The sequence below is a fragment of the Bufo gargarizans genome, chromosome 8 (genome assembly GCF_014858855.1).
Source record: "Bufo gargarizans isolate SCDJY-AF-19 chromosome 8, ASM1485885v1, whole genome shotgun sequence".
NCBI lineage: Eukaryota > Metazoa > Chordata > Amphibia > Anura > Bufonidae > Bufo > Bufo gargarizans.
The window spans coordinates 144,005,837-144,127,732 of NC_058087.1; the positions used below are offsets into that span (position 1 = coordinate 144,005,837).

At 43.5% G+C, this 121,896-nt stretch overlaps 1 protein-coding gene across 2 annotated transcripts; it reads right to left on the reverse strand.

The window, feature by feature from the left end:
* Positions 1 to 11,685: 11,685 nt before the first annotated feature.
* On the reverse strand, positions 11,686 to 117,970 carry LOC122944530 (multidrug resistance-associated protein 1-like). 2 transcript variants are annotated; one of them, XM_044302923.1, is made up of 32 exons: positions 117,861 to 117,970; positions 109,077 to 109,370; positions 101,819 to 101,995; positions 85,926 to 86,051; positions 84,633 to 84,770; positions 84,175 to 84,300; positions 82,943 to 83,004; positions 78,389 to 78,520; positions 73,596 to 73,823; positions 67,457 to 67,634; positions 63,248 to 63,409; positions 60,159 to 60,251; positions 57,613 to 57,816; positions 55,515 to 55,661; positions 55,351 to 55,438; positions 54,290 to 54,356; positions 49,524 to 49,650; positions 49,099 to 49,275; positions 46,589 to 46,756; positions 39,026 to 39,212; positions 32,467 to 32,527; positions 32,286 to 32,379; positions 30,611 to 30,818; positions 29,459 to 29,769; positions 27,622 to 27,821; positions 25,676 to 25,802; positions 23,230 to 23,331; positions 19,692 to 19,838; positions 18,193 to 18,351; positions 17,847 to 18,013; positions 14,828 to 15,022; positions 11,686 to 12,008 (listed from the first exon to the last, which is right to left on the reverse strand). In XM_044302923.1, the coding sequence occupies exons 2-32, from the start codon at positions 109,116 to 109,118 to the stop codon at positions 11,900 to 11,902; spliced, it is 4,509 nt and encodes a 1,502-aa protein (XP_044158858.1). In that variant the 5' UTR covers positions 109,119 to 109,370; positions 117,861 to 117,970; the 3' UTR covers positions 11,686 to 11,899. The 2 variants fall into 2 exon arrangements, with proteins under 2 accessions (XP_044158858.1, XP_044158857.1); XM_044302922.1 differs by lacking the exon at positions 117,861 to 117,970 and adding an exon at positions 115,170 to 115,302.
* Between the last annotated feature and the right edge of the window lie 3,926 nt (positions 117,971 to 121,896).

A 121,896-nucleotide genomic window follows, 5' to 3' on the forward strand; every position in this document is an offset into this window, starting at 1 on the left:
AACTTTTCCCATTTTTTTATACAAAGTTGGCATTTGACCAAGATATTTCTCTCACCCAGTATGGGTATATGTAAAATGACACCCCAAAACACATTCCCCAACTTCTCCTGAGTACGGCGATACCAGATGTGTGACACTTTTTTGCAGCCTAGATGCGCAAAGGTGCCCAAATTCTTTTTAGGAGGGCATTTTTAGACATTTGGATCCCAGACTTCTTCTCACGCTTTAGGGCCCCTAAAAAGCCAGGGCAGTATAAATACCCCACATGTGACCCCACTTTGGAAAGAAGACACCCCGAGGTATTCAATGAGGGGCCTGGCGAGTTCATAAAATTTTTATTTTTTTGCATAAGTTAGCGGAAATTGATTTTTTTTTTTTTTTTTTTTTCTCACAAAGTCTCACTTTCCGCTAACTTAGGACAAAAATTTCAATCTTTCATGGACTCAATATGCCCCTCAGCGAATACCTTGGGGTGTCTTCTTTCCGAAATGGGGTCACATGTGGGGTATTTATACTGCCCTGGCTTTTTAGGGGCCCTAAAGTGTGAGAAGAAGTCTGGAATATAAATGTCTAAAAATGTTTACGCATTTGGATTCCGTGAGGGGTATGGTGCGTCCATGTGAGATTTTATTTTTTGACACAAGTTAGTGGAATATGAGACTTTGTAATAAAAAACAAACAAAAAAATATATATTTCCGCTAACTTGAGCCAAAAAAATGTCTGAATGGAGCCTTACAGGGGGGGTGATCAATGACAGGGGGGTGATCAATGACAGGGGGGTGATCACCCATATAGACTCCCTGATCACCTCCATCATTGATCACCCCCCTGTAAGCCTCCATTCAGACGTCCGTATGATTTTTACGGATCCATGGATACATGGATCGGATCCGCAAAACACATGCGGACGTCTGAATGGAGCCTTACAGGGGGGTGATCAATGACAGGGGGTGATCAGGGAGTGTATATGGGTGATCACCCCCTGTCATTGATCACCCCCCTGGTAAGGCTCCATTCAGACGTCCGTATGTGTTTTGCGGATCCGATCCATGTATCTGTGGATCCGTAAAAATCATACGGACGTCTGAACGGAGCCTGACAGGGGGGTGATCAATGACAGGGGGGTGATCAATGACAGGGGGGGTGATCAGGGAGTTTATATGGGGTGATCAGGGGTTAATAAGGGGTTAATAAGTGACGGGGGGGGTTTAGTGTAGTGTTTGGTGCGACTTTACTGACCTACCTGTGTCCTCTGGTGGTCGATCCTAACAAAAGGGACCACCAGAGGACCAGGTAGTAGGTATATTAGACGCTGTTATCAAAACAGCGTCTAATATACCTTTAGGGGTTAAAAAAAATCACATCTCCAGCCTGCCAGCCGCTGGCAGGCTGGAGATCCACTCGCTTACCTTCTGTTCCTGTGAGCGTGCGCGTCTGCGTGCGAAATGACGCGTCGATGCGTCCAGGAGGAACAAATCAACCACCTCCCGGACGCATCGGCGCGTTAGGCGGTCGGGAGGTGGATAAAGAAATGCTTATTCTTGTCCGCAAAATGGACAAGAATAGGACATGATCTATAATTTTTGCTGAGCCATGGAACAGAGCAACGGATGCGGACAGCACACAGAGTGCTGTCCGCATCTTTTGCGGCCCCATTGAAGTGAATGGGTCCACACCCGAGCCGCAAAAAATGCGGCTCGGATGGGGACCAAAACCACGGTCGTGTGAATGAGCCCTAAGGGAAATATCTGCGCCTGTTCTGTGTTTAGAGCCGCACCTGGCGGCACTAATGAAAATCACTGACCGAAAGCCGACTGTGTGAATAAGGCATTAGGCTGGGTTCAAGCGAAAAAAAACAAAAAAAAAAACCTTTTTGGTTGTGGAAAAGCCAGCAGATTTCATCCTCTTCATTGAGAAGGATGAATTCTGCAAGCGAAATCCACTGTATAAATTTAAATGCCGCAGATTTCAAATCTACAATACTGCAGCTTTTTTCTGCTTTTTTTATGCAGTGTGGATACTGTACAACACTGTGGACTTGCCACATGAAAATACATGGCAGCAAATCCACAGCATTTCAGTCACATACCCTAAAACTGTATTTTATGTATATATACATAGAAGAAAAAAAGGGATAGATAGATTGCCATTTATTGAAAAAAAAAAAAAAAGAATGAGAGAAAGAAAGAAAGAAATGTGTTACAGTAAGTGTTCTGTACATACCAGTCTCCCTCACTAGCAGGCTGTGAGGAGAGGGAGATGATAGTAACTTTATATAAGTTTATTGTTTACTCACAAACTTATGCACTGGATGTCACAGTAATCACATGCCCTGGAGACTATTCTGATTCTGGAGGCAGCAGGAGTCACAGAGGTACTATGGGGCTCAGCAATCTCCCTCAGCCCTCCCTCCCAAACAGCTGAGTGCTGTAACTGGATACTACCGAGCTCACATGTCCTGGAGACCATGCTGATTGGTCTCCAGGTGAAATCAGCTGCTGGGGGGATCGCTGCTGCAGTGTAAATGTACCGATCTCCCTCTCCTGCCAGCACTAATGAGAGGGAGACAGTACAAGCATGTCAGAGTGCTGTAACTGAAAATTACAGCGCTCACATGCCCAGGAGACCATGCTGATCGGTCTCCAGGGCTTAAAGTTTAACATTAACATTGCAATAATTAGTTTAAATACCGATCTCCCTCTCTGACCGGCAGTACTGAGAGGGAGATGGTAGATGCATTTGTGATCGCTCTGACTGCTTGTCAGAGCGATCAAAAGAACGGAGACCAGGAAAAAAGGTCTCAGGGTAAAGCTCCATGTTCTTGGCTGTCAGGAGGCAGCTGAGTCACGGAGTTTCTGTGTACAGGGGCGGAGCACAGGGGGGAAAGCTGCAGGACGTTTTAAAACGTGCTGTCAGAAATAGAGATCCACCTCCTGGACGTTTATAGTCAATGGGCAGACGGGAGGTGGTTAATTTATGAAAAAATAAAATAAAAATTTACTAAATCAGTAGGTAACTTCTTAAAGGGTTTTTTGGCTCCTTTTATATTGATGGCCTATCCCCAGGCCATCAATATCTGAGACCTGGCACCCCCACCGATCAGCTGTTCTTCAGTAGCTTCAGCGCTGGAAGTTAGAGCCATAACTACACAGTTTCATCCATTGTGTATGGACAGAGCTGGTTACTGCAGTACTGTTCCCATTGAAGTATACAGTACAGACCAAAAGTTTGGACACACCTTCTCATTCAAAGAGTTTTCTTTATTTTCATGACTATGAAAATTGTAGATTCACACTGAAGGCATCAAAACTAGGACTTAACACGTGGAATTATATACATAACAAAAAAGTGTGAAACAACTGAAAATATGTCATATTCTAGGTTCTTCAAAGTAGCCACCTTTTGCTTTGATTACTGCTTTGCACACTCTTGGCATTCTCTTGATGAGCTTCAAGAGGTAGTCACCTGAAATGGTTTTCACTTCACAGGTGTGCCCTGTCAGGTTTAATAACTGAGATTTCTTGCCTTATAAATGGGGTTGGGACCATCAGTTGCGTTGTGGAGAATTCAGGTGGATACACAGCTGATAGTCCTACTGAATAGACTGTTAGAATTTGTATTATGGCAAGAAAAAAGCAACTAAGTAAAGAAAAACGAGTGGCCATTATTACTTTAAGAAATGAAGGTCAGTCAGTCCGAAAAATTGGGAAAACTTTGAAAGTGTCCCCAAGTGCAGTCACAAAAACCAACAAGCGCTACAAAGAAACTGGCTCACATACGGACCGCCCCAGGAAAGGAAGACCAAGAGTCACCTCTGCTGCGGAGGATAAGTTCATCCGAGTCACAAGCCTCAAAAATCGCAGGTTAACAGCAGCTCAGATTAGAGACCAGGTCAATGCCACACAGAGTTCTAGCAGCAGACACATCTCTAGAACAACTGTTAAGAGGAGACTGTGTGAATCAGGCCTTCATGGTAGAATATCTGATAGGAAACCACTGCTAAGGACAGGCAACAAGCAGAAGAGACTTGTTTGGGCTAAAGAACACAAGGAATGGACATTAGACCAGTGGAAATCTGTGCTTTGGTCTGATGAGTCCAAATTTGAGATCTTTGGTTCCAACCACCGTGTCTTTGTGCTTCGCAGAAAAGGTGAACAGATGGACTTTACATGCCTGGTTCCCACCGTGAAGCATGGAGGAGGAGGTGTGATGGTGTGGGGGTGCTTTGCTGGTGACACTGTTGGGGATTTATTCAAAATTGAAGGCATACTGAACCAGCATGGCTACCACAGCATCTTGCAGCGGCATGCTATTCCATACGGTTTGCATTTAGTTGGACCATCATTTATTTTTCAACAGGACAATGACCCCAAACACACCTCCAGGCTGTGTAAGGGCTATTTGACCATGAAGGAGAGTGATGGGGTGCTGCGCCAGATGACCTGGCCTCCACAGTCACCGGACCTGAACCCATTCGAGCAGAGCGAAGGCAAAAGGGCCAACAAGTGCTAAGCATCTCTGGGAACTCCTTCAAGACTGTTGGAAGACCATTTCAGGTGACTACCTCTTGAAGCTCATCAAGAGAATGCCAAGAGTGTGCAAAGCAGTAATCAAAGCAAAAGGTGGCTACTTTGAAGAACCTAGAATATGACATATGTTCAGTTGTTTCACACTTTGTTGTTATGTATATAATTCCACATGTGTTAATTCATAGTTTTGATGCCTTCAGTGTAAATCTACAATTTTCATAGTCATGAAAATAAAGAAAACTCTTTGAATGAGAAGGTGTGTCCAAACTTTTGGTCTGTATTGTATGTAACCAGTGCTATAATTACCAGCTCCGCTCACTACATAACAGGCAGAGTGTTTAGTTCTGACACTGACATCTGGAGCAGAAGGTACCCCGAAATAGCTGATCAGCAGGGCTGCGGGTGTTGGCCTATTCTGAGGATAGGACATCAGTAGCAAAATCTGGACAACCCCTGTAAGGCCTCATGCACACTACCGTTGCCTGCAATATGCGGGCACCGGCTGTGTGCTCCCCGCATCACGGATGCGGACCCATTCACTTCATGTTCTATTTTTTTGTGGTGCGGACAGATCACGGGCCCATTCAAGTTAAATGGGTCTCGATCCGTCATGGCCGCCGTTGCCCATGCATTGGGGACCGCAAATTGAGGCCTGTGCATGAGGCCTAAGAATACACATTTTTTTTGTCATATACACATTTTAAAAGCCACAGTGTTTTTTTTTTTTTTTTCAACATAGAAATATGATCGCCTGTTTTGAGGGATGAGTTGTATATTTTAGGAGCACCATTTTGGGGTACATCTAATGTATTGCAAAACTTTACCCCTTCATGGAGCAGGAGATTTTCCATTTTTTACTACCTATCTTTTCGGAGCCATCACTTTATATTTTTTTTCGTTCATATAGCTGTATGACGGCTTGTTTTTCTGTAGGACAAGTTGTACTTTCTAATGGCATTTAACCATTTATTGCATACAATGTAGTGGAAAGGTGGAATTGAAAAAAAAAAACACGCAATTCCGCCTCGGTTTTATGATTTTCATTTTTACAGCATTCCCTATGAGGTAAAACTTGTAAAAAAAAATTTGTTTTAAAATTGTTATGTCTGCAAAGTTTTGTGGGGGGCTCATTTTTTGCGTGACTATCTGTAGTTTTCAGTGATATCATTTCGAAGTGTGTGAAGCGATAAAAAAACTGTGAACCGACCATTTAGATTTTTTTTTTTTCGTTGCAGTGTTTATCGTGTGGTATAAATACATTATTATTTTAATAGTTTGGGCATTCGCAGACATGGCAATGGCTATGATGTTTATTTTTTATAGTTTTTTTATTTTAATTCTAGGGAAAATGGATGCTTTGAATTATATTTTTTAAAACTTTTTTTTTTTTTTACATGCACTGAGATTGTCAGTTGTATTCTGTAATGGATTAAAAGTATTTTTTAATGATAGATTTTAATACATTTTTGGAGAAGGGGAGTGTCACGGCCTATGGTGTATGCTGTGACACTGTTGCCACACTTGCGGTTGCCCGCGGCAATGTGTTGCTGTAAGAGCATGCGGTGGCAGTATCTCGGCCTTCTGGGTGATTGCTGTGACATGGTTGCCACACATGCTGTTGTCGGTGGTTATGTGGTTTGGTATGCTTGTGTGTGCACTTCCCCTTTTAAGTGGCTTACTTCCCCTGTCTGGTGATGTAAGGGTTAACTACCTTGTTGGGTGTGGTCATTTGTGCTTCTTATACCTGTGGCTTTAGGTCATGAGTCAGTTGTACTCCAGCCTTGGTGTGTGCTGGAGGTAAGCTCCTTGTCTGGTTGTTCCATCTGTCCAAGGGTTGTGGTCATCAATATTATCTCAGTGTCTCCTTCCCTTTCCCTGCTTCTAGGCCTTTAGAGACTCCTGTTCCTCCGTGTTGTGGATGAACAGGTCGTCTCTCCCCTGCTCCTAAGTGAGGGATTTCCAGGGCGACTCAGGATATTAGGTATCCAGGGTATGAGCCGTCCCACCATCGGGGTCCGCTCATACGGTTAGGAGTTAGGGAGAGGATTAGGGATGCAATAGGAGGTGACCTGCTTCCTGATCCCGGCGTCCTGGCCTAGTTGCTACCATTTTCCCTTTGACACCACACAGTGGGGGGTTTCCCCCACTCCAAGCCGTGACAGGGAGGTGACCAAATACAACAATTCAGGCATTGGGGATTTTTTTAAAAAATTTTAGAACCTTCACCGGATGTGATAAATAACCTATTGTAATATTTCAGACATTTCAAATGGTCTAAATGTAAGCCATCAAGGGAGCTAGCTGTCTTATGACTGGCGCAGGATATGCCGAAGTTATGTAGAGGCCAGCAACTCTACATAACTTCAGAGGATCCATCGTCAGATATAGGGGTTATTAAGACTGGAGTCTAAAACACAGGTCTTAATATTGTTACTATGATTTTTATTTTTTTACATTTTTGAACCTGTGATAATTTGATCGCTTATTATACACTGCATTACTTCTGTATTATGGCATACAGGGATTTGTCTTAGCAATCTATTACATCCTGCCATCCGCAGGGTGTAATAGCGGCAGTAACATGGCATGCTTGGGGGTCTTCAGAAAACCCCTGGCTGCCAAGAGAACAGTTTTGCGATTGTATTCATGGGGTGCCAATCGGAGAGTCGACTCCCTTTGTCTAAATGCTCAGATGTCATTATGACTTTTGACCACAGCATCTGAGTGGCTAAACTGTCAGGATCAGAGCCATCTTTGATCCCAGCAGTAGGAGGAGGATGCCAGCTGTACCATCGCGTATTGTGAATGCTGTATCCTGTGTTATATATATATATATATACAGTACAGACCAAAAGTTTGGACACACCTTCTCATTCAAAGAGTTTTCTTTATTTTCATGACTATGAAAATTGTAGATTCACACTGAAGGCATCAAAACTATGAATTAACACATGTGGAATTATATACATAACAAAAAAGTGTGAAACAACTGAAAATGTGTCATATTCTAGGTTCTTCAAAGTAGCCACCTTGCTTTGATTACTGCTTTGCACACTCTTGGCATTCTCTTGATGAGCTTCAAGAGGTAGTCACCTGAAATGGTTTTCACTTCACAGGTGTGCCCTGTCAGGTTTAATAAGTGGGATTTCTTGCCTTATAAATGGGGTTGGGACCATCAGTTGCGTTGTGGAGAAGTCAGGTGGATACACAGCTGATAGTCCTACTGAATAGACTGTTAGAATTTGTATTATGGCAAGAAAAAAGAAGCTAAGTAAAAACGAGTGGCCATCATTACTTTAAGAAATGAAGGTCAGTCAGTCCGAAAAATTGGGAAAACTTTAAAAGTGTCCCCAAGTGCAGTCACGAAAACCATCAGGGGCTACAAAGAAACTGGTTCACATGCGGACCGCCCCAGGAAAGGAAGACCAAGAGTCACCTCTGCTGCGGAGGATAAGTTCATCCAAGTCACCAGCCTCAGAAATCGCAGGTTAACAGCAGCTCAGATTAGAGACCAGGTCAATGCCACACAGAGTTCTAGCAGCAGACACATCTCTAGAACAACTGTTAAGAGGAGACTGTGTGAATCAGGCCTTCATGGTAGAATATCTGCTAGGAAACCACTGCTAAGGACAGGCAACAAGCAGAAGAGACTTGTTTGGGCTAAAGAACACAAGAAATGGACATTAGACCAGTGGAAATCTGTGCTTTGGTCTGATGAGTCCAAATTTGAGATCTTTGGTTCCAACCACCGTGTCTTTGTGCGACGCAGAAAAGGTGAACGGATGGACTCTACATGCCTGGTTCCCATCGTGAAGCATGGAGGAGGAGGTGTGATGTGTGGGGGTGCTTTGCTGGTGACACTGTTGGGGATTTATTCAAAATTGAAGGCATACTGAACCAGCATGGATACCACAGCATCTTGCAGCGGCATGCTATTCCATCCGATTTGCGTTTAGTTGGACCATCATTTATTTTTCAACAGGACAATGACCCCAAACACACCTCCAGGCTGTGTAAGGACAATTTGACATGAAGGAGAGTGATGGGGTGCTGCGCCAGATGACCTGGCCTCCACAGTCACCGGACCTGAACCCAATCGGGATGGTTTGGGGTGAGCTGGACCGCAGAGTGAAGGCAAAAGGGCCAACAAGTGCTAAGCATCTCTGGGAACTCCTTCAAGACTGTTGGAAGACCATTTCAGGTGACTACCTCTTGAAGCTCATCAAGAGAATGCCAAGAGTGTGCAAAGCAGTAATCAAAGCAAAAGGTAGCTACTTAGAAGAACCTAGAATATGACATATTTTCAGTTGTTTCACACTTTGTTGTTATGTATATAATTCCACATGTGTTAATTCATAGTTTTGATGCCTTCAGTGTGAATCCACAATTTTCATAGTCATGAAAATAAAGAAAACTCTTTGTGTCCAAACTTTTGGTCTGTACTGTGTATATACACACACCTTTCATTGTAAATCCTGCCTGCGATGCTAAATTATATAACTGCAGAGAATAGTAAATATCAGCATGTGGCTTAGTGGCCAAAGCAAAAACTGCAGGATCTTAGGATTTTCACAGTGACAATCACTATTTAAAAGAAATCGCCAAATTATTTTAACACTGCAGATATTTTATTGTACACTGAGATACAGACTCTGATCAGCTTTTCTTCAAATGTTTGAATGATAAAGTCTGTAAAACAGTAACTTCTATGCGTTTACTATCTTTTGTAAAATGCATATTGATTTTAGCTTACATCGCAACCAAGAAGTAATGACCCTTGTTGCACATAACACAGTAAGCTTTAATGTATTTCACATATATTCAGGTGAGTTCTATAAATGTAGACATCCTAAAAAAATAACGATAATCTTAACATTCAACTGCAGGTATTTTTTTCTATAAGGCTGTTTTTTTCTACATTGGGTTACTCCCCCAGCCCCCACTTGCATCTACACATAAAAACGATCACAATAGTAACATTTATGTAGGAGTTTACATGTAACACGCTGACTAAGGCTACTTTCACACTAGCGTTTTTGCTTCCGTTACTGATAATACAACCATCTGCATCCTTTATGAACGGATCCGGTTGTATTATCTTTAACATAACCAAGACGGATCCGTCATGAACACCATTGAAAGTCAATGGGGAACGGATCCGTTTTCTATCGTGTCAGATGCTCCGCATCCCAGGATGGAAAGCAAACCGCAGCTGGTTTGCTCTCCGGTATGAGAACGGAATGGAATGCATTTTGGAGCATTCTGTTCTGTTCAGTTACGTTTTGTCCCCATTGACAATGAATGGGGACAAAACGGAAGCGTTTTTTTCCGGTATTAAGACCCTATGACTGATCTTCATACCAGAAAATATTAACGCTAGTGTGAGAGTAGCCTTAGGCACATTAATAGCATAACAATGTTCTTAAAAATATCTTCAAATTTCTAAACCTAGCAAATTCATGAACACAAAGAGGTAGTTGTGTACTTCCCTTGGAGTGTGTCTTATTTGTACTAACATTTTTGGATGGAATAGGCTTGCAGCTGTACAAATGTATATGCACAAAAAAACTAAATTTTACTTTTAGAGGTTGTGAGAGGTGGCAGGAATACATACACTTCATCTGAATTCTATGCTGCAGCTTAACATCAGCAGATAATTTAAAGGCACACACATTTAAAATCAGGTAAAACACATACAGTTATTTCCTTAATGCGCCATTAGGGCATCTCGACGTTCCTTCTGTTAGCCAGAGAGTGGTGAAAAATATTCTTATTGGGAATATCCCTTTAAAAGAGGTAATTATATGCAGATTGATGTATTTCAAGCCTTTATTTCCTTTAATGCTGATGATTATGGCGCACAGCTAATAAAAACCCAAGTCAATATCTCAGAAAATGTTAATAATATATAAGAACATAAAGCATGTACTGTATATGCACTTAATACTTGGTTGGGACCCCTTTTGAATTAATGACTGCATCAATGCAGCGTGGCATTGTAGCGCAGTGATGCTGTGGTTACTAAACCAGGTATTGGTACGTTTGACAGTGTTGGCGGGTGCCAAGCCCTGCAGGTAAATGAACCATGAAGAGCTCTAATATTTCCTGGTAGACAGCTGCGCTGACTTTGGACTTGATGTAACACAGTGGACCAACACCAGCAGATGACATGGCTCCCCAAACCATCAATGACTGGAAACTTCACACAGGACCTCGTGGATTGTGTGCCTATCAATTCTTCCTTCAGACTCTACTACTATCTTGAAACAGGACTTTGGAGCACTGAACAACAGTTAAATCCTTTTTCTCCTTAGCCTTGGTAAGACACAGCTGACTTTGTCTCTGGGTCATAAGTGGTTTGACACAAGGAATGGGACAGTTGTAGCCCATGCCCTGGATATGCCGGTGTTTGGTGACTCTTGAAGAACCGACTCCAATGACTGTCTTCTGGACAACTGTCAAGTCAGCAGTCTTCCCCATGATTGTGTACCCTCTGAACCAGACTGAGGGACTATTTAAAGGCTTAAGAAGCCTTTGAAGGTGTTTTGTGTTGATAAGCGGATTAGAGAGTTACACCATGGGGGGAATTTATCATGAGGAGAATATTTGAAGTTCGTTTTACTTGAGTTGGTGTTGGAGTACTTTGTGCCACATCTAATGTCACAGGATGTTCGATAAATTTGGCTTGTCCTTAAACCTAGCACTTCTGTCTAGAGAGGCTCCTCCAGTTTTCCTACTCCGCCCTCCTCCTGGAGTGAGATTGCGAATCTGGAGTGAAACTCATTAACCTAGCTAACTTCACCCACTTTTCCACCCATATTGCAAAACTGTGAGTGAGAGATGTAAAAATTCAAAAAGTCACAACATTTTGCGCAAGTGAGTGCAAAAAGTCGCACATTTTTGCACAAGCACTTAGATTCTGCAAAAAAAGTTGCAAAACCCCCATTTTGCGACTTTTTGATACCAGAATTCTGGAGTGAAGGTATGATAAATCAGGGCCCATGAGTCTACAATACTGAACTTTTTCACAATATTCAAATTTTCTGAGATACTGACTTTTAGATTTTCATTAGCTGTGAGCCTTAATCATCAACATTAAAAGAAATCTATAAAATAAGTTTCACTTTTTGAATTGAATTTCTGAAATAAAATAACTTTTTGATGATATTCTAATTTATTGAGATGCAATTGTATACATGAGTGTTTTCCTTGTGCAACATGCTTTCCTTCATGCACTGTAATAAATCCTTCACATCTGTGATACTAAGGCACTGAGACTTGGTACATTCCATTTCTAGGCTCATCCTACAGCACCCTCTAGTGGATATAGGAGACATTGCACTGCTTTCTGCATGTTCTTTGCTGACAGTTAAATGATATTTGCATCTTTGGCCATGGAATAAAATTGTCCCTTGTTGTCCAGTAATGTTGATGGAGTGTCAAATTCTGCAATTTCACCTTTGTCAAAGACAACTATCCTGTAGAGGGAGAAAAAAAAAACCAACATAAAATAATACATATTAAAAATCAAATATTTTAAATGGGGTGTTCAAGCTGGGTAAATTTTTTTAATAAGTGGCCAAATTAGTTAAAAATGAAAGAAAGATAATTTCCATACCATAATGCTGACTTTCTGATGCTCACAGGTCGCCTTGGGTCTCTGACTCAACACGCAGAAGATACCCACTCAGCCAATCACTGGCCGTATTGGTGCCTCAGCCTGAATGGGTATCTCCTGTCTTTTCCTTTGTGCTGATTTTGGACCAGGAAGTGGAAAGCAGTGGGGACTGGTCAGTGTCAGAATGGCGGTGGCGGGGGATCAGAGAGGGTAATGCTTCAATTTTTTTTAACCCTTTCTGCTTTATTTGAAAAAAATAAATGTATTCCTCTGGAACACCCCTTTAAAGAACACTGCTGTTTGTCACAATTATAGATGCAGCAAAATTTGCACTGACACAACACATCCCACTAAAAATGTCAAGTTAAAATTTGCTGCATCGTAGTACAATATGTAAGTTACAGTTTGAAACATCAGAATTTCTGCAAGTGAATACAAGTTCAAGGCTGCATTTCATAGTTACAATAAGCATTGAACTGAACAAAGTTAGGCCCCTTTCACACGGGCGAGTATTCCGCGTGGGTGCAATGCGTGAGGTGAACTCATTGCACCCGCACTGGACCCTGACCCATTCATTTCAATGGGGCTGTGTACATGAGCAATGTTTTTCACGCATCACTTGTGCGTTGCGTGAAAATCGCAGCATGTTCTATATTCAGCGTTTTTCACGCAACGCAGGCCCCATAGAAATGAATAGAAAATCGCATAGTATCCACAAGCAAGTGCGGATGCGATTTGATTTTCACGGATGGTTGCTAAGGAGACAAGGGATGAGCGGGTCGGGGACCTGCAAAAGGACCTTCGCTGACGTCACTGCACTCACCATGTGGTGAGCGCGGTGATGTCAGCGCAGGACCTGCTGAATGAAGATAGAAGGTCCACAGGGTGAGCGCAATTATATCATCAAAGTTCCTTTAGGAAGAATAAACAAGAGGATCCCGGCTGCGCGATCAAGTGGATGGGGTGAGTAATGTTTTTATTATTATTTTTTACCCTCAATTGACATTTGACTTTGCATTCTGTATTAAAGAATGCTATTATTTTCCATTATAACCATGTTATAATGGAAAATAATAAAATCTACAGAACACCGAACCCAAACCCGAACTTTAGTGAAGAAGTCCGGGTTCGGGTCTGGGTACCAAACATTACGTTTCTTATTACGCGCGTGCAAAACGCATTGCACTCGTGTGAAAAAAAACTGAAGAAAGCAACGATTTTCCCTAAACGCATGTTATCCGGCCCTCACCCATTAAAAAGGCCTTTAATGAATTGTGATGTCCAGCTGCCTCCATGCACGCAAGAGTAATCCTGTGTGATGAAACCCTGGAATCTGCTCAGACATTTAAGAATGTTACAACATTTTTCCCTCTCAGAGGTTTGTGTTTTGTGGGTTTTTCTTCTTTTTTTTTGAATATTTTTGAAAATGGATCAAATGGAATCTTCCAGCAATGCAATGATGTCCTGAACAAACGGGTTTTATTTATTTTAAATGGAGAAAGTCAATTGCTGGTGTAGATGTCAGTTTCTGCCTCACGGACAACCAGAAGATTTGCCAAATTAATTAAGAGGTGCTGTGCCTCTTAAAGGGCATCTGTCAGCAGATTTGTACCTATGACACTGGCTGACCTGTTACATGTGCGCTTGACAGCAGAAGGCGTCTGTGTTGGTCCCATGTTCATATAGCAAGCATTACTGAGAAAAATGAAGCAACGGGGGCATTGCCTTTACACCTAGAAGCTCAGCTCTCCCAGCAACTGCTGCACCCTCTGTACTTTGACAGGACCAGGGAAATGTGACCACGTTTATACTGCTTGACCCTGTCAAACTGCAGAGGGCGCAGCTGTTGCAGACGGAGCAGAGCCTCTAGGTGTAATGGTAACGCCCCCATTGCTCTTAAAGGCTCATTTGCATATATTAAAACATCATTTTTCTCAGCAATGCGGGCACATATAAACATGGGACCAACACATATGCCTTCAGCTGCCAAGCGCACATGTAACAGGTCAGCCAGTGTCATAGGTACAAATCTGCTGACAGATGTCCTTTAAGTAATTTGTCTCATTTCATTACAGCCCAAAGGGGATCATGACTTCCATATGAAACCCCACCTGTTCGTCCAATGTTGAGGACTGAATAAAAAGATACAGATTCATATGCCTCGGTGAGTGCCGCATACTTCTTTTACCTTCGCTACATTGTTACAATTGATACCGCCTCCTGTCTCTATGCTGAGCACCACATATGAAGCAGATTAGCTACATTGCTGTTACTTTAGCCAGCACTAAGGACCGGAGCTCCGGCCTGTCGCTTGCAGTGCCGCTGTGTTCTATTCCCGTTTACTTCCATATGAAACACCAGTCTTGATAAATTCCCCCCAATGTGTTAACAAACCTTTATTCTGGTGCCAGCAACTGAGCTTAAGCATCTGTTTTCTTTTTAACCTTAAAAATTTTTACGGAGTCGAAAAGGTGCCAAAAAAGCAATACCTTAATTTTAGCTGCAAAATGTGTGTCAGGCAGCGTGCACCATCCAGTTGGCTTTTTTAACGCTAACCATTACTTGCCATTTACAATGCTTTCTAGTAGTAGACATAGTAGCCTAGGAAAATACGAGGGTGCCAATGCCCTAATATTAAACAAAGGTTTAACGGCATATTGGAAAAGGACTAGGGCTTACCGTGTATAATCCATAATTGTATTGAGTCGGTGTGCGATAGTTATTACTGTACAATCCTCAAATTCTTTTCTAATGGTGGACTGTATAAGGTCATCAGTCTCCAGGTCCACGGCGGCAGTGGCTTCATCTAGCACCAGGATTTTGGTCTTCCGCAGAACGGCTCTTGCCAGACACACCAGCTGACGCTGACCAACACTAGAGGATACGTACATAAGCAAAATTAAAGTGTAACCTTTCTGAATGATAAAAAAAAAAAAAAATTGTGAAACGTTCATATGCACTGACCTCTACCAACTTCAGTAAAGAAAGATCTAACAGTTTTATAAGGTAACAGATGGAGATCTTTACTCCTTTTTATTACAATTTATATGTTAGTGATATAGTATGTACTACCTACTTAAAATCATTTGAGATGACCGTTCTTTGAAAGCTATCACCTCCTTCTCTACCATAAATACCAATCCCAGTCAATAGTGAGAGTACAATAACCAGCTGCCAAGCACAGATGGCAAAACAGGATCAGATGGGTTGAAATACTAATTAAACACAAATAACTGACATAAGCCCTATAGAACCCAGCCTATAAATAAACACCCACTAATGGCATAATTGCAATAAATACAGCCTGTATATAGACACACACTACCATTACACAATTACAATAGAACACGGCCTATAAATACAGAAACAAATTACTGTGACATCGCCATAATAAAATGCAGCCTCTAAACCAGGGGTGGCCAACCTGTGGCTCTTGAGCCGCATGCGGCTCTTTGCTTCATCAAGTGCGGCTCTAGCTGTGGATCCGGGAAGCAGTCAGGCGGCTCACTCTCCACCCCAGGCTCAGATCTCTTTTCCTGATCGGGCACTGTTGCTGCTTTGCAGCTCTAGCTCACTCTCCACTACATCCTGATGCACACAGTGTGAGAACGTAGTACATGGAGACACGCACTATGACCTGACGTTGGGCTCATCAGGTCACAGTGGAGAGTGTGTCAGACCTGCAGAGTAGCAGGTGCCCGAGCAGGAGCCCAGTGCCTGATCAGGAGAGGGAAGAGATTTTTTTTTTATTATAGAACTAAGCATGGGAGGTTCTGATCTGAGCATGGGGGTGTGTCCTGATCAGGGAAATGGGGGTCTGATCTGAGCAATGGGGGTCTGATCTGAGCATATGGGTTCAGATTTCAGCATGGGGGTATTGTTTGAGCATGGGTTGGTCAGGTCTGAGGATGGGGGGGTCAGATCTGAGAAAGGGGAGATATGAGCATGGGGGGAGATCTGAGCATTGGGGGGGGGGGGGGAGATCTGAGCACTGAGGGTCTGACACTGGGAGTCTGATTTGTGTTCCGAGCATAGGGGGTCTGATTTGGAGGTCTGATAAGGTTTGGGGATCCTATTTTAGGTCAGATGAGGATTGGGGATCCGATTTAGGAGTCTGATCTGAGGTCTGATGAAAAATATATTTTTTTATTTTTTTATCTGCTAATGAAAAATAAGACAGACCTCAGATTAGATTAAAAATCTTTTTATCTCTTATTTTTCTTTGTTAAAATCTTGGTGCATCTTGTAGGGCAAAAAAATACGGTGACTCGTGTCTAAATGTATAGCTTGTGGCTCCTGATGGTCATACTTTTTTTTTTTGGCTCTTTGTGTCTGTAAGGTTGGCCACCCCTGCTCTAAACCTACAAGCATACTATCATAGCTTACAACTTAAAACCGGCATCACCAAGTAGAGCACAGTAAATACTGGACACACTATAGTGACAACATAACAATAGCTTAGGGTTTCTGAATCTTTTTTACTGAGTGGTCACTAGCTAGAAAATTGTGACCCCTGGGTCTCACCACCAGTGGCTGAAGCCAATGCAAAATTCACAGTATTCATTTTCTCTTATTTTTCTGCTCAATATAACAATTTTGAACCCAGTAAAATGTTCTAAAAAATAAAACTTGGCAGTTTTTGCTGCAGCTAGAGAAAAGCCCGTGTCATACAGTACGATTGCTTCTGTCAAAATGCCTTGCCCAGAGCGTCTCACAGAGAAATGACTGGAATCTCACTGGTGGGACCAGTCTAACAGTTTAAGGGCTCATTCACACGAATGTGTTTTCTTTCCGTGTCCGTTCCGTTTTTTTTGGGTTTTTTTTTGCTGACCATATGAGGAACCATTCATTTGAATAGGTCCCAAAAAAATAAAAAATACGGAATTTACTTGGTGTACATTCCGTTTCTGTATGTCCGTTCCACAAAAATGTCTGTTCTATGAAGGGCCAGCTGTTCTGTTCCGCGAAATACGGAATGCACATGGACGTCATTCAAATTTTTACAGGATTTGTGTTTTGCGGACCGCAAAATACATAAGGTTGTGTGCATGAGCCCTAAGAAGCACTGCATAGGAATATAGCCTTTAGCTCCAGACACACACTACTCTGGCATCATCATAACCAATACATACAAAGCTTATAAAGCACATTCACACTATTGTGCACTATAATTGAACACAGCCTATAAATAAAAACTATTGTAACATCACAACAAAGCAACACTGCTAAATATAGCCACATGGTACTGTGACATCACCACAATAGAATGCAATCTGTAAATACACACAGTATCCTGACACCATGCAGAACTCAGCCTATAAATACACAAACTATCATCAGAACAAAGCACAAACAATCAAAACTGGTGCAAATAAAAAGTATGGTAAAAGAGTTGCTCATAAAAAACAATCCAATTGCTGGTTTTATTTTAAAAAGTCCTCTAAAAAATCTGAGCTGGTAGCTAACTGTTTATCATCATCAGCTGCTATACTTTTCTTTAGAGCCCCCCCCCCCCACAACCCGACTAAGTATAAACCATATTGTGAAATAACAAGAACAGAACTCAGCCTAACATACAGGCAAACACTACTGTGACATAATTACAAAAGAATAAAAAGTACACACTCACAACAGAGCACACAGCATACAATTGGAGGTACACAATGATTTCTGTAGACGCTGCATTAACAAACTATACCTCAGATTTTCTCCTCCTTCAGAACACATGTGATTAAGGCCATCAGGTAAGGATGAAGCAAAACTTTTCAAGTGAGCCAGTTCTAGGGCAGTCCAAATCTCCTCATCTGAATAATTATCAAATGGATCAAGGTTCATTCTCAGTGACCCAAAAAATAAAACTGGATCCTGAGTAAAATAAAAAGATATATGAGATCCAGAACAGTATGCAATATTCTAATGCAGATGTCTTAACAAAATAAAATTAATAAAATGAAAAAAAGTAATAAAACAATCTGCATATAAAACTTGTCTAGCATTTTTAACAACTCTTTATAGCAATGCAATTTAAATCAAGTGGACCTTACCTGCGGGATGATTGTTATCTTAGATCTCAGCTCATGAAGGCCCAGTTTTGCTATGTCTGTTCCATCTATGTGAATTGACCCGATTGCAGGCTCCAGAATTCTGAACAGACCCAAGGTAAGAGATGATTTACCAGCTCCAGTTCTTCCTACGATGCCAATCTGTTCATATAATACACAGGTAAAGAACAGAAGCAATAACTGTGGTGTGAATTAAACCGTATATATTTTTGCTTTTGTAGCAGAAGAACTTTTAACTGGGAAAAATGTTAAAGGGGTTGTCAAAGATTTTGATACTCATGGCCTATCTACAGAATCGGCCATTAATATCAGATCGGCGGGGGTCCAACTCCCGATGACCTCGTCGATCAGCTGTTTGAAGAGGCTGCTTGAACAGTGAGCGCTGCAGCCTCTTCCTAGGCCAGTCCCATCATGTTCACATGGCCTAGGCACAGTGCAGTTCTAGTTAAGTGAATAGGGCTGAGCTGCAATACAAAGCACTGCCTTATCCAATGGACAGTACTGTTCTTGGTAATTCCTCGGGTGCAGAGTATCGGACCACTGCCAATCTGATATTGATGACCTATCGTGAAGAAAAGTCATCAATATTAAACACCCAGAAAACCCGTTTAAAGGATTTAGGAGTAGGGATGAGCAAACTTCTGTTTTCAAGTTCTGTGTAAAAGGTTCAGGTTATCTATGAATTTCGTTATGGATTCCACTGCCACGGGCCATAAGTTAACAGAAATCTTAGATAACCCGAATCTTGAAAACAGAAGTTCATTCAACACTATTTAGGAGTCTTCTCTAATCCACTGCTGAGTCTTGGTCCTGTTCCCCTTGGGGGCTACGTATGGACCATAGGTATGTAATGTCACCTGGCCACAATGTCCAGTCACTTAGGTGATTTTTCACCCATATTGACATTGTTTTCTTGTTTCCATGAGACACAACCTTAATTTGGGCAGAATTTATATATTAAAGAGGTTATCCCATAGCAACAACTTATCCTCCTATTCACAGGATAGGAGATAAGTGTCTGATCAACAGGGGCTCAAACAGTGGAGCTGATGCTGATCACTAGAATAGTGGCCATTTCCCCGATTGAATGATAGACAAGCATGCATGTCCACCACTCCATTCAACTCTAGGGGACTGCTGAAGATAGCCAGACACTTGCACTCAGCTATCTCTAGCAGTCCCATAGAGTTGGAGCATCAGACAAGCATGTGCGTCTATCACTCCATTCACATGGGGAACATGGCCCCCATTCTAGTGATCAGCAAGGGCCTTAGAATCAGACCCCTGGTGGTCAGACACTTATCCCCTATCCTGGTAATAGGGGAAGAGTTGTTGCCATGGGACAACCCCTTTAAATATATGTATATCAGACATCTTTTATATTCCTATTTCTTACAGGGTGCTGCTACAATGATTAAGCTAATCTTTTCACTCAGACAATGCTTTAAGAATACCCTGAAAAAATACAATGTAACACCAACCTTCTCTCCAGGTTGAATAGATGCAGTGACTTTCTTTAAAGCCAGTTCTAAGTCTTTTCTATACCTCAGGCCATAATTCTGAAATTCTATTCTACCAGCATGGGGCCACTCGGCTAGTGCTGAATCATCTTCTGAGGTCCATGGGGCCTAAGGAAACAACATGGTGGGTTAAATATGAAAAACAATATCATGTGGTCTTACATTATTAGTAACTGGAGTCAGCCCCCTACCAAGTAAATATTCATGACCTATTCTGAGAATAGGCCATCAATATAAAAAATCTCTGATAGATTCCTTTTAAAAGGAATCTGTCAGCAGTTATGACCCCTAAAACAGCTAATAACACATGTAGCAATCTTTAAATGGGTGTTAGTTATTTACACAACTTTGCGTTAATCAAGAGTACAGGTGCGTATATGAAACTCTGTAATATATATGTTTTGTTCTAGCACCCTCTCCTAAGCTAACTTTCTGAATGAAATCTGTGATAAATCCATCTTTATACATTAAACAGGCTGCCTGCTCACTGAAGGATCAGATTACAGTGGCAAGCAAAAGTTTGGGCACTATTGGTCAAAATTACTGTGAACAGTTAAGCAAGTAGAGTGAAAAAGGGAAAGCAGTACCTTGCAAAAGTATGAGAGACCAAGGAGATTTGAGCACTTAGATAACTTTGACCAAGGTCTCAGACCTTAAATAGCCTGTTTGTGAGCAAGCCTTAATCCCTGTCATCATTAGGAAAGGTCAGGTGATGCAAATTTAAAAACTTTATAAATACCCAGACTCCTCTAACCTTGTCCCAAAAAACAGCAGTCATGGGTTATTTTAAGCAGCTGCCTAACACTCTGAAAATGAAAATTGTTGAGGCTCACAAAGCAGGAGAAAGCTACAGGAAGATGGCAAAGTACTTTCAGGTTGCCATTTCGTTAGTTTGAATTGTAATGAAGAAATGGCAATTAACAGGAACAGTGGGGGTCAAGAAAGGTCTGGAAGCCCAAGAAAAATTTCAGAGACAGCTACTCGTAGGATTGCTAGAAAGGCAAATCAGAACCCCCGCTTGAATGCAAAAGACCTTCAGGAAGATCAGCAGACTCTGGAGTTGTGGTACATTGTTCTGCTGTTCAGTGACAGCTGCACAAATGTGGCTGTCATGGAAGAGTCATTAGTAGAAAACCTCTCCTTAATCGTCACCACAAAATACAGCATCAGAAATTTGCAAAAGAACATCTCAACAAGCTGATGCATTTTGGAAACAAGTCCTGTGGACTGATGAGGTTAAAATATAACTCTTTGGCCACAATGAGCAAATGAATGTTTGGAGAAAAAAGGGCACAGAGGTTCATGAAATTAACACCTCTCCAACCATTAAGCATGGAGATGGATCTGACATGCTTTGGGGTAGTGTTGTAGCCAATGGCACTGGAAACATTTCACGGCTAAAGGGAAGAATGGATTAAATAGAATTCCAGCTAATTCTGGAAGCAAACATAACAGCAACTGTAAAAAAGCTGAAGTTGAAAAGAGGATGGCATCTACAAATGGATAATGATCCTAAACACACCTCAAAATCCACAACAGACTACCTCAAAAAGTGCAAGCTGAAGGTTTTGTCATGGCCCTCACAGTCCCCTGATCTGATCACTGAAAATCTGTGGATAGACCTCAAAAAAGTACATGCAAAACAGCCAAGGAATCTCACCAAACTGGAAGACTTTTTCAAGGAAGAATGTATTAAAATCCCTCAAACAAGCATTGAAAAAATCTTGGCTGGCTACAAAAAGTGATTACAAGCTGTGATGCTTGCCAAAGGGGATGCTACTAGGTACCAACCACGCAGGTTTTGCTTCAGGACCTTTTTTATTATTTAGAAAATACATTTTTTACTTAAAATACAAAAGAATGTGTCATCTATAACTTTGTGTCTTTTGGATATCATTTAATCTTCAACTTGTTTATCTGTTCACAGCAACAGTAATTTTGACCAGGGGTGCCCAAAGATTTGCATGCCACTTATATCATCCTATCCCATGGAGAAGGGCAGGAGGAGGAACAGTGAGCAGTAGGAGTGAGTCAGACACAAGACAGGCAAGATTCAGCCGCTAATAGTGTTATATCTCAACACAAATGCTTTATTTACATTTATACTGTTCAGTATTTCTCTATGCTGTCCAATATGGTGATCCTGAGTGAGCGAGAGTTACTGTCTCCTTGTGAACTACACCAGCTCAGGAAAAACGGAACATTAGCGATATAGGGGAAGATTTATCGAAACTGGTTTCAAGGAAAACTGGTTTGGTTGCCCATAGCAACCAAACAAGGAATTTAAGTTTTCATTCCCCTGGCACTGCAATAGCATGTGTACCAGGGGAGTTCTCAAGTGCAGCATCTCGGACAATGAACACTCACCAGCCCCTCATCCATACTTATGACTGACAGATCTAGCGTCCAATCAGTAGAATTCTAGAGCTGTCACTGAGAGCAGGGAGAACATAAAAGTGTTCAGTGCAGAGAGCCTAGGACACTGAAAACGAAGAGACACTTGTGATTACATGGTCCTACACCTGGCACCATTGCCACCTAGGTGTTACATTTTGGATTTCATGCCCTGCGACCTGCTAGACCGCCAACAAAAGGTATGCTGAAATTGCTTTCCCTGTCACCTCTACAGCATTGTCAGAAGTTTTGAGGGGGTCAACTTAGCTAACAGATTTCCATCAAATACAGAGATCCTTTCACCTGCATGTGATTGAGTAGCAATGTATTGTGTTGTGCCTGTAAGCACCTTGGCTTCTTCGATTAGTTAATCGGTAGCAATGGTGCCAGGTGTAGGACCCCTATGCTAGCGTTCTGATATTTATGATCAGGCCTGAGGAGAGGACTTTAATATCAAAGTTCTAGAAAACCTCTTTAATACAGCTCCCGTTTATAAAAAACAAAAGCCCAAGGAGTGCATTCAACAGTTAAACTTGGGTATACCAAAAAATGCAAAGATAAGGACATTTTAATGTTAAAGGGGTTGTCTCATTTCATCGTAGAAATCCTAGGTGGCTGAGCGTATGGAAACTGCGATATTTACGTAACTCTCATTGCAGTGAATGGGAGCTACAACAACACAGCAGAACAAGGTACGCTGCTTCCATAACTCTCAGAGCCGATGCTGGCCTACTCAACTGTTGCCTTAAGCCCGGTCACCTGGGTCCAGCACACAGTCCCATCTAGCTGTGGAAGTGGTGATATGGGATAACCCCTTTAAACCTCTGGCAAAATTTCTGAAAAATCAGCTCTCGGATGTATATGAGCCTACAAACGTTAAAAAATGACTGGCCTGCAAGATGATGCCACATCTATAATAGTTAACTATAACAGAGATGGGTACAGTTCTTCAACACAAAGCAAAAGGTGGTTTTCCCATTTTGTACCTGGAGCATAACTTTAAAAATATAACTAGAAAAGAGCTCTAATTAGTTCAGGTAATTATCGCTAAGCCACTATAAAATATAACATATGTTAGATGTCCCTCAAACATAGAGGTACTTACCTCAGGCTCGACATCACAATACTCCTTCACTCTCTCCACAGAAACAGAGTTTGTTTCCATGTCAGTAACGGTGTGCACCGCCTCTTTTAAAACACCTGTCAACTAAAAAAAACAGAATTTATCTCTCTTAACATTATTAAAGGGGCTATCTAGCCAGGAGAATGCTTTCAAGAAAGGGGCAAAGTGGCTTAAAAAAGTAAATCTCACAATCTCGCACCACTCCCATTCCAACCGTTCTTGGATTCGCTGCCCGCCTCTACTTCCTGGTCCCTCTTAACAAAGGAAATGTTACGACTAAGTGGTCACATTATCATGTCAAGAGAGACCAGGAGGTAAAGTCTTGCAGGGGACCCGGGAAGTAACAGACTAGGAGTGGTAAGGTCAGTACTATGGGACAGCAGCCATATTGGCTGGCATCAAACTTTCCAAGGAACAGACTCAGAACAACCTGGCAGGACTATAAAAATTGTAGATATGCTGTGGTAGCCATGCTGGTTCAGTATGCCTTCAATTTAGAATAAGTCCCCAACAGTGTCACCAACAAAGCACCCCCACACCATCACACCTCCTCCTCCATGCTTCACGGTGGGAACCAGGCATGTAGAGTCCATCCGTTCACCTTTTCTGCGTCGCACAAAGTCACGGTGGTTGGAACCAAAGATCTCAAATTTGGACTCATCAGACCAAAGCACAGATTTCCACTGGTCTAATGTCCATTCCTTGTGTTCTTTAGCCCAAACAAGTCTCTTCTGCTTGTTGCCTGTCCTTAGCAGTGGTTTCCTAGCAGATATTCTACCATGAAGGCCTGATTCACACAGTCTCCTCTTAACAGTTGTTCTAGAGATGTGTCTGCTGCTAGAACTCTGTGTGGCATTGACCTGGTCTCTAATCTGAGCTGCTGTTAACCTGCGATTTCTGAGGCTGGTGACTCGGATGAACTTATCCTCCGCAGCAGAGGTGACTCTTGGTCTTCCTTTCCTGGGGCGGTCCGCATGTGAGCCAGTTTCTTTGTAGCGCTTGATGGTTTTTGTGACTGCACTTGGGGACACTTTCAAAGTTTTCACAATTTTTCGGACTGACTGACCTTCATTTTTTAAAGTAATGATGGCCACTCGTTTTTCTTTACTTAGCTGCTTTTTTCTTGCCATAATACAAATTCTAACAGTCTATTCAGTAGGACTATCAGCTGTGTATCCACCTGACTTCTCCACAACGCAACTGATGGTCCCAACCCCATTTATAAGGCAAGAAATCCCACTTATTAAACCTGACAGGGCACACCTGTGAAGTGAAAACCATTTCAGGTGACTACCTCTTGAAGCTCATCAAGAGAATGCCAAGAGTGTGCAAAGCAGTAATCAAAGCAAAAGGTGGCTACTTTGAAGAACCTAGAATATGACATATTTTCAGTTGTTTCACACGTTTTTGTTATGTATATAATTCCACATGTGTTAATTCATAGTTTTGAAGCCTTCAGTGTGAATCTATAATTTTCATAGTCATGAAAATAAAGAAAACTCTTTGAATGAGAAGGTGTGTCCAAACTTTTGGTCTGTACTGTATATATATATATATATATATATTTTTTTTTGCAATTTTATTTATTACTTACAAGATGTGTTGCTTGTGAGATTATCAAGAAATAAGCAAATGGTTCAGCAAAAAGGGGTTGTCTCACTTCAGCAAATATCATTTATCATGTAGAACAAGAGGTCCATCAACTTTCAGTGATGGTCCTGCGCAAAAGCTAATTTAAACACAGAGGAGAGAAATTCGGAATGTGGAGAAACAGAAAACATGAAATTGCAAACATCTGCTGATGTGAAATGTCACACTAGTATTTGTACCATCCAAATTGGCACTGTTTGGCAGTCAATCTAGGATAGTTCTGCAACAATGTCAACTGACAGCACATATGGTCATAACTCAGGACTCTCATGGAGAGCAGGGATCCGTGAGCCACTGGTTGGGGACCACTAATGTAGAGAAAGTTAATACAAGGCATTTACAAATGTACTGTTATTGTCCATATTGCCTCCTTTGCTGGCTTGATGCATTATTCTATCACATTATACGCTGCTCATATCAAGGGGTTATGACCACCCTACAATCCAGCAGCAGTGGTCGTGCTCACACACTACTCTCTGGTGGCCGGGGCTGTGGGAGCACATATAAGCACATATGTGTAGCAGCTCCCATCCCAGACACCTCGTATCTGCGCTGCAGTGGTGGCCATAACCCCTCTAAATGAGCAGAATACAAATGTGATGGCAAAACGAACCAAACCAGCAAAGGAGGCAGTATGGACAATCACAATACATTAGTAAGTGCTTTGTATTAACTTTCTCTACATAAGTGTCATTTGCTAAAGTGAGACAACCCTTTTAAGTAAGCAGGATCTAATTTGGTAGAGGCTGCAATGATTTCATATGCACCTTATACTTACCCGAAGAGAATTCACTATAGCAAGACCAACTAGTCCAGGAGAAATGCTTTCCCTGAATAGTACACCCACAATAGCAACTGTGAAGACTATGAAGTTACTGAGGAGATCACAGCGCACACTCAGCCACCTGAAAGACAAGACATTGGGTAATGTAAAACGAACCATCAGGATACGTTATTGAAGGGGGCAATGCAAGGCATCCATTATCAGTCCAACAATCCCCACAGCTTACTGTAGTAATAAGGTGGTTTATTCTTACAAAACTCAGATTACCAAATCAGGCTGAGCTGTGGAATTAGATGACTTAATGTCAGAACAATGCAAAGTGCAAACCCAAAAAACTCTAAGGCCCCTTTCACACGGGCGAGTTTTCCGCGCGGGTGCAATGCGTGAGTTGAACGCATTGCACCTGCACTGAATCCTGACCCATTCATTTCTATGGGGCTGTGCACATTAGAGGTGATTTTCACGCATCACTTGTGCGTTGCGTGAAAATCGCAGCATGCTCTATTTTGTGCGTTTTTCACGCAACGCAGGCCCTATAGAAGTGAATGGGACTGCATGAAAATCGCAAGCATCCGCAAGCAAGTGCGATTTTCACGCACGGTTGCTAGTAGACGATCAGGATGGAGACCAGATCATTATTATTTTCCCTTATAACATGGTTATAAGGGAAAATAATAGCATTCTTAATACAGAATGCATAGTACAATAGGGCTGAAGGGGTTAAAAAAAAAAAATAAATAATTAAACTCACCTTAATTCACTTGATAGCGCAGCCGGCATCTCTTCTGTCTTCTTTCTTCAGGACCTGGGTAAAGGACCTGTGATGACGTCACTGCGCTCATCACATGGTCCGTCACATGATCCATCACCATGGTAAAAAATCATGTGATGGACCATGTGATGAGCGCAGTGACTTCACCACAGGTCCTTTACCCAGGTCCTGAAGAAAGAAGACAGTAGAGAAGCCGGGCTGCACAAACAAGTGGATTAAGGTGAGTTAAAAAAAAAAAAATGTAACCCCTCCAGCCCTATTGTACCATGCATTCTGTATTAATAATGCTATTATTTTCCCTTATAACCATGTTATAAGGGAAAATAATAAAAAGATAGGGTCCCCATCCCAATCGTCTCCTAGCAACCGTGCGTGAAAATCGCACCGCAGCCGCACTTGCTTGCGTGAAAAACGCACAAAATAAAGCATGCTGCAATTTTCACGCAACGCACAAGTGATGTGTGAAAATCACCGCTCATGTGCACAGCCCCATAGAAATGAATGGGTCCAGATTTAGTGCGGGTGCAACACATTCACCTCACGCATTGCACCTGCGCAGAAATCTTGCCCGTGTGAAAGAGGCCTAAGGAATTACTATCACAGTAGCAAAGTTGAGTAAAGTTGCTTACCTTTATTTGCCTGAATAACTATGTAAAATAAATATAGGTACGTCTGGGTTCACACCAGAGCCTCAAAGTTACCATTTTAAAGTTAACATTTCAACGAAAATAACAGAAGCTCCAGAGATGTCAAATGATGGTAATAAACAACACTTGACGGAATGGAATCCAAGGACAGTAACAGGATCCATTGGGTTTCATTTAGAAAACTTGTGATCTTACTGGACAAAATAGCACAGCATGGTGCAATATTTTGCCCAACATTTTTAATAGAATCTACTACACAGGCGTCTAACGGAGCCTCCGACAGTGAGATGAACACAGTCTTCATCCATTTTTAACATAAAATGGGCTACACTATAAAGTTAAGTTAGAAAAGATTAGTTCAGCTTAACCTTAAAATTAAATGGTTCCCTAAAAATATATGACTAAAATCAAGCCTTGTAATGTTCTCGCTATGTCTTCTCCCCCAAATTGTGTGAAGGAAGACGCTGTCTGCCCATATTTTCCTGCATTTGTAACCAGAATCTTCTTTCATACTTCTCTACCTGTTGGCAACAAAGCTGGAGAAATAGAAGCAATGGTTGGTGTTCAGACGGAGATTGCCGTCTTGAATAAACCGATCCTGTTCTCTGAAAGCTCGTATGACATTTACTCCTTGCAGCGTTTCATTAAAGTGAGTGTACAGAGGCGATTTACTGACTGCGTCCAGGCGTTTCAGCTGCCGGGAACTGGCGACATAAAATCTCTGGAAAGAAGATGAGCAAAGGGTATTTTGCAATAACATTTTTTTTAAAATAAAATTTCAAACAAAACCTTAAGTTAAAAAAAAAAATGACCTGAAAATGTAAGCTCTAGATTTGTCATCTTGCACAAAGTCTATTGTGCCCTTAGTTATTGACACCCAGCTTACCAAAGACCGTGAATGGTGTAGAAATAACGTATAAATCATTTTACATCTACTGCTATTCAGATTTAGAACAAACTCTGGAACCATAGTGAAAAAATAAATCGCTTTTGGTGTATGAGAACTTCATTTTCACAAACAATTTCGCCAGGTTGAGTGCAGCACTTCTGGACCTAGACTGGGAGCAGCGATTGCCACATAATAATACATGATAAATGGGAGAGCTTTAAATCTATTTTGTCCTAAATTGCTGAAAAAGTAATTATACAGCAAAATGTATTCTTATTGGTAGGGGTGAGCGAATCGAGCTTCGGATCCAAGATCCTTAGTCGACCCGTTCCCCAACTTCGTTTTAATGCTGTGCCTGTCTCTGTACACCATTAAAATGTATGTGCTACGCAAAGGCAAAATTCGTTAAGTCCATAGTTGGGCAAGACTTCGGTAAAGAAGTTTGGCCTTCGATTCTACAACTTTAAAAACATTTTAAAACAGCAATTTGAAGTCGGCTTTGGATTGGGGTTAACAAGTTTTGCCTCCGCGCAGGAGGAGTCAGATCTCGGTACAGCATTAAAACAAAGTTGAGGAACGAATCGACTTCGAATCTTGGATCCAAAGCTCGATTTGCTCACCCCTACTTAAAGGGTTACAAGTATAAAAGTGACAAATATAAAACCCCCTTCCAAGGCTTACAGCTACTGTTAAAAGGGCAAAAAGTTACAAAATAGGGAGTTTCAAAACATAAAACCGAGAAGTCAGCTTTAGCCTTTGGAAATTACAAAATGATAATTAAAATCTTTAAAAAGGATAATCAAATTGGCTACCAAATTAAATGGGGGGGGGGGGGGGGTCCAAAGAAACCAATACCAAAATATCCACACCTATCCACACAGGCCATCAATATCTGTTCAGCAGGAAAAAGGACTGTGTGAAATATTTTTTTCCCCATCTGCCTCCAAAAGTACCTGGCAGCGGCTTTCTCCTCTCTATCCATTGACAATACATAGACATTCTGCCAAATAGAAAATGAATATCCATGGGGGAGTTGGGAGAGATAACTGTCGGCTAGCAATATCTGATCGTCGGGGATCAGACACACCAAACCCCCTGTTTGGACAAACCTGTGCACGTGGGGAGAGGAGAGAGCGGCCGCCAAACAATTCTGGGGGCAGCCATTCTCCTGGGAGAGTAAAAGTAGCAGGCGAAAAAGTTCATTTCACCCAACTATTCTCTCAGGAGCTCCTCCTACACATTAGATTGCCAGCCAAACATTCTCGGGTTAGGTGGCAATATACTAATCTGTTGGTGGACCTTTAGGTTTGAGGAAAGATTAAAGGGATTCAATTTTTTTAGTTTTCAGAAGAGACGTCTAAGCTGTTCAATGTAAAATCCCCACAAAGATCATTTTCTCAAAAATAACTCTAAAAACCTCTTAATTTTATAACTAAAAAGAAACTGCAGACCATACAACTGTTCCTTACCTGTAAGAAGAAGTAGAGTAATCCCAATGGTACGAAGGCCACAGCAGCAAGAGGTGTAGCGATTGCGATAACGAGTAGTATCTCTAATATAGTCAAGGTCATCATTATAAACATCATTAACATCTGAGGAATGGTATTGTCTATAGTATCCATCTCTTTGGCAAAACGATTGGTCAGGTTTCCACTGGGCGTTCGTTCAAAAAAGCTCAGCGGGCTCCTCAGGATGCTGTACAGGAGTTGAGAGTGGAGCTGGCGGGACACTGACACACCTCCAACAATAATGGTGGCAGATGCGATAAAAATACATACAACTGAGAGGAAACAATAAAATTGGGAAATTAGTCAACAAATAAATCAACAATTCGAAGCAAAATTGTGGTTCTGCAGCGTCAATTAGTCAAACGTTCAAGGGGACCTGTCACTTCCAAGATATGTTTGAAAGTAAGTATACAACCAGGTAGGGTAGGTCCCCCAAAACATAATCATACCTTCCTTGTGAAAATTTGGTCCACTAATCCTGAGAAATGTTTATTTTTATCTTTATGCAAACAAGATTTTCAGTGCGCCATGGGCAGGGCCTCTCTGTTTGGTGCTCTGTTCAGCCCGCCAATAGCGCTGCCCAGTACCTCCGCCTCCTGACTGACATACCCTGAGACTTCAGAGCTGGCAGCGACGACAAGTGTGAAGCCAGGTGCACCAAACAGAGCAGCCCTGACCATGGTGCCCCAAAAGCTTTATCTGTTTTGAGAGCTGGATTTTCACAAAAATTGCATGGTTAGGTTTCATGTTACATACCCTACATGGCAGTATGCTTACTTTGATACAGATTTTTTAGGTAACAGATTTCCTTTAACTTTTTGATACTCCACAGACACTAATGCTTTGCTGGTCCGGGAAAGAACATCACTGGTGACACAATGCCCCTATAAGTCATAGGCAATAACAGAGAAAGATAAGGCAGCTCTACAGTAAAGGACGTCACCAAACAAAGCGTCAAAATGAAAAGACCCTGTGAATAAGACTGGATTTCATACCAAACTATTCACGATCATCAGTCTGGATGCTGAGAACCCCACCAATCACAGAATGAAGGGACTGCAGCACTTTTCTGAGTCATTAGCAGGAACAAATGAAGACTGTCAGATACGTTACCTTGCACAACACCTAAAATGCTGTATACTGTTAACCGCATGCTGGTATTCTGTTGTGTGCCATTAACAATGGGGTCGTCGGCCCATAAACCGATCCAGTAATTATGTCCCAAAGCAGACAATTGTTGGAGGATGAAGAATACAGCACACATCAGCAGATACCACTTCCCCATGATCCTGCAGTACTCCAAATACACCGATAATTTGACCTGAGAACACATGAGGGGCAAGCATACATCAACCATGGAAAACTGATGTGAATACGTAGAGTTTACGAGTTAATGATGTATACCTAGTTATATATATTGGCCCGGCCAAATGGTAAGAATTGGATTATAACAAGCAAAATGAAGATTAGGCAGTCTATACTTCTGATACACTTTTTAGACATGATGGTAATTATCTGACCTTATAATATCAATTCTCATGTACAGAACATTAGTGGGTGATCACCCAAGAGATGGTGGACAATCCCACTGCTGCTCCCTCCATCTTGTCTGCACTTTTCCTTTCCCAGTTATACTAGGGCAGGCATGGCCAACCTGCGGCTCTCCAGCTGTTGTAAAACTACAATTCCCACAATACCCTGCTGTAGGCTGATTGATGTAGGCAGTCTGGGAGTTGAGCATGCTGGGAGAAACAGCTGGAGAGCTGCAGGTTGGCCATCCCTGTACTAGGGGATACTTTGCGCTCACAGCTGGATAACTTGCAGTAGCAACCAGCACTTTATGTACAGCTTTTATATCTCAATATAGTCACTTGACCTCCCTCGTTCCTCACTGAACCATGAAATATTAGCTACAATATAAGCCATACTATTAAACCTCGTCCATCTTCAACCCAGGATGTTCTGATGTCCTTCTAATTCTCTAGATAGGTAAATTAGAAACATGATGACGAATAATGATCAGTTTATCAGAAAATGCCAGATCTGTCACATGATGGGCACCAACGAGCACCCTCCATCCCAGATGGGAACCTAACCTAACTTCTAATTTACTAAATAAGATATACTGTATAACTATTTTTATGTTTTTTAGATGAAAATTTGTTTTAATGAAAAAGAGTGTCACTTTTTCTCATTTGCACGTTTATGATCAGTTCATGTGCCCAGTGAGTATCTCAGCACTTCTACCGGGTTGTACGTCTTGACTACAATTATAAAAAGAAGTCACAAAACTGTCGTTTTTAAGCTTATTTCATTATCACAAACAACTCAAATAAGAACCTAACCAAATCATTGAAGTGAAAAAGCAAATTATTTAATGGGGTTGCTTGACTGAAACTTCCCCCCTGTGTTCTTAAAGGTGCTAAAATAATAAAACAACAAATACTCATCACTTAATCCTCCACTGTTGGTAGCGCTTCCTCTCCATTCTTTACCTCTAGTCTGTGCTGTATACAGCACGTGACCGCTGCAGCCAATTACTGGCCTCAATGGTCTCATAATGTATACTGCAGAGGCCAGTGATTGACTGCAGTGCTTACATGCCATATTAGCCTGGAAATACAGGAAGGAGGTGAGGATTGGAGCAGCAGCACTTCATATGGCAGGGGATCAAGTGGTGATTACATGTTCTTTTATTATTTAGGGGCACTGGCAGGGTTCATACAAGTCAGAAAAACCCTTTAATGTAAGCATAATTTTTAGTTTTATATCCAAATCCATACTTTACCCTGCCAGTGAGAGCAACATCCGCCTCTGTGAGCTTCCCAGCATCTACATCTCCCTCTGCAGTTTCCATATCTGCCTCGGAAGCCATTTTCTTCCTGCACGTTTCAAGACAAGGTTATATTACCTGATAATACTAAACCATACAAGATGAAACACAACCACAGACTTCATTAAGTAATTACCTTACTCCATTGTCTGCCTTCTCGATTTCTCCAGCTTTTTCTTTACTGCTCTCTGCTTTGCCTGCCGAGAATATTGACATTTCATCAGCAAACCAAGACTAGGCTATAAAATGATACTAAGTACAAGTTCACGGGATGGTGCTGTTAGGTACCGGTAAGTAAATGGAAGTCACACCAGCTTTGTAATGTTTGTTGATCGACTTGTTAAGCACCATACTATAATCAGGAAATTTATACTGCATACTAAATGGCAAGCAAATATCCTTGCTACACTATGGGTTCCTTTATGTGCTCCGAACACACCTCACCATGCATACATATGCCTCCAGTAACTGTTTTTCATGGCTGTGTTTTCTTTCCCCCTGTCTGGGCATCAGACTATCCAGTCAGATCTGTTTACTTTCCTAGTTTCCTGTTTTGTTGAATAGGTAACTTTATTGATAAAGCCTGGGAGCGCTGCAGAGTGATGAGTCACATGCTGGCCCCGCCCCCAGTGTTCAGTCAGCAGGAGCTACTCCCACTACATGTGGCCATGCTACTACACCCATACATGAATCCTGCTAGTTTATTTCTCACTTAGTGTCTAAATCATATCACTGACAGTCCACAGGCTTTTCCCTCACCATCTCCAGAGTGTGATAAACCGCATGAATCAGCAAGCACATCAAATCACATGTGTATCTAATCCTATCACGTACAATACAGCCTGCTGTGCGCGATACTGCCTGCTGAGCTGTGTATCTAATCCCATCTTGTACTATTCTGTCTGGTGTGGTGTGTATCTAATCCCATCTTGTATGATACTGTCTGGGGTGTATCTAAGCTTATCATGTCAGATACTGTCTGCTGTGTCTCTATATCTAAATCTATCATCTGCGATACGGTCTTCTGTTCCTGTATCAAAGATTCTCATGTGTGATCCTGTCTGCTGAACTGTGTATCTAATCCTATCTTGTATGATACTACCTGCTGAGCTGTGTATCTAATTGTATCTTGTACTATACTGCCTGCTGAGCTGTGTATCTAATCCTATCTTGTATGATCCTGCTTGTTGAAGTGTGTATATAGATCCTCATGCACACGACCGTATGTGTTTTGCGAATCTGCTAAATAAGGATACCGTTTATGTGTGATCCGCATTTTTTTGCAGTCCCAGTGGGTGACATTCATTAAGCAGGTTACGCCTGAATTAGGGTGTAAAACGCGCCAAAAAGAACGGCGTTTTAATTTGCACAAAATGTATTTATGTTTTCTCCATAATTTACCATAAACAATATATCACGGCAGAAATAAGTTATAAATGTCAAAGTGGGAGGGGCTATCAAATTGGTGCATATTACGCCTCATTTATCATCCTCTTATCGGCAGAAATGGCTCAAATTGTTGCAGACAATTAAACCAGCTTATGTGGTGGTGTTTTGTGCAAAAAGTTACATCTATGGCAGAAAGATGCGACTTTGACAAAAAGTGATAGGGGAGTATAAAACAGGGTGCGTTTATTTTTATCTAATATAAATGAGCTAAACAGCAGGGTTTTGTCAGTAAATTGTCATTCAACAAAAACAAAACAATGACAAAAATGTCGTGAATCTGACACAAGTCGCAATTTATCAGCGAAAATTTCACAAATATGCTTAAAATATGTTTTAAAGGTCGCAAGTGTGGTCTTGATGGGGGGCTGAAATAGTTCATTTCAGTTTTAAAAATTATAATTTTAGTGTCATTGGTGTTAAAATGTCGCAAATCAAGAGAAATAGGCAGATAATCAAGTTTATATTTTAAAAAGTCACATTTTACAAGCTGTGTGCGCCTTTTGATATATGAGGAGAAACAAATCACCATTTTTGATTTGTAACGTTAGTATGTTTTTGGCGCAAATTACGATAAATTATTGATAAATGACCCCCATTGACTTCTATGGGTCTGAGTTCTGCATTTTGAGGACCAGAATAGGACATGTTCTATCTTTTCTGGAATTGACATATATATGGATGTGGAAAGCGCATGGGCGTCATCTGTGTGCTTTCCACATCTGTATGTCAGTTCTGCAAAACATAGTCCTATTCTGGTCCTCAAAATGCAGAACTCAAACCCACAGAAGTCAACGGCTCAACAAAAGAATGCAGGTCGCACACCGACAGTATACCTATTTAGTAGATGTGCATCTTGCAAAGTGCAAAACGGATACGGTCGTGTGTATGAGGTCTAATCCTATGTTTTTAGGCCTGTCTGCTGAAGGGTTTATCTTGGCCTATGATGTATGATATGCGTGTGATACGACCATGTTAAGCCCGGGAAATACTGTCCGTGTGCAGGCCGCATCCCCCAGGCCGACCGCACTCTCCTGATCAGAACTGACTACATCACAGTGATATATAGTAATATATGTATGATACAGCCGGTCTCTATCTGATGTACACACGATGAGGTGAGTGCACGACAATTGCCCTGCGGTAAGATAAAGATTGGTTATATCTAGGGAGGAGCGAATCGACTTCAGGTATCACTTGGAGCCGAACCCAAGTTCGATATAAAGGTTTTTTACAGTAGAAATTAATTTCCGAAGTTATTAAACGAGTCTAACGAGACTTCGGGAAGTAATAAATTCAGCTCATCGAAGCCAATACATTCTAATACTGTACAGAGCGCCCGCTCCATACAGTATTAAAACCAAGTTTTATGCAAATCGACTTCGGATGAAGCATCCGATGTAGATTCGCTCATCCCTAGTTATATCACAAATTACTATCATACAGTCAGTGCGGATCAGGGGAGCCGTGGTCAGTCTGAAAAATGTGACTGGCACAAGGACTGCGATTCATGAGCTGATCACAGTTGTTTGCATGAGCCCTACTCATACTGAGCCCCCATTGCAGTAACATCCACGGTGCCCCAATAACAGTGACATCCATAGTCCTCCCACGACAGTGACATCCACAGCGTCGGCATAACAATGCCATCCACAGCGTCTGTATAACAGTACCATCCACAGTGTCTCCATTGCCATCCAATGCCCCTAGTGCCATCCACAGTGCCTCCATTGACATCCACGGTGCCCCATAACAGTGACATCCACGGTGCCCCCATAACAGTGACATCCACGGTGCCCCCATAACAGTGACATCCACGGTGCCCCCATAACAGTGACATCCACGGTGACATCCACGGTGCCCCCATAACAGTGACATCCACGGTGCCCCCATAACAGTGACATCCACGGTGCCCCCATAACAGTGACATCCACGGTGCCCCCATAACAGTGACATCCACGGTGCCCCCATAACAGTGACATCCACGGTGCCCCCATAACAGTGACATCCACGGTGCCCCCATAACAGTGACATCCACGGTGCCCCCATAACAGTGACATCCACGGTGCCCCCATAACAGTGACATCCACGGTGCCCCCATAACAGTGACATCCACGGTGCCCCCATAACAGTGACATCCACGGTGCCCCCATAACAGTGACATCCACGGTGCCCCCATAACAGTGACATCCACGGTGCCCCCATAACAGTGACATCCACGGTGCCCCCATAACAGTGACATCCACGGTGCCCCCATAACAGTGACATCCACGGTGCCCCCATAACAGTGACATCCACGGTGCCCCCATAACAGTGACATCCACGGTGCCCCCATAACAGTGACATCCACGGTGCCCCCATAACAGTGACATCCACGGTGCCCCCATAACAGTGACATCCACGGTGCCCCCATAACAGTGACATCCACGGTGCCCCCATAACAGTGACATCCACGGTGCCCCCATAACAGTGACATCCACGGTGCCCCCATAACAGTGACATCCACGGTGCCCCCATAACAGTGACATCCACGGTGCCCCCATAACAGTGACATCCACGGTGCCCCCATAACAGTGACATCCACGGTGCCCCCATAACAGTGACATCCACGGTGCCCCCATAACAGTGACATCCACGGTGCCCCCATAACAGTGACATCCACGGTGCCCCCATAACAGTGACATCCACGGTGCCCCCATAACAGTGACATCCACGGTGCCCCCATAACAGTGACATCCACGGTGCCCCCATAACAGTGACATCCACGGTGCCCCCATAACAGTGACATCCACGGTGCCCCCATAACAGTGACATCCACGGTGCCCCCATAACAGTGACATCCACGGTGCCCCCATAACAGTGACATCCACGGTGCCCCCATAACAGTGACATCCACGGTGCCCCCATAACAGTGACATCCACGGTGCCCCCATAACAGTGACATCCACGGTGCCCCCATAACAGTGACATCCACAGTGCCTCCATAATAGTGACATCCACAGTGTGGCTGATCGCTATGCTGTGACCCACACACAGAGCTTACATTAGGCTGTACATGAATCAGTACAGGCTTCACATAGAAGCGATGAAGAGAATTGTGGCAACCCCTGAGCTGCGGAGGGTAAGTATTATTTAAATAACCTTTCCTCACAGGTAAATTTTAATGGGCAAAATATAAGTAGGGGCTGGAGGACCCCTTTAAGGCCCCTTTACACAGGCTTATTTTGCAGGCGATTGTCAGGAAGGAAGTGTTTCTTCATGACAATCGCCTACTCGAAAGAAAAGAACTGCTGCTATTACATGGAGCGATCTCCTCCACAGTATGGGGAGGAGCAATTGCTAATGCCATAACTCGTCCCCATACAGACAGCAGAGGCTGTTTACATGGCATGATCTGCTGCTGGCAAACAACAATTTAGGTGCCTAAATGAACAATCCAGTTACCTGATGAACGAGCACTTTGATTGTTCATCGGGTAATTGTCGGCACTATTACACTGCCAGATAATCACTAATGAGCGTTCCTTTGAACACTGGTTAGAAACTCTGTCAGATTCTCGGCCCGTGTGAAGGGCCCTTTAGACATCAGGATATCACATTGTCACTGCAGCCAATCTCTGGCCCGAGCGGTGATTCTGCACGTACACACATGGGCGCTCAGTGTAAGGCTGCAGCGGTCACATGAATGATGTACGACATGTCATCACTGCAGGTGCAGGGAAAGTGGTGGAGATAACGGGTGAGTCTAGGTTATTTCTTTACTTTAGAACATTTGTGGCTCTCAGGAAAGTTTCTTGCAATCCCAGACAACCCCTTTAACAGGGTGTACTCACTATTTGGACTTTACGGTTAAAGGGGTTGTGGAGGATTTACTGTACATAAGAGTAAAATGCTTACTGACATTTTTGTTAGAAGAGGTGTTCTAGTATCAGATTTTTTAAGTTGATGCTGGTGGATGAATAACTTTCGGCACAGTGACAGAAAGGCAGGACATGAAGAATAAACAATGAATGAATATTGTCTGCCTAAATATAAGGCTGTACGGAAAGGTTCCCATGTCTAGTGCCCAAGAATGAATACATTCCATCCACAGACCGCACTCTATTCCTTAAACCAGTGGTGCTGATTCTGTGTCTCTCCAGCTGGGGTGTCATAACAACTTCCATCATGCTGGGAGTTGTAGTCTCACAATAAGCTGGGAGCCACAGGTTGAGGATGACTGCCTTAAAGGGATTTAGGGTACTTTCACACTAGCGTTATTCTTTTCCGATGTTCTGTCAGAAAACCTTACCTCGTCAGATTCCCTTACCCCACGTGACTTCCGGGGGTGTGCGCCTCCGCGCAAGCGCAGTACCAGGGCATGGGTAAGATAAAATTACAGTGAGTGTTGACTCATGGACGCGCGCATGGACACCGGGTAAGGAGATCTGACGGTCTTTTGTCTTGTTAAATCTCCTTACCATCACACTGCGCGCGCAGATTGTAAAATCTCCTTACCCTCACTACACAGAGCGCGCGTCCATAAGTCAACGCTCACTGTAATTTTACATTATCCATGCCCTGGCACTGAGCTTGCGCAGAGGCGCACACCCCCAGAAGTCACGTGGGGTAAGGGTATCTGACGAGGTAAGGTTTTCTGACAGAACACCGGAGAAGAATAACGCTAGTGTGAAAGTACCCTAAATCCCTTTAGGGCAGTTGTTCTCAACCTCTGGCTCCCAGCTTATTGTTAGACTACAACTCCCAGCATGATGGAAGTTGTTATGACACCCCAGCTGGAGAGACACAGATTCAGCACTTCTTCAGAACACCGGCATAAAGTTCCATCCTAGGGGCTCAATACCGGAAAAGAACTGATCAGTTTTATCCTAATGCATTCTGAATAGAGAGCAATCCGTTCAGGATGCATCAGGATGTCTTCAGTTCAGTCTTTTTGACTTTTCAGACGGAGATAATACCGCAGCATGCTGCGGTTTTATCTCCGGCCAAAACACTGGAACACCAATTTTTTCCCATTGAAATGCATTAATGCCCGAGTGTTCCGGCAAAACAGATCCGGCATTGCGGGTCAGGATCCGGCACGCAGTTCCAGCAACAAAACTGCCTGCCGGAATCCTCTGCCGCAAGTGTGAAAGTACCCTTAGAAATCCCACCTGAGGCTACTGTGGAGCGTGCCCCCAATCATTACTTCTCAGCACAGTTGTTTAGTTATACAGATCTCATGAATTTTTTTGTGCACCTAAAGCTTACTTTCTGTCTGCGACTCGTCGTTCTGTTCTGCTGTCAGGGCATAGGTTTGAAGGAAATCTGAAAAAGCGCCATTCTTTTCCAAAAGTTCAGTATAAGTGCCAACTTCAGAGATCCTGCCGTCAGACATCACTATGATCATGTCCACTTGTGGAAGGAAACTTACTCCATGAGTGACAAGGACGCGCGTCTGGAATACAAACATTTAGCAGCTGATATATACCCATGAAACAGACGGCAACGGACAAAACCTCAATGTAGTCTAGAAATTATAGGTGCGCACAGCTCTTAGAGGTCATCGATATAACAGTGTTGGCGGAGGGAGTTCAGTTATGAAAGATGATGCGTAGGCTTGCTCCATATCCACAAAAGAAGCCCGATACAATTATTTATGATGTGCCAGAGTTTTATACCTTTAAAGCACACAAAGTGTTGAAAATAGACAAGAAAAATCTATTATAAGTGATGCCATATGGTGCACAAGTATTCCTTTAAAGGGGTTCACTAAGATTATAAAAAATGGCCGCATTCCTCCAACAATAGCGCCACCCCTATCCAAAGGTTGTGTCTGGTATTGCAGTTGAGCTCTGTTAAAGTGAATGGGACTGAGCTACAAACACCAGACACAGCCTGTGGGGAGTTTCTGGAAGAAAACAGCCATGTTATACTAACCCTGTACAACCCCTTTAACGCTTTCACTGCCAAAGACATCATTTAATCCATCACGACAGAAGTGATTATCATACTAAAGCCCAGAATCCTGGCTGCCGAGTGATACCAGGTTCAATGCTCTAGGACAGTGGTGGTGAACCTATGGAACACGTGCCAGAGGTGCACTTAGAGCCCTCTCTGTGGGCACTCGTGCAGGGTAGGATGATCGGCAGGCCGGCCCGGATTAGCAATCTGGGGGCTGGCCAGTCCGCTCTTTGAATGTGATGCTTACGGAAAGGAAGATTCTGCCATGGCGCAAGATCACTGGCGTGGACGGGAACGTCTTTTGGGGAATTGGGCATCCCATCCTGAAGACCTCTACTCCGCGGCTGCATATCTGGTTCTCTATACAAGTGTACAATGGGGTTGTGCCTATTTCTAGCACGACCGCTTAAGGTAAGCCTCCAATCTCCTCACTTTCTGATTGTATTTTATTGAACGTACTATCCTATTGTGCGCCCTTTCTTTCTTTATTTCCCTCTAACATTGAGCGAAATTTAGATACGCCTGCATACAGAAGCTCTTTAAATGTGAGGCACAGTGATGCGTCCTGGCTGACAGCGCCCCTGCCCTCCACTAACTCTGTGTGGGCCATCAGCAACATTTCTGTGCGCAGGAAGGAGTGCTGACGTAAGCACATCAGACACTTTGCTGCGCTTCTGGCTCCCATCCTCCGCCCTGCTGCCTCAGCATGTGGTGGACTCCCATAAAATTTGGGACCCCCAAGTCAACTTAGGTAGGCCTAAGTTGGAGGTCACCATATATATTGTAAGGAGGTAATGACCTATGTACTACACTTCCCTGTATATGGAGGATGTATATAGGGAGGTGATGAGCTATGTACTACACTGCCCTGTATATGGAGGATGTATATAGGGAGGTGATGAGCTAAGGATTACACTTCCCTGTATATGGAGGATGTATATAGGGAGGTGATGAGCTATGTACTACACTGCCCTGTATATGGAGGATGTATATAGGGATGTCACGAGCTATGTACTACACTGCCCTGTATATGGAGGATGTATATAGGGAGGTGATGAGCTATGTACTACACTGCCCTGTATATGGAGGATGTATATAGGGAGGTGATGAGCTATGTATTACACTGCCTTGTATATGGAGGATGTATATAGGGAGGTGATGAGCTATGTATTACACTTCCCTGTATATGGAGGATGTATATAGGGAGGTGATGAGCTATGTACTACACTGCCCTGTATATGGAGGATGTATATAGGGAGGTGATGAGCTATGTACTACACTGCCCTGTATATGGAGGATGTATATAGGGAGGTGATGAGCTATGTATTACACTTCCCTGTATATGGAGGATGTATATAGGGAGGTGATGAGCTATGTATTATACTGCCTTGTATATGGAGGATGTATATAGGGAGGTGATGAGCTATGTACTACACTGCCCTGTATATGGAGGATGTATATAGGGATGTGACGAGCTATGTACTACACTGCCCTGTATATGGAGGATGTATATAGGGAGGTGATGAGCTATGTACTACACTGCCCTGTATATGGAGGATGTATATAGGGAGGTGATGAGCTATGTATTACACTGCCTTGTATATGGAGGATGTACAGACGTGGACAAAATTGTTGGTACCCTTTGGTCAATGAAAGAAAAAGTCACAATGGTCACAGAAATAACTTTAATCTGACAAAAGTAATAATAAATTAAAATTCTATAAATGTTAACCAATGAAAGTCAGACATTGTTTTTCAACCATGCTTCAACAGAATTATGTAAAAAAATAAACTCATGAAACAGGCATGGACAAAAATGATGGTACCCCTAACTTAATATTTTGTTGCGCAACCTTTTGAGGCAATCACTGCAATCAAACGCTTCCTGTAACTGTCAATGAGACATCTGCACCTCTCAGCAGGTATTTTGGCCCACTCCTCATGAGCAAACTGCTCCAGTTGTGTCCGGTTTGAAGGGTGCCTTTTCCAGACTGCATGTTTCAGCTCCTTCCAAAGATGCTCAATAGGATTGAGGTCAGGGCTCATAGAAGGCCACTTTAGAATAGTCCAATTTTTTCCTCTTAGCCATTCTTGGGTGTTTTTAGCGGTGTGTTTTGGGTCATTGTCCTGTTGCAAGACCCATGACCTGCGACTGAGACCAAGCTTTCTGACACTGGCTAGTACATTTCTCTCTAGAATTCCTTGATAGTCTTGAGATTTCATTGTACCCTGCACAGATTCAAGACACCCTGTGCCAGACGCAGCAAAGCAGCCCCAGAACATAACAGAGCCTCCTCCATGTTTCACAGTAGGGACAGTGTTCTTTTCTTGATATGCTTCATTTTTTCGTCTGTGAACATACAGCTGATGTGCCTTGGCAAAAACTTCGATTTTTGTCTCATCTGTCCACAGGACATTCTCCCAGAAGCTTTGTGGCTTGTCAACATGTAGTTTGGCATATTCCAGTCTTGCTTTTTTATGATTCGTTTTCAACAATGGTGTCCTCCTTGGTCGTCTCCCATGTAGTCCACTTTGGCTCAAACAACGACGGATGGTGCGATCTGACACTGATGTTCCTTGAGCATGAAGTTCACCTTGAATCTCTTTAGAAGTCTTTCTAGGCTCTTTTGTTACCATTCGGATTATCCGTCTCTTAGATTTGTCATCAATTTTCCTCCTGCGGCCACGTCCAGGGAGGTTGGCTACAGTCCCATGGATCTTAAACTTATGAATAATATGTGCAACTGTACTCACAGGAACATCTAGTTGCTTGGAGATGGTCTTATAGCCTTTACCTTTAACATGCTTGTCTATAATTTTCTTTCTGATCTCTTGAGACAGCTCTTTCCTTTGCTTCCTCTGGTCCATGTCGAGTGTGGTACACACCATATCACCAAACAACACAGTGATTACCTGGAGCCATATATATAGGCCCAATGGCTGATTACAAGGTTGTAGACACCTGTGATGCTAATTAGTGGACACACCTTGAATTAACATGTCCCTTTGGTCACATTATGTTCTGTGTTTTCTAGGGGTACCATCATTTTTGTCCATGCCTGTTTCATGAGTTTATTTTTTTACATAATTCTGTTGAAGCATGGTTGAAAAACAATGTCTGACTTTCATTGGTTAACATTTATAGAATTTTAATTTATTATTACTTTTGTCAGATTAAAGTTATTTCTGTGACCATTGTGACTTTTTCTTTCATTGACCAAAGGGTACCAACAATTTTGTCCACGTCTGTATATAGGGAGGTGATGAGCTAAGGATTACACTTCCCTGTATATGGAGGATGTATATAGGGAGGTGATGAGCTATGTACTACACTGCCCTGTATATGGAGGATGTATATAGGGATGTCACGAGCTATGTACTACACTGCCCTGTATATGGAGGATGTATATAGGGAGGTGATGAGCTATGTATTACACTTCCCTGTATATGGAGGATGTATATAGGGAGGTGATGAGCTATGTACTACACTGCCCTGTATATGGAGGATGTATATAGGGAGGTGATGAGCTATGTACTACACTGCCCTGTATATGGAGGATGTATATAGGGAGGTGATGAGCTATGTATTACACTTCCCTGTATATGGAGGATGTATATAGGGAGGTGATGAGCTATGTACTACACTGCCCTGTATATGGAGGATGTATATAGGGATGTGACGAGCTATGTACTACACTGCCCTGTATATGGAGGATGTATATAGGGAGGTGATGAGCTATGTACTACACTGCCCTGTATATGGAGGATGTATACAGGGAGGTGATGAGCTATGTACTACACTGCCCTGTATATGGAGGATGTATATAGGGAGGTGATGAGCTATGTATTACACTGCCTTGTATATGGAGGATGTATATAGGGAGGTGATGAGCTATGTATTACACTTCCCTGTATATGGAGGATGTATATAGGGAGGTGATGAGCTATGTACTACACTGCCCTGTATATGGAGGATGTATATAGGGAGGTGATGAGCTATGTATTACACTTCCCTGTATATGGAGGATGTATATAGGGAGGTGATGAGCTATGTATTACACTGCCTTGTATATGGAGGATGTATATAGGGAGGTGATGAGCTATGTATTACACTTCCCTGTATATGGAGGATGTATATAGGGAGTGATGAGCTATTTATTGTACTGCTTGTATATGGAGGATGTATATAGGGAGGTGATGAGCTATGTATTACACTTCCCTGTATATGGAGGATGTATATAGGGAGGTGATGAGCTATGTACTACACTGCCCTGTATATGGAGGATGTATATAGGGATGTGACGAGCTATGTACTACACTGCCCTGTATATGGAGGATGTATATAGGGAGGTGATGAGCTATGTATTACACTGCCTTGTATATTGAGGATGTATATAGGGAGGTGATGAGCTATGTATTACACTTCCCTGTATATGGAGGATGTATATAGGGAGGTGATGAGTTATTTATTACACTTCCCTGTATATGGAGGATGTATATAGGGAGGTGATGAGCTATGTACTACACTGCCCTGTATATGGAGGATGTATATAGGGATGTGACGAGCTATGTACTACACTGCCCTGTATATGGAAGATGTATATAGGGAGGTGATGAGCTATGTACTACACTGCCCTGTATATGGAGGATGTATATAGGGAGGTGATGAGCTATGTATTACACTGCCTTGTATATTGAGGATGTATATAGGGAGGTGATGAGCTATGTATTACACTGCCTTGTATATGGAGGATGTATATAGGGAGGTGATGAGCTATGTATTACACTTCCCTGTATATGGAGGATGTATATAGGGAGGTGATGAGTTATTTATTACACTTCCCTGTATATGGAGGATGTATATAGGGAGTGATGAGCTATTTATTGTACTGCTTGTATATGGAGGATGTATATAGGGAGGTGATGAGCTATGTATTACACTTCCCTGTATATGGAGGATGTATATAGGGAGGTGATGAGATATGTATTACACTGCTTGTATATGGAGGATGTATACAGGGAGGTGATGAGCTATGTATTACACTTCCCTGTATATGGAGGATGTATATAGGGAGGTAATGAGCTATGTATTACACTTCCCTGTATATGGAGGATGTATATAGGGAGGTGATGAGCTATGTATTACACTTCCCTGTATATTGAGGATGTATATAGGGAGGTAATGAGCTATGTATTACACTGCCTTGTATATTGAGGATGTATATAGGGAGGTGATGAGCTATGTATTACACTGCCTTGTATATGGAGGATGTATATAGGGAGGTGATGAGCTATGTATTACACAGCCTTGTATATGTAGGATGTATATAGGGAGGTGATGAGTTATTTATTACACTTCCCTGTATATGGAGGATGTATATAGGGAGATGAGGAGCTATGTATTAAACTGCCTTGTATATGGAGGATGTATATAGGGAGGTGATGAGCTATGTACTACACTGCCCTGTATATGGAGGATGTATATAGGGAGTGATGAGCTATGTATTACACTGCCCTGTATATGGAGGATGTATATAGGGAGGTGATGAGCTATGTACTACACTGCCCTGTATATGGAGGATGTATATAGGGAGTGATGAGCTATGTATTATACTGCCTTGTATATGGAGGATGTATGTAAGGAGACCAGGACCTATGTATTATACTGTCTTGTATAAGGAATCCATATACATGGCAGTATAATAAATAGAGCATTGTTGCAGCCAAAAGCTCTGTGTAGCTATTTTATGTTTGTGGGTGAGGATTGTGTGCCAGGGCTGCTTGTAAGTCCCATTCCGGCAATGTATAAGTTGTTTTTTCTAAACTCAAACCTCAGTATTCAGGTTAAATTGCCATGTTGGCACTTTGCGATAAATAGGTGGGTTTTAGGTTCCAGTTTGAGCACTTGTGGGGTAATTTATCAAACTGGTGTAAAGTAGAACTGGCTTAGTTGCCCATAGCAACCAATCAGATTCCTCCTTTCATTTCTATGCTATGGGCAACTAAGCCAGTTCTACTTTACACCGGTTTGATAAATGACCCCATTGGTCTCTAAACGGTTCGCCATTACTGCTCTAGGATGAATTATTTTCCATTCTGGTCCTGTATAGAGGGCGATGGGGAGGGGGGAGCTGCAAACGACAGCAAGGAACAAGATCACAACCTATTAGGGCTGTTTCACACGAGCGGATGCCGTGCGTGACATCCGCTCCGTGAATGACAGCCAAGACCCGATGCGGACTGCAGAGGCACGGAGCAGTAACATGACTGATAATGCTCCGTGCCTCTCTGTGATCTCTTTACTACGAAATCACAGTGAGATAAAGTTGTCACCGAGATTTTGTAGTAAAAAGATCACAGAGAGGCAGGGAGCATTATCAGTCATGTTACTGCTCCGTGCCTCTGCAGTCCGCATCGGGTCTTGGCTGTCATTCACGGAGCGGATGTCACGCACGACATCCGCTCGTGTGAAACAGCCCTTAATGTCATCTCTTCTCCTGTACAAACATTGAGTTAACTCCGAGGTGTGATACAGGGACTTTTCTTCATGTTGTCACCCCTTTACCAAAAGAGAGACTATGTGGTCTTTGGCAGTTGTGCATCTTCTCATCCTCATTCAGGGCCTTTGTATCCCTCTCTGACTCTGCACACATTCAACTTCTACATTAAGAAGGTCGATCGAAAGACTCTGCTTGGGTCAGACTTTTAGCCACAAAATGACGGTAGACTCTTATACATCTGTTACAGCACATTATTGTTTGATGCAAAATTACATGAAGGTGCTCATGAGTGAAAAGGGCCGGCTGGCATTGTCTTAATGAACATGCAAAACCTTTTCAGTACTAAATCTGCACAACTGGTTAAACTTACTTTTCCTTTCAGTAAACCATTGGGTCCAATAACATGTTCAAATAAATGTTGTCCCACATGGGCATCAACTGCAGATAGAGGATCGTCCAGCAAATAGACATCAAAATTCCTGTATACCGCTCGGGCAATGCTTACTCGTTGCTTCTGTCCTCCAGACAAGTTTATTCCCTTTAAAGAGATAATTTTAACAAAGAACCAAATTCAAAACATTTGTGAGCGAGAAACAGCCATATTGCAGTCGCTATAGGAGAAATCTTAAAGAGTAACTGTCATTTTGTATTTTATTTGCTAGTTTATTAGAGCTAGGCATGTATACCTAAGTTAGTCTGTCAATGATTGTCAAAAGATTTGTCCTCTGTCCCTTTCCACTGCTCCCTTAAAAGACTGTTGCTATGGCTTGTCTGTCTCTGGCTAAGAAGACAGGAAGATGGAGAGGCGGTCATTCACACTGCATGCCTGCATTAGGCTTCTGAGTGAGGAGGCGTGTCTCTCAGTAATCGAATCTGATTGGCTGGCAGGGAGTTGCTGGCTACAACAAGTGTGTATGGGAAGTAAGGGAAAGCAGTTTTGGCCGCAGAGAACGGGCAGAGGAGCCATCTTGAGAAGGTCCTCATATTGTAAATGTTTAAACAGCCGTAACTAAGGGGAAAACTCAAGGAAAACAGTGGTATGTGAAGGAACAAAAGATTGCTTTATGCATAATGCTGCTGCAGTAACATATGCTAAAAAATTATTATAATTTATTTTATGAAAACATGACAGTTACCTTTTAAAACTATGTTGGGTGCAAAGTACAGTAGTACCCAAATACATGAACCTGTACACAAATAATATAAAATCTAGGGTGTTGGAATATAGATATATATATATATATATATATACAGGGAGTGCAGAATTATTAGGCAAGTTGTATTTTTGAGGATTAATTTTATTATTGAACAACAACCATGTTCTCAATGAACCCAAAAAACTCATTAATATCAAAGCTGAATATTTTTGGAAGTAGTTTTTAGTTTGTTTTTAGTTTTAGCTATTTTAGGGGGATATCTGTGTGTGCAGGTGACTATTACTGTGCATAATTATTAGGCAACTTAACAAAAAACAAATATATACCCATTTCAATTATTTATTTTTACCAGTGAAACCAATATAACATCTCAACATTCACAAATATACATTTCTGACATTCAAAAACAAAACAAAAACAAATCAGTGACCAATATAGCCACCTTTCTTTGCAAGGACACTCAAAAGCCTGCCATCCATGGATTCTGTCAGTGTTTTGATCTGTTCACCATCAACATTGCGTGCAGCAGCAACCACAGCCTCCCAGACACTGTTCAGAGAGGTGTACTGTTTTCCCTCCTTGTAAATCTCACATTTGATGATGGACCACAGGTTCTCAATGGGGTTCAGATCAGGTGAACAAGGAGGCCATGTCATTAGATTTTCTTCTTTTATACTCTTTCTTGCCAGCCACGCTGTGGAGTACTTGGACGCATGTGATGGAGCATTGTCCTGCATGAAAATCATGTTTTTCTTGAAGGATGCAGACTTCTTCCTGTACCACTGCTTGAAGAAGGTGTCTTCAAGAAGGTGTCTTCCAGAAACTGGCAGTAGGACTGGGAGTTGAGCTTGACTCCATCCTCAACCCGAAAAGGCCCCACAAGCTCATCTTTGATGATACCAGCCCAAACCAGTACTCCACCTCCACCTTGCTGGCGTCTGAGTCGGACTGGAGCTCTCTGCCCTTTACCAATCCAGCCACGGGCCCATCCATCTGGCCCATCAAGACTCACTCTCATTTCATCAGTCCATAAAACCTTTGAAAAATCAGTCTTGAGATATTTCTTGGCCCAGTCTTGACGTTTCAGCTTGTGTGTCTTGTTCAGTGGTGGTCGTCTTTCAGCCTTTCTTACCTTGGCCATGTCTCTGAGTATTGCACACCTTGTGCTTTTGGGCACTCCAGTGATGTTGCAGCTCTGAAATATGGCCAAACTGGTGGCAAGTGGCATCTTGGCAGCTGCACGCTTGACTTTTCTCAGTTCATGGGCAGTTATTTTGCGCCTTGGTTTTTCCACACGCTTCTTGCGACCCTGTTGACTATTTTGAATGAAACGCTTGATTGTTCGATGATCACGCTTCAGAAGCTTTGCAATTTTAAGAGTGCTGCATCCCTCTGCAAGATATCTCACTATTTTTGACTTTTCTGAGCCTGTCAAGTCCTTCTTTTGACCCATTTTGCCAAAGGAAAGGAAGTTGCCTAATAATTATGCACACCTGATATAGGGTGTTGATGTCATTAGACCACACCCCTTCTCATTACAGAGATGCACATCACCTAATATGCTTAATTGGTAGTAGGCTTTCGAGCCTATACAGCTTGGAGTAAGACAACATGCATAAAGAGGATGATGTGGTCAAAATACTCATTTGCCTAATAATTCTGCACTCCCTGTACACACACACACACTACCTTATATACTTGAATGTACCTAATGGATACTCACTTTTTCACCAATTTCTGTGTCCTCTCCCCCAGAAAGAATCTTTAGGTCAGGTAGTAGTGCACAAGCCTGAATTACATTATTATACCAGTCTTTTTCTAATGTTCTTCCAAAAAGCACATTCTCTTTAAACGTGGCATTTGCAGTCCAGGTTTGCTGTGGGACATAAGCTATGGAGCCCTGACAAATAAAAAAATATAGTAATAATGAACTCACACAAAAGTCCTTACAATTCAGCCATTTCAATCATAGTTTACCAACTCTAACTTTTTGATTTGTAGGGCTGTAGATGTGATTTTTGTGGCACAGCAACCCCAGGCAATCAGCCCTGTTCCAGTTCACGTCTGGTTCTGACCCAACACTGGAAAGATCCGACCCATATAATGTTTTCTTATTTAATTCTAGAAAATAAAAAGATATCATACTACCTTAAGAGCGACTTTCCCCTCGACTTTCTCCATTTCTCCAAGTAGTGCAGAAAGAAGGGAGGATTTTCCACAACCGACCTGGCCGACAACAGCCACCAAGGAGCCTTTCTGGATGGAGAGATTAATGCTGCAAGACAGAACAGCTTGTAAATAATAGTATCATCTACCTCGCACTAAGCTGAACTGGACCTTAGTACAGTAAATTGTAAGAGGGTGGCCAAAGTGTTTTCCCAGGGATCCCACTCAAAGCCTGCGATGGGATCAATGTAAAACTATTTAATCCTTTTACAACAGGGGCGGGGAACCTCCGGCCCGAGGGCCGCGCAACCATTTCATGTGACCGCCTGCCACAGTGTCAGGACGTAGTGCATGTAGACGCGAACTATGACCAGACGCTGCGCTGTCAGGTCACAGTATAGCGCGGCAGGAAGAAGACCAAGGAGGGTAAGTGAATCTGCCAAGTGGCAGCGCCACCAGAAGCTGGAGAGGTAAGTTTATTTTTTTTATTTATTTATGTCTGATCTGAGGTCTGATTAGGGCTGATCTGAAGCTGGGGGGGGGGCTAATCTGAGGCTGGGGGTCTGATCTGAGGCTGGGGGGGTCTGATGGGGCTGATCTACATAGAAACATAGAATGTGTCGGCAGATAAGAACCATTTGGCCCATCTAGTCTGCCCAATATACTGAATACTATGAATAGCCCCTGGCCCTATCTTATATGAAGGATGGCCTTATGCCTATCCATGCATGCTTAAACTCCTCCACTGTATTTGCAGCTACCACTTCTGCAGGAAGGCTATTCCATGCATCCACTACTCTCTTAGTTAAGTAATACTTCCTGACATTACTTTTAAACCTTTGCCCCTCTAATTTAAAACTATGTCCTCTTGTAGCAGTTTTTCTTCTTTTAAATATTCTTTCCTCTTTTACCTTGTTGATTCCCTTTATGTATTTAAACGTTTCTATCATATCCCCTCTGTCTCGTCTTTCTTCCAAGCTATACATGTTAAGGTCCTTTAATCTTTCCTGGTAAGTTTTATCCTGCAATCCATGTACTAGTTTAGTAGCTCTTCTCTGAACTCTCTCCAAAGTATCAATATCCTTCTGGAGATATGGCCTCCAGTACTGAGCACAATACTCCAAATGAGGTCTCACTAGTGCTCTGTAGAGCGGCATGAGCGCCTCCCTCTTTCTACTGGTAATGCCTCTCCCTATACACTCAAGCATTCTGCTAGCATCTCCTGCTGCTCTATGACATTGTCTGCCTACCTTTTAGGCCTCATGCACACGACAGTATTTTTTCACGGTCCGCAAAAACGGGGTCCGTAGGTCCGTGATCCGTGACCATTTTTTCGTCCGTGGGTCTTCCTTGATTTTTGGAGGATCAACGGACATGAAAAAAAAGTCGTTTTGGTGTCCGCCTGGCCGCCTGAATTACAATGCAAGTCAATGGGGACGGATCCTTTTCACGTTGACACAATATGGTGCCATTTCAAACGGATCCGTCCCCATTGACTTTCAATGTAAAGTCTGGAGTCCCTTTTATACCATCGGATCGGAGTCCAATGGTATATTTTAACTTGAAGCGTCCCCATCAACATGGGAACGCCTCTATGTTAGAATATACTGTCGGATATGAGTTAGATCGTGAAAACTCATTTCCGACAGTATATTCTAACACAGAGGCGTTCCCATGGTGATGCTTCTAGTTAGAATATACTACAAACTGTGTACAAGACTGCCCCCTGCTGCCTGGCAGCACCCGATCTCTTACAGGGGGCCGTGATCAGCACAATTAACCCCTCAGGTGCCGCTCGGCTGACAATACGGTGCATTTTCCGATTTTTCCACCGACCCATTGAAAGTCAATGGGTCAGCGGAAAACGGCACAACGGCCACGGATGCACACAACGGTCGTGTGCATGAGGCCTAAGTCTTTTGAAATAAACACCCCTAAATCCCTTTCCTCAGATACTGAAGTTAGGTCTGTATCACTGATTTTATATTCTGCTCTTGGGTTTTTACGTCCCAGGTGCATTATCTTGCACTTATCAACATTACATTTTAGTTGCCAGATTTTTGACCATTCCTCTAGTTTTCCTAAATCTTTTTCCATTTGGTGTATCCTTGCAGGAACATCAACCCTGTTACAAATCTTTGTGTCATCAGCAAAAAGACACACCTTACCATCGAGGCCTTCTGCAATTTTGCTGATCAAGATATTAAACAATATGGGTCCCAGAACAGATCCCTGAGGTACCCCACTGGTAACAAGACCATGGTCTGAATATACTCCATTGACTACAACCCTCTGTTGTCTGCCCCTCAGCCACTGCCTAATCTATTCAACAATATGGGAGTCCAAGCCCAAAGACTGCAATTTATTGATAAGCCTTCTATGTGGGACAGTATCAAAAGCCTTACTAAAGTCTAGATAAGCAATGTCTACTGCACCTCCGCCATCTATTATTTTAGTCACCCAATCAAAAAAATCAATAAGATTAGTTTGACATGATCTCCCTGAAGTAAACCCATGCTGTTTTTCATTTTTTAATCCATGGGATTTTAGATGTTCCACAATCCTCTCCTTGAGTATGGTTTCCATTAATTTCCCCACTATTGATGTCAGGCTTACTGGCCTATAGTCGCCCGATTCCTGCCTACTACCTTTCATGTGAATGGGCACAAAATTTGCTAATTTCCAATCTTCTGGGACGACTCCTGTTGCCAGTGATTGGTTAAATAAATCTGTTAATGGTTTTGCTACTTCACCGCTGAGCTCTTTTAATAGATTTGGGTGTATCCCATCAGGCCCCTGTGACTTATTTGTATTAATTTTAGACAGCTGACTTAGAACCTCCTACTCTGTAAAGACACATGCATCAAAAGATTCATTAGTCTTCCTTCCTAACTGAGGTCCTTTTTCTTCATTTTCCTTTGTAAAAACTGAACAGAAGTATTCATTGAGGCAGTCAGCTAGTTCTCTATCTTCTTCCATATACCTTACTTCTTTTGTTTTTAATTAAGTAATTCCTTGTTTTAGTTTCCTTTTTTCATTTATGTATCTGAAGAATGCCTTATCGCCTTTTTTCCCTAGCTGAGCTAATTTCTCTTCTGCCTGTGCTTTAGAAGCTCTTATAACTTGTTTGGCCTAGATCTGCCTAATCTTATAAATTTGCCTGTCATCCTCTTTTTTTTTTTTTTTATAATTCCTAAATGCTATCTTTTTGTTTTTAATGATTTTGGCCACTTCTGCTGAGTACCACAGTGGTCTCTTCCTTTTTTTGCTTTTACTGACAAGCCCAATGCAATTTTCTGTTGCCTTCAATAGTGCCACTTTTAAGTAGTCCCATTTCTCCTGGACTCCAATGAAACTGTTCCAATCTGATAGGGACTCGTATACCACTAATCTAGATTTAGAAAAGTCAGTTTTTCTAAAATCTAAAACTTTTATTTTTGTGTGGTGTGACTCAGTCACTGTACTTATAGTAAACCACACTGACTAATGATCACTAGATCCCAAGCTTCCCCCTACAGAAATATCAGATACCAAATTCCCATGTGTTAATACTAAATCTAAAATGGCCTCCTTCCGGGTTGGCTCCTCAACTACTTGCTGTAGAGGCTGGGGGTCTGATCTGAGGCTGGGGTTCAGATAGGGGTCTGATCTGAGGCTGGGGGCATCTGATAGGGGTCTGATCTGAGGCTGGGGGGTCTGATGAGGGTCTGATCTGAGGCTGGGGGACTGATTTGAGGCTGGGGGGGCTGATTTGAAGCTGGGAGGGCTGATCTGAGGCTGGGAGGCTGATATGAGGCTGGGAGGCTGATCTGAGGCTGGGGGGGTTGATCTGAGGCTGGGGGGGGCTGATCTTAGGCTGGGGGTCAGATAGGGGTCTGATCTGAGGCTGGGAGTCTGATAAGGGTCTGATCTGAGCGTGGGGGGTCTGATGAGGGGCTGATCTGAGGCTGGGGGGCTGATCTGGGTCTGGGAGGCTGATCTGAGGCTGGGGCGGCTGATCTGAGGCTGGGGCGGCTGATCTGAGGCTGGGGCGGCTGATCTGAGGCTGGGGCGGCTGATCTGAGGCTGGGGCGGCTGATCTGAGGCTGGGGTGGCTGATCTGAGGCTGGGGCGGCTGATCTGAGGCTGGGGGGGGCTGATCTGAGGCTGGGGGGGGCTGATCTGAGGCTGGGGGGGGCTGATCTGAGGCTGGGGGGGGCTGATCTGAGGCTGGGGGGGGTCTGATCTGAGGCTGGGGGGGTCTGATCTGAGGCTGGGGGGGCTGATCTGAGGCTGAGGGGGGCTGATCTGAGGCTGAGGGGGGCTGATCTGAGGCTGGGGTTCAGATAGGGGTCTGATCTGAGGCTGGGGTTCAGATAGGGGTCTGATCTGAGGCTGGGGTTCAGATAGGGGTCTGATCTGAGGCTGGGGTTCAGATAGGGGTCTGATCTAAGGCTGGGGGTTCTGATGAAGGTCTGAGCTAAAGCTGGGGGGTCTGATCTGAGGCTAGGGAGGATCTGATGGGGGTCTGATCTGAGGTTAGAAGATATATAGAGCCAGGATAGAAAAAAGGCATACGAGGGTTCAGAGTTACAGGTTTTCCTTTGCTGCCAGATCTCAGTGTCCAAATAAGGTTAGGCTTTTATATTCTGACAACTGACAATTATGGCATACCTTTAGGCTATGTCAAAGATTGATGGAATACCCCTTTATATACACAGACTTAAACATAAGTGAATATAATTAGATAATACCTATGAAAGACCTACCTTCTAAGGCAAGGCTCATCTGTCCTGCACCAGGTAAAAGTGCCATCGCTTACAACAATGTCATTCCCTTAAAAAGAAATGTGATTTTTAGCTTAAAAGGGGTCCTCCAGGAATTAAGAAAATGAAAATACTTAAATATTACTTTATTATAAATAAATTCCCAAATACCTTTCATTAGTTATAAGGGCTTGTTTTGTCTTGGGAGCAATCAGTAGGATAAATAAAATCACTGCCGTCCTATTAGTACACACAAAACCTGTCCTAATCACACAGGAGGAAAAGTTACGGTACTTCACAACACTGAGCTAAAGAGCCGCCTCATCCTCCTCTCTGCTCTGCTTGTCAGGGATTATAATCCTAAACACAGATGATAAGATCTTCAGCTGAATCTCTGTAGGAATGGAGTCCATGAGGAGACATGAAGTACAGAGAGGACAGACAGGACAGACTGTGGAAATGGAAATTGCATACAAGTGCTGCTGATCATTACCACATCCCCCACCCTTCTTTCTGTACTTCATGTCTGATTATGAACTCCATTCCTACAGAGATTCAGCTGAGGATCTTATCAGCAGTATTCAGGATCATAATCCCTGAAAAGTAGAGCAGAGAGAAGGACGAGGGAGCAATTTAGCTCAGTTTTGTGAAGTAACTTGTCCTCTGTGTGATTAGGGTGGGTTTTATGTGTACTAATAGGATGGCGGCCATTTTATTTCTCCTAATGATTGCTCCCTAGACAAAAGGAGTAATTATAACTAATAAAGGTATTTGGGAATATATTTATAATAAAGTAATATTTAAAGTATTTTTATTTTCTTCATTCCCAGAGAACCCCTTTAAAAATGCTGCTTTTATAAAACTATAAACTTTGCACAATATAAACACTTCTCATCCATCCTCTGACAACCTGCTATTATACATCTGCTGTAGATTATATTGCGTAGTGTAAGATAACATTAATATATGTAAACGCATAGTAGATATGTTTAGGATGATACAGGTTAGAATTCAGTTTTACAGTAAGTCTAGACTTAGAAAGACACTTTTGATCGGTCACGTACTGCTAGTAGAGTCTAATGTCTCCACATTGCTGGGTTCCAGTTCTTCTTCTGAGAAGAATTTTGTTAAGCGTCTCAGGGATACGGCTGACTAAAGGAGACAGAAGAGAGCAAAGTCAGCACAAACCTCAGTTGCTGAGCATACATTCTGCTAACGTGATACATACCTGTACGGTCAAAGTAATGGCCATTGGGAACATACGAAGTGGGATCCTGAGAATATTAAGTAACATGACGGTGACAAAAGCTTTTTGAGCATCCAGAATATTTTTCTCATCAAGTGCTAAGAAAACACCAAACATGCTGAGGGAAACCTGATCATCCAATCACAAAATGAAAAAATAGTCAAGAAGTTGGTAATTCTGCAATGAACACAAGTTTTAAGTTTTTAACTCACTACATATCAAGATTGTTGAACATTGCAGTTGGGGTTTCACGCCTCCACTGTACAGAATTACATTTTCTGAAGAACGTGAAGAACATGCAAATTTTGCATGAGAGCTGTTTATGACATAAAATTACAGTACGTGTAAATCCACAGGGTACATCCACATGGGACTGAAAATCTGCAGCAAAAAAATAAATAAAAATGCATGAATCACATGCATTTTTGCCAAAGAAATGGCTATGGTTTTCACCATCTCCATTGCAACGGGTGAAATATGCAGTGGAGATCAGCAGCATAAATGACATGCTGCATAATTAAAATTTGCACCGCAGGTCACTATACTGCAGATCTTTTTTAGGCAACGCCTGGATGAGATTTAATAAAATCTCATCCGCTTTGCTGAAGGTTCGGCAACAAAAGTCTGCAATGGCAAAGCCACAGTGTACCACATGTGATCCCACCATTACTGTACAGTGACAAAGGGTGGATTTTCTGCAGGGAAATTTCCACACTGAATACAAAGGAAAATGTGCAAGTGTTACGTGTGAATTTGTTGTAGATTTGCCACAGACTTTCGGTGGGGGTGCCGGCTGACGGGCTTTCATCATTCAGATACTGATGACATATCCTGGGGCCAACATTCACAGCCAGCCAGCAGGGATCTTGGAAACAGTGAAAAATTTAAACACAAAGTATATGAACTTTTTTTACTTGTACTCTAAGATTACAAATGGGGACCTTACCGATGTTTGGTACATGACTCATAGAGTTGACAGTACATGCTCCAGGTGTCTGGGCAAGTTAGTCAATCTGTAGTACATATGTATGACAGTAATAACAGTTTTTCATCTACTTATTGTGCAGACAGTTTACTTTGGCACTGGTGATCCAGCATAAGAGAGTCACTAATAATTCTGCACAAAGCATAGATTCATGCAGCGCTGCTCCCAGTGCACTGCCTGAAAGCACCTTGTACAGCTGTAAGAGGCATCTCCTTAAAGGCTATGCACACCTTTGAAAGGAATTTTTGTTTATGATTGCATGTCACTAATTTTTGACTAAAAATCATATTTTCAATTGGCTTTTTATTAAAAATATTGAGCCATTCCGTCACAAAGGGTAAACTGTTTTTCTAACGTTGTGACTGGTACTTTCACTTTGTGCCAGTCCTCTTATAGCTCTCTTCTCTAAACTACTAAGAGGTCATAAACACTCAGTAAAATAAGGAATGAGCTTTGATGAGTGTTTATAATGTCAGAGATCAGGAGCCCTTCTGCTCCCCAAATGACGGAAAAGACCAAAAATCCACAGGCTGCTACTACAGCATCTTAGCTCTGTACACAAAAAAGGATTCCATATTTTTAATAAAGACCAATTGAAAAAAAGATTTTTAGCTCAAAGTAAGTACAATGCAATAATAATAACAAAAAATTGTCCCCAAAGGTGTACATAGCCCTTAATGGTCCATTCACACGTCCGTGGAATGGGTCCGCATCCGTTCCGCAATATACCTGGGTGCAGACCCATTCATTCACAATGGGGCAGGAATGGATGCAGAGAGCACACTATGTGCTCTCCGCATTCCGCGTTTCCGGAGCGCGGCCCCGAACTTCCGGTCCGCAGCTCCGGAAAAAAATAGAACATGTCCTATTCTTGTCTGCAATACACTACGGACGTGTGAATGGACCCTAAGTCTGAGTACGGTAATATTCTGCATGTCCAGTAATAAAGATGAGGTTCATCAATCAAAAACCGCCATATTTACCCTAGAAGTCTGATTAATATATCATTATTTCCTAAGTAAGCGACAGACTGATACGAGACATATGTATAAAAACCATAAACTAGTTCATGAACTCTGTCCTTATCATACTCACCCAAAAAGGGGAAGCCACAAACAGCGCGAGTGCTCCGGAAAACAACAGTGCAATCTTTTTTACTGCTTTTAGCTCCATCAGCCTAAAGCTTTCAACTTTCTTCCTGAAAGCATTCTCCCAGGCGTAGAGCTTCAGCACCTTTATACCTTGCAGGATCTCAGAGATGAGCTTTATACGACCATCCTTCTGCTTCATCTGCTCCTCCTGTGGGAAAAGTAATAAGGCTTCATATATAAACTATGGAAATATGGCTGTGAAACAAAATCAGCAATTGTTCATTGTTTTTCTACCTAGATTCATTTTTATAAATATGTGCAACAGACATTTACCAATTTATCCTTATTATACAATGATGTTGCTTTTAAGTTTGAAACATTTATAGCATAACTTTACCCACAGCTGATTTTTTTGTTTCATAAAAAGGCTACATCCATGAATAATGGTGTGAGTTTTGTGTCCCCCCCCCACCTACTTTTATTGTATCGAAATCAGAAATTTAAGATCGGAATGCTTTGTCTACTTTCACATATGCGTTTTTGCCTGATCCGACAGGGATCAGCAAAAATGCTTCCGTTATTTATAATACAACCGTCTGCATCTGTTGTATTATCTTTAAAATAGCCATGATGGCATGAAAACCATTGTAAGTCAATGGGTGCCGGATACGTTGTTTTCTATTGTGTACCACTGACTTGCATTGCGTGTCATGCCAGATCTGTTTTGTTCCGCATCCAATGCAAGACAGAAAAACGCTGCTTGCTGCGGTTTTCTGTCCAGTATGGGAACACAACCAAATGGAAAATAATGCATTCTGGTGCACTCCGTTCCCTTCAGTTCAGTTCTGTGCCCATTTACAATGAATAGGGACAAAACGGAAGCATTTTTCTCCGGTATTGAGACCCTCTGCCGGATCTCAATACCGGAAAAGAAAAACGCAGAGGTGAACGTAGCTTAAGGGTGCTGCACTCATCAAACTTCTAATACCTTGAAACTTCTTTTGAACCTTAGAAAATTCTTTTCTCCCAACATAGTTTGTGTTCAGGGTATGAATACATGTAGAGTGCGCCAGGCAGCCGGGATGAGGCTGAAAACTACGTAAGTGTCCAGTTTGGCTGCATAGTTTTGCAGATAAAATGTCTGTTCATGTGAATGGGACTGAGCTCAAGTTTATGCAGATGTGCTAGTTCCAGCACACGGCTCCTTCAGACAGCTGATCGGGGATTTTCAGATGGCACCGTGTGCTGTCTCCATCCATATGTCCATTCCGTATCTCAGCAAAAAAGATTTTTGTGGACAAGAATAGGAATTGTTACAACTGGTCCGCAAAAAAACTAAAACAAAAAACAGATGTAACACGGACGTCATCCGTATTTTTTGCGGATCCACATTTTGCGAACCGCAAAATACATATGGTCATGTGAATGCACCCTAAACATGATTTGGAAAAGGTACCTATCTGAGTCAATCAATATGGCAGTGCTGCAATACGACACCCAGACCATGGACAGGAGCAGTACTGTGGAAAGGGGCTCATGCACACGAACGTGTGTCGCAAACAGCAGGTCCGTAATATGCAGGCACTGGCCGTTTGTGCACTGCATCACGGATATAGACCTATTCTCTTGAATCCTTCCACAATCCAGAAGGTGGATTTTTTTGCAGTGTGGACAGATCATGGATCCATTCAAGATGAATGGGTCTGCATCACTCTGCGCCTGCCACGCGGACAGTGCCCGTCCATTGGGGACTGCAATTTGCGGTCCCCAATGCATGGATTGAGCGGCACACGTTCGTGTGCATGAGCCCTTAGTAAAATAAACTAGCTAAAAATTATTGTGGGTTATGACATTTTTTAGCTGAAAAATATATGGAATAGGTCACGTTAACCTTAATTTATTTGATTTTGAGTATTGCAACATGGGTCATGTATGCAAAGACTCTTCCCATGAAGATCGGAGGCAATGCAAGTCAATGCCTTCTCTGTAGAGTGCTGCTAAACATGTAGGTGATATACATATATGACGGGCAACAGAGCAGGGCCCTGTTAATGTCAGTGAGCATAGCGTGCACTGCATATAAACATCAGGGGAGCCTCACTCTATAAATCCTGGGAAGCTCCCGCTGACGCGTTTCACCAAGATACAAATACTTTCCCACCCGCTCCAGCCTTTTTATCTTATACAGACAGGAAACCCTGAAGGCCACTTTTTGTCTATAAATAGGAGTCTGACAAAAATATAGACAAGGTTCAGATCTTCCCATTGTATTTTTTCTGTAGGTCCAAATCCAAGTTTTGGCCTAGAAGCACTTATAAAAAAAAATACTGAACAAAGTACTGCCATGTAAAAAAGTGTCCTCCCGTTTACCTGCTTATAAGTAAAAAAAACTATTCAATGGGAAGGGGGGGAAGTGAAGAAAAATACTTAATTTAATTGACTCCTCCCAAGAGGATACATAGCAGGATGGCTGCACACACGGAAGAAAAAGTTGGTTGCCAGCTATTGATAGAAAATTTCTAAAAACATGAGAAAACAGCTCAGGTTTACCTGTAGTCTTTTGATCAATACTGCAAATACAGTCATAAACGGCAGGTTTAAAATAAATACTGCGACTCCTACAAATACAGCGACACCGAGCGTCTGAGAAGAAGACGTAAAGAAATCAGAGAAAATTATTTAAAATATCAGAAATGTAATTTTATAAATGGAGTATGGGTCTTTTCACATGGACAGAATTCAGGCAAAAAGCCATATAGCCATTTAGGATAATGGGAAAAAACCCTTTAAAGAGGTTGTCCCATGAAAAATACTCTCTAATTTTCAAACCAACTCCTGGATCTGAATACTTTTGTAATTACATGTAATTAAAAATTTTGTATAGCCATATTCAATAAAATGTATCTGTATAGTGCCAACTGCTGTTCTTTTTATTATTTCTTTGACCTGCTAATTGAGAAGGCCGCACATGCTCAGTTTCATCCTTCAACTGGCTCCTGAGCTGTGATAGGGAGAGCTAAGACACGCCCCTGAGCAGTGATAGGGAGAGCTAAGACACACCCCTGAGCTGTGATAGGGAGAGCTGAGACACGCCCCCTGAGCTGCAGCAAAAACGACACTCCCCTTGAGCTGCCGGCTTGATATGAATCTAGCAGAGCAATGAATGTGGAGATCTCTAGATCCATGGGAGGTACAGGGCTGGTTCTAGCTTTGTTAGAAGAGGTTGTCATATACTATATGTTGTCTGATTTTCATTTTTTACATTAGTCATGGTATAAACCCTTTAACTCGGTTAAGGGCGTGGATCCAACATTGCATTGTTCGGAATACTTTCTTTATCAAGCTAAAAGGTAGGCACACACATCCAGACAAATATACGTAACCCACATCTTAAAGCGATTATTACTGGTTCTTGGAGTGAAGTAGCAGATAACGTCCTGCCACTATCGACACCGCTATTTGTTAATTCATATTCTTATGAACTATGGTCTGATTCTCCACTATTCAGTCACCTCAGCAGCCTCTTGTAAAAACATTAACGACACTGGAATATTAGGAACAAAGGGCAACCTGTTCTACTGCATTCCAGGCATCTTCTGGCCGGGACACCTTCACGCTCCATTGTGCTGCACTCCGAAATCTGATGCACTTATAGGCTTCTCTTACCTGATTTTTCTGGCAGTGTATAGCAAAAATTGTCCATTCACTTAACCATTTGTATGTCTTCAGAGGTATACACACAGATTTCATAGGACTGCATAGTAAAGCTTAGTTATAGGACCCCACCAGTGAGATTTATTTTAAGTTATTGATCACTGTAGGAGCTCTGTCAAAGAGGTTGTGCAGCGCTATGATATTGATGACCTATCCTTAGGTTCAACTCCCAGGACCCCTGCTGATCAGCTGTGTGAGCGCTGCACCCTCTTCAGTTTTACCTGCACGCCATCTCTTTTGTATCGGCAGTGCAGTGTAACTACAATTACTCATCCTGTTCAATTGAATGGGACGAGCAGCTGAAATTACACTGAAACGCCGATACAAGCTAAACAGCATGCAGTTAAACAGTGAAGAGGACGCAGTGCTCGTACAAGCACCGTGGCTCATTGGAACAGCTGATCGGTGGGGGTACCGAAAGTCAGACCCCGAATGTTCTGATAGTGACCAACTAATCTGAGAACAGGTCATCAATATCGTAGCACTATACAAACCCTTTAAGGCTACTTTTACACTTGCGTTCGGAGCGGATCCGTCTGGTGTCTGCACAGACGGATCCGCACCTATAATGCAAACGCTTAGATCCGTTCAGAACGGATCCGTTTGCATTACCATGAACAATGCATGATAGTGCAAACGGATCCGTTTTGACTTTACAATGAAAGTCAATGGGGGACGGATCCGTTTGAAAATTGAGCCATATTGTGTCATCTTCAAACGGATCCGTCCCCATTGACTTGTAAGTCTGGACGGATCCGTTTGCCTCCGCACAGCCAGGCGGACACCCGAACGCTGCAAGCAGCGTTCAGCAGGTGTCCGCCTGCTGAGCGGAGGACAAACGGTGCCAGACTGATGCATTCTGATCGGATCCGCATCCACTCAGAATGCATTAGGGCTGGACGGATCCGTTCGGGGCCGCTTGTGAGAGCCTTCAAACGGAACTCACAAGCGGAGCCCCGAACGCAAGTGTGAAAGTAGCCTAATACTGATGCACAGTGTGAGAGGTGTGTCGGAATTCCTTCACTGTGCAGCATATAACAGATGTATCAGCAGGGTACATATCCAGTTAATTCATCTCCTATTCCAATGCATTTCTAAGTAGAACAGCGGAGGATTCTTTACAAAAAAAATAGAAAAAAGAATAAAATAAAAAAATCTTCAGGCTCATTTATTAATCTGAAATTAGGCATATTTCAGGCACAATGGTTAGTTGCGCTGCAATCTGCGACTTCTCCCCACTCACACCAGGTCTAGAATTGTGGGCTTGGAAGGGTCTAAGGTGTAGAAAAAGCTGTCCTACATTTAGAACTGGGGGAGGATCCGCCGAAGCTATGAAGAGGCCTGCACCTCTTCATAACTTCGGCGGATCCAGAGCATGGGGTTTATTAAGACCGATGTCTAGAACGCCGGTCTTAATAAATGTGCCCCCTTGGCTCCATCTCACCCATTTTACCCCTTTTCTACGTTGGAAAAAGTAGTAATGCTTTAAAAATTTAGTGCTCAATCTGAACACCACATTTTTGAATGCATTTAAACTACACAACTAGCATAAATACATTGATAACAAACAACATGAAGAAACTGGCAGCCACCACTAGAGGGAGCTCTGCGTATATGAATGTATACAGTTACTTCAGAACACAATCAAAGCGGTAAAAAACATCTCTTTACACTGTGCACTCCTTCTGGTGGTGAATACATGTCAGGAAGACCTTAAGCACAGGTGGTCTGCTTCCATGGTGAGTACATCACTGTCTTTGAGCAACTAGCAGTAATTGATTCCATCCAACCATGGATAAGACCGGTTATGGCCCACATGTTATCCTAACCCAGTTGGCCAGGAGATGGTCCTCACAGTTATATAGTGACATGGCAAGCACTGATGGGAACATGTCTCATTAGTGTGCATAGTAGACCTAACTCACCTGCCACAGGAAATACATAGCAAAAAGGATTGTAATTGGTGCCGACCAGACATAGTTTAAGCACGTGGCCAAGTCCATGAGCTTCTGCACATCTGTGGAGATCAGGTTCACAATTTCACCAGCCGAGGAATTCTTGCGTCCAGCATTGGAAATGACTAAGGCCTTTACAATAAGGAACAGATAATATTAACCATTGTAAAAGGAGAAATAAATAAAGGGGCTGTGTGGCGCTAGTATACTGATGACTTATCCTCAGGTTATCAATATCAGATTGGCGGGGGTCTGACTCCCCGCTGATCAGCTGTTTGAAGAAGTTGTGGAGCTCATGCGAGAGCTGCGGCCTCTTCACTGTTTTACCAACTTGTAGCTGCCGTGCACTGTAATTACAGCAGCTTGTCCCATTGAGGTGAGCAGCTGTAATTACGCTGCACCGCAGCTAGATGGCATGCAGTTAAACAACCAGCATGAGCACTGCAGCCAATTCAAACAGAGGATCGGAAGAGAGTCTGACCCCCGCCAATCTGGCTGGCATTGATAACCTATCCAGAGGAAAGGTCATCGATATACAAGCACTCCACAATCTCTTTAAACAAATAACAAAAATATTCACAGTCAACAGCAGGGGCGTTTTTTATTTCGCCATGTCTTTAGTAAATTTTCTGAATATATAACCCCAGTAAAATTTGCTTAGTTGCCATAAATTATCGTATTATATGGCGCGGTTTGCTCTGTAAGGGTTCATCGGCTACAAGTCATTTATGGTATACCAAATCAGTAAGTCGATAATTTCATCCACTAGGTAAACATTTTTAATGCAATGCATCATGCTAATTATTTTTGTTATTTTCTGCTTCAGAAGTTTACAGAGAACCTGTCAAAAATGTTGTGCAATCTGCAGGTGGCAGGAGCTATAGTGCAGGAGTTAGAGCGGGAGGAGCTGAGCAGATTAAAATATATTTTTTGGTGGGAAAACATTCAGCAAAACCTGTAATTTATACATTAAAATCACTTCTGTTTCTGACTTCATTGTTCAGAGTTATCAGTGATTGACAGCATTCCCTGTGTGTGTATAGAGAGCTACAGCCACAGAGCAATGAAACCAGAAATGGCAGAGATTTAGAGGAGTATTCCATGTCATTGATTATATTTAAATAATGTACCTGTAATGAAATATTACAAATATAAGTAAATACATTTCAGTGTCTATTCTGCCCTATTTGCAATTTATGGTGCTCAGGTTCATTTCTTTGTTTTGTTTTTTATTGGTTTCCGTGATAGTCCTGCAGTGGTGGCTGTGCTTGCGCAGATGCTCCTGCTCTATTTCTGATGAGCTTGGCAGGGTTCTCTGCAGAGCATGCTCAGTATTTCCTGGACTAGCCACTTGACTCAATAAAGTGAATAGGACAAGGCATGTGAGATTGCCAGAGAGAAGTCTTATTTATCTGCCACAAGGAAAGCTTAGGATTCATTTCATTCATAAGCATGCAGTATATCTGAAGAACAAAGCGGCCTACAGTAGCGCAACCCTCCAGAAGTTGGGCTGTACCTGTATACAAGATGACATGGAATGCCTGTCAGTCACGACACAGGAGACAGCAGACGCAGCTCGGGAGGAGGCTTTAGCTATATCTACAGGAATAATCATATTCAATACGGTATATTTTGAATGCTGACAACTTCCCACAACCACAGTTTCTGCTGCCACAATCAGTAGCGAAGGAGGCACCACATGCATCTTTGAAGAAGGCTGTCCAGAATACCAGCGTTGCTTCAACTCTAGCTGTCTACCACTATAGGCACTGAGGAGACTACACCACCAGCACTGCTACACCCTCAGCTAACTAGCATCGAGCTACCCAACATTGCAGCTGGTCAGTTCCTTCCACCTCAAACTGTAGTCCGCGCTTTTTCAGTGCTACTCAGTGAAGGTGAAGCATCGCTGGTATCTTGGGCAGCCTTCTTCCCTAGCTGCATGAGAGGTCTCCTGCTGTATTGTTGGTGGCAGCAGGAACAGTAGTTGTGTTAAAGGGATTGCCCACTTTTTTTTTATATTGCTAACCTATTATCAGGATAGGTCATCAATATCAAATCAGCGGGGGTCGGACACCCGGCACCACCACCGATCAGCTGCTTTTACGAGCGCTGCCTTTTCTTCTCTGTTTACCTGCTCGCCTTTGCATCCGCATCAGGTGTAATTACAGATCCTCTGTCCCATTCACTTCTACGAGACGGCGCTGTAGTATTCACTTAAACAGACGGGGCCACCCCATAGAAGTGAATAGGACTGAGATGTAATTACACTGCTCACCTCTGCAGTTGCAACGGCGACTAGGGAAACAATGAAGAGAAGGAGAAGCTTGTACGAGCACTGCTTTCTCTTCAAACAGCTGAACGGCCAGGGTGCCAGAAGTCGGGCCGCACCAATCTAATATTATTGACCTATCCAGGGGATAGGCCATCAATATAAATAAAGTGGACAACACCTTTAAGTCTGTGCTAATAGTTATTGAATAGGACTATTCCTATTGATACAAGGTAGCCTGGCCAGCCTCCTCCCGAGCTGCATGTGGTGCCCCTTTGACTTGCCACCATATGATAAGCATTCTCTATCATCACTGCAGCTCTGGTAGTCGTGGAAAGTCTATGAATAGCAATTCTGATATGTGGCAGTATGTATAGCTTATCAATATGGAATGCAATAGTCTCCTCTGTGCTTTATATGGTAACGCTCATGCTATTAGATAGGCTCGGCACCATCCACTAAAGCAGACAAGCTGGAGAACAAGAACCTCCAAGAAAAAGGGGAGATGAGAGTACTCCTTTAAAGGGAGCGTGTCATCAGAAAATGACCTATTGTTTATAGAGGACCAGTCACCTCTCCTGACATGTCTGTTGTAGGAACTACTTGCATTCCCCATGTAATAACAATTCTGGAGCATCTACTCTTATTGCTGTAGGTTCTGCTATTTCCCTGTTATTTCTGCTAGAAGTTTATGAGTGGATTGCCAGCAGCTTGCAGTAAAGGTACAGATGGGTGTTACCAGCTGGGGATGTGTCCCTGCATAGTCTGCAGCACAGACTGGGCAGAGTTAGACAAACCTACAACTGGTAACACCCAGCAGGACCTTTACTGCAGACTGCTGGCAATTTACTTGTAAACTTCTAGCAGGAATAATTCAGGAATGGTACAACATGGAGTCATAAGAAGAGATTCTCTAGAATTATTATATGGGGACTAAAACAGATATGTCATTAGAGGTGACAGGTCCTCTTTAAAACGTGTTTTTATGTAAAACAAATTTTTAAAATTTTTTTGTGATTTAAAAAAATAATTATTGTCATGTCACTAATCCATATTTAAAGGGGTTATCCAATATTAGAAAAGCATGACTGCTTGCTCCTAGAAACAGCACCGCACCTGTCCATCGGTTGTGTCGGGTATAGCAGCTCAGCTCTACTGAAGTAAATGGGGCTGAGCTGCAATACCACACACAACCTATGGAAAGATGTGGTGCTGTTTTTGGAAGAGTCCTGGACAACCCCTAAAAAAAAATATATATATACTAAAATTCTGCAGTTTTCACACTGGCCACTAGGCCTACAATATGTCAAGACTTCCTGTGTCTTCAGAGAAGCCACATGGGCCATTGACACAATGGACAGGAGCTGACCCCCTTGACTTATGTGAGAGCATTTTCTAGGCATGCTCTGTGTGCTGTGCAGAGGTCAGGAGGGTGTAGATAAGCTGTGAGATCACCTATTGTGAATGTTGGATCCTGTGATATCTATACAGAGGTGATATCTGTCATTGTAATTCTGTCTGTAATGATAATGAGATGGATACTGAAAAGTTACCTGTACAGAATAGGAAATCATGACCTATTATTATATCTAATGGCCAGTGTAAAAAATTGCAGGATTACATACTTTTTATTTGTAAATATAGACATGGAAAAAAAAAAAAATATATTATGTTTAACATAAAAAAGGGATTTTAATAATGGGTCATTTTCTTCCCTTTAAATGTATATATTACACGTTATACTAAGTATTTGCCCTTAAACTACACATCAATCTGTTGGGCTTGTGCTCTATGACATTCTGCCCGCAGATTGCATTGTATTTTGGTGACAGGTCCTCTTTAACGATAATGAATTTCTCTTTAAGCTCTCTCTGCCCATACAAGAGTGAACTGGTAAAGTACTGTACCTTCTTGTAGACACTGCCCACTATTGCTGATCGGAGTCTCATTCCAATGACATAGCACTGATAGTCATGTTGGTGAAGGAAGAGGGACTGAAAACAAGGGCAAATCAGCAGGAGGACAGCAATAAAAAAGCTTTGCCAAGTTGGTGCCAAAGAATTCTGCAAACGATCCAAGAGTAGCCTGATGAAAATGATTGAAAATGGATCATGCTTAGAGTAAAACCACTTTATAATAGTAATAATAACATGATGAGTACGTCAGCTCACTTACAATGTGGAACCCGATAACTCATTCTACTACTCCATTATTTCTAATATATACCCTCTGGAAGAAGTGGGGGACCTACTAAAGCTAACTGTGCCAGAATTATGGTTTACTTCGTGTTTGGTACCACATTTATTACAGTGCCTTGATAAGGTATTCAGACCCCTTGAACTTTTCCACAGTTTTTCACGTTATACCCACAAACCTAAATGTATTTTATTGGGATTTTATGTGATAGACCAACACAAAGTAGCAAGTATGTGTGAAGTGAAAAGAAAATGATGCATGGTTTTAAAAATGTTTTAAATTAAAAAAAATCTGAAAAGTGTGGCGTGCATTTGTATTTAGCCTCCATGTACTTCGATACCCCTAAATTAACATCCAGAGTGACCAACTGCCTTCAGAAGTCACTTAATTAGTAAATAGAGTCCTCTGTGTGTAATTTATTCTCAATACAACTACAGCTGTTCTGTTAAGGCCTCAGAGGTTTGTTTGAGAACATTAGTGATCAAACAGCATCATGAAAACTAAGAAACACACCAGACAGGTCAAGGATAAAGTTGTGGAGAAGTGTAAAGCAGGGTTAGGTTATAAAAAAAAAAATCCCAACTGCAAGCCTACCATACCATGGCCGTCCACCTAAACCGACAGCTCAGGCAGGGAAAGCGCTAATAAGAGAAGCAGCCAAGAGGCCCATGATCACTCTGGAGGAGCTGTCAACTATTAGGCTAGGGCATTGGTGGGCAAACTTTTTTGTCAACTGAGCTAAATATCGCCAAAACTACAATTATATACAATTAAAATATATAGGAAGGAAGCGCATGCTGAAGTGAATGGGTCCAGGATCCGGGATATGAGTGCTACAGAGTGCTTCCGTGGTGCTTCTGGCTGTGCCTCCGCACCGCAAAAAAGTTGTGCATGCGCTACTTTTTTGCGGTGCGGGCAGTCGGATGCGGATCACGAACCCCATTCAAGTGAATGGGTCCGCGATCCTCATGCAGCTGCTCCATGGTCTGTGTCCGTGCATTGCGGACCGCTATTTGCAGTCCGCAGCACAGGCACGGCGCCCTTACATTCGTGGGCATGAGCCCAGAGTGTGTTTTTACATACTTTTATATGTACTTTCTTTTATTTGGATCTTGATTACTATTTATAATTTTTTACTTTTATTAAACTTGTCTGCAGACATTACTTTTGCTGTTTAAACACATGCCAAGTAAATGCTGATGCCAAATAATTGAGTCACCTGTAGAAGGAGGAACACTGACTCTGACTTGTAGTCACGTTCAAAGAAAGCGCCTGCAGCGGTGTTCTGTCTCTGGCAGATTTCACTTCCTCCTCGTTCCGACGTCTGGAAGGAGGTGCGTACTGCTTTCTGTCATGATGAGCGTGCGCTAATACTAGTTAGTGAACACGCCCTCCCACAGGCAAGATTCCTCTGTAGTGCAGGATGGGTTGGTTTCGCTGTGGGAGCCCGCACCAAAGAGCCACATTGAAGGGTCTAAAGAGCAGCTTGTGGCTCGCGAGCCGCACTTTGCCGACCACTGGGCTAGGGCAACACAACGGCGTGTAAAGGGCAGATTACACTGCAACATGTTTCACGTCACAATTTTTATAATGATAGTCTATGGTGTTGCACTGAGAACACGTCGCAGAAAAATCCATCTTGGATGTATTTTTTGATATTGTCGTGTTGCAGTCGCAGCATGTCACGTGTCGCAGCGCGACACTATAGACTATCATTATAAAAATTGTCGCGCGACACATATCGTCGTGTAGCCCTAGACACGTACTCCACAAATCTGGCCATTATGGAAGAGTGGCAAGAAGAAAGCCATTTTTCAAAGCAAGCCATAAGAAGTCCCATTTGCCACAAACCATGTAGGGGACACAGCAAACATATGAAAGAAGGTGCTCTTTTCAGATGAGACCAAAGTTGAACTTGTTGGCCTAAATGCAAAATGCTTTGTGTGGTGGAAAATTAAGGCTACTTTCACACTTGCAGCAGAGTGATCCGGCAAGCAGTTCCGTAGACTGCATGCAAACGGACAGCATTTGTAGACGGATCCGGATCAGTCTTACAAATGCATTGCAAGAACGGATCCGTCTCTCCGGATGTCATCTAGAGAAACGGATCCGGCATTCCGGAAACTGATCCGTTATATATTTTTTTCACATTTTTAGGACGGATCCGGCATTGCAGTATTTAATGCCAGATCCGGCACTAATACATTTCAATGTAAATTAATGCTGGATCCGGCATTCCGGAAACTGATCCGGAATTTTGGACAGCATGCTGCGGTATTTCCTCCGTCCAAAATGCCGTTCAGTGACTGAACTGAAGACATCCTGATGCATCCTGAACGGATTCCTCTCCATGCAGAATTCATGGGGATAAAACTGATCAGTTCTTTTCCGGTATAGAGCCCCTGTGACGGAACTCAGTGCCGGAAAAGAAAAACGCTAGTGTGAAAGTACCACCCTAACACTGCAAATCACCCTGAACACACCATCTCCACCGTGAAACATAGTGGTGGCAGCATCATGCTGTGAGGATACTTTTCTTCAGCTGGGACAGGTAAGCTGGACTTTCACATATTTTATCCAAATCATGCCGTAGACAGCTGAGATCAGATTAAACATGCTTAATTTTTTCTATGAGAGCTGCTTGGCATGCTTGGCATTGCGATTGCCTTCATTATTTGGGAGGTCTCTGCTAAAGCGACCACAGGACTATAGCTCTCCATCTCCCTGTGTTGTTTGACTCATGGCATCATGTAGATTTTTGCCGCGGGGGGAGCAACAAGTGTATTGGTTTTGCAGCCCATATAAAAAAAAAAACACGTAGGTGCTGGTCTAATAGAGTATAAGCAGTGGTAACTCTTGCAGCACAGCAATTTATTTTATTTGTCAATCTTCAGGGAGCCATCTATAGATGATGGGCCGTAGAGCTTTAATAAAACAGCAGAGAAGGAAAGACTATGAATCTGTGTTGGTATGAGAACCCCACAGTGGCCTTGACTACACCAATCCTTTTACCTAAGGTTCCTACAGGTGAAAGTGTATCAGGAGGTTTTACTTTTGGCAGTATAGGAGTGAGACTTCTGCAGATTGTAGGGGTTGCAGCCTGGAGATCTTTATCTAAAGGGACCTCAGTCATCGTTCCTGGGCAGCAGATCGTGCCATCTAAACAGCTGCCCAGGAGAAATGATTTTGCTATTATCAATAAAAGTAGCCATTGCTCATTCTCATACTGTGCAGATGATCACTGTGCTCCACCTCCACTTAATGAGCAGCTGACTGTCGGGGAGGAACGCTTCCTTCCTATCAGCTGCTCCTTGGTATGTGTATATGCGCCATTAGACAAAAGTGTTTAAAGATACACCAAATGCATCATCCAGCGGGAGCCATTTTGATAAATCTAATGCATCTTTAAGCTATTTTCACACTGCCCGCCGGATCCGGATCACATTGTCGGAACTGCCCGCCGGATCCGCATGTGACTGAAAGCATTTGTGAGACGCATCCGGATGCGGATCCGTCTCACAAATGCATTACAAGAACGGATCCGTCTCTCCGCTTGTCATGTGGACAGACGGATCCGTCTTGTATCTTTTTTCAAATTTTTACCGGTCTGCCCATGCGCAGACCAGAAGGACGGATCCGGCATTCCGGTATTTTGAATGCCGGATCCGGCACTAATACATTCCTATGGGGAAAAATGCCAGATCCGGCATTCTGGAAAATCTTCAGTTTTTTTCGCCGAAGATAAAATCGTTGCATGCTACGGTTTAATCTTTTGCCTAATCAGTCAAAATGACTGAACTGAAGACATCCTGATGCATCCTGACCGGATTACTCTCCATTCAGAATGCATGGGGATAAAACTGATCAGTATACTGCTCCCCCGCTCCCCACTACACTTTACTATGGCTGCCAGGACTTTAGCGTCCCGGCAGCCATGGTAACCATTCAGAAAAAGCTAAACGTCGGATCCGGCAATGCACCAAAACGACGTTTAGCTTAAGGCCGGATCCGGATCAATGCCTTTCAATGGGCATTCATTCCGGATCCGGCCTTGCGGCAAGTGTTCAGGATTTTTGGCCGGCGCAAAAAGCGCAGCATGCTGCAGTATTTTCTCCGGCCAAAAAACGTTCCGGTCCGGAACTGAAGACATCCTGATGCATCCTGAACGGATTTCACTCCATTCAGAATGCATTAGGATAATCCTGATCAGGATTATTCCGGCATAGAGCCCCAACGACAGAACTCTATGCCGGAAGAAAAGAACGCAAGTGTGAAAGAGCCCTAAGTCTAAGTTTACACTGTCAAAATAGTAGATAAGATAAGTAAATCTGCCCCATTGGATTTAGCATATATGGAGGATACAGAATACATCTATTCTAAAGTATAACGGAGTTAAGCCTGGAAATATAAGCGTGCTGCATATTCTCTGCAGTATGCTCATTATGCTGTGGATTTTCAAAGCAGATTTCACTCTTTCAATGCATATGATGTGTGTGAACTTAGCCTTAGAGCACAGCTGAGGTCAAAGTATCCATCAAGATTCTGGATTAAAGGATTTTTCTGGCTCATAATTAAAAAATGTTTTAAACTAAGTTATCCCCATTCTTTCTATTTCCCCGCAAACCTTTTTCACCATTCTGGCACTTTGAGCACTCTGCTCGGCACCCTTTCTGTTTCTGTAGGTTTCTGTCCAGCTACTTGATGCGCCGTTCTCTCCGCTCACAGGAAGTCAGGGGTCAGAAAAATGTCCTTGGACTTCCTGTGAGCAGAGAGAATGGCCCCCTGTGCCGAACAGGAGGGAGAACAGGCTACGGTGAAACCAGCCCCCTCAACTGACATCACCAATGAGGCGTCGTCCTCTCCACTTACGGGACGTGAAGTGCTAAGAACACAACAGAAAGTCATAGGAAGTGGAGAAAAAGCAGTGAAGAGGGTCATGTGATCATGCTAGCGATCTGAAAATGGGCGCTGCCAAGGTAATAATAAGCAATTACAAAGTTGATGGGCAGGGAGTAAATCTAATTCATGCACATAGACCTCTGTGCCCGCAAAACTGCATTAATGTAATGATATTCTACCAACCTCTGATTTGGTTGCACCTTGTGCTTGGGTCAATCATTATAATTGCTCGTCAATCGTACAACATATGCAAACTCTATTATCAATACAAATATTCTAGAGATCGTACAACTTCGCCAAATGATTTTCTCACAGATTCCAAGTAAAAGAATGCTACTTTGCATTCTTGAAATCCTTTCAGATGCATTTTAACCTTGAAACTTTGAACTTGTAAAAATACATTTGCAAACAATACACCCACTGGCAAAAAAAAAAATATATATATATATATATATATATATATGATTTCTGCAAATCATCATGACAGATTAAAGGGGTTGTCACATCATGGACAATGGGGCCATATCGCTAAGATATGCCACCATCGTCTTACAGGTGCGGGTCCCACCGCTGGGACCTGCACCTATATCGAGAACGGAGCCCCGCAAGTGAAGGAGGGCGCACTGCGCATGCGCAGCCGTCCTCCATTAATTTTCTATGGGGATGGCAAAAATAGCCGAGCGGTGGCTCGGCTATTTCCGTCGCCCCCATAGAAAAGAAAAGTTGGGAAGGGGGGGGGGGGGGGGGGCACGCTTGCGCGGTACACTCCCATTCACTTCGATATAGGTGCAGGTCCGCACCTATAAGACAATAGGGGCATATCCTAGCAATATGCCCCCATTGTCCATGATAAGACAACCAGTTTAACTACAGGTCAAAGCCGCTAAAAGGTGTAGTACATCGTAAATCATAAGCACCCTGAACTTCTTTTTATTGCTGTCATGCCAATACCTCATAAGTTCAGGACTGATGAAGAGGAATGTAGTGTACAGAATCATTAGTAGAGCGGTAAACAGGTAGTGGTATCCAAAAGACTTAATGATGATCTTCAGAAGTGACTGGTTATTCATCTGCATGCTGGGATTTTTCAAGAGAATTTCAGTCTCATCCGGATCCTCTTGATTAACTTGAACATCGTTCTCATCCTTGGTATTCGAGAACTTTGTGTGGACCACTAACCTGTTATGGTAGAAAAAAGACACAATGCGTAAGGTACAACAGGGGTATAAAACACTCGTATAAAGTGTGAAAAAATGAATGTAGTGTTGTTGTGGTCTCCCACCATGAATTAAGGTCCATTTACACACTCGTTCCTGGTAATCAGCCTGTGTAATGGGCAGCCAAAAGCTCGTTTAACAGATGAAATCACTATGCGGACACATAAATGATGGAGTTTGTGTGAGTGTATGTATGCACTGTTGTTTGTCTGTGTGCACTCTGTGTATTGTGTGGTGTGCACTGACACCTTTCCTGCACTGTGGTTGTCCGTGGCAACGTTTGGTGATGTGTACATGTGGTGGCAGTGTCCCGGCCTTTGGGCTGACTCCCAGGACACGGTTGCCACCCATGTCGTTGCCTGCGGCAACAACCACAGTGTGTTTGTTGTGTTGGACACTTTTCCTTTAAGTTGGTGTTTCCCTTCCCTGGTGCTGGAAGGGTTAACTCCCTTCCCAGTGTGTGTGAGTCACTGGGTGTGTCTGACCGTTGGGTGTGGCCTCTTAGGCCTATAAAGCCTCTTACTTTGGCATGGCTCGGTAGGTTGCTTCAGTCATGCTTTGCTGTAGCAGCCTCCTGTGATTTCTATCTTCTTGTAAGGGCCACCCTTCCGGTCATAAGTTCTATCACCGTGATGTGTTGTTGATGTCCTATGTCTTTGCTTTTTAGTGCGGCTATGGATGTCCTGGTTCCTGAGTGTTCGTATGTGTGTGCTGTTTCTCTTATGTTGTGTGGACAGCGTTTTCTGAGCACGGGGTCCAGTCAGCAAGGCTGAGACAGGTTTGTGTGGAACTGTTTGGGTTCACCTGTCATGTCCATAGTCCTGTTTATGTTCCCCATCTTCATGCTGCTTGGCCAGTGAGACTCCTGCTCCTCCGTGCCTAGGAGGAGTGGGTTGTCTTACTCTGTTCTCTAGTTCAGGGCCGACTTGAGGGCTTGTAGGGACTATAAGGTTCCAGCATATGAGCCCTCCTACCACCAAGGTCGGCTCATACAGACAGGAGACAGGGTCAGCATTAGGGACGCAATAGGAGGTGACCTGCTCCCTAATTCTGTGCTCCTGGCCGAGTAGCGACTGGACATCCTCCATCACCGCACGGCTGAGGATTTCCCCTATCCTCAGCCGTGACAAGAAGATTGTGCTGTGTAAACAACGGTCTGAAGTCCAGAAACAATGAATCTGTATTGGGATGAGCGATTGTAGTAGCAATTGCTCGTCCGTACACTGTGGAGAGGATTGCGACATGTGACTGTAGCTCTCACCAACTCTGGCAAGCAGGCAATTATCAGCAAATAATGGTTCCGATAATTGCCTGCTCAGTTGGCGCAGTGTAAATGCATCATTAGACTAATTTCCTGTTGACTCCAGGTATCCAAGACAGAATTCCTACTCCTGACAATGGTGTTGTGTCATTATGCACAGATCAGATAAAGTGAGTAAATGTTGAAAGGAAGGAAATCGGGCACTCAAAATTGATGAAGTCGTAGGTTCTGGAGTCATGAATAAGAACATTGTCGTTTGAAACGCGTAGACTGACAAGGGCATCACTGGTTATTAATCATTCTGTACCTCTGTACCTGATACATCGCATGACCAAATAAAGGAACCTACGACTTCATCAATTTTGAGTGCCCGATTTCCTTCCTTTCAACCTATTATAACAAGGCGTCATCTTTTATATCCGTGCACCTTGCAAGAAAAGGCGGGTGAGCTGGAATCCAATTACCTAAAGTGAGTAAAGCCTGTATTACACCTACCGATTTTTTTGGAAGATGATCGCTAACGAGCGCTCGTATGAACAGTCGTTCGCGATCATCTTTCAGTGTAATACTGCCGCCGATAGCCCAGTGAATGAGCAATCCAAATCTTCTGACATGTTAAAAAATTATCGTTTGATTAGACACCACAATCCGCCCCCGGCAAACCACCATACAGCATGGGGACGAGCGATGGCATAGCGATCACTCCTCCCCATGCTGCAGAGTAGATCACTGCATGTAATAGCAGCGGTCTCCTCAGCTAGCGAGCAAGCAATTGCCAGGAGTCCTTTCAGACAGCCTGATACTGGGCCATCATGAGTGCTGATAAGCAATAAAATCAGAGAGCATTTTTATGCCTACATAAAAAAAATCTGATTGGCTGCCAAACAAGCACTTGCCCATTGTTTGTGCTGTTTACCCCAGCAGAATAAGCTTGTCTGCTCGATCACTGGCCCATGTAAAAGTGCCTTCAGCGTCTCGCCACCTACCTTACCTATCTAATTCCAGAACATGTCCTATGTATCACACTATCCTATTGAACCCCTGTCATCTGGAAGCTCCTACCACATGAAAACATATTTTTCTATTTTCTAATTTCCCTCAGGACACATCAGATGTACTGTAATAATTCCTGCAAAAAAAGCAGACAAACCACACAGAACAATGATAGCATGTAAAATGGAATATCTACAGAGGTCCTGACACCAGAAGATACTGTCTCTTCACCAGGCTGAATGCTTGCTCGTAACATGGTTTAGAGTATGGTTTGTATCTTTTGCATTGCTGCAATTTCAAGAATCGTTGGAATGTAAAACAGTCTCTGCTTCCAGGGCTATGGGTACGAAATATAGCAACCCTCGCCTCAACACATCTGCTCACCGGACAGGCAATACAACCCCCTTCACTTGTCTTACTTAGCTTCCAGTACTCTCACAATCTTTCTACGATGCCATGACAATTCCTAACCCTAACTAACCCCCTAATGTGTTAAAAGTTTCATAAAATCTAGGAACGTTTGAATGATGTACATTGCTGGACGGCCAGCATAGAACAGGAGTACTCTAATATAGTCCAGTATCACATGAGCGTATTTGGTAAGGGAAGTACTGTACGCTCCATGTGTTAGTTGCATTTCGGAGATCAGTGTGCATGTTGAAAAGAATGGAGTTCAGCCTGTGCACCGCTAGCTTATGCGGGATATTTTTGGCCATCTTTGCGTCTTTTTCTGGGTTTACTCTCATTTTTTAGAGCACACATGGAGCACTGTGTAGAATTTTAGGCACCAATGTACAGAAAAGATATAGGAGAGCGTGAGTGCCTTCAAATGCAACGGGTGGACTACAGTACCCAGAAAGATGATCAAAATTGGAGTTATTTAGTTTTAAAAATATGTAAAATATATCAGGGGGTACAGAGATTTCTCCCATCATCTATTTATACCCAGGACTGTGCCTAGAACAAGAGAACATCTGCTTCCAGAGGAAAGAAGGTTTCTACACCAACATAGAAAGGATTCTTTACTGTAAGAGCAGAGAGTAGTGTTGAGCAAAGCAAAGCATTCAAAGCGGAATTCGGTCTAAAGTTTACGAAAACTTTGATTCGCAACAAATCTGAATTTCCTCTCGTGTAGGCAAGGAATGTAAGATCACCCATAATGTTGCGCAGCCAGGCAATCGACAGATAGCCATCCTCTGTGATGTCACAGCTCTATAAAACCCTCATCCCACACGGTCTCCGCCATTGTCTGTGAGATGATCATAAGAAGGCAAGCGAGGCAAGCGCTCATGCACTGGGGACAGTGTTGCTGAAAACTATTCATTGAAGAATATTGGATAAGGAAAGTGTAGAGAGTCTGCTGGGAGAGTGCTGGGAGACTACTGAGAGAGTGCAGGGATAGAGCAGGGAGAGTGCTGGGAGACTACTGAGAGAGTGCAGGGATAGAGCAGGGAGAGTGTAGGGAGACTACTGAGAGAGTGCAGGGATAGAGCAGGGAGAGTGCTGGGAGACTACTGAGAGAGTGCAGGGATAGAGCAGGGAGAGTGCTGGGAGACTACTGAGAAAGTGCAGGGATAGAGCAGGGAGAGTGCAGGGAGACTACTGAGAGAGTGCAGGGATAGAGTAGGGAGAGTGCTGGGAGACTACTGAGAGAGTGCAGGGATAGAGCAGGGAGAGTGCAGGGAGACTACTGAGAGAGTGCAGGGATAGAGCAGGGAGAGTGCTGGGAGACTACTGAGAAAGTGCAGGGATAGAGCAGGGAGAGTGCCAAACACGTTGGCCCGGGTATACCTGATACCTAGAACATGTTCTTTTTTTTTTTTGTGGTGCGGAGGAACGGAGAGAAACCCCGCTGAAGCACTCCATAGTGCTTACGTGCCTCCGTTCCACACAGCACCTTCCGGATTCACTTGAATGGGTGATGCTGTGCATAAACGCCCAGGGCCCGTATATTGTGGACCCGCTGTTTGGGCCCAGCTGGCACACGTGTGTGCATGAGTCCTAAGGAGTTGGTGATGGCGGGTTAACTAAAAGAGTTCAAGAGGGGCCTGGATGTATTTCTGGAGTGTAATAATATTACAGGCTATAGCTACTAGGTTTCTGGCGAAGGGTCATTGATTCCATGAATTTCTTTCCCTTAGAGTCTGCAATTTTATGAATGACTACATTTTTTGCATGCTGTTAGGTCACACTTTTACTAGTTCTCTATAACCTAAATGAACAAGCAAAGTTCAAAGTACTAATACAGACATTTTCAATTTCATTCAACTTACGGTTTGGTCTTAAGCCATTCCTTCTGGATCTCTCTTGAGAATTTTAATAAAATATCTTCAGCTGTGTCTGATTTTCTCAGGGACCAAATATCTTTTTCTTTTAATGGTTGTTTATAACCCCTGAACATTATTCTTAAAAGGAAAGAAACAATAAGACATAATTAGCTGACATCCACTAATTGTTAAAATAAAATTTGTCATTGTGAACATGGTGTGTGAGCCGAAAGTATTATGTTATAGAGCAGGAGGAGCTGAACAGATTAATATATAGTTTTGTGGAAATAAATTCAGTAAAACCTGTCATTTATACATTTAAATTCTGGTTGATGTCCACGAGTTGGTCCTATCAGTGACTGACAGCCTTCCCTCTATGACTGTGTATACAGAGACAGCTGTCAGTCACTGATAGGACCGCCTCCTGGACTTCCCTCTATGACTGTGTATACAGACAGAGCAGTCAATCACTGATAGGACTGCCTCCTGGAGTTCCCTCTATGACTGTGTATACAGACAGAGCTGTCAGTCACTGATAGGACTGCCTCCTGGACTTCCCTCTATGACTGTGTATACACAGAGAGCTGTCAGTCACTGATAGGGCCGCCTCCTGGACTTCCCTCTATGACTGTGTATACAGACAGAGCTGTCAGTCACTGATAGGACCACCTCCTGGACTTCCCTCTATGACTGTGTATACAGACAGAGCTGTCAGTCACTGATAGGACCGCTTCCTGGACTTCCCTCTATGACTGTGTATACAGACAGAGCTGTCAGTCACTGATAGGACCGCCTCCTGGACTTCCCTCTATGACTGTGTATACAGACAGAGCTGTCAGTCACTGATAGGACTGCCTCCTGGACTTCCCTCTATGACTGTGTATACACAGAGAGCTGTCAGTCACTGATAGGACCGCCTCCTGGACTTCCCTCTATGACTGTGTATACAGACAGAGCTGTCAGTCACTGATAGGACTGCCTCCTGGACTTCCCTCTATGACTGTGTATACAGACAGAGCAGTCAATCACTGATAGGACTGCCTCCTGGAGTTCCCTCTATGACTGTGTATACAGACAGAGCTGTCAGTCACTGATAGGACTGCCTCCTGGACTTCCCTCTATGACTGTGTATACACAGAGAGCTGTCAGTCACTGATAGGACCACCTCCTGGACTTCCCTCTATGACTGTGTATACAGACAGAGCTGTCAGTCACTGATAGGACCACCTCCTGGAATTCCCTCTATGACTGTGTATACAGACAGAGCTGTCAGTCACTGATAGGACCGCCTCCTGTACTTCCCTCTATGACTGTGTATACACAGAGAGCTGTCAGTCACTGATAGGGCCGCCTCCTGGACTTCCCTCTATGACTGTGTATACAGACAGAGCTGTCAGTAACTGATAGGACCACCTCCTGGACTTCCCTCTATGACTGTGTATACAGACAGAGCTGTCAGTAACTGATAGGACCGCCTCCTGGACTTCAAAGCCCAGAATGAGCAGGAATCTAAATGAATGAAATACAGGTTACACTAAATCTTTTCCCACAAAACTATATATCAATATGCTAAGCCTCTCCTGCTCTATGACCTGCTGCCTGCAGATTGCACTGCACTTTCATGGTGACAGGTTCCCTTTAAGTTTAGCATCTGTGCTTACATATGCTTGTTATGAATAGCAACTATACAACAACATAATAATCATATCTGCCTTATTATATACATATATTTACTTAAATACTATAGTAAAGATGACCTGTCACCAGATGTAGCAAAAAAAATAAAAAAAAATAAAAAGAAACATAATAGTTGCCACGGCGTAGTGTGGGAGGGGAGAAGGTACCAGGCCTGCAAACTAGGGAAAGGACACCACCTAAGGCTACTTTCACACCTGCGTTTAGGTGTGGATTTGTCTGGTATCTGCACAGACGGATCCACACCTATAATGCAAACACTTGTATCCGTACAGAACGGATCCGTTTGCATTACCATGAACAAAAATAAAAAATATTATTTTATTTTTTGTTCATGATAATGCAAACGGATCCGTTTTGACTTACATTGAAAGTCAATTGGAGGCTTATCCATTTTCAATTGCACCATATTGTGTCAGTAAAAACGGATCCGTCCCCATTGACTTACATTGTAAGTCAGGACGGATCCGTTTGGCTCAGTTTCGTCAGACGGACATCATTGGTGTCCGCCTCCAGAGCGGAATGGAGGCGGAACGGAGGCAAACTGATGCATTCTGAACTGATCTGCATCCATTCAGAATGCATTGGGGCTGAACTGATCCGTTTTGGGACGCTTGTGAGAGCCTTGAAACGGATCTCACAGGCGGACCCAGAAACGCCAGTGTGAAAGTAGCCTAATTAATCCCCAACCCGAGCCCTGGCTGCTAACAGAATGAACAGACCCCGATGGTAGGACTGTTCATCCGCAGGAACCTAAGTCTGGCTCACCCTAGAAGGCCCTGAAGATAGTGATTGAGCCACAGACGAGCTGTTCCTTCCCAGCTGAAAGAACAAGAGTCTGCCTCAGGTCTGGTACCAAGAGACAGGGAAATAAACACAATACAAAAAGGAAAGACACTTAACTCCGGGTAAATGGAAAGCAGGAACTCAGCCGAGAGCCAGACACCAAACGATCCACAACCAGAATGAGCTATCAACCGCAAGGAGTGATGGGTAAAGCCAGACTAAGAAGGGAGTAGTAATGGTCACATGATCTACACCTGAAAAGGAGGTGTGGACATCCCAGCAACACATAGACAAAGTGAAACCAAAAGAAGCTGTCAGATCACTGACGTGCAGCCAGCCTTTCAGATCTTCTACCACCTGTCACATCACATGGGTAAGCGCTGTAGCCCCTTCATTGCTTTTACTGCACACCATCTACTTAGTAGTGGCTATCCTGGGCATTGTAGCTTTGTCTCTTTTTAATGTGAATGAAATATATATATTGTAGGAAGGCACAAGGGACCATTGTTGATGGGACATATGTGTCCCCGATGTTCCTGGCCTCGGTGAAGTAAGAGCCAATATTGCATGTGTCAGCAGCAGTAGCTGGTTGATACTTTGGTAGTTAGCATAGCTGTGAAAAGCTAATCCGGGACTGCTCTTACTGGGAGTAGTCATAGTGCTGGGTGGGTGACTACTCCCCACAGTCCAGGCCGGGTTTTGACTGGCTTACAAAAGACAGCCAGCAGGTTCAGGTGGGGGCAATTACCTATCTGACTGTGGAGCTCTGGATAGCGGTGTGTTAGGGGCCGAGTCTGAGCTGGAGTGGCTCTGCCGAAAGACTGAGGACAAAGTGAGGTCCATATACACCCCGTGGGGGGTTACGGTATTGTGCCCAAAATCATACCTGCGTAACTCAGACACTGGACTGTATTGTTTTCTTTAAGTGTCGGCTGGAGCAAGCCGATCACTATCGCTTATTGCTTTATTGTGTGCCAACAATAAAAGACATTTGTTACTTCGCTTTTGACCGATAAAAGGCCGCTGTGTATTTATCGGAAGGCTACATTTGAGGCAAATCCCCACAATATATACACACATACACACACAGTCAAGTCACATTATCATGTCCACTTCCTACTTTCAAAGTCACAGCACAAAGCTCATGAAGAAAGCGATGTGTGGTGAGCTGGCTTGGTGAGTATATAAGGTATGTGCTGTCTGCACACATCCCAAGTTGCTGTAAAGGGGCGATTTTTCATAGTTACAGAAAGGGATGACTATTGGCTTTCGGGCCAAGGCTGACAGTAATTCTGAGACTGCAGTGTGCACAGTTCTCGTGCTGCTGTGGTGAGTGTATTGTGAGTGGGGAAATGGCACCATTGCGAATAAGCAACGTGGAAACTGCAGAGCACCACGTGCCACTTGATGTGAGAGGTGAATGTCAGCTACGAAGGTGTGCCGGGTCGGACAGACACGCTACAGTGGAGCAGCTCACCACCAAAATGAACTAGAAGCTACCAGACGTGGTAAATGTGGTAAACCCTACTGCGTATGGGGCTCTGAAGCAGAAAAGGCTTCAACTTGACAGAACGGATGGACGTTGCTGTGTCAGGTGAGAAACATCAAAAAACAAGCATCCTGCAACCATTGCTGGAAGAACACAAGCTGGTGGTGGCAAAGTTATGATCTTGTACACCCATACATGCGGATGGGATCTTCCAGCAATACAGTATGGGAATGTCACACGGCTTGAAATATTTAACATTTCTTGGAAGAGTATTATCAAGACTTCTAAGTACTACCCTGGCCCCCTAATTCCTCAGACTTGGACCCAGCTGAGCATCTCTGGGACCACGTCAATCATCATGTTTGCTCTATGGATCGTCCCCTGCCCCCCCTTCAGCAGTTGTGGGATGCACTGCACTCAGCATGGCTCCAGATAACTGAGACAAACTACCAGGACCTTATATAGTCTCTCCCAGCCTGTCTAGCTGCGGTCCATGCTTCACACAGCAGTTACCCTGGATATTAGCTGGTGGTCATAATAATTTAAACCTATACAAGCTTCTACAATTTCAAACATGTGAAGTCACTTACTCTGTAAACCAGCTGAAAGTAACTTGGGAAAGAAAAGAAGCACTTGACAGAGGGCACGGGTTCTGGGACAGGGAAAGAATAGCAATGTAAATCACAATACAAACAAAATATTGTACTTTTATTTCTTATCACTGTTGTATTATTAGAGGTTTTCTTGTTAGGAAAACATTGTGATTCAGATATCAGGGGGAGAAGACCAGAACTGGATTGCACATCCACAGTGCTATGCTTTAATCTAATTAAATTCGCTTCTCAGCGCCATATTAAAGTGTACAGCCCCCCATACTTCATGCTGTACAAGAGGCATTAATGTACTATTTCGATCAAAAGGCATAAGCCCACTCACCACGCCAAGGTCATCTCTTTAAGTGGCACCTACTCTGACAAAAAGGCGCAGCACAATGCGGTGACAAAGCGGCACTGCCCTAGTAGGCAGCGGGACCCAGGAGTCAAACAGCAACCCTGCTGTCCGACAATGCCACCCATGACACTGGGTCCCACCAACCCACCAGCACAGCCCCACAAAAACAAAAGCCACGATGCAGTACTGCACAATGTGAACAGTTGTCTAACACAACATGTCCATACATGTCAGACAGCAGGGTTGCTGTTTGACTCCTGGGTCCCGCCGCCTACTAGGGAAGTGCCGCATTGTCACCGCAGTGTGCTGCGCCTTTTTGTCAGAGTAGGTCCCACGCAAAGAGGTGACCTTGGCGTGGTGAGTGGGCTTATGCCTCTTGTACAGCATGAAGTATGGGGGGCTGTACACTTTAAAATAACGCGCTGAGAAGCGAATTTAATTAGATCAAAGCATAGCATTGTGGATGTGCGATCCAGTTCTGGTTTTCTCCCCCTATATTGTGATTCAGAACATACGCTCCTGGCAAAGAAAATGAAACTGGCAATGTATACTGTCTTGGTTGCTTTCATAACTATAAAATTTCATAAAATTGCAAAGTATTAAAGATGTTCTCACAAAACAAATGACCAGACGTCTGCAACTGCACTCCTTTACAGCTGCACAGGTCGGTCTCTGACTGCCGTTACAAAAACGTACGCCACAGAGTATACATTTCTATTAAAAATCACGAGGTCCCCGCAAACACTGGTCAAACATATGCCAAAAGCGCACACCCTTGTGACATTCGTTTGGCCATCAATGTCTATAGGCACATCAGCATATTGACAGACTTGTCCTGCATTATTATTACGAGAAAAAAACTACAACGTACCATGTCATTTTTTACACTGGTGAAAAATGGAGGTCGATCATTGAAGAAAGACAGAATGCACTGGAACAGCACCAGTAAGAAGTACAACATGAATAGTGTGTAGCGCAGCCAGTTAATCTCTGCTTCCTTAGAAACATAAAGATGGAGAACAAAAGTGTTAGAACATCTGACATCAGTTTATGTGGGTTTTTTTTTATAGTCGTCAACTGATACAACAAAAACTTTAGAACTTTTGCTTTTTACAGAACAATTGATCCAATACAATGAGGCCATGAACTTGAAAAGCGAGAAACAGAAAGGCCGTGATTCTCATGCTTTTACCATGTCTCACAGTATTTTCCTCTGCTTCCTACACTACAACTCCCAGCATGCTTTTTGCATTATTCTCATTTCTCATAATTACACAACAATTTTTTGCCTGGGACAATCTCTGGTATACTCAGAGGGGTCTACCATACCTGGGAAAGGGCTACTGTGATTTTGGTTCTCAGCTGGAAGACAGCACATATTACAGCCAACATCCAGAATATCATCAGGAGAGCGGAGGAGCGGACGCCTCGTAACCTCTCATATTGGATGAGACATGTGGCTAGAATCTAGAAATTAGAAGAGGGAAATTAAGATTTATTTTCATTTTTTGAAATTCTCATGTGAGTGAAAACATTTTTATAGAACGGTTACATTTGCATAGTATATGGCTGTAGTTAGGGTATTTAACTTCACTTAATGGAGTAGCTTCCCTCATCCCTCTTCATAAGTCAGACAAAGCACATTATACAGCAAGGGGCAACAACGGGGGCAAATTTACTAATGTGATTGCTCCAAGACATTGTATTAATGTGCACCAAAATGTTGTGCTTAAAGGGGTTATCCGAGTGATATAAAAAATATTAAGCGCTGTAAAGCTGATGGTCAGCAATATGAACATAAGCTAAGTAAATTTTAGGCAAAATAAAATTATATTTTCTCATATACCTAGTTCTGTTCTGCCCCTTTGTTAACACGCAGTTGCAGAGCTGTAGGGGAGTGCAACAACGATCTCTGAGATTTTTCTTATGAATATCAAAGTCAACAAAGACTGCCTTTCTCCTCCCCCTGTTCTGCAAAGGAAGTAAATAAAATTGCTTCCCTGACTGCTGGGCTTCCCTGACAGCTGTACAGTACAATGACATTGCTGATACACACAGGATCTTACCCCCCTACCTGTTCTTGTGCAATGCTCTGCAGACACTTCACCACATCCATCCGAAGATTACAGAGGAGAGAACTCCTCCGGTCTTTGTCAACTCTGTGTTTCCAGGGTGAGGAGGGAGGGAAGATCCTGTGCACAGCATTTGTCTCCTCACTGCCTGGAGAAGAGGAAACCCTGCAGCTGCTCAGTACCTGAGGCAGGGCCTCCAACCCAGAGTCTGTGCTGCCGATGGTAGAAGGGGTTAAAACTGTGCTGAAGAATCCAGTGGGAGGGGAGACACATTCACTTGAAAGGGACCGAAGTGCAAATAGGCCATGTGACCACAGAAAGTGAGATCACTTGCCTAGGAAGAGGCGTCTTCAAACAGATGAACAGCGGACCCCCAGTGTTCAGATATTGATAACCTATCCAGAGGACAAGCCATTAATACTGAACTCCTAGAAAACCCATTTGAAACCCTTTATCTCCTAAAATTCTAATGTTAATTGAAGTTAGGAGTAAAGATGACTTTTAACATAAATCAGTGCAGATTACACATTAAACCGTGTTTTCCCTTTACCATGGTAGCTCCTACTATAAGCGGGCTAATGAGGAGAACCGGAGGCTCAGCAGTACCATGCGTCATGTTCCACACGGTGTAGAAAAGTTCTGTATAGCAGACAAGTGCCAGGAAAGCAGAAAGACACTGGAACGAGAAAAGACAAATCCTGGGATCAATCAAATGTCAGCGTTATTAATATAAAAAGATGATATTTCTTCCACAGTGCATCGTTATAATCACATCTGCTGCAGAACATTGTACTTTAATGTTTCCTTATCCATCAGATAAGAAGGTAACCAGTGACCGTCCATGCAGGTCTACCGTCTGTGTATTATCTGGTTAGTTAATATTATGTCAATATAGCATGCTGTAAAATTTTTGTCATGAATTCAGGAAGCGGGATGTAGACATAAACTGACAGTTAATTAAAATGAACAATTATACGTCTGCTCCTGCAAATACCTCGGCTAAACACGTGGCAGGAAAGGCAAGACCTCGCGACCATATTATGTGATTACTGCAGAGCTGTAATAATGGCGTCCTATGGTAGTTTCTGCTTGTAGTGAACGCGCTTCTATACGCTATAAAATAATCATGACATGCTGTATAGGACTCGGACAGACACGACTTTTCCCCTGTAGCTGCAGGCTGATAATCAGAGGCATGCACACAGATGCATATCATATGAGAACTGGTTATGGTCCTGACGTACACCTGCATGAGTTATTTTCTTCTATATTCATAGGGTAATGGTAAAAAAACATATATCATGGAACATGATAAACACCATAAAGAAAAAATATAGCATAAAGCAAAGCATTAGTCGCAGAATACACATTAGTTCCGGGGCGGTACATGGTATTCTCCATGCTGTCCCAGTCATGAAGCCTTATAGGTTTTACTACCATTATATTTCTCCCCCAATAATACAGCCAGGACCATAAATATTGGGACATCGACACAATTCTAAAATGTTTGGCTCTATACACCTCCACAATGGATTTGAAATGAAGCAAACAAGATGTGCCTTAACTGCAGACTGTCAGCTTTAATTTGAGGGAATTTACATCCAAATCAGGTGAACGGTGCAGGAATTACAACAGTTTGCATATGTGCCTCCCACTTGTTAACCCCTTAGGGACACAGCCTTTTTACACCTTAGGACCAGGCCATTTTTTGCAAATCTGACCAGTGTCACTTTAAGTGCTCATAACTTTAAAACGCTTTGACTTATCCAGGCCGTTCTGAGATTGTTTTTTCGTCACATATTGTACTTCATGACACTGGTGAAATGAAGTCAAAAAAATATTTTTTTTTGCACCAAAAAATACCTAATTTAACAAATTTTGGGAAAAATTAGCAAATTTCAAAGTTTCAGTTTCTCTACTTCTGTAATACATAGTAATACCCCCAAAAATTGTGATGACTTTACATTCCCCATATGTCTACTTTATGTTTGAATTGTTTTGGGAATGATATTTTATTTTTTGGGGATGTTATAAGGCTTAGAAGTTTAGAAGCAAATTTTGAAATTTTTCAGAAATCTTCAAAATCCCACTTTTTATGGACCAGTTCAGGTTTGAAGTCATATTGTGAGGCTTAGATAATAGAAACCTCCCAAAAATGACCCCATCTAAGAAACTACACCCCTCAAGGTATTCAAAACTGATTTTACATACGTCGTTAACCCTTTAGGTGTTGCACAAGAGTTATTGGCAAATGGGGAAGAAATTTGAGAATTTCATTTTTTTGTCTAATTTTCCATTTTAACCCATTTTTTCCACTAACAAAGCAAGGGTTAACAGCCAAACAAGACTGTATCTTTATTGCCCTGACTCTGCCGTTTACAGAAACACCCAATATGTGGCCGTAAACTACTGTACGGCCGCACAGCGGGGCGTAGAGTGAAAGGTGCGCCGTATGGTTTTTGGAAGGCTGATTTTTATGGACTGGTTTATTTACACCATGTCCCATTTGAAGACCCCTGATGCACCCCTAGCGTAGAAACTCCCTAAAAGTGACCCCATCTAAGAAACTACACCCCTCAAGGTATTCAAAACTGATTTTACATTCGTCGTTAACCCTTTAGGTGTTGCGCAAGAGTTATTGGCAAATGGGGATGAAATTGGAAAATTTCATTTTTTTGTCTAATTTTCCATTTTAACCCATTTTTTCCACTAACAAATCAAGGGTTAACAGCCAAACAAGACTGTATCTTTATTACCCTGACTCTGCCGTTTACAGAAACACCCAATATGTGGCCGTAAACTACTGTACGGCCACACAGCGGGGCATAGAGTGAAAGGTGCGCCGTTTGGTTTTTGGAGGGCTGATTTTTATGGACTGGTTTATTTACACCATGTCCCATTTGAAGACCCCTGATGCACCCCTAGAGTAGAAACTCCCTAAAAGTGACCCCATCTAAGAAACTACACCCCTCAAGGTATTCAAAACTGATTTTACATTCGTCGTTAACCCTTTAGGTGTTGCGCAAGAGTTATTGGCAAATGGGGATGAAATTGGAAAATTTCATTTTTTTGCCTTATTTTCCATTTTAACCCATGTTTTCTACTAACAAAGCAAGGGTTAACAGCCAAACAAGACTGTATCTTTATTACCCTGACTCTGCCGTTTACAGAAATACCCAATATGTGGCCGTACACTACTGTACGGCCACACAGCGGGGCGTAGAGTGAAAGGTGCGCCGTTTGGTTTTTGGAGGGCTGATTTTTATGGACTGGTTTATTTACACCATGTCCCATTTGAAGACCCCTGATGCACCCCTAGAGTAGAAACTCCCTAAAAGTGACCCCATCTAAGAAACTACACCCCTCAAGGTATTCAAAACTGATTTTACATTCGTCGTTAACCCTTTAGGTGTTGCGCAAGAGTTATTGGCAAATGGGGATGAAATTTGCAAATTTCATTTTTTTGTCTAATTTTCCATTTTAACCCATTTTTTCCACTAACAAATCAAGGGTTAACAGCCAAACAAGACTGTATCTTTATTACCCTGACTCTGCCGTTTACAAAAACACCCAATATGTGGCCGTAAACTACTGTACGGCCACACAGCGGGGCATAGAGTGAAAGGTGCGCCGTTTGGTTTTTGGAGGGCTGATTTTTATGGACTGGTTTATTTACACCATGTCCCATTTGAAGACCCCTGATGCACCCCTAGAGTAGAAACTCCCTAAAAGTGACCCCATCTAAGAAACTACACCCCTCAAGGTATTCAAAACTGATTTTACATTCGTCGTTAACCCTTTAGGTGTTGCGCAAGAGTTATTGGCAAATGGGGATGAAATTGGAAAATTTCATTTTTTTGCCTTATTTTCCATTTTAACCCATGTTTTCTACTAACAAAGCAAGGGTTAACAGCCAAACAAGACTGTATCTTTATTACCCTGACTCTGCCGTTTACAGAAATACCCAATATGTGGCCGTACACTACTGTACGGCCACACAGCGGGGCGTAGAGTGAAAGGTGCGCCGTTTGGTTTTTGGAGGGCTGATTTTTATGGACCGGTTTATTTACACCGTGTCCTGTTTCAACCCCACTGATGCACCCCTGGAGTCGAAACTCCCTAAAAGTGACCCCATTTTGGAAACTACGGGATAAGGTGGCATTTTTTGGGGGAGTATTTTTAGGGTAAATATAATTTTTGGTTGCTCTATATTACATTTTTGTGAGGTAAGGTTACCAAAAATTGAAATTCTGATATTTCATCTCCATTTGCCATTAACTGTTGAGGAACACCTAAAGGGTTAATAAAGTTTGTATAATCATTTTTGAATACCTTGAGGGGTGTAGTTTCTTAGATGGGGTCAATTTTAGGGAGTTTTTACTCTAGGGGGGCATCAGGGGGGCTTCAAAAGGGATATGGTGTCAATAAAAAAGGCCATCAAAATCGGCCTTCCAGAAACCATGTCGGTCCTTTCCTTTTGCAGCCTCCCTTTTACGGATACAGCAGTTTACGACCACAAATGTGGCGTTTCTGTAAACTGCAGTATCAGGGTAATAAATTTTAACTTTTGTTTGGTTGTTAACCCTTGTTTTCTTACCGGAAAAAACGGACTGAAATGGAAAAGTGCCAAAAATAGCGGTTTTGGCACCGTTTTTTTTGTTTTTTTTTAACCGTGTTAATCTGGGTAGTTAGGTCATGGGATATTGTTATAGAGGAGATTCTTACGGACACGGCAATATCTAATAAGTCTACTTTTTTTTACAATTATTTAGGTTTTTGACTATATTATCTTTTTTGATACAACTTTTTTTTTTGGGTATCTCTAAAGTCTAAGTGTAATTTTTTTAATTTTCTTTTAGCCAATTATCTTATGTGGGGGCTCATTTTTTGCGGGATGAGCGGACGGTTTTATTGGCACTATTTTGGGGGCTATATGACTTTTTGATCGCTTGCTATGAAACTTTTTGTTATGTAAGGTGACAAAAAAAAAATTTTTTGCACCTATTTTTTATTTTATTTTTTTACTGTGTTAATCTGGGGGGTTGGGTCATGGGGTATTTTTATAGAGGAGATTCTTACGGACGTGGCGATACCTAATAAGTCAACTTTTTTTTTACAATAATTTAGGTTTTAGACTATATTATCCTTTTTGATACCCTAAAAAAAAAATTGTATCTCTAAAGTCTAAGAGTCATTTTCAAATTTTTTTTTTATCTGATTATCTTATGTGGGGGCTCATTTTTTGCGGGATGAGATGACGGTTGTATTGGCACTAATTTGGGGGCTATATGACTTTTTGATGGCTTGCTATTAAACTTTTTATTATGTAAGGTGACAAAAAAAAACTTTTTTTGCACCTTTTTTTTTTTTCTGGACCGTGTTAATCTGGGGGGTTAGGTCATGGGGCATTTTTATAGAGGAGATTATTACAGACGCGGCAATACCTATGTCTACTTTTAATAAATTATTTTAGTTTTTTTGGGTGTCTCAAGTCTGAGAACCATTTTTTTTTTTATCCCATGTCAGTCCTAAATTGGGATATAAATTTAGTACTCCATGGAAGTGTGATACTCCCTGAAGCAACCGTCAATGCAGAGGCCCGGATGATCGGGGCATGTGTCGCACTGAGTAGTCGTGTCCTTCCGTATCCCCCTCCTGCGACACACTCTGCACTTTTTTTGGGTTCGTCCCTTCTTTCCAGTATGGGGGACCACACCTGGAAAGTGTTGGCCAGGGACGATCCGGGCGCCTACAGTTCCCGAGGTACTCCGGCCTGCTCTTTCCCGGTCCGAAAAGATCAGGGCCTTGAGGACTGCCTCATAGAACTGCAGGAATGTCCCTGTGCTGCCAGCGCTTCGGGATAGTACAAAAGAGTTGTACATGGCAACCTGCACCAAGTAGACCGCAACTTTTTTGTACCATGCCCGGGTTTTGCGCATGGCGTTATATGGCTTGAGGACTTGATCCGAGAGATCAACTCCTCCCATATACCGATTGTAGGCGACGATACAATCGGGCTTGAGGACCGTTGCCGCGGTACCTCGCACAGGGACAGGGGTGATGCCGTTACCATGAATTGTGGACAGCATAAGGACATCCCTCTTGTCCTTATACCTGACCAGCAACAGGTTTCCAGTGGTAAGGGCACGGGTCTCACCCCTGGGGATGGGTACCTGGAGGGGGTGGGCAGGGAGGCCGCGTTGATTTTTCCGCACGGTCCCACAAGCGGACGTGGATCTGGCGGCAAGGGACTGGAACAAGGGGATACTGGTATAAAAGTTATCCACGTACAAGTGGTAACCCTTATCCAGCAGTGGGTACATAAGGTCCCACACGAGTTTCCCGGTAACACCCAGAGTGGGGGGACATTCTGGTGGTTGAATCCGGGAATCTCGCCCCTCGTACACACGAAATTTGTAAGTGTACCCTGAGGTACTCTCACAAATTTTGTATAGCTTCACGCCATACCTCGCCCGCTTGGAAGGCACATACTGGCGGAAAATGAGTCTCCCCTTGAACGCAATGAGAGACTCATCAACCACGACCTCCCTTCCAGGTACATAGGCCTCCATGAATTTGGCCCCAAAGTGATCGATGACCGGCCGTATCTTGTACAGACGGTCATGGGCAGGATCACCTCGGGGTGGACATGCTGCATTATCGGAATAATGCAGACATTTCCTGATGGCCTCAAACCGGGAGCGTGTCATAACCGTACTGTAAAGTGGGGTCTGATATAGGACGTCCCCACTCCAGTACAGCCTGGCACTGGGTTTCTTGACCAGGCCCATATGCAGCACGAGGCCCCAAAATGTCCTCATTTCGGCTGCACTGACCGGCGTCCAGCCACCGGGCCTGGCCAAAAAGGAGCCCGGGTGTTGAGCGACGAAGTGTTGGGCGTACAGATTCGTCTGCTCCACCATCAGATTTACCAGTGAGTCACTGAAAAAATGACAAAAAAAGTCATATTCAGTGTAGCCCACTGTGGAAATCTGGATTCCTGATTGGCCTACAAAATCAGGAATCACGGGCTCGTATCGCTCTGGGCTACACCAGACAAGTTCACCGGCAGGGTGCTCCGGTGGATTTAACTGGTGGGCCGGGAAACCAGTACGAGCCCCAGAGCTGCTCGTGCTAGTGTGGGCCACAGGGTCCCTAACATGGCGGTCCCCTTGCTCCGCCTGGCGGCGTCTCCGCCGCCTTGGGGGTTCATCATCATCGCTAGATGATGAGGAGGATGCGGATGACAACAGGAATGTGGGGTCATCCTCATCCTCACTGGGACTCTCGGACTCGGAGGCAAGCTGGGCGTATGCCTCCTCGGCCGAGAACGTCCGGCGGGCCATAGGGGAGTGTGTGTCTGCGTGTATATGTGCGTGTGTGTAACTCTTTATTTGGTGTGCGTGTGTGAGGGGGCACGGGTGTTCACGAACTCACCCTAAAACTAACAGAAAAAATAAAATAAAACTAACTAAAAAAAGGGCAAAAAAGTGAGGAAAAAAAATTCAAAACTGCTGATCAACCGTCCGAAGTTGATCAGCGGTGGGGTGTGCGATGCGCTTACAGTGGCCGGACGCTAAGTGCCGGTCACAGTCAGCGAACTCAAAAAAAAAAAAAAAAAAAGCACCCCAAAAAAGGTGGGGGGGGGGGGGGGGGAGGCAAGTGGCAGGGGGAGGGGGGCAAGTGGCAGCACCCCTGGGGGGTCTAGGGTCACACAGCTGTGCTGTGGACCCCAGACACCCTAACTAGGGTGATGCAATAAAAAGTAAAAAAAAACTAACTTTCCCTTTTTTTTCCCTGCCTAACCCAAACTTTCCCTATGCTGTCCCTATGTACCTGATGGGGTGCTGGGGCACAGATCGGGTCCTGGGGGCACAGATCAGGGGTGCTGGCAGCGATGGCGGACACAAGCAGGCAGCTCCTCTCTCCTCCGGCGCTGGAACACAAAAGGAGGAGGAGAGGGGCGCCTGCCTCTTTTGAATCTGCCGCCGCACCGCCCCCTGACCAATCAGAAAGCGATCCTGAGTGGTGATGTCACCATCACCACTCAGGATCGCTGGATGGTGATTGGTGGAGTGAAATCACACCACCATCACCATCCTGTTCCGGGTTATCGGGTCTTCAGAGACCCGAATAACCCGGAAACGCAGAAAACCGCAGGTCTGAATTGACCTGCGGTTTTTTGCGATCGCATACATGGGGGGGTCACCGGACCCCCCGACGCATTTGCCCCAAGTGCCTGCTCAATGATTTGAGCAGGCACGGGGTTCCGATCGCCGCCGGCCGCGCGGCGGTGATTGAAAATGCACAGGGCGTACATGTACGCCCTGTGTCCTTAAGTACCAGGGCACAAGGGCGTACCTGTACGCCCTGTGTCCTTAAGGGGTTAAAGAACCAAAAGTAATGGGACAGAATAATAATCATAAATTAAACTTTCACTTTTTAATACTTGGTTGCAGTCAATTACAGCCTGAAGTCTGGACTGCATAGACATCACCAGACGCTGGGTTTCATCCCTGGTGATGCTCTGCCAGGCCTCTACTGCAACTGTCCTCAGTTCCTGCTTGTTCTTGGGGCATTTTCCCTTCAGTTTTGTCTTCAGCAAGTGAAATGCATCCTCAATCGGATTCAGGTCAGGTGATTGACTTGGCCATTGCATAACATTCCACTTCTTTCCCTTTAAAAAACTCTTTGGTTGATTTTGCAGTATGCTTTGGGTCATTGTCCATCTGCACTGTGAAGCGCCGTCCAGTGAGTTCTGAAGCATTTGGCTGAATATGAGCAGATAATATTGCCCGAAACACTTCATAATTCATCCTGCTGCTTTTGTCAGCAGTGACATCATCAATAAATACAAGAGAACCAGTTCCATTGGCAGCCATACATGCCCACGCCATGACACTACCACCACCATGCCTCACTGATGAGGTGGTATGCTTAGGATCATGAGCAGTTCCTTTCCTTCTCCATACTCTTCTATTCCCATCACTCTGGTACAAGTTGATCTTGGTCACATCTGTCCATAGGATGATGTTCCAGAACTGTGAAGGCTTTTTTAAATGTCGTTTGGCAAACTCTAATCTGGCCTTCCTGTTTTTGAGGCTCACCAATGGTTTACCTCTTGTGGCGAACCCTCTGTATTCACTCTGGTGAAGTCTTCTCTTGATTGTTCACTTTGACACATATACACCAGACACAAATACACTAACTATTGTGAAGGGTGTTTTCTTCACCAGGGAAAGAATTCATCCACCACAGTTGTTTTCCGTGCTCTTCTGGGTCTTTTGGTGTTGCTGAGCTCACCGATGCGTTCCTTCTTTTTAAGAATGTTCCAAACTGTTGTTTTGGCCACGCCTAATGTTTTTACTATCTCTCTGATGGGTTTGTTTTGTTTCAGCCTAATGATGGCTTGCTTCACTGACAGTGACAGCTCTTTGGATCTCATCTTGAGTTTTCAGCAACAGATTCCAAATGCAAATAGCACACTTGAAATGAACTCTGGACCCTTTATCTGCTCATTGTAATTGGGATAATGAGGGAATAACACACACCTGGCCATGGAACAGCTGAGAAGCCAATTGTCCCATTACTTTTGGTTCATTAACAAGTGGGAGGCACATATGCAAACTGTTGTAATTCCTACACCGTTCACCTGATTTGGATGTAAATACCCTCAAATTAAAGCTGACAGTCTGCAGTTAAAGCACATCCTGTTCGTTTCATTTCAAATCCATTGTGGTGGTGTATAGAGCCAAAAATGTTACAATTGTGTCGATGTCCCAATATTTATGGACCTGAATGTAGGTGCTCAGGTTTTTCAGCAAATTCCACAAAAAATGGTAATAATCTGTCTAAAACAGGTGTAGTGTTTATGAGATGTCACCAATGATGAGGGGTGAAGAGACGGCACGTGCCTTCTCTTCATACATCTGATCGGCGGGGGTGCCGGGTGTCGGACATGCTGTGTCACGGACGTTCCTGCAACAGGTGGCAAGAGATTGGTGAGACTGGCAACACGTGGTTTGATCTGACATGTTTTCCGTTTGGATCAAATGACATCTGTGTTGTTTCTGGTGCTTTCCCCATGTGTGGCTATTAGGGTCATTTAACCTTCTCTATTTATAGTTGCTTCTCCCACAATGCTGTGTGGTTTATAGCTTCTGTCTGGACCTTTTGGATAGATTGTGGTTGGATCTCGGCTGAGCTCCTGGTGCTTCCATTGCTCCTTTGAAGTTAAGTCTTTCTTTTCCCTTTTGTATTTTGTTTGCGTTCTGTGTGTTGCATTTCCCTATTGTTTGTATTAGGCCTGAAGGAGACTCCTGTTCGTCCTTCCTTTTGGAAGAACAGGTAGTCTCATCCCTGCCATTAATACCAGGATCCTATAGGGCTAGACAGGACTCTAGGTATTCCAACGTATGAACTCACCTACCTTTGGGGTCTGTTCATACTGGTAGTCAGTCAGGATTTTGGTTAGGGTTTTCGCTAGGAGGTGTTCATTTTCCTTCCCTAGTTTAGGCCTGATTCCCTTTTCCCCCCTTCCCTCCTATGCTTGGGGTGGTGTTTCTGTCATGCCCTGCTCAGGATATGTGCGGAGGTCTGCCAGGTTAGCAGCATGTGTGTAGCCTTTTGTTTTTGTTTTGGAGTTGAGCTGTATCCGCCTCCCTTCAGGTGCACTGGGTGGGGTCGTTGGTATGAGTTTAAATTACGCCCACTCCCAGTGTCCTGTGCGGGCTATAGCTTCTGTCTTGCTCAGAGGAAGGAAGGAAGGATTTGCTGTTCCTGCTCAGTAACAAGATAAGATGGTTTTGTTTTTCTTGTGGTTTTCTGTCTAGGCTGTTAGAGACGCCTGCCCCCTCCAGGTCCTGCGGGAGCAGGCTGCCTTTTTCCCCCTTTCACCATCTTAAGGATTTTAGGGAATCTTTAGCCTAGGCACGGGGACACGTTTATTCCCACCTTTAGGGTCTGAACGTGGGCATAGTAGTCTAGGGAGAGCTGGTAGGGATTTGTCAGGAGGTGACCTTTATCCCCAGCTTCTTGCCTAGACACTTGTTTGGTGAACTTCTGTGTATCTTGTATCCTGTCCAGCGTGACAGTTTCCCTCCCACACCGAAGCATGACATGCTGGAGCTATACTCGGATAACGTCGATCCCAACGGGATTGCTTGCAGCTCCTCGCGCCACACATGTAAATATGGCTTATTGGTGCAATGAGCCCAAGGGACAAAATCGTGAATCAGAGAAGGAGATGTAAGCCTCTTTTCTCAACCTCTTACTTCTAGTAACTGATCCTCCATGAAGTTTATCATACCATGAGTTCTATAAAACCTACAACAATGTTATGAATACAAAGAACCACAAATTTGCAAGTTGTTCTTTTACTAGGGGAAGGACCTGTGCTGCAAACGTTCCCTCATGAGAAGGAGATTTTGTCCTTCACAGTTCCAGGTAACTGCATTGTTTCAATAGTTTTATGGAGCTTTGCTATATGGACTGTAAAAGAACAGGGCTGCAATAAAAACAGAGAGCGGGTTATTGACCAAAAGGTACTGTACACCAAACAAAATCAGCGAAGCAGATGGCTGGGGAGGCACTGCGACAGATGGGATCAAATGGAGTTACTAGGACTGCAAGATATCACATTAAAGGGGTCATCTGGCAAATTATATTGATGACCTATCCATGGGACAAGTCATTATCACATCGACAGGGTCCGAGTCCGAGCACCCCTGCCAATCAGCTGTTTCAGGAAGCTGCGGCACTCAGCAGAGCTCTGGTGAGCGCAGAGGCCTCCCGGGCGCTTACCAAGCACAGTGCCGTACATCATATAGCAGCTGTGCTTGCTATTGCAGGTCAGCCCCATTAACTTGAATGGGGCTGAGCTGCGACTAGGCCACGTGACCGATGTACGGTAATGTCACATGGCCCAGGAGCGCCCAGACTCTTCTAACAGCTGATCAGCGGGGCTCCCATATGTAGGACCCCTGTTGATCTGAGGATGAGTCATCAATATTAATTCCTGGATTAAGGTCAGTTTCACAGGAGCGTGATCAGTCCAGGAAACCCCCATTGTGTGATGGCTGCATTTCCCAGATCAAACACTGCCCCTCTGAGCAGAACCTTCATTTGATGTATAAACTGGGAAAACTGTGGCATGAACTGCCATGGTGTCCCATTGTAAAACAAAGCATTTATATATATATATATTGTGGGGATTCGCTCTGGTAGGCAGATTAGCGGACGCAGTACAGAGGCAATCACAAAGTCTTTAACTCAAACAGTTCAGTGTTTATTCACACATAAACAAAATGGCAGTTCGCCGTCTTGGTGTTCATTCACACCAGGGCAAGTCCACAGAACAAAAAACATTCACCTTGTCAGCGGTTTTGTCAGCAGCAGTCCACAACAGGCTTTAGGGGCCGGCTTCCCAGCAATGCAGCTCTCACCCCTTTAGCACAGCACACAGCCTTAGAGCTAAAAAAACAGAGACTCCACAGCTTCCCTGTCAGATGGAGGACAATCCACACCACCTGACAGTGCTGCCTCTGCTTTTATATCCAAACCACGACCCGGCCTGGAGCGTGGGGAGAAGACACCCACCCAGCACTTTGGCTACTCCCAGTAAGAGCCGGCCTGGATCGGCTTTACAGCCATACTAAACAACAAACCGTGTCAGGCAGCACTAGCTGCCGCTGACACATAAAACTACCGGCTCTTACCTCACCGAGGCCAGGAACCTCGGTGACACATACCTTCCGTCAATGACGGACCCTTGCGCTTTCCTAATATATATATATATATATATATATATATATATATACCGTATATATAAAAAACTAAAATCAAGGCAAAAACCAACTCTTTCCCGAATGGTGTAATATACAGCTGACGCCCTGCTTCAATGACCAGTTGTCAAACCCCTTAGATGCCAATATGAGATTGTGATACCTAGGTGGTTTTACTATGGGTTTACACAGTACTATTATTATAGTACTATTACTATGGGTTTACACAGCAGCCAGGGAAATGTACAATAAAATCCTTATGCGCAATGAATAATGGTTAAAAAAAACAAACAAAGAAAACAATGGTAGAATTTTTGCTTTTTGGTAACCCCCCTACCCAAAAATAAATAAAATCAATCAATCAATACAACAAATTACACTATTAAGTATACAGCTTGCACAATACCTGCCCTGTTACAACTACATTTGGGGAGTGCTATTTTTCCTTGGGGAGAGAGCGCCTTAATCGGCATGAGGAGACTCCTCTGGAATTCTGGGAAGAAAGGGATGCAAATGAGCTCTTAACCAGCTGCGCCTCTAATAGCGCCAGATAAAAGGCAGCTATCCTATAAGTCAGTTTTCGGCCCTTTAAATAGGCCTTGAGACATGACTCGGATATTAAATAATTGTATGTAACTAGGACAGGCACTCTGCATTTGCAACCATCCAAGGAGGATATATCTTTTATATAGATATTTATTATAAAACAATTGCATTAACAATTAGCATAAAATCTGTTCAGAAACATAATTTAAAAAACGTAAAAGTAGATCAGCTGAAAGACTAAAATGAAAAAAATATATAACAAAATATACCACATTCAATAGCAATATTACACTATAGGTTGTATGAGCAATAGGTGCACTGGACGCTTGTGGAACAGCAGAGGATTGTGCAGTAGCAACAGAATAACCTAACAGACTTATTAAGCACGAGTAGTGCGGATTATCCATTCAAAAAATAGAATCCCCGCACACCACTTGTGTGAGGAATTTGAAAGAAGCAAAGCTATTAACTACATTCTATTATAATAATATGCAAATGTAATGTGCACTATGGGATTTAATTGTGGTTGTATGCGCAATAGATACTATTGATATACATATCAGACAGCTACTGCACGATCCTCTGCTGTTCCACAAGCGTCCAGTGCACCTATAGCTCATACAACCTATAGTGCAATATTGCTATTGAATTTTGTTTTATATTTTTTTCATTTTAATCTTTCAGCTGATCTACTTTAACTTTTTTTATGTTTCTGAACAGATTTTATGCTAATTGTTAATGCAATTGTGTTATAATAAATATCTATATAAGGCCTCATGCAAACGGCCGTTGGTCGGCAATCCACGGCCTCCGGCCGTGTGCACCCCGCATCACGGATGCGGACCCATTCACTTGAATGGGTCTGTAATTCAGTAGATGCGGAACGGAGTCACGGAACGGAACACCAGAAGCACTACGGAGTGCTTCCGTGAGGTTTCTTTCCGTGGTTCCGCACCGCAAAAAAAATGACATGTCATATTTTTTTGCGGTGCGGACATACCACGGAACTATTCAAGTTGAATGGGTCCGGCCCGCTGCACAGATGTTGCCCGTGCATTAGGCAAATGCAGTCCCCAATGCACGGAGCTGCCGCACAACGGTTGTGTGCATGAGGCCTAAAAGATATATCCTCCTTGGATGGTTGGAAATGCAGAGTGACTGTCCTAGTTACATACAATTAATTAATTGCTTTGACGGAGTGAGTCAAATTTACAAGAGCACCATATTCAGAGCAACAAGAGGGTGGGCCGCTATATTTCTCTTTTTCGGATATTAAATAAGCCAGCATCTCATCTGCAGACAGCTTGTATGCAGAGGAGCATCTATGGCCTATAAGGCTCCTCATGTTGACTAAGACGCTGTCTCCCCAAGGAGAGATAGTACCCCCCAAAAACCTGACTTAGGCCTCTCACCCAGCTAAGCCAGTACTCTCTGCTCTGCACTGATGAGGGGCAATCATCCCGAAGCAGATGTTTGCAGATGAGGTGCTGGCTTATTAAATATCCGAGTCATGTCTTAAGGCCTATTTAAAGGGATGAACATTGACTTAAAGGATAGCTGCCTTACATCTACATTAACAGAAAAATTACAAAGCTATAAATGTTACACAGGCACGCAATAGTGAAGTGAGCACTGCTACTCCTGATGTCCATTACATATTTGTGACGGTATCATCCGTGTCACCGTCTAGTCTTCCCTTCTTCCCATGAAATAGCACAGCCAAATAATCCAAGGAGTAATAATTCGCTATTATCGCTAGTATCGCTGAATAATTCCACATATGAGCCCAAGCTTAATACTGGAACAAGACTTTACTGGAAGCATCACAGGCATTCAGAACTACACTTTCTTTTATGCCCTGCTCCCATGCAAGGGAGACACCCACAACCAATATACATTAACCAATAACACAAAGGCTACAACCCACATAGAATCATCCCCTCTGCCTGTGATATAATCATGGTACACCATGGTTAACATAATCATCACAGGCAGGAACATACACAATGTCCTCTGTCCTGGAGACAACCGAGTTGTAATTCAATTATCTCTCAGGACAGAGGGCAATCGCCAATACACACGGGGGGACAATAGGTCAGACCTCACTACTCGACTTATACAATGTCCCACCCTTTACAATACACATAGACATTTAACATCCCAACATAGCACGAATTAGACCAGGGGTTAAAAGTTAGTAAAAGTCTCTTGGGCCTGGCTGTACTGATGGCTTTTCTGTCCAAAACCGGTTCTACACCGTCTTTTGTCCTGGAGACAATTGAGAAGTGATCCACTTATCTCCCAAGGACAGAGGCAAGAGTCCATTAGCCACATGGTAGCAAAATACATGAACCCACATAACTATGCAGCCATTGCACAAAACCGGTGCATTCAACATGGGACCGTAATCACATGGTAAGAGGCTGGCAAGTAGTCCTCTCCAAGCACCCGTGGCAACCTCAAACGAGGGGAGTTTGTCACAGTATTGTTCTCTCTACAAGAGGAGCCACTCTTCTCTCAGTCTGTATTTTGGTCTGCAAACAACGGATCTGCAAAATACGGATACCTTCCAAGTGCATTCCTTTTTCTTTTTTTTTCTTCACTTCTCATCCACAAAACTGACCAAAAAGGGACATGTTCTAGAATTTGCGGAATGGAAGGCATGAATCCTCAGAAACATGGTCCCAGAGAAAAGAATGGGTCAGCGCAAACACTGAAAAATACGGTCATGTGCATGAAGCCTTACATAGAAAACACAAGTGAGCATATCTGTGTCCACGTAATGGGCGAGGTCTCACATAATGATGCTGCGAGCCGCTTGAGCCTCCCATGCCGCAGGTTGTGCACCTCTGCTTTATACTAAGTGGGATATATATGAATGTATCCCCATGTGCAGGTTTTATGTTGTCTTTTATGCCATGCTTATCTCAAAACTGAGGCAAAACACCTGTGGCTTTATAATATCAAGGGAAAAATGGCAGCGTTACACAAAACTGCTGATATTGTCAATTTAAGAACCAAGCCCAATTTCAAAACCGTACGCAAACATGCATAATAATGGCACATGTTCACAGCAAATCACCCTACATGACATAGCACATTTTAAAATACTTACAGTTTTTGCTTTGGTGAGCAGAGACAATCGAATGTAGCCTCGGCCATGGCGTCTTAGATAGAAGATGTAAAATGGCGAACAGGCAAATAGGTAGAAACAGGGTATCCAGTACAGAATGGTATGATGGAAGCACCAGGAGAAGTCCGGGTTATCTGTGTGCCAAGTCTGGTTTATATCCTGCAAAATAAAGAACCGATATACGGGATCAGCACAAAACAACAGATATGGATCAGTGGTGTAAAACTGCAATATGGTATCTGGACATGGGTGCAGGTCAACATGCAGAAGATCACCACGAATTTCTATGCGGATTTCTGCACTCAAACGCACTAAAAACCACAATACATGACAGCGCAGATTTCACCCTTCATTTGAAAAGAGTGACATTCGCTGCTAAAACCTCAAACATTATTGGCATGATGCAGATTTTGAAATCTGCACGGCAGGTCAATTTCCACGTGGTAAGAATCCGCAAAGTATACATGAGATTTGTTTAATCTCATACACGTTGCTGGTACTGTACTACACTGCATTTTTTCCCATACGGGATTCTGCAGTATGTGAACGCACATTAGGATTTGGGGGGTACTATCTCTCCTTGGGGTGAGACCACATTAATTGGCGTGAGGAGACTTGTAGGCCATACATGCTCCTCTGGAATTCTGGGAAGAAAGGGATGCAAATGAACTCTTAGCAAGCTCTGCCTCTAATTCCACCAGATGTAAGGCAGCTATCCTATAAGTCAATGTTTGACCCTTTAAATAGGCCTTGAGACATGACAAGGATATTAAATAAGCCAGCACCTCATCTGCAGAGGAGCATGTATGGCCTATAAGTCTCCTCACTCGGATTAAGGCACTCTCTCCCCAAGGAGAGATAGTATCCCCCAAATACTTAGGCCTCTCACCCAGTGCCAGTACTCTCTGCTCTGCACTAAGGGCAGTGTCGTAACTAGAAATGACTAGGCCTTCTCGGTCTTTTGGTTAAGATCAAGTGTAGTATCTGTTCTCATCCGTCCGGTCGAGTTTACTCCTGGGATGTAGAGCAGAGAACCAGTGTGTAGTACCTGTCCTTCAGTGAAGGTGCACTGTACTCCATCTATGGGGAGGAGTGGTTACCCAACCCATGGATGTTGAGCGGGACAGAGAACCATGGATCGAAGCCATGAGGCTGAGTTGTGTTGAAAGCCCAAAGTGCACAGTGCCCCAGGGGTGGTGACCCTGGGGTGCCTGAACTCACTGGGTACCTTCCTACGCTTGGCTTTGGCCTTGAAAATATGCAGAATTTTTATAATTCCGGTCAAATGTCCAGGCCGTAATGGCACACATTCACTTTATTTATTTTTTGTGTTCACTGTGTGCACTTTTACACGTTTGTAGTGTTCAATAGGATTTTCAGGGTTGCGGGGTCCATACGGGTACCCCCCCCCTCAGTGGTGGCCATATTGGGTTAAAGGGCTAAACCCCTTTGGCTCTCCCTTGGGAGAGTCCATACGTTTGTTGAAGCTCCTGGCTGATGCCCTGGGTGGCAGCCGAGGTGAATGCCGGGAGCACAGACGGGCTTACCCTCAGCTTTGGCTGAGGGTTGCCATTTGTCCCCGTCCCTTGCACATAGGCCCGGAGGGATAGGGAATGGTTTGTGGGGGGGCCCTTCTCTTATGTAGAGGTCCTGTGATAGACCACAACCTAGTGCACGTCATTTTTGTGTGGCACGCTGCACGATTTTGTTGAACGGGGTGAGAAAGCACGGACTTTGGGCTTTCAATAAGAAAAAAAAACTAGAAATGACAAGGCCCAACAGCAAATTTTTGAACAGACCCCCTAACCAGCAACTTCTTCTAAAGCCCCTCCTCCCGTGCAACTCTCACTCCTATGGCTAGCCAGGATTGTTCTCTCAGAAAAGGTCCAGCAGTTGCTCAGTCCATTTCCTACAGTGTCTCCGTGGGGCAATCACCCTGAAAATGCTGTCTGCAGATGAGATGCTGGCTTTTTTTTTATTATCCGAGTCATGTCTTGAGGCCTATTGAAAGGGTCGAACACTGACTTATAGGATAGCTGCCTTACATCTGGTGGCATCAGAGGCAGAAATTGTTAAAGGGTAACTGTCATATTTTCATCAAAAAATCTATTTCAGCATATGGTACTACTGCAGCAGCATTATGCATAAAGCAATCTTTAGTTTCTTTACATACGACTGTTTTTCTTGAGTTTTTCCCTTAGTTACGGCTGTTTTTTACAATATGAGGACCTTTTCAAGATGGCTCCTCTGCCAGTTCTCTGAGCTCAAAACTGCGTTCCCTAACTTCCCATACACACTTAAAGGGGTTCTGCACTTTCAATTAACTGATGATCTATCCTCTGGATAGATCATCAGCTTCTGATCGGCGGGGGTCCGACACCCGGGACCCCCGCCGATCAGCTGTTTGAGAAGGCAGCGGCGCTCCAGCAGCACCACGGCCTTCTCACTGTTTACCGCCGAGCCGCCCGTCCACTGACGTCACGACTTGTATCAACTAGAGTGGGCGCGGCTAAGCTCCATTCAAGTGAACAGAGCTTAGCTGCGCCCACTCTAGTTGATACAAGTCGTGACGTCAGTGGGCCGTCGGCCCGGCGGTAAACAGTGAGAAGGCCGCGGCGCTGCTGGGGCGCCGCTGCCTTCTCAAACAGCTGATCGGCGGGGGTCCCGGGTGTCGGACCCCCGCCGATCAGAAGCTGATGATCTATCCAGAGGATGCTTCTGATCCATGTGAGGTACAGGGCTGGTTCTAGCTTTGTTAGAAAGAGATTGTCATGTACTAAATGATGTCAGACTTTTTTTTTACGTCAGTTGTGACATAATCCCTTCAAACAGCATTCCCTGTTAAAACCTAATACAAGTATCTGAATGTCCTCATCTGTCACGTTGCAACTAATCAAATTTATCTAGTCCAGAAATCCAGTTAACTTGGGAAATGGCAAAATCGCGGGATTACCTAATACTCTGTCAGTGATGTGGCGGCGGTGGTTATATAGGCTCTGCTGTATGTCATGTGTATGTGCATGTATGGTCAGAGCAATCATTAACTTGGCACTTAAAGGGGTGTCCCATCTGGCAGCATTATGGCATATTGACAGGATATGCCATAACCGAGAGAAGCGGGTCCTGCTCCTACCGCATGGCACCGAGCCCTGAAGTGTACAGAGGGCACACTGGGCATGCACGACCACCCTCTATTTACCGCTATGAGACATCCGAAAGTAGCGCAGCCAGCACTCAGGTATTTCAGAAGTCCCATATCTGTGAATATGCTCTCTCTTACTTTGGGGTGGCCCATTCTGGAGATAGGAGTGGGTTCCAGAGGTGAGACCCACATCTGACATGTAAGGTAAGTCCTGTCAATATGCCATAAACGCCATGGATGGCAAGACTCCTTCAACATGCTACATACACAGCTGCAAAACACTTTAAATGACTACAAATGCTATTGAAAGGCAAGTTAAAGTTTGCTACAACTGTGTATTTAACAAATTTCTAAGCGTTGAGTTAAAGGGGAATTACGTTTGTTAGGCTACTTTCACACTCGCATTTGGTGCGGATTCATCATGGATCTGCACAGACGGATCCGTTCAGATAATACAACCGTCTGCATCCGTTCAGAACGGGTTTGTTTGTATTATCTGTAACATAGCCAAAACTGATCCATCATGAACACCATTGAAAGTCAATGGAGGAAGGATCCGTTTTCTATTGTGCCAGATACAAACGTTTTGTCAGACGGACGCCAAAACGCTGCAGGCAGCGTTTTAGTGTCCGCCTCCAAAGCGGAATGGAGGCAAACCGATGCATTCTGAGCGGATCCTTTTCCATTCAGAATGAACAGATCTCACAAATGGAAAGCCAAAACGCCAATGTGAAGGTAGCCTTAAAAGTTATCCCCTGTCCTACTGCTGGGACCCCCACTGATCACCAGAATGGGGGCCCCATACCCCTGGAATGAACGCTCCATTCATTTCTATAAGAATTCTGTAGATAGTGGAGCGCTGTTCTCGGCCATCTCCGGAAATCCTATACAAATTAACGGAGTGGCCGCACACATGTTGGACTGGCCATTCCGTTAATTTCAGGGGGGATACATTCTTGTCATAACATCAAACAACCAGAATACCCCTTTAAAGACTGCTACATCTGTACGTGTTTAGAGGTTTTATACTAATTCATGGGTTCATACTAAGGTCTGACATTCGTAAGTCTGAAGGACGATCCCTGTGAGCCATAGCGGCCGTATTAGTTACGTTATCCATAAAATTGAGTTTTTGCTCTGTTCTATCCCGGGGACCAGCACCCTCCGGCACGCCAGGCGTGGTGAAACTACGTGCACACTCAGAACTCCCATAGAAGTGAATGGAGCATGCTGGGAGTTGTAGTTTCACAACAGCTGGAGTGCCGGAGGTTGCTGACCCTTGTTCTATGCTTTTGAGGGAGAAACACCCTGTAAATGGTTTGCGAGCACCACCTATATGGTTTTGTAGGTAACTAATCAGTGGACTCGAATCAATGAGCATTTCTTCTATAAGTTAGGTAAGCAAACATTTCCTGAAGAATTTTGCTCATATTCAAAATCCTTAACAATGGATCATCTCTTGGGGGAAACTACTCCCTGCAGTTACCAGAAAACGTACAAAAACATCCATACAGGGCAGCCCATCAACACATCCGATCGACACGCTATGTAGAAGGGGCCTCGGCAGACTCCCTGTAACGAAGTCCTAGAAGCAGGACGACCTGTCATTTTCTAAACCTAACGTATCAAAAAATCATATGTGCCCAGATTGCTGACAAAAATTATGTTTTATTATATGCAAATGAGCCTCTAGGAGCAACGGGGGCGTTGCCGTTACACCTAAAGGCTCTGGTCTCTCTGCAACTGCCCTGCCTTTACTGACAGGGCTAGGTGTGATCACGTTTACACTACCTGGCCCTAGTTCATCGGGCGCAAAAGTTGCAGAGAGAGCAGAGCCTCTAGGTGTAACAGCAACGCCCCCTTTGCTCCTGTATATGCAAATAAGCCTCTAGGAGCAATGGGGGCGTTGCTGTTACACCTAGAGGCTCATTTGCATATAGTAAAACATCATTTTTCTCAGAAATGTGGGCACATATGAACATGGGACCAACACAGATGTCTTCAGCTGCCAAGCGCACATGTACCAGGTCACCCAGTGTCATAGGTACAGATCTGCTGACAGATGCCCTTTAATAAGACACTGACGGTGGGTCAACCACATGGCACTTGCACCAAGTTTAATAAAAACCAAACACCACTTCATAGATTAGGCGCAGCAACACAAACCAAAGGCAGACTTAAAACAGACACCAAAAACATTGCAAATGACAATACTGATCATCCCCATAATCTATGTAAACGTTTAAGGCAAACTTACGGTACATCTTTGGAGTCATCCTTAATATTCTATTTTCCTAACATAATGTTATCATTAGAATCACATATTATAACTCCGGGCCTGTAATGATGATAACTTCAGGGCTTGGGGAGTACATATTACGTCATGCATGCTCTGCAGACTTAGGCGGTTTTAGTACCAGTTGCAGGATGTCATCTGCTGACAGAATACTGACTGCCATAAACAGACAGACTGCTTTCAGCACTGGACAAGAAGGAATGACCGCTGCACTCCTTTACCAATGTCCAAAACTGGAGAAAAAACTCAAATCTCAGCCATTGAACCCCTTTATTGAAACTTGTCTAAAGTGTCGGAGAAGGGAGGGGGCTCCATTTATTTTAGACTGGACAATGACACTGTTTGCCTGGGGCCTAAGAAAAGCTACCATGATGGTAATATAACAAAGTCTAATAATGCCATAGTTATAGAAAATATTCTGGTGCTACGCTTATTTTATAAATGTGAGATTCTTGGCAAATACATTTTGTACAAAATTATCTGGTCCTGTCTGCCAGCGTCAAGACGATCTCTATAAGACGGGAACCTAACACTAAATACTACCTGTTACGTGCAATACTGGCCACCATAAAATTCAGGGAGTGCAGGTTACACATGCATGGAGTGCATGCATGTGGAACCTGCACTCCCTGAATTTTATGGTGGCCATTATTGCACATAACATGTAGTATTTAGTGTTAGGTTCCCGTCTTATAGAGATCGCCTTGACGCTGGCAGACAGGACCAGATAATTTTGTACAAAATGTATTTGCCAAGAATCTCAAATTTACTAAATAAGAGTAGCATTAGCACCAGAATGTTTTCTATACCCATGGCATTATTGTACTTTATTTGTGTTTGCAGAGTGCTGTTGCATTGTGTTTTTTTTCTTCGTGTTTTTAGCCAAGGTGACGTGCACCTGCTCATTGGGATGTGCTGACTGACCCCATTTTTCCTGCAATATAACAGTCTGGTATAACTGTGGTTATGCCCTTAATGCTATCAGGACATTTTATGATGAACAGATGTAATGTGCTGCCATCTAATAAAACAATTACATAGCATAATTGAAATGTAAGGGGTTGTCCCGAATTTTACAAATAAATGGCCTATACTCACGAGAGACCTTCACAATTGGATTGGTGGGGGTCTGACAACCTGCACCCCCACCGATCGGCTGTTCTGCAGTTGGCACCGGAACTATATAGCAGTGGATGGGAGCAGCGCGGCAATAACCAGCTCCTTCCACTGCACAATGCACAGAGCCGAGTAGTTCCAGGGCTGACACACAACAAAAATGTTTTTTTTTTAATTCTTAATAAAATTCACAAAACCTCTATATCAGGGATGACCAACCTGCAGCTCTCTGGCTGTTGCAAAACTACAACTCCCAGCATGCCCAGACTGTCTACAACTATCATTCTACAGCAGGGCATAGTGGGAATTGTAGTTTTACAACAGCTGGAGAGCCGCAGGTTGGCCATAGTTTGTCAACCCCATAATAACCTGCACAACAGCGGTCAGCAACGTCTGGCGCTCCAGCTGCTGGGAAACTACAACTCCCAACTTGTTCTATTCAGTTCGATTGAAGTTTCAGGAACTGTTGAGCAAGTGTGCATGCTAGGAGTTGTAGTTTCCCAGCAGCCGGCGTGCCGGAGGTTGCTGTGCCCTGCTGTATAATAAGGTTAACGTGTTGTTTGTGATGATTGCTGAATGGAATAACATTTCAGAACATTGTAATGAAGGCGATGACTGAAGACAACTTGTTAGTAACTTATAGTACCTTTCGTGCAATGAAAATTATCTATAAAAAAATTCCTTACCCAGAACTTCTCGGACTCGTCGAGCTTGCAGAGCCACTTCATGCTGGCAGGAGGTAGATTGCGATTACAGTGAAACAAGGCGTTCTATTCACGCCGTCTAAAAACAGACCATAATACCAAATAACACGCTTGAGACTAAGAAATCCAATGTCTTCTGGAGCGCTGAGATATCATCTAGAACGCGGCCTCTATTTCAGACTTGCCTACATTCCAAGATCTTCCTTTCATTGTTCAAATCCATTTGTGAAGTTTCCTTTTCAGTCCATTAAGCAGCCCAGCGCTGCCAATCACCCCCTGCAAGAGAGACGGTAATGACCACTGTTCCAGATGTAGCAGAGGAAGACATGGCAGGGAAGGCGTTCACAAGAAACCCCTAAGGGTAAATGCACACGGGCACAATGCGTGAGTTGAACGCATTGCACCCGCACTGAATCCGGACCCATTCATTTCAATGGGGCTGTGCACATGAGCGGGGATTTTCACGGATCACTTGTGCGTTGCGTGAAAATCGCAGCATGCTCTATTTTGTGCTTTTTTCACATAACGAAGGCCCCATAGAAATGAATGGGGTTGCGTGAAAATCGCAAGCATGTGCGGATGCGGTGCGATTTTCACGCACGGTTGCTAGGAGACGATCGGAATGGAGACCCGATCATTATTATTTTCCCTGGTTATAAGGGAAAATAATAGCATTCTGAATACAGAATACATAGTACAAAGGGTTGGAGGGGTTAAAAAATAAATCATTTACCTCACCTTAATCCACTTTTTCGCGCAGCCGACATCTCTTCTGTCTTCTTCTTTGAGGAATAGGACCTTTGATGACGTCACTACGCGCATCGCATGGTCCGTCACATGATCCATCACTGTGGTAAAAGATCATGTGATGGACCATGTGATGAGCGCAGTGACGTCATCAAAGGTCCGATTTCTCAAACAAGAAGACAGAAGAGATGCCGGCTGCGCGAACAAGTAGATTAAGGTGAGTTAAATTATTTATTTATTTTTTTAACCCTTCCAGCGCAATTTTACTATGCATTCTGTATTCAGAATGCTATTATTTTCCCTTATAACCATGTTATAAAGAGAAAATAATACAATCTACACAACACCTAACCCAAACCTGAACTTCTGTGAAGAAGTCCGGGTTCGGGTCTGGGTACCACAATCAGTTTTTTATCACGCGCGTGAACAACGGAAAACTGACTGCAATTGGGTACCTATTCGCGCGGGTTTGCCGCAACGCATCTGGACCTTATCCGGACACGCTCGTGTGAAAGAGGCCTAAGGGTAAATTCACACGTTCAGAATTTATGTGCAGACGATCCGCACTGAAATCCGCAGATAAATCCATGTGGTTAATCTGCATCAATTGCGGATTTTCCTCTCCCCATTGAAGTGAATGGAGAAAATCCGGTCAGGAAATACAAAATGAACTGAAATGCTGCAGATTTTAAAACGTACATGACCTACGGTGCGGATTTTCCACATGCAAATCCTGATCGTGTGCATTTACGCTTTCCTTATGGTACCGAACCCTGCATTCATGAAAAGATTTCTAATCTCATTCAAGCGTTTTATTCAGAATTAAGCCCCATTTGGAGACTTTTATTCCAATGCTCCTTCTGTCTTCCCTGCGGTTACCCTGTCGTGCCATTGACTTTCCTATATTGCACTTGCAGATTATATATGAGCAGATGGTTCTGGACATCCTCATGTCCAGATTTTGCAGACTGGCGATGGCAATTTACAGCAACCACAACCTGTGTCCTTTGGGTGTATCTGAGATTAGGAAGCCTCCTTAGCTTCTGCTGCAATACCAGACACCGCCTGAGGACAAGAGTGGTGCTGTTTCTGAATAAAGACCTTCTATGTCTTTCCTTACTTTGTAAAACCTCTTGAAGCTTCGCTGTACAAGGCAACATTTGCCGTCAAATTAAAATGCATTATTACAACGAAAACCTGACTGCGCCACGAGGACCTGATTATCCCAAAGAATGCAACCATTCCAGATCACCGGTGAGAATTGTTTTATGGACAGCCTGGTACGACCTTAGGTTGTGGACAACCTAAGGTCGTACCAGGCTGTCCCTGCTGCATCACATCATATCACAAAGCTTCCATAGCGCTTCTGGGCAATGGGGCATACTACAGCCCTAGATCCCCGAGTATTATTCATGCCCCTATGGTCTTTTAGGCAGGTAAAGAAATGTTGTGGAAGTCCTTACTTAATTATGATTATGATGTTTTCAGTTGATACAAGGTTATATCCCTATTATTATAGGAAGCAGCGAAGGTGTGGTTGTCACTATTCATAGAAGCTGTAGTTTAAGGGAACCTGTCACCGGGATTTTGTGTATTGAGCTGAGGACATGGGCCGCTAGCACATCTGCAATACTCAGTCCCCATAGCTCTGTGTGCTTTTATTGTGTAAAAAAACAAACGATTTGATACATATGCAAATTAACCTAAGATGAGTCCTGTATGTGAGATGAGTCCGGGACAGGACTCATCTCAGGGTAATTTGCATATGTATGACAATAAAAGCACACAGAGCTATGGGGACTGGGTATTGCGGATGTGCTAGCGGCCATCTACCAGCCCATGTCCTCAGCTCTATACACAAAATCCAGGTGACAGGTTCCCTTTAAATGTGACTATGTAATCTGGGTGTCATATGATTGCACTTGCAGATTATATGAGCAATATAGGAAAGGCAATGGCATGACAGGTTAACTGCAGGGAAGACAGAAGGAGCATTGGAATAAAAGCGGCCAAATGGTGTGCAAGGCCCCTTTCACACGAACGAGTATTCCATGCGGGTGCAATGCGTGATGCGAACGCATTGCGCCCACACGGAATCCGGACCCATTCATTTCAATGGGTCTGTATTTGTGCGTTGCATGAAAATCGCAGCATGTTCTATATTCTGCGATTTTCACGCAGCCCTGGCCCCATAGAAGTGAATGATGCTGCGTAAAAATCGCATCGCATCCGCAAGCAAGTGTGGATGCGATGCGTTTTTCACTGACGGTTGCTAAGAGATGTTGTTTGTCAACATTCCGCGGGATAAAAACTGGAAAAACTGAATGCGATCGCAGACAAAACTGAATGAACTTGCTTGCGAAATCGCGCATTTTTCACTGAACGCATCCACCACGCATCCGGACCTAATCCGCTCATACTCGTCTGCAAGGGGCCTAATTCTGAATAAAACGCTTGAATGAGATTAGAAATCTTTTCATGAATGCAGGGTTCGGTACCATAAGGAAAGCGCAAATGCACACGATCAGGATTTGCATGTGGAAAATGCGCACCGTAGGTCAAGTACAAATCTGCAGCATTTCAGTTCATTTTGTATTTCCTGACCGGATTTTCTCCATTCACTTCAATGGGGAGAGGAAAATCTGCACCAAATCCACATGTAAATCTGCACTAATTGATTAGGGATGAACGAACGTCATATTTTGAAGTTCGTGTTCAGGTTGTGATATAAGCTGAATTGCATTATGGATTCTGTTACCACGGACCATAATGCAATTCCATGACGGAATGCATAACGGAATGCCTTTAGAGTCCTCTCCTGCATAACGGAAACGGGACGGATCCGTTTTGCAGTCCATAGACTTCTATTATGACGGAATGAATAACGGAATGTCTCTAAACGCATTCCGTTATGCATTCCATCATGGAATTGCGTTATGGTCCGTGGTAACAGAATCCATAGCGCAATTCAGCTTATACCACAACCCGAAGTTCAAAATATGAAGTTTGCTCATCCCTACACATGATCTGTATACTATAGCAATAATCTATATAAGGCAGGTATTTTCCTCCCAGCATGTGCGGCTGGGCTGGTTTCCAGCCAGGTGAGGTCAAATACCGGACCGGAGTTTAAGTGCCTTCCGGGTTTTGGCAGCACCTGGCTGTCCTTAAATAGGCAGCTGGGCTCAGCAGAGATGTCTCTGTTTTGGGGATCTGAGGCTTTGTGCCGTGCTGGAGGGCTGAGAGCCGCATGCTGGGGAAACAGACACCCTAAAGCCTGCTGTGGACTACTGGCGGCAGAACTGCCAGCAAGGTGACTTATGTTATATGAACTTTCCATTGTGTGTGAATTAACACCAAGACTGCAAAGTTACATGCTGTTTTGTGCAATTGCCTCAAGTGTGAATAAGCACTGACATTTTGAGTTAAGAACTTGCATTTTGCCTCAGGGTAAGCGGGAGGCGCAGTACAATCTACCAGAGCGAAACCCCACAATATATATATTTAGTAAAAATGCATACAATGTGGTATAATATGTATAGTAATAATGCATACTTACAGTGCGGTATAATATTCAGAGTATTAAAAACGTGCTATATATGTAAAGTAAGAATGCATGGATCTGGTGCTCTATAGTATAGTAATACATACATCTGGGGCAGTATAGTATCTATAGTATAGTAATACATACATCTGGTGCTGTATAGTATCTATAGTATAGTAATACATACATCTGGTGCTGTATAGTATCTATAGTATAGTAATACATACATCTGGTGCTGTATAGTATCTATAGTATAGTAATATATACATCTGGTGCTGTATAGTATAGTAATATATACATCTGGTGCTGTATAGTATCTATAGTATAGTAATATATACATCTAGTGCGGTACAGTATCTATAGTATAGTAATATATACATCTGGGGCAGTATAGTATCTATAGTAATACATACATCTAGTGCAGTATAGTATCTATAGTAAAGTAATACATACATCTGGTGCCGTATAGTATCTATAGTATAGTAATACATACATCTAGTGCGGTACAGTATCTATAGTATAGTAATACATACATCTGGTGCTGTATAGTATCTATAGTATAGTAATACATACATCTAGTGCAGTATAGTATCTATAGTATAGTAATACATACATCTAGTGCAGTATAGTATCTATAGTATAGTAATACATACATCTAGTGCAGTATAGTATCTATAGTATAGTAATACATACATCTAGTGCAGTATAGTATCTATAGTAAAGTAATACATACATCTGGTAGTGTATAGTATCTATAGTATAGTAATACATACATCTAGTGCGGTACAGTATCTATAGTATAGTAATATATACATCTGGGGCAGTATAGTATCTATAGTAATACATACATCTAGTGCAGTATAGTATCTATAGTATAGTAATACATACATCTGGTGCTGTATAGTATCTATAGTATAGTAATATATACATCTGGTGCTGTATAGTATAGTGATACATACATCTGGTGCCGTATAGTATCTATAGTATAGTAATACATACATCTGGTGCTGTATAGTATCTATAGTATAGTAATACATACATCTAGTGCAGTATAGTATCTATAGTATAGTCATACATACATCTGGTGCCGTATAGTATCTATAGTATAGTAATACATACATCTAGTGCGGTACAGTATCTATAGTAAAGTAATACATACATCTGGTAGTGTATAGTATCTATAGTATAGTAATACATACATCTAGTGCAGTATAGTATCTATAGTATAGTAATACATACATCTGGTGCTGTATAGTATCTATAGTATAGTAATACATACATCTAGTGCAGTATAGTATCTATAGTAAAGTAATACATACATCTGGTGCCGTATAGTATCTATAGTATAGTAATACATACATCTAGTGCGGTACAGTATCTATAGTATAGTAATACATACATCTGGTGCTGTATAGTATCTATAGTATAGTAATACATACATCTAGTGCAGTATAGTATATATAGTATAGTAATACATACATGTGGTACTGTATAGTATCTATAGTAATACATACACATGGTGCTGTTTAGTATAGTAATAAATACATCTAGTGCGGTACAGTATCTATAGTATAGTAATATATACATCTAGTGCAGTATAGTATATATAGTATAGTAATACATACATCTAGTGCGGTACAGTATCTATAGTATAGTAATACATACATCTAGTGCTGTATAGTATGTAAAGTAATAATGCATACATGCTGTGCTCTGATATGTATAGTAACTGTACTGTATACACACAGGGCCCTATAACCTGTATACTAATAACGCATACATACCGTGCGGTTCTGCGACTGCTGACAGGATAACACAATTCATAGAGCGGCTCCAGGACGGAGGGAGAGGAAGCTTGCGGTAAAGAGGGAAGTGTCTGTGTGAGCAGCGGCAGCAGCAGCAGCAGGGCGGAGACTGCTTTGTGTGACAGGAGGGAGGAGCCGCCATGTCTGTGTCAAGTGCACGGCGCGGAAAGTACATGAGCGGCCATACATATACTGCTCCATAGTGTACTGCCTCCTCTACATAAGTACGGCCGGTGTAGAGGAGGACAGCACATGTATGGAGCATGGAGGAGTACGGCCGGTGTAGAGGAGGGCGGTGTAGGAGGGCACTGGACAGCACATGTATAGACGACAGCCGGTGTAGAGGAGGACAGCACATGTATGGAGGAGTATGGTCTAGAGGAGGGCAGCACATGTATGGAGGAGTATGGTCTAGAGGAGGACAGCACATGTATGGAGGAGTACAGCTGGTGTAGAGGAGGACCGCACATGTATGGAGGAGTACGGCCGGTGTAGAGGAGGACAGCACATGTATGGAGGAGTATGGTCTAGAGGAGGACAGCACATGTATGGAGGAGTACAGCTGGTGTAGAGGAGGACAGCACATGTATGGAGGAGTACGGCCGGTGTAGAGGAGGACAGCACATGTATGGAGGAGTACGGCCGGTGTAGAGGAGGACAGCACATGTATGGAGGAGTACGGCCGGTGTAGAGGATGACAGCACATGTATGGTCTAGAGGAGGACAGCACATGTATGGAGGAGTACAGCCGGTGTAGAGGAGGACAGCACATGTATGGAGGAGTACGGCCGGTGTAGAGGAGGACAGCACATGTATGGAGGAGTACGGCCGGTGTAGAGGAGGACAGCACATGTATGGAGGAGTACGCCGGTGTAGAGGAGGACAGCACATGTATGGAGGAGTTCGGCCGGTGTAGATGAGGACAGGACATGTATGGAGGAGTACGGCCGGTGTAGAGGAGGACAGCACATGTATGGAGGAGTACGGCCGGTGTAGAGGAGGACAGCACATGTATGGAGGAGTATGGCCGGTGTAGATGAGGACAGGACATGTATGGAGGAGTACGGCCGGTGTAGAGGAGGACAGCACATGTATGGAGGAGTACGGCCGGTGTAGAGGATGACAGCACATGTATGGTCTAGAGGAGGACAGCACATGTATGGAGGAGTACAGCCGGTGTAGAGGAGGACAGCACATGTATGGAGGAGTACGGCCGGTGTAGAGGAGGACAGCACATGTATGGAGGAGTACGGCCGGTGTAGAGGAGGACAGCACATGTATGGAGGAGTACGGCCGGTGTAGAGGAGGACAGCACATGTATGGAGGAGTACGGCCGGTGTAGAGGAGGACAGCACATGTATGGAGGAGTACGCCGGTGTAGAGGAGGACAGCACATGTATGGAGGAGTTCGGCCGGTGTAGATGAGGACAGGACATGTATGGAGGAGTACGGCCGGTGTAGAGGAGGACAGCACATGTATGGAGGAGTACGGCCGGTGTAGAGGAGGACAGCACATGTATGGAGGAGTATGGCCGGTGTAGATGAGGACAGGACATGTATGGAGGAGTACGGCCGGTGTAGAGGAGGACAGCACATGTATGGAGGAGTACGGCCAGTGTAGAGGAGGACAGCACATGTATGGAGGAGTACGGCCGGTGTAGAGGAGGACAGCACATGTATGGAGGAGTACGGCCGGTGTAGAGGAGGACAGCACATGTATGGAGGAGTACGGCCGGTGTAGAGGAGGACAGCACATGTATGGAGGAGTACGGCCGGTGTAGAGGAGGACAGCACATGTATGGAGGAGTACGGCCGGTGTAGAGGAGGACAGCACATGTATGGAGGAGTACGGCCGGTGTAGAGGAGGACAGCACATGTATGGAGGAGTACGGCCGGTGTACTCCTCCATACATGTGCTGTCCTCCTCTACACCGGCCGTACTCCTCCATACATGTGCTGTCCTCCTCTACACCGGTACGGCCGGTGTAGAGGAGGACAGCGCATGTGGGCTCTATTTTTGTCATCTGAGCACTGTCCATGGAATATGGATGACACACGGGGGGCGAAAAACAGACACCCGAACCAAACACAGATCCTTCACGGACAACTTTACGGATCAACCACGGAGCATTTTGTCATCACGGACACAATGTCGTGTGAATGAGGCCTAACACGGTCTTTTTTATGGGGGGGTTGTGTGTGTGACAATTATTAAGTGAAAAGGAAACCAAACGCAGGGGGCACACCAAATACACACAACCATAGAATGAACCAGAAGAAATACTGCAAGCAAGACTGCACCTCTAATTAAAAAGTATATCATTTATCAGAAAACACAAAACCCACAGATTAAAATCCTTGTATACAATTACTGAACTGTGTGTGGACTGAATATAGGTCCAACACACAGACCTACAACCACCAGTTTCTAAATGAAAACATAAACACCGCCGAGTAGTACAAAGTACCTGGATATAATATAAATAAGGCATCATAAATTGCTGATACTTAACAAAATAGACAGGTCAGCGGGCATGGTGTGTAGGTGAAATACACCCCATGCGTATCGCCAGGTCAGACTGGCTTCCTCTGGGGTCCATGGTTCAGAGCCAGTGTGCACAAAATATATATATATATTATTATATATACTTAATTAATGAAACAAATCACCTGTTGGAAATAGGCTAACAAAAGGCAAGGGGAACGGGTGGTGTTGGTACACCTGGTGCAGAGCCCACATTATCGTCATGGCGCTGCAAAGCTTGTCCGGCATCTCAAAAACACAAACCAGGGCATGCGCAGGATGGCGCCCGGCCGGAAGTGAACAAGCGATGCGTTTCAAGGACCGGAAACACATCGCAAAAGTGGTGCCAGAAGCAGACAAAGCGTGTCAAAGTGCGTTCCACACACAAATAGCGGAAACAGCATACAGAACTGGATTATTGTCAATATATACATATGTATCTGGAAGCGCCAGTGTAAAGCAAAAAAAAAACTGAAAGAAAAATGTTGTTAATATATCCTAAGGGAGACCTTTCAAATATAAATAATTATATATAACATGATCTAAATATCCGCCCCAATATATAGACCTTGAAAAAATGAGAATGCAGCACACTGTAACAAATGGGTGCAAGTCAGGCCAGTGTGGACCAGCACCTAGGTCCAATGAACTAAAAAGGAAAGAAGGCCAGCAGCACTCCAAAAATATCAAAAAAGCGTGTAGTTTATTCACCCAGAGTCAGCAGCGACGTTTCAACAGCTTGTTGCTGTCTTTTTCAAGCCTAGTGCACATGTGTTACCGGCATACTTTATACAGGTACACCAATCAAACATAAATTAGCATCAATTGTTACAAATTACAGTCAAAATTCATAGATATAATAATACATGTGATTACATAAATTCATATAAAATACCGCAGCAGATTGCTAAGTGATGGGGGGGGGGGGCTTAATGGCACATGATGGGGGGCTTATTACTGGCACATGATGGGGGGCTTATTACTGGCACGTAATGGGGAGGCTTATTAGGCTGAGTTCACACGGGCGAGATTTCCGCGCGGGTGCAATGCAGTAGGTGAACGCATTGCACCTGCACTGAATCCTGACCCATTCATTTCAATGGGTCTGTGCACATGAGCATTTTTTTTCATGCATCACTTCTGCAATGCTTTAAAATCGCAGCATGTTCTATATTCTGCGTTTTTAACGCAGCCCTGGCTCCATAGAAGTGAATGGGGCTGCGTTAATAACGCATTGCATCTGCAAGCAAGTGCGGATGCAATGCGTTTTTCACTGATGGTTGCTAGGAGATGTTGTTTGTAAACATTCAGTTTTTTATCACGCGCGTGAAAAATGCATCAAAACGCATTGCATCCGCGCGGAAAAAACTGAACAACTAAACGCAATTGCAGCCAAAACTGACTGAACTTGCTTGCAAAATGGTGCGAGTTTAACTGAACGCACCCTGAACGCATCCGGACCAAATCTGTCACGCTCGTGTGAACTCAGCCTTACTGGCACGTAATGGGGGGCTTATTACTGGCACGTAATGGGGGGCTTATTACTGGCACGTAATGGGGGGCTTATTACTGGCACGTAATGGGGGGCTTATTACTGGCACGTAATGGGGGGCTTATTACTGGCACGTAATGGGGGGCTTATTACTGGCACGTAATGGGGGGCTTATTACTGGCACGTAATGGGGGGCTTATTACTGGCACGTAATGGGGGGCTTATTGCTGGCACGTAATGGGGGGGCTTATTGCTGGCACGTAATGGGGGGCTTATTACTGGCACGTAATGGGAGGGCTTATTACTGGCACGTAATGGGGGGCTTATTACTGGCACGTAATGGGGGCTTATTACTGGCACGTAATGGGGGGCTTATTACTGGCGCGTAATGGGGGGCTTATTACTGGCACGTGGGGGGCTTATTACTGGCACGTAATGGGGGCTTATTACTGGCACGTAATGGGGGCTTATTACTGGCACGTAATGGGGGGCTTATTACTGGCACGTAATGGAGGGGCTTATTACTAGCACGTGATGGGGGGCTTATTACTGGCACGTGATGGGGGCTTATTACTGGCACGTAATGGAGGGGCTTATTACTAGCACGTGATGGGGGGCTTATTACTGGCACGTGATGGGGGGCTTATTACTGGCACATTGGGGGCTTATTACTGGCACGTGATGGGGGCTTATTACTGGCACGTGATGGGGGGCTTATTACTGGCACGTGATGGGGGCTTATAACTGGCACGTGATGGGGGCTTATAACTGGCACGTGATGGGGGCTTATAACTGGCACGTGATGGGGCTTATAACTGGCACATTGGGGGGCTCTTGTTACTGGCACGTGATGGGGGGCACTTATTACTGGCAGTGGCACGTTATTGAGGGCACTTATTACTGGCACATTATTGGTGGGCACTATAGGGGCATCTACTGAGGCCACAAATAAGGGGTGTTTTATATGGGGGGCTCTGTACAGTAGAATTTTATACTGGGACACATTATGGTGGGTACTATGGGGAAGAGGGGAGAGGAGTACTATGGAGTCATCTACGGGGGGCACTAAGAAGGGGTATTTTATACTTGCAAATTATGGGGGACACTGAGGGCATCTACTGGGGCATTTTATACTGGTACATTATGGGGGGCACTAAGAGGAAGGGGGAGAGGATATATAGGGGTATTTTATACTGGCACATTATGGGGGACATTAGCTCAACTGGGGGCATAAGGGGGTATTTTTTGCACTGTCACATTATAAGGAGAATAATTTCTACTGGGGGGGCATTATGGTGGGCTTTATTACTCCCCCATGGTATGACCCCCTAGTAGCAGCACCAGCCTCTCCCTGCTCTGCTATCCCTCTGCCCCTTCTCCAAATCCTTATTATGAAATCTTTCTCATTAGGATAAAACACAACATCAGCTCCGCCGAGCCCCCGGCCAAAGTGTTGAAGTGGCGTCCGAGATCCCCAAGGGCCAAGCCAAGTAATTGTAAGTGTTCATGTGAAATATGTTTATGTTATACACATATAGCCTACACTGTGCCCCACAATATACAGTATACCTCTGCACCGTGCCACACGATATACAGTATACCTCTGCACCGTGCCACACAATATACAGTATACCTCTACACTGTGCCCAACAATATACAGTATACCGCTACACTGTGCCCCACAATATACAGTATACCTCTACACTGTGCCACACAATATACAGTATACCGCTACACTGTGCCACACAATATACAGTATACCTCTACACTGTGCCACACAACATACAGTATACCGCTACACTATGCCACACAATATACAGTATACCGCTACACTGTGCCACACAATATACAGCATACCTCTACACTGTGCCCCACAATATACAGTATACCTCTACACTGTGCCACACAAAATACAGTATACCGCTACACTGTGCCCCACAATATACAGTATACCTCTACACTGTGCACCACAATATACAGTATACCTCTACACTGTGCCACACAATATACAGTATACCTCTACACATATAGTTGTTATAGCTGCCCCCCCTACTTTTGTCCTGGCCCCCAGTGTGCCCCCCCAAAATTTGAAAGCTAGAGACGCCACTGGATAGGAGCCAACGATCAGTCATCACATCACCACAGTCATGTGAATGAATGACATCAAATGCAAGAAACAGGTTTTTGCTGGTTATGGGTTTTAAAGAATCCTATGTTGGTATAGGGGTCTAGAATACTACGAACCTGCGATCCCCATGGCATATACATGTGGGATCCCTAGATTCAGCGTCTTATCAACCCGTTATGCTGGCCAAAAAGGAACAATATAAGGTATACATGAAGTAGAGGAAGGGTGTCACCTGACAGTGATGAGCCACGTTAGTGGTCCCATCAGTGTCCATTTAGGGGGGACATGGCGTCGCCAGGGGGCTCCCCGCGAACCGCCACTCATCCCCCACAAGGGGACACCACTCTCTCACCCGTGCATTACGTGTCCATGCCAGAGCTATCTATAATAGTGATAATAATAAACCAAGCTCCTTGAAAAAAATAAATAAATATAAAGACTGTATGGGTAGGCGCCTAAAGCAGTATGGACTACTCTCCGCTGCGACAGTAGTCCAGTCATCCTGTATGTGGATAAGATGCAAAGAGAACATGGGTAGCCAGCCGGATCAGTGATGTACTTC

Bases quoted from the DNA above. Each gene is read 5' to 3' on its own strand.
- LOC122944530 (XM_044302923.1), bottom strand. From the start codon at position 109,118: ATGAAGTGGCTCTGCAAGCTCGACGAGTCCGAGAAGTTCTGG. The intron at 84,771-85,925 runs GTAAAGGGAAAA...TCTAATTTCTAG, and splicing joins TTATAGTAGGAGCTACCATG to ATTCTAGCCACATGTCTCAT. The intron at 55,439-55,514 runs GTATGTATCACG...TGTCTCCTTTAG, and splicing joins CCATTACTTTGACCGTACAG to TCAGCCGTATCCCTGAGACG.